This window comes from Vulpes vulpes, chromosome 1, assembly GCF_048418805.1.
Source record: "Vulpes vulpes isolate BD-2025 chromosome 1, VulVul3, whole genome shotgun sequence".
Taxonomy (NCBI): Eukaryota; Metazoa; Chordata; class Mammalia; order Carnivora; family Canidae; genus Vulpes; species Vulpes vulpes.
Window position 1 is genome coordinate 78,427,217 of NC_132780.1, and position 144,179 is coordinate 78,571,395.

Here is a 144,179-nt window from a genome sequence, read left to right on the forward strand (position 1 = left end):
AATACTACTGCAAAAATCCAACGAAAATTCATTGCAAATAAAAGAAGACTTCCAAAGCACAACTGACTACTGTGCTTGGATGCCAAGGCATGCCATGAAAGTTTCTAAATGTTACTCTCCATTTCTGTACTTTTCTCTCATTAGAGACTAGTAAGGAACAATTCACAGACATCAGTGCTGGTCCAGGAGACACACTTTGAAGAGCACTAGTACTTAAAGCCATGATGTAGCTGGAGAAAGGAGGCCTGGAGCAAACCCTAAGACGTATATTTAACCCACTTAGATAGAGGAGGGCGGGGGAGGCCAGGAGGGTGTTCAGTGAGGGAGCCTGAAATAAGAATAACACCGTTTGAATGCAGGGGCGCATACAAACCATGGGAAATCATATGTATTTACGAATAAACAGTTTTAAGTAGGTATAAGAAAAAAAAAAGCCTAATCATTCCAGCCAGGAACTCACTCCTCTACCCACAGATGTCACATCTGAGGAGAGACACCCGCTTCCCTAATTCGCCCTCACAAACACTTCAAATTTAATCATCGGAGATGCAATCTAGCGCTCACGATGCATTAAGCATCCGAAAGCTTCTTCACTACCAAGCTGGGTTCCGCTTGCGAGTGGAACAATTATCAGACCCGAGAGCCACCGAGCTGTCCCCAAAGGATGCTCCAGGCCCCCAGCATCAACGCCTCGGTGAGTTCATTCGCGACTCCTGCCTTGTCATCGGCTCCTCTGTCTCCAAACTCGGGCGTCCGCGGTCCAGACCCCTGGGACAGAACATATGCACCCCCCCCCCAGCTCCACCCCTCCAGACCAGATCTGAAACCATTCTTACGGGGAAAAGGGTCAGATTTTTGGATTTTTTTGGATGAGGACGTCAGTAAGGAACGCTTCACAGGGTGGACTCCTTTGGTGTGCAAAACTTGCTTAACTCCACTCTTTCTTGAAGCCCCACGCGGGGACTGCTTCCCTGGGGCCCCGCCGCCGCAGCTCTTTTTTTTTTCTTTTCTTTTTTTTTTTTTTTTTTTTTTACCCCCCATCCCTCCGCTTAAAGCCCAGCGCCTGGTTTCCAGCGGGCTGCAGAAGCGCACGAGAAAACACCGCGCGCGGGCTGCGGGCGAACGTGCGGGGAGGGAGCCCAGACGCCGGAGCCTCCCCGCGCAAGGCCCGAGCCCCCCGAGCCCCCCGAGCCCCCCGCCCCGAGGGCGCCCCGCCGAGGCGAGCGCGCGGGGGCCGGGCCGCCGCGGGGGGGGGGCGGGGGGCGGGGGGCGGGGCGTGACTCACGCGGCCGCGCGCGGGGAGGAGAAGCGGCCCCGCGGGCCGAGCCGGGCGAGGGGCTGCGCCCGCCCGCGGGGCGCATGCGCGCTGCCGAGCGGCTCCCGCTCGCTCCCCGCCCACCCTCCCTCCTCCCCTTCCCCTCTCCCCTCCATCCTCGCCTCGCTCCCTCTCTCCTCGCCCGCTGGGTGCTGAAGTTGGGCGGATGGCCGCGAGCCGGCTCCGCTAGAGGACCGAGCAGCCCAGCCTCGCGCCCCCGGACCCCTCGGTGCGCTGCGCACAGCTGCAGGCGACGGGGTAAGATGCTGCCTCTGGGACCGAGCGGTGCTAAGTGAATGACACCAAAATGTCTGCTTGGCACCGACGGATGAATTTTTAAGAGGGGGTGGCTGGGGGCGGCGAGGAGTGCCCCGCCGGGGCCCCGGCGCGGCGGCTGCGGGCGCGGCGGGAGGTTGGGGAAGTTGGATCCCGCGTCGCTGCCGCCGCCGCCGCCGCCGCCGCCGCCGCCGCCGCGCGGGCCGCTCTCCGCCCTCCAGCTGCGGCCCCGGGAGCCCGCGGTCGGGCGTGCGGGGGCTCGGCGGCGAGGCCGGGGCGGCGGGGACCCCGCGGGGGCGGCGGGGCGGCCGCGTGCTCCTGGCGGCTTGTTGGACGCCGAGTGTGACATTAACGGTGCCCCAGCGACCGACCCCCTCGGGGTGCTGGTTTCTTTTCTTTTTTTTTTTTTTTCCTCTCTCTCTTTCCTTCTTTACCTTTGGGTACATGCACCCACCAGGTGGGCAAGGTGGAAGCCGAAGGGATTGCAAAAATGCACCTAGAGCGTCGGCGAGCCGAGTGCGCGCGCGTGTGTGTGCGTGTGCGCAGGGCGTGGGGGGCTCTTTTGTTCCTCCCCTCCCGGTAGTCGTAGGAAAGGGAGTTCTCGGGCGCTGCGCCGCGGGGGGCCCGGAGGAGGAGCGCCCGCAGCCCCTCCGCCGCTGCCCTGCTGCTGTTCCCGAGACTTCCCCTGCCGGGGCCCGGACTCTCCATCCGCGATGGAAGCGCAGGTTAATAGCTGCGCCCTCGCCAGCCTGCGTCCTCCGCGCCTCGCCTCGCCTCGCCTCGCCTCGCCGGGTGCTGCGGCACAGGCTGGCTGCAGACGCTCCGGCGTTTCCTCTCCTCCCTACCTCCCTGTCTCGGTGAAAAATGTCGGAGGACTGGAGGATGGCGGAGGGGCAGCGCTGGCCTCGGGAGCCGCGGGCGGGGAGATGCTCCTCGCGATCCCGAGGCCGTGGGCAGCGCGTCCCGGGCAGCCCCGCGCCGGCCTCGGGAGTCGCTGGGTCCGGCGGGCGGCGAGGGGGGCGCCGGGCCGGGAAGGTGCCCGCCCCGCGCCCCGCGCCCCGCGCCCCGCGCCCCGCGCCCCGCGCCCCGCGCCCCGCGCCCCGCGCCTCCAGCCGAGCCCGAGCCCGAGCCCGAGCCCGAGCCCGGGACCGCTCACCTGGGGCGCTCCTGGTCCCTCGGGGAAGACTGCCCCTGGCTCCCGGCATAGTTTCCCTGACCTCCCTGACTCTTCCATAAATGCCTCCCTCTTTGAAAGAGTCTCTGGCAGGTTTGTCTAGAGAACTTTGCTAGCTTCCCATAGTTGTTTTTTTTTTTTTTTCCCCTTTCTTTCTTTTTTAGATTATTTTTCAGGGAGATTATTTCTATCATGGGAAGGCGATCATCAATCACAGAGAGAAATCTTATAGTTTGGTTCCCACTTAGAATAAACATTTCTGAGACTGGGTGTCATCTGCATTTCCGGCGTCCATCCATACCGGTTTCCCGGGTAATGAATCCTCCTGAAACCATTTAATTGGAGAAATGAGAAACAGTTTGGTTTTTTTTGTTTTTTTTGTTTTTTGTTTTTTGTTTTTTTTTTTTACTGTTGTAGTGGGAAATAAGGTTTTCCTCCTGGTCGCATAGCTCCTAGGAACTATGTGTGTTAAGTAATTTTGAAAACTGAAACGCTTTAAATTGTATTTGTTTCTAGAGTCTTTGGGAGTTAATAGTAGCAGGTATCCATGATATATGCATTGTAGCACTAATATCAAATGCAAAGGTGATTTGTGCTCATTAGTTTAAATGAGTGAGAGCAGTTGGACCTCCTCCAGTTAAGTTGCTGTTATTAAGCCATTTCTTATGTTACCATGAACTAAAACAGTAATTAGCACACTCATGGGAGAGTAGATTTACTCAGGATTTTTATAATCTTTAAAAACTATATTTAGAGAAACCACAGGAGGGTAGTTTATGATTTTTGGAGATGATAAGACAAGTATTTATTATGAGAAGATTGGATGGTATCATTTATTAAATAGGATGAATCTCCATGGCGGTGACACCTGATCTCAGAACTATGGGCAGTCATCCACCCTCCTAAATTTGAAGTCTGAAAGACTTAAGAAAACCACCTAATTTACAAACAACATAAGGTATCTGTTGTACCAATTTGGACTTTTTTTTTTGCTCTGGTTTCTCAATGATTCCTTGGTGTTTAGTCCCCAGGGAAGGGAATTAACAAGGAGAGTTAATTTGTTGTCCCTGTTCAATTCTAAGGCATGCCAGTTTTTCCTTCTCAAATAGGTATCTCTTTGCTTTTAGGGATCTCCCTACAGGGTCCAAATTTATCTGAACTCAGTGTTGAAAGTCTAAATTACTGTCATCCATATGGACTTCTGATCCTTTTTCTTAATAATAATATTCCTTAGGGGCATCTGGGCGGCTCAGTGGTTGAACATCTGCCTTTGCTCAGGTCATGATTCTGGGGTCCTGGGATCAAGTCCCTACAGGGAGCCTGCTTCTCTCTCTGCCTATGTCTATGGCTCTCTCTCTGGGTCTTTCGTGAATAAATAAATAAAATCTTCAAAAAACCACAACGTAACATTTCCTATAACTAGGACCTGGGGCTTTGTAGACAAGGAGAAATATATATTTATTTATAATATATGTATCCTAACTTATTTCATCTTCTTATAAATGCCAAATAAAAGTAAATGATCTAAATCTAAATTGATAAATTTCATTGACTCATAAGCTAAAATGTAAGAAAGCATTTACTTGTTAATCTATAGTTGTAGAGACAATGGCCTTTGCTATAGAAGTTTGCTGAAAGACATAGGCTTTTCTGGAGAAGTGGAAGGTGGGCATATGGACAAAGAGGTATGGGGCCAAGAGAGATATAAATCTATCCAACTCCATTTCTGCTAAGAACTCTTTTTCTGAGAGTCCAGGTCTGCTTACTTAAGAATCAAATTATTGTACCACCCAGAAAGGCAAATGTATAGCCTGTGGAGGAGAATAATACTATGTGATATTTAAAAGCATTTTTGTTCATCTGACTAGTACAATTAAAGTATGAATGCATTATAGAGGCTTCAAATTGTAGGACATTTACTGGGGGGTGTCCTGGATCCTCAGGAGTATTTTAAGTTTTTATGGAAAGCTTAAAAAAATTCCTTACATGTATGTAGCCAGGACTTTCAGCGTTAGACTGACAGTCTTATTTTCCCTTTCTCTTTCCCTCTCCACTTGTCCCTCAAAGACTTTCCTAATATCCAAAGAAAGTCATTTAGACTGGTTCTCCTGCTTTTGTGCCAACACCTAGCACAGTATCTGGCAAAAGGCAGGTGTTAAATAAATCTTTCTTAAATGAATGAATGTTGCAGAATTGATATGGCTCATGAAAGCCTTTGGCATTGCATTTATTAAAAGGAGTGTTCATGCTCATTACCAGGTACACTAGTTTGAGATCCTAAAGATCCTGTTCATGGTCCTAGGTCTTTGAAGGAAGCAATTTTTAGAATTGTCACTTTGTGAATATGCAATTTTTAATATAACATTTATGTTCTTATTTTTTTTTCAAATTATAACGGTACTATATGCTTATTTTAGATCCCCTAGGACACATAAAAATATATGAAACAGAAAATTAAAATTATGTGGGCAGACATGGATGTGATGAATAGGAACTTTGGGTCAAGCTGACCTTAGCTTATGTCCTGGCTTTTCCATGTAAGAGCTTTGTCACGATGGTTAAGTTACTTAACCTGGTCTGAGTTTCAGTTTCCTCAGATATTCAACAGGGATAAAGGCCCACCGCCTAAGATGTTTGTAAGCATAAATGTAATACAATGTATATAATGTGCTGAACATGTACCTGGCATGTACCTGAGAGCTTATAATTTTCCCAGTGCCTAAAGAATTGCCATTGAAGTTACATTGTAGTTTACCATGATGCATAATGTGTACTATTTTTTTTTAATATTTTTTTAATTTTTCATTTATTTATGATAGTCACACACAGAGAGAGAGAGGCAGAGACATAGACAGAGGGAGAAACAGGCTCCATGCACCGGGAGCCCGACGTGGGATTCGATCCCAGGTCTCCAGGATCGCGCCCTGGGCCAAAGGCAGGCGCCAAACCTCTGCGCCACCCAGGGATCCCTGTGTACTATTTTTTAAAGAATTAGAATCATATTGTAGAACCTCCTACTTGCTTTTTAAAAAATTAACCTTTCTTTGTTGATATTTCCCAAGAAATTTTTAAAAATTGGTATTTTTAATACAATTTAGTAATTGGAAAATAATTCAGTGTGTGGATGTCTTAATTTATGTAGTCATTGTTTTATTTTTAGATTTTTATGTTCTTTCCCACATTTTACTATTTTAAGTGATATATATCCTTAGGCCTGGCTTTTGTCTACCTATCTGTTTAGCATTTTTTTGTGTGTAGGCTTGATGTTTAGCAGAGCCTCTAGTTCTTACCCACGTAATAATCATCTTTTGAAAAATCTTTCCTAACTTGATAGGTGAAAATGGTATTTTTTGTTACTAATAATGCTGATAACTTTTTTTTGACATGTCCTTTATTTAAAATTTTTTTTTGGTCTTTAAGGATGGCTTGTTCAAGTCTTTTGCACATTTTTCTATTGGTATTCTGCTATATTTTTCTTATTTATTTAAGTGCTAATGTTAATTTTTAAAAATAGCAGGAGTAAACAAAGAAAGGAAATGCTTAGTGACAAAGAGTGCATGTGGCAGAGGCTACAGAGATCATTGTAGTTGAACCAGATTCCAGCTCAGCTGGAGTGGAGCAAACATCACCAAAGTCTGGAGATGATGGATCAGCCACGGATTAGGGCTGCTGTGGTTTCCATAACGTACTGCCACCTGCCTTTGTACCTGGGCTTTCCAAAGTGTCCTGTCCCTTTTAGAAGCCTAGAGTCACTAAATAGTTAGGGTCTGCTGTTTTTCTGTTTAGGTACTGTGCACACACAGTCATACCTTACTACATGATTAGATCCTGGATTTTCATGGATTATATATTTCTGTTAGTTGCCTAAACCTTGGAGAACTTTTGGGTTTTCCTGAGATAAAGGAAATTTAAAAAGAAATATAAAAGTAGGTGGAGGTCCTCCGCAGGGCATTCATTGAAATTTCTCATCAGAATGCAATCAACTAAATTGAATTATAAAACTGTATCAGATCGGAATCTTATCTCAGATTTTCAGCTGGGGGTAAAATTTAAATATTTAAAAAGTGAGAATCTAATCTAGTCTCTTAATGAGTTCTGTATCTATAGTGTTTCACATGATTTTCAGCATTCTTATAAGCTCCTGGTTTTGACTTTTTAAATTCTATAACTTTTGACACATTTGGTTTCCAAAGCTTGAGTGTTTAGTTGGAAAAATCTGCAAAGTCCCTTAGTTAAGAAACTACTTAGAAAGGGTAAACTGTTGTATGACCTCTGGTTCCAGTTTATCAAATATAGTAAAACCTCAGTAATTTAGCATCAGTGAACTTGGAATTTATAATGAATGGGAGGCCCTACTAGGACAAGCAGGAAGTTGTGGTGGAACAGGAAATCTTGTTTCAAAGAGAACTGGATTTGATTCTTGCTCTACTCTTTACTAGATGTGCAGACTTTTTCATTAAATTGGATAAATGATTCATACTTGAAATTCTAGCTTGAGTAATAAACATCTAAAATCTCTCTGAATTTCTTAAACTTTGTGTTTGAGTTTTTTTTTAAAATCTGTGTCAATAAATGTAATTTTATTATAGACAATGAATGTGGTTCACAAAGCAAATATTTACTTCCTTGTATTAGGTCACAGGCTTTCGTAGTACTGCTGATTGTCTATTGAAATACAAAGGTTATAATTCAAGAGCCGTGACATTACAATAAAACAGACACAACCCAAGGGAAATTATGACATAAATGAAATGAGCAGGTAAGTGTTTATTTCATTTCTTCAATGATCTCAGGTCTTCCCAGTGGTATAGTGAGTTAAATCCAGGGAAAACCCTTTTGTTAAAATTGATAACACTGTCTCTATTTACTTCTAGTCTCAGTGAAAGGCAGGGGCTTGTTTTTGGTGTAGCATGAAAGACTATCTAATCTAGAGATTTTATGAGTCAGTTTTAGTTCTAGGAAGACAAACCCATGTCTCCACCCTGTTTCTCTGACTTCTTCCACTTATTCAAGCTTCAGTTAATCAAAATCAACAAATATTTGAAAGTCTGCTATATGAAAAGTGGTAATCTGTGATTTAATTTAGAGGATGTGAAAAAGCATGTGAAAAATCACCCTTAGAAGAAAGAGACTTTTATATTTTATTTTATTTTATTTTTTTACTATAATTTTTTTTATTGGAGTTCAATTTGCCAACATATAGCATAACACCCAGTGCTCATCCCATCAAGTGCCCCCCCTCAGTGCCCATTACCCCACCCCCCACCCACCTCCCTTTCCACCACCCCTTGTTCATTTCCCAGAGTTAGGAGTCTCTCCTAACTTATTAAACTCAACAGCAAAGAAACAAACAATCCAGTCATGAAATGGGCAAAAGACATGAACAGAAATCTCACAAAGGAAGACATAGACATGGCCAACAAGCACATGAGAAAATGCTCCGCATCATTTGCCATCAGGGAAATACAAATCAAAACCACAATGAGATACCATCTCACACCAGTGAAAATGGGGAAAATTAACAAGGCAGGAAAACCACAAATGTTGGAGAGGATGTGGAGAAAGGGGAACCCTCTTGCACTGTTGGTGGGAGTGTGAACTGGTGCAGCCACTCTGGAAAACTGTGTGGAAAGAGACTTTTTTAAACCAGAGAATGTAATTCTGTAGAATGAGCCCAGATTTGGGATTCAAATAACTGGAGTTGTAGCTTTAAGCTTGCTGAGCCTTGTATTATCATCTATAAAATTGAAGACCTGATGCTGTATACCTCAAAATGTGGAAGGATTAAATGAAATTATGTCTGCAAAAATGCTTCAAATACTGGCAATCACTATGCAAGTGTTAGATACTGCACTAGAGTTAAATAATTTAAATTAATCCAAGAAGCATCATGTAAATGGTAAGTCGTTGAAGGGATTTTAATTTCTGGCCAGTATTTGTCTTCACTTATGGGTCTTTATTAATGTTGAAGTTGTCCTCTGTGTGTTTGCTGGCTTATCTTTTCCTGACCAGCTTGTTTAACCAACCAGTTAAATAAACATCCATTCATACATAAATACTCTTGAGCACCTACTACGCGTCAGGTTCTATGATAAGATTTTTGGATGCAAAAATTAATTAAACATGGCCCCATTCTACAAGGACTTCACATATAAAATTCTTCAATTAGTATTTTGCTTCTATCTAGTGAGCATTGATCATTCTTGTTTGCAAGTCATAACTAAATACAAGGTGGAAGTAATGAGTAAGAATCTCCTTAGGATTCAGCAATTTTAGGCGGATTGACATCAAAGTGTAGACGTCTCTACCCCAAATGAAAGCAACTAAGCAGAGACTTAGGTAAGGAGAAGGGAAAGCAGGAAGTGGCTCTCACTGGTGGATGATTTAACAGCCACCTCCACACCCAGACAACAAAAGACTAGAGGCTTAATGCTTTTTGTGAATCCACCTCGACTCCTGTTTCTCACTCATTAAAATAAAAAAAAGTCTACATACATTTATACTATGCCCTTTCTGCCTCACTTGAAAAAATTTACCCTGCATGATCATTAAAATATAATTTAAGGTATATTAAAATGTTGGGGGAAGGGTGAGCGAAGGAAATCAAGAGAGTGATACCCTTACTCTTCCTTAGGATTCACACTTTCTGTGCAATAAAAATATAAAATTTTCTCCTGATACTACTCTAATTTCTTCTTTGATAACAATCTGTTTGTAATGTAGCAAATTGATCAGAAATCCAGAATACTCTTTTCATATTAAGGAAAAAAATTACATTTGATTTTGGAGAAAGGAAACCATCTTCAACATCTACTTGTTGAAATCATTAGGGTAATCTCTTAACCTAGCAACTAGTTGTATCCTGTTCTAGGAAGACTTGATATTATTTATAAAATCAGGGGAAAGATTCAAATCCTCCCTAGAAAAATGTGAACAGACAGTTAATTTACCTATACATAATAATGAAAGACATTGACATTATGAATGAATGAACTTGAAGATAAGCTACACCCTCATTTCAGCCACTAAATTTAACTTGCTTGTCATTAAACCTGTAGCTAGGCTGTTAATAAGTAACCATATGTGATAATTTGAGTTTTGAACCTATTTCTTTCTCAATTTATTTCTACTCAGCACTACCATACCATGCAGCGTTTTCCTGTGCCCTATGAGTTTAATATGATCAAGACTTACATTAAAACAAAAGAAAAACCAATTATCTTTTATGGGGGCATTAAGGCACAGACATGCAATAGAGCAATACAATGACCTGGATAACTTAACAGACTTAGGACTAACTGAATGCTGTATTTTGGAGCATTAAATACTCTAATGTAAATTAGAGTATTGAATATTCCATTGTGAAGTGGAGTATTATCTTTTCTCTACCTACTGTGTGGGTGAAACTTGACATTTGACTTACCGTTTTCTCTTTTTGTATTATTAGTATAATTGGTAATATAAGTATTATTCTAGGTAGATAAATCAAAAAGAAAAGAGTAGCAATTCTTTTTGTATATCTAGCATTTTTTAGAAAACAGGTGTTATTTTATATAATTTTTAGGATAGTTCCATAATTTTTGCCTGAGATTTAAAATGTATCAAGAACTAAAATATTAAATCTGTCAGGAGAAGAAATGAAAACAGCAGTCCTTTTGTTTTATTTTCTTCTGGTGGTCAGGAATAAACTAGCCTGATTTTCATATCTCTGCTAGTTTATGATAAATAATATTGTCCATTTTGATTCAAGCTATTGGAGCCCATGTTTTCTTAATTTGCTCATGTCCAGTAATCTGGGTTTTTGCTGTTGAAGAAATATTTTAGACTAAATTATCTTTAGTAAATCCAATGCCTAATGACCCACCTGTATTTACACAAATGCTGGATTTAGTTGAAGGATGTATTTATTTATCATTTTTAATGCTAAAAACAAAGAGAGAATCCTTATACATTGGTACTGTCTTCAAAGTTTAATATTTTGAAAAGGGAATTTTATGTGATAGTGTTGGACTGTATGTGTGTGTTTCCCCTTTTTGTTCATTGGTTGATAGCAAGAAACAACTGATCTGATGCCTGTGTAATCATAGCCAAGTGTTTAGGAGGAAAGAGACACGTATCTTAGAATACAAGGGCAAAAACCAATGAGATAAGAAGGAAAGTCAAGTACAAGGAAGACAGGGCTCAGCAAACAAAACTATTAGATAAAAACTCATTATTTCTTAAAGTATAATATCATTCAATACATTATTATATAATCCTGCTATATTATGTAACCACTTCCAATTTCGTGAATTCATGTGACCTAATCTTAAGAAGGTAATTTTTTTTCATTAATTCAGTAATTTCATTCACTGAACATCTGAGTAATGCAAGTGGTGTCTTATGATGTAGAATTTCATTAAATAAATGTTAATTCCAGGAAGGAAAAAATGTGAAGCACTTTTCTTGACCTGATGTAGGTTATGTTGAATAGTTAAGCATTCTTGTAGGCAATACCAAAATTCACTTCCATCTATTAAAAATCTCCAAATTTTTCTTTTTAAATGTAACTACTTCTAAGTCCATTTTACATAAAATCAGTATTTTCATGATATAAAGAGACCTTTATTTACATTTTGATTTAAAATACGAGCAATGAAAAATAAAATAAAATAAAATAAAATAAAATAAAATAAAATAAAATAAATAAAATACCAGCAATGAATAAATGCACATGCTAAATCGAGATTATTTTTAAGGGAATGTGGATTTATGACTTAGTAGGCTCACTGAAAATAGTTACTCAGTGATGCTGTTAGTTACAACCAAAATCAACTTTGGCATTTAGTGTCCTGGCCTCTGACCCCTAGCCCTGGGAGTTCTAGCCTGGTTAGATCTTAGGGAAGAAGGAAGAGTTAATGTGCTTAGGGTAGAGCTCACAATTGAAAAATGAAATCAGAGACAGACAGAAATAATGGAATGATCTTTTGTTGCAACTGTAAATATGGCCTCTGTGGGTCTGATTTTCCAAGTGTTTGCATTAGCTCGCCAAGTTTTCTTTAGGTTCAGCTAGTCATCAATTTCACCTTTTTCATTTCCTGGCTCTTTATTTGTAATTAACGCAACGAATTAGAGCCCTACTCTGTAGCCTATAATAGGAAAATTAAATAAGCCATAGCTAAGATGTAAGGAGCCTAAAGACCAGTTGAAGAAAGAAATATGTATGTAAATTGCTATTGTTTTTCTATTCTAGGAGAGAAACAAAGTGCTGTGAGGACTCAGGCACTTTAAATTAATTTTTGATGGCTAGACCCAGGATCTGGCAAAACTGTCATAGAGGTTGTGACATTTCCTCAAGTTATTGAAAGATAGAATTTTGACAGGCAAACAAAGGTCTTCCAGGCTCAAAGATAATGTAAATAAAGGTACGGAACTAGGAACATTCGAAAAATACTTTATGGCACAGTTTTCCGATATATAGTACATGTAAGAAATCACAGGTCATTAAGGCCAGAAAGAAGACAGGTCCTGGTGGGCATGGAGATTGGTGTGAGAAGCCAGGCACAGAGCGCCACAGCACTGTGCAGGTAAGAGCTGTCTTCATCAGGTCTATGCTACAGAGAGGATCTAGAGGGAAATAGGAACACAAATTTAGTTGTCCAGGTGGGAGAAGCTGAGCCTGGACTGGGAAAGAGAAAGGTCCAACCTAAGGCAGTGGGAAGATGACATTGTGAGAACATATTCAACTCTGAGCCTCAGGACTCAGTCACTGATGAGATTTAGAAGATGTGAAAGGAACCTCAAAGCCAGCCTGGAGGACTTGAGCCTGTGTGTCTGGGTAATACAGGTGTCTCTGAGATGTGAAGAAAACCTGATGAAGAGGATAGGAAGGAAATAAGCTGAGTTCAGTTTGAGAGTTTGATGTATGTATCAGAGTTCTAGCAGATATTGACTGAGCAGGCTGTTGGTTAAAAGCCTAGTTGATTCTGTAGGAAGCAACGGGTCTGCCCTTAGGCTATGTCAACCAAGGCAAACAGTGTCTAGAATGAAGCTGGTGACAGTTCTGTTATGCATATTCATACCACAGCTGGAATGTTATTTTGAATTTCTTTCCTTCTGGACACCATGGTTGAAGGTTTGCAACACAGAAATTAACAAAATCCAGTAGATCATGGAAGAAGTGATCCGAGGAATTTGTACTTCCTGAACCGTTCCCCTAGAGAATATGTGTATTTCACCATTTGGAGAAGAGTCATGTGAATAAGTAGATTAATTAAAAATTGCCCCAGTGATATTATAATGGGAATAATAAAACCACATGGAAGAGTCGTAAAGAGACAATATGTGGAGTGGCCCTGGCACATGTTTGGTATTCAGTGTGTCCTAGCTCTTAATGTTACTCTTAGGAATGGCATTAGGGGTGCCTGGGATGCTCAGTCAGCTAAGCATCTGACTCTTGATTTCGGCTCAGGCCATGGTCTCATCAACCTGACATTGAACCCTACTTTGAACTCTGTGCTCAGTGGGGAATCTGCTTGAGATTCTGTCCCTCTGCTCCGCTCCCCTCACCCCACCCCTCAAATAAACAATATATTAAAAAAAAGAATTGCATTAGAACTGATGGGCATGTGTCATAGAAATAGATTTTGCCATCCTATTGGAAATAACTTTTTAACAGTCAAAACCGGCTAGTTAGATGGGTTGCTTTGAAAGGCAAAGTGAGTTTGCTATCAAATGCTTGGTGGACACACTTGGCAAAGATGTTTTAGAGGAGATTTAAGGAATGGGCCGGTAAAAGAACTTCAGGGCTTCATTCTGACTGAGGTTCAAATGGTTCCAGGGAATTTGGAATGTGAACTCAGGAGAGATGCCGGGGCTAGAAGTACAGTTTGAAAATCTTTTACTTAGAAGTGACAGTAGTAGATGATTGCCAAGAAAAAAAGGGTAGAGAGCAGTGAAAGCTTGGAATAGAATCCTAACGTATATCTGCATTGAATGCGCATGAGGGCAAAGAAGGAAACTAAGATCAGTGCACACATGCATGCATGCACAAACACACACACACACACACACATATTCATACATAAGATGGGTCAGAATGGAAAAAAAGTATTAAAAGGAGAATGAAGACGCTGTAGTATGCCGTGAAACCAAGGAAGTGGAGTTGGTTTTAACCAACTCTATTTATATTTATAGTAATCTTCCTCAAAAGATTGGGAAAGGGAGACAGGTTTATGAAGGAAGAGCAGCTGAGTTATGTTGAGTAGCAGGGAGGGTAAGCCTAGGACCAAGGCAGCACGTGAGATTTTGCAATGAGGAAGTTGCTTGTGATTGTCCAGAAGGCACTTGTGATTAATGATTTATACATCATCTATTTCTGAAAGGTCTGAAGCAGCTTAAATAAAAGTACTTTCACATAGGGCAATGAAAGTGAAACAAAATAGAGATAAGAGGGCACAAAGAGAAATGAATGGGGGGAGGGGTGCACATACCATAAAACATAGACAAGGCTGCTCTTAAAGCAGGAGCAGTAGGCTTTACTTGGGAGGTTCCAGTAGCCAAAACGAAAGGGTTGCAGGACAGGTTACCTATAACTCATTGTTTAGTGAAAGAAAATAGTTTTTCAGAAGAAATTTTATTTCCTGGCACTAAATTGCATGCAGAGTATATCCCACCGATTCTTTTTTTTTAAGGTTTTATTTATTTATTCATGAGAGACACACAGAGAGGCAGAGACATAGGCTGAGGGAGCCTGATGCGGGACTGGATCCCAGGATCCCAGGATCACCCCCTGAGCAGAAGGCAGATGCTCAACCACTGAGCCATCCAGGTGTCCCCCCTCCCCCACCATTGATTCTTAAATAAGGTAAAGTGACATATTAGACAATGAGGGCAACAGTGTTTCTGCTTGAAGATACAGGCTTGCTTTGAATTGCTCTTTCTTTTTTAAAACCATGCAAGGTCAAGTATGTGGTATTAAGTCTGTGAAAGACTTGCTGGGCATCTGAATACTCCTGAGTCTGAAAAATCAGCATTTAGGACAGCATTAAAGAGGAAGGTATCTGGGCATCCCTGGGTGGCTCTGGTTTAGCACCTGCCTTTGGCTCAGGGTGTGATCCTGGGATCCTGGGATCCAGTCCCACATCAGGCTCCCTGCATGAAGCCTGCTTCTCCCTCTGCCAGTGTCTCTGCCTCTCTCTCTTTCTCTGTGTGTCTCATGAATAAAAAAATAAAAAAATAAATAAATAAATAAATAAATAAAATCTTAAAAAAAAAAAAAAGAGGAAGGTATGCTAGGTGGGAGAGAGCAGAGTGGGACTGGGAGGGAGGGAGGGAAAGAAGCACCTTACAACCTCCTGTCCTCTGCATTTGCCACTCCCTCTGCCTAAACTCCCTATTCTTTTCATCATTCAAGTTGCAGTTCAGATGTCACCTCTTCAAAGAGATCTTTTCTGGACTCCCTGCCTAATGTTCCTCTCTAACGGGAATCTGCTTTGTTTAATTCATAGCATTTACTGCTCTCTTAAATTATTATTAGTCTCCTTTTTCCCATACAGCAGAATGTAAACTAGTACACTGAGCGATGCCAAGAACAGAATAGGTGCTCAGTATGTTGAAGGCATGAATGTTTTGTGGATGGGGAAGAGCCCAGTTCCATGCTCTCGCTAAAAGGAGCTATTGCTGGGAAGGGTAAGCGCTCCCTAAAATGGTAGCTGAGAAGAGAAGGATGATTGTGATAATGACATATTTTGTACTGGGAATTTTAAGAACACTGAGGTTTGAAAGAAGAGCACAGATTCTCTGTACATTTTCCTTTCTACTCACAAGGAGCCAGGGCACTAATATGAACAGTAAGTTCGTGAATATTTATTGATCAGGTTTCTAAGGGGCGAAGAGCATCAATAGGGCCTGCCACTGTGGCAAAATTCTCATTTCTTGTTTTTTGGATAAGATTATTTAATATCACCCATTTACATCTTGAAAAGTATCTTTCAGAAGTATCTTATGTTATTTTAGCATAAATAATGTGGTGTAGGACTCTTTCTCAGAGCAATTAGCTATTAGGTACAATTCCTTTAGGATCGCTCCTGACAATAAAACCCCTATTGGTGTCAATGGGTGTGCGCACATATGGGTGAGGAAGGCACAGCATGTGTTTGGTAGAAAAGAATGCATCAAAATTGCCTCAAGTGTAAATCAAGTCACTGACATACAAATAGAAAAGCAGAGGTGCCAGGTGAGGGAAGACCCTTAGTAATGGAGAGGAAATAGGAAGCAGCTTTTTTTTTTTTTTTTAAAGATTTTATCTATTTGACAGAGACAGAGCCATCACAAACGGAGGAGCAGCAGGAAGCCTGAGGTAGACTTGATCCCAGGACCCTGGGATCATGACCTGAGCCAAGGCAGACCCTTAACCGCTTGAGCCACCCAGGTTCTCCAGGAAGCAGCTCTTGAGGTTGTTTGAAAGAAGTATGGAGGGGACTGAGTGGTAGGGGACTGAGGAGAGGTAACAGCAGCCTCAGGTGGGGAACAGAGCCAAGGAAGACTTTCTTTAAACATTTATTTTAGGTGTAGGGAGGACAGAGTTTGTTGGCAGTGAGAAGCAAAATTATCAATGAGAAGTTTCAGGGAAAATACCATAGACTTCTCTGGAGCACTCGTTTTATTCATTCTTGAAAATTTTTAAATGTTTCTGTATCAAAACATAAGCAAATATATAATATTTGTTTTTTTTCATTCATTCATTTATTCAAGGTCAGCCTGGTGCTTGGAAAAATTTTTGATTATTTAGCCCTATTTTGAGCTTTGCCTCCAGACTCCAGGGTGAAGTTAGCAGTTCCAAGGTAGTGGAATTTCCCCAAGGTTATAGGCAGGCAAGGGATTTGAGAATCACAGAGTATAATAAGCTCAAAAGGCACCTTGAAACTATCTGAGTCCACAGAAATAATGGGTTCTTTTTTCCCCTCATCTCCTCATCACTAATATTTTAACTCATAGCCAGAAGAAAGATGTCACAGGACAACTATTACAAATTGGGTTTTCTCTAATGGGTTTACTGGAGGCATCCAAAATGACAAATGGTGTTTGCAGCTTAGAAGATAGAATAAAAATTCTCAATCTAATTTTCCTTGTATGCTGAATGAGAAGTTTTAATCATAATATTAACTGTATTACCTCGTCCATTGATGAAATGTTTGGTTAAGACAAGTAAACAAAGAGTTTCCTAATTATAATTTGTTAAATCATTCCACATAGGGATGTCCGATCTAGGAAGTGTTGCCTTTGTGTAATGAGCAAAAGTAAGTTATCATAGTCTCAACTGAGTAAGAATGCAAGTTTAAAAAATAGAAATTAGTGTAAAAAAGAAAAATCTGACACCTCACAAACTCCTTGGGAAGGCAGTCTTTTGAATACAAAATGAAATAAGGAAGATTTTCTTTTATTCAAAGGCAGAATAGTGAACTGTCATTCAAAAATAGGGAAATAAACAGGAGACTGAAGCTTGAATAATAAAAATGAAAGAAAGAAAGCCATGTTTAACTGCAAACCTTTCAACTACAGAGCAGAAACTATATCCAAACCCATGATATTTTGTTGTGTGTTTCTAACTCTGCACTGCATTTGGCTTTTATAGGAATAATCTGGGAACATGGAATGAGTGATTTTGGGGAAAAGTTGTAAGAAAAATGGATCATGAATGATGGAGAGACAGAATTTTTGTGCATTGCTCATCTGGTAAAGTTTCATACTTTCTTTCTTTTTTAAGTTTCTTTTTTAACAAATACTTATTGAGCATTTACTGTGTCCAGGCAGTGTTTTGGGAGATTCAGATTTATTAGAGAACAAAGTACACAAAAATGCCTGCCTCGCAAGCCGCATATGTGTGATCTTTGATTTTTTTTTTTAATAGACTCATAGAGGGAATCATTTGGAAAGCACTTGTGATCTTTTTTAAAGCAGAGCTATAAAAATATATGTATATTATTTATATTCTCTGTATATTCCACACACACACACACACACACAGACACACATACACACACATATATTCTTTATATATATATATGTTCTTTCACTGGTATTATTAGGTGCAAATAAGTGACACTAAATGAGAGTATACCAAAGACACAGTGGCTATATCAGATTGGAATATAATGGGAATTTTCTAGACCTTGATTCGTTTAAAAGTTGACTTGTTATCAGTTCATTTCAAACCAACATATTGTACTACTACAAGCGTATTCATTGCAAGTCAGAAAATACTGGAACGAGAGGTCAGAGGAAGGAGACAGCATTCTCCTGCCTTCTCTCCTTCAAGAAAATCTATGACTGATAGCATCCAAAGTTCTGGGTATAAGGGGGAGTGAGCTCATTTTTCTTAGGCTACAAATCTGACTTCCCTCCAGGATTTTCCCAGGAATGAGCTGCCTGTTTTATCTTCATCCCTTAGCTGTTTCTTGCATTTGCCTGCCAAACTTGCTTCCTGGTGTTCTGTGCTTGGAGGTACATTTCAGAGAATTTAAAGCATAATTAACTGGAGTTGAAGAATTCTGAGGTACATCAGAAAATGTAGATCACATTTAACAGAGGTAGAAACCAAAAAGAATGAGTTCCTGAAATGCATTATTTAGGCAGTAAGATAGGAATGCGGTTTTATTGTGTCTAAGCTCTTGGAAAAATTATGTATGGAAGCTGTATAATGTGCAGAGCCAGCATGGGAGTGAAATGAATAAAAATGGATAAAACTGTAAAAGAGAAGAGGCAGAGGCAGCTTAAAATTACAAGGAAGGATGTGGTACTTTTTTTTTCTTCCTTTGGACAGGTGTTTAGCAGATTGGCCTATAACTGACATGTACTCAAAGCTTCCAATTATATTATAGGAGAAGCAAGCAATATTTCCTGGAAGAACTCATTTCGAGCAATCTGAGTGCCCCTTTTACCTATGATTTGTCTCAGTTCATAATGACATATACAGAATCACAGGATGGCTTTGTTTTCAAGGATGGCACTGAAGCAAGAAATGATAAATTATCAAGAGTTGTTAGGGGTTTGATTGTTGCCAAGGGGAAATGAAGGAAAGAAATCTGAATGTGTTCCTGGAAAAATAAGTAAGTCTAGCTAATGCCCTGGTTGCTATTTTATTTGTGTTTCAATGACAGACTTGAGAAGACGTTACAAGTATTCCATCACCACTTGTAATAATTTAAGGCTCAACAGAGCAAGTGATATTTTCACAGCTCGGGCTTTAAAATATTACTTTTTAAAGTTATGTGATGTTTGGATAAAATTAAAATGTGATTATCCTAGTGCCTGATGATAGGAAGGATAGTATAGACTCTAGATAGCTTATTTTGTGCTTGTAATTGTCTTATGCAAATAATATGAAAAACTCATTGTAGAATTTATTTGGTTTAACTTCAAGGAACAATTAAAGGCTTCATGGTGAAATGAAATCAGCTTAAGTAAAGTGTTACACTTGTCCTTGACACTTCAAATATAACTATAATATTAGGTGTTGGGAGAAAACATGGTACCCATGGCTGTGAATACAGAACTGTCAGAATGTCCATTTAATCTTGAGATGGGATTCAGGCGATCGACGTTCTAGCTATAGCTACAAAGGGGCTCAGTGAGCTCATGAATCCTAGCATGACAAAAACTTGTAATATTCATGGAGGAGCACATCGGTATCATCAGAATATTTCTGGAGGCTTCCATTCGTCATCTAGGATTGCTGATTCATAGTAGACCTCAGTGTCTCCCTCAATAGTGAGTTGTCTCCCCCAAAAGGAAGATTTTAGATGCAGACTCCATGTCCTGTGAGGACCAACCTCTTTTTCTCCTTTCTTCTACCACTCTCCTTACTCTCAAAGACCAGCATACTTAACCTGCAGAAAATGGTTTCTGTGCTGCCACTTTTATGCCTTTGCTCAGACTCCTTTCTGCCTGGAATGCTGTACATGTTTCCCTTCACTTTTCTAAATCCTGACCATCTTTTATGGTCTAAGCTAAAGTCCTGAGACCTTCACAAATCCTTATCTGGCCACCTCAGTGACCTGTCCCTTCACTAAAACTGCCTGCATCACAACAGTGACATTTGTATTCTTGTCTTCCCCATGAGCAAAACTGTTTCCTTCCCATATTCTTATCAGAGGGTGGCATCTACATAGTCACTTGTGCTAGAACACCAGGAGTTGACCTTGAACTCACACTCACACTGCTCCTAACTAATCTATCTCTTACCTAGGCTTATTTTACTTCTTGAGTACTTCTTACCTCTGTCCTGTTTCTCTATTTCTTTTCTCCCCATTCACCATCATCATCTTGCCTGGACTATTGCAGTAGCCTCCTGCCTGCATTTCACATCATCCCATCTGTTCTGCACACTGGTGTTAAAATGACCAACATATGACTTCTGTTGCTACTTTACACTCAGAAAGCATGCCATGTCTCCCCTTCACCTACAGACAAAATCCAAATAGTCTGCATGGCCCTCTGCATGATTCTTCCCTTCCTGGTTTTCTCCAGTTGCTATTACTTCTCAGGCACCTTATGCCCCAGTCACACTGAATGAATGAATGGGTGGATGGATGGACAAATGAATGAATCTTTAAAAAGTAAGCCATGCTATTATAAGCCTCCTTGTTTTTGCTCACACTGTTGCCTCTGAATGAAATGTTTTACCTGCTCTTATCCACTTAGAAAACTTCACCCTACCTATTGCTTTTATTTTATTTTATTTTTAAGATTTTTTTTATTTATTAGAGACAGAGAGAGAGGAGAGAGGCAGAGACACAGGCAGAGGGAGAAGCAGGCCCTGTGCGGGGAACCTGATGTGGGGAACCCGATGTGGGACTCGATCCCGGGTCTCCAGGATCTCGCCCCCCGCTGAAGGTGGCGCTAAACCGCTGGCGCCACCCGGGCTGCCCACCTATTGCTTTTAATAAGACTATCTCTGGCTACCCCTGGCATAATTCCATGCTTGCTCTTCCACAAGGGAACACTTGGCACAGACTTGAATGGACTCATAGCTAAGTTATAAGCTTATTGAAAGTGGGGACTAATTTTTGCTGGGGCTGGGCTGGGGGAGGTGAAAGAACTTTTCTCTAAAGACCCACCATAGAGCAGCCCGGGTGGCTCAGTGGTTTAGTGCCACCTTCAGCCCAGGGCCTGATCCTGGAGACCCTGGATCGAGTCCCACATCAGGCTCCCTGCATGAAGCCTGCTTCTCCCTCTGCCTGTGTCTCTGCCTCTCTCTCTGTGTGTGTGTGTGTGTCTTTCATGAATAAATAAATAAAATCTTTAAAAACAAAAAACAAAAAAACCCCCACCTCTTTAAAAAAAAAAGACCCACCATAGATTTATTAGCTGTCCATAAAGCTGAAGTCTTACCTGTCAACACTCTCTGGAATAGGCAATGGTATATAGTATAAGGTGGATATAGAGTCACATCTGTTCACCAGGTGACCCAAGATTAAATTGGACTCTGTGAACTAGACTACTTGGGATGCCTCAGACAGATTCACTGAAGTTGACCAGATTCCAAATTCCTTGAGGCTACTCTGCCTGAGGTTATTATTTTGCAATTTGAGTAGAAAGAACCCAGAATCCTTAAAATGCCCTTTAGGCCCCATGTGATATGTCCACAGCCTCTTCTCCTTCAGACCTCCATATCCCTCTAAAGTCATCATTTCCACTCCTCCCTTGCTACTGTGCCCCAGCCATACAGCCTCTTGGCTGTTCATGCAATGGGCCAGAACATTCCTAATTCAAATCCTTTGTTCCTCCTGCCTAGAATGGTCTTCCCACAGATATCCATGTGGCTCACTTCCTTATCTCCTTTATCTTTGTTTAGATATCACCTTTTCAGGGACACATTCTTTGGCCACTATCTAAATTGCAAGCCCCCTACCCCTTGCTTCTCTCTACCTTGTTTCTCTCTATAGCACTTAGAAGTCCTGTGTGATTTTTATGTCTTATTAATTTCTGTATTCCAGGTACTAAAACAGCCTAGCTCAAAGTAGCCATTCAATAAATATTTGTTGAATAAACCAACAAATCCATCTGACATGTGCAACAGCTCTTCTTGTGTATTTCTCTGAATAATCTTTATGTCCATGAACTAATTTCAGGTCCAGTAGTTGGTTAATGTCTGATCTTAGTCAAACATGTTCTGGCTTAAGAGTCATTTATCTTAGGTTTCTCTCTTGGCTCTGCCACTTACTAATTATGTGACCTTGAGCGAGTCATTCCATCTTTCTGGGTCTGGTTTTTCTCATTTATAAAACAGGGCTAATGATACCTAGTGAATTACCAGGAGTATGACAAATACTTCAACAAGCAAACATGTTGGTTGGTAACTATTTTTATTTATTATCTGTGCAAGGAACTGAAGAGGCAACATGGCATAATGAATAGTCAAACAGATGTAGATCTGATGTCTGTCTCTACCGCCTGTTAGCTCTGTAATCCTGAGAAAATTTACCTTCTTTCCTTAAATAAAGAAGTTATTTTATCTCTGAATTGGTTGAAATACCAAATGAAATAATATACCATGTTTCCACAATTCTATATACAGGTGTGTCTTTTTTTTAATACATTAACATTTTCAGAACTCGATATGTACTTGTGCTTTACAATCAGTGAGGTCTTAGGTTTGGTGAAATGTGGCATCTACTTCAAAAGTATTATATGTTAAACAGGATGGTAATTATAGTTTAGAATCTCTCAGGTCACTCTGACAGTTTTAAAATGTTTGTCTCTCTTCCCTTATTGGGAAAAAGTGACTCTCAGTGAATAATGATAAAGAAGCACATTTTATCTTAAAATTGTTGAATAGCCATTATTTTGCAGGTTGCCTTTAAAATTTGCTACTTTTTTTTTTTTTCTGATTTCATCCAAAAGAAAAGAAACTGTATATTTATCTAAAGCATCAATCACAAAGTAAGTTGCTCAGCTTATTTCCTTGTAATAAGAGGAGGGCCCTTTGTTTTTCTGGGTCCTTCTCCCTGTGTCTTCACCTCGAGTTTGGTTTATACTTTCTCTTCCCTTTGGTTTGGTCATGGAGAACAAGAATAGAAGAATATCCTGGCAACCTCAGCAACCGTACTTTAACATAATACGGTTGCTAGGAGAAGAGGGTAGTAGCCGCACTTGAGAGGACACGTGGCTCTGCCGGCCTGGAGAGCCAGTGGGCCGGAGCAGGCCTTCTCCCCGCCCTGCCTTCTGCAGGAAGGCATGGAAATAGAACTCTCCTGCCATGCCCTCTGTCAACGGGTGATACTATTTTATGGCCTATTTTAAATAAAATATAAACACAAAGGGAATAAAGAAGTTCCTACTAGTAAAGATGTCATCGTAAAGAAATGTCGTATCTCCAGCTATCAGTCCTAAAACAATCTCCTGTTGCTTGGAGAACTACTAACTCCGTGTTAGAATCCACCATAGGTCATTGCTCAACTGTTGTATCCTCCTGTATGTTTTGTGGTTTGTTGGAGTACCCTGGTTTTTAGTTAACAGACCTGGGGGAAGAGTGACTGACAAGGACTATGTCCGTGACTGCAAGAAATTCTCCACACATTAGCCATACTCATTGCTTACCAGATTATCACCAGTCTGAGATGGCCGTATACTTGAATAATGATTTGCGGTGAGAAAGCTCATTGCACAGTTCATTTTACTCATTCGACAATTATGGCAGGGATTTTACCAAGTGCCAGCTACTGAGTATCAGGGCAGCAGCCAAAAATAAATATATATTTTTAAAGATTTTATTTATTTATTTGCGAGAGGCACAGAGAGAGAGGCAGAGATGTAGGCAGAGGAAGAAGCAGACTCCCTGCGGGGAGCCCCATGTGGGACTTGATCCCAAGACTCGGGGATCACGCCCTGAGCTCAACCGCTGAGCCACCCAGGCGTCCCCAAAAATAAATATTTTAAGAGAGAATGCATAAAGCAAGACCCATGCACAATGAAAACAGAATGCCTAATGTTTGCATTGTACTTTTCCTTTATTTGAGGAAGGCACCAAAACGTTTTGGGCTTAGCCCTTATTAGCATTTGAAAGAAAGTAATATTCAGACAAATAAACATTTTTGGATCTATCCACATAGGCCAGCCCTTGCTTGGCAACTGTGATTAGATTCTTCCACAAACATAGGGGACTGGAGGGAACTCGGAGTGACCACCACTGGATATGACATTGTGTTACAGCCATGGGAGTGAGATCGGCCCACAAAAGTCAATGAACTACCCCTGGATAATTTTAAGACAACTCAGATAGAGATCTGTCCTACCAGTTTTCATTATCTACTTGCTGGGTTCTGGACAGAGTCAGACTCCAGTATACATCTATTACATTCTGTAGCTGCCGTTTCGTAGACGAAGGAACGTGTGATTCAATTAATCATGTTCCAAGTACTGTATCATTCACCTACCCTTGTTTTTTCCTTCTCTGAAGAACTGATTAACCAGATTGACACGTAAGAAATTCTTCGAACTCGTGAGCCTATGCCAACCAGTTGTTTGATTCTTTTTTCCCCTTTGATTAATATTAAGAAATGAGAATGTTAACTTCCGTTTGGGTATGCTTCAATCCAAAATAAAAATGGAAATAGGTTACATACAGAGTGATGTGGCTATGACTTCAGTATGGAACTTAGAAACATTTTTTTTCTTTGGGAAAGACTAATGATTTATATCCAAAAAAGAGCTCTAGTACAGCAAATTATTATTCTACTCCTTCTTAGTCCAAATTACATTTCTGGGAATGTAACAAGTCTAGAACTAGTCTTTCTGTATGTTCATGTCTGTTTATGTACATATGTATATATTATATTCATGATTTTACTTTGACCCCTAAAGAAAAATCAGAGACAAACTATATCTCTGGCAGGCTACGTTTTCTATCCTCCCTACTGGTGTCCCATCTGACTCTCCCAGCATCATCTGGTGTCTGCTGTTAGGACTTCTAGAAGGAGTGAGGTGATAAGGCTTATCACTTCCCTTAATAGAGGGCTGTGAAGGAGCAAAAATGCCTTTGAAGTACAAAGACAGGTTGCTGCATCTGATGGGATGCCAGGCAATGAATCTGATATCTTGCTGGTAGATACTACTTCATAACCACCTAATGCTTGCTAGTAGAATAAGTAGTAGTAGGATGGGTGTGAGCTCTGCAGTCCATCAGTCCATCAGACCAGGTTCAAATTGTTAATTCCAGTGCTTAGAGCATAGGTAGTTGCTTAAATTATTTAAAACGGAGGTTAATGGAAGTGGAGACTATTTACTGGACAGAATTATAAAGAATAAATTAGGTAAGATATTTTTTAAAGATTTATGTGTTTATTCATGAGACACAGAGAGAGGCAGAGACACAGGCAGAGGGAGAAGCAGGCTTCCTGTGGGGAGCTCAATGCAAGACTCGATCCTAGCACCCCGAGATCACGACCTGAGCCTAAGGCAGACACTCAACTGCTGAGCCACCCAGGTGCCTCTAAATTAGGTAATTTAAAATATCTAGCAATAATGTCTAATATTTATGAGTACTTTTTTTTTTTTTTTTAAATTTATGAGTACTTAAACTGTTATTCCCACACTTCAGCAGTCTTTTAACACTTGGGGACCTAAACTCCAGTAAGTAACTGTCCTTCATCCCCTTGATGTCCTCATGCTCCTGGATGCAAAAATTCATGTAAAAACTTGTCTCTGGATTGCTGTTTTCTAAATGCTACTGGGCACATGATAGTTGTTCGGTAAATGTTAGGATTAAAGAAGAAGAAAGGGGGATCCCTGGGTGGCACAGCAGTTTAGCGCCTGCCTTTGGCCCAGGGCACGATCCTGGAGACCCAGGATCGAGTCCCACGTTGGGCTCCCGGTGCATGGAGCCTGCTTCTCCCTCTGCCTGTGTCTCTGCCCCCCCCCCCCTCTCTCTCTCTGTGTGACTGTCATAAATAAATAAAAATTTAAAAAAAATAAAATAAGAAGAAAGGAATGTAATGAACATTTAAATCTACAGGTCATTTTTCCTTGCTTTTTGTTCTTAAGAAATATTTTACCATTTTCTCATGCAGTCAAAATACATATTTTATCAAGAGCCACAAAATAACGGCTGATTAGTTCACTGCTTTTTCCATTATGTGTCAAGGAACAAATAAGTCAAAGTGCCAGTTAAGCTATTACATTTCATTCTTAAGTTACAATCCAACAAGACACTGAGTCGAAACAGTCACAAAACAAACAGGTTCTGGATCCTTCTGCTATCACCAATGTTATTTTTAGAGGAAGAGGCCCTGTGATAAAGAAGTGCAGTCTCTACCTTTGGCCATGTTTTTCAGATGCCTTCTATCATCTTCCTGAAACTCTTCAAGAAAAGTTCATTTACCTGAAATTAAACATGAAAGTCAGAGATTTTTCAGTTTTAAATGAAGCATTCAACCTGAAGACATGGAGGCCAATACTGTGACTCTTTTGTTCATCCAATTTGGCAGCTCAAGTTTTCTAATGGGACGTTTTCCTTCTAGAAAAACAAAATACCTTACATTTTAGAGGTCAATGTGGACTATTACTTATGTGACAATGGCCATACTGGCCATAGAACTATAATGTAATAATCTGTAAGCTGAAAGAGACTTGAGATCGTCATCTAGTTTGATTCTCCTCCTGTTAGGGAGAAGGCAGAGGAAACCCAGTGAGATTAAAGGGCTGACTTACTGTGATAAGGAAGTGAACCCAGATTGACACTCACGATCTCTGTTTTGCAGCCACTCTTGCTTACTGAGTGTTTAAGTGCAGAGCAAACACTTTGCCGGCCTTTTATGTGCATCACAGAATCCTCACGATAAGGTAGTGAGTTAAGTCTTGTCATTCCTTTTTTTTTTCAAGTGGAGACAGCCCAGAGAGGCTGACTAACATTTCTATATTGCACAGCAGATAAGAGTCAGAGCCTGTCTTCAGACTCACTAAATGCACTTTTCTCCAACACTTTTTGTCCTTTTCTACCCTATGCTTTTGCATATGATGTCTCTCCTACCTGATGGGCTTGTTAGCCCTCTTCCCTCATTTTTTTTTTTTAAGATTTTATTTATGAGAGAGAGAAAGAGTGAGGGGAGGAACAGAGGGAGGGACTAATAGACTCTACACTGACCACCAAGCCAATGCAGGGCTCAATCCCAGAACCCTGAAATGACCTTAACTGAAATTAGGAGCCTGCCGCTTAACCAGCTGAGCCATCCAAGGTGCACCCTATTTCCCCCATTCTTAACACCCAGCTGAAATGTCATGACTTGAGAAGCCACTCCAGTCCTCTCCTCTGGATTCCAGTAATACTTTGTTCATATCTCCATCAAAGCCCTTATACTGTGGCATTCTGAATCCTGTATTTGTGTTTTTCTTCCCACAAGACCATTAACTGCCTGAAGACTCTACTCTGTCTTATTTTTCCCTTAAATTTCTTGGATTTAGCCTTCACCCAGGACATAGAAGCGTTAGCTGGATGACTGTATTATAAGACAAACTCTGTGTTTTCGAGAGCTGAAGCTGATACATTCAAATTGTCAGCTGAAAACAGTTTGGATCCTAAGTATTATTTGTAGTTATTTGCAAAACCAAGCTACAAATATTTCTTATAGACTAAATAATCAAGTGCCTTCACATATGGAGAGTTATGCATCCTACTTTTACGATTCAGCCAAAATGAATAATATATAATTAGATCATTTTTTCATAATCTGCCAAAAATTGGAGAAATGGATTCTGTTAACCAATTTGAGATCCTTCCTCTTAAAATACTTATTTGAGAATCATTTGGAGTAGTTTTAGGAATTGAATTCAGTATTTATATAGACTAGCATATATAATTCAAAACCCTGCTATACTACAGATTCAATTATTAAATGGATAGATTTTCCTAGAGTAAATACATCCGGTATTCAATTTCAAAATAATTCATTAAACTGTAGCATTTTACCAGAACACATAGTAGAAATATTTAAAATCATGAACAATAGTACTTCAGAAATACTTCTATTTTTTTCATGTTGTATTCTTTTTGCTGCTTCTGTTTTTTAATGTCTATCACATGGTGGCCAAGATACACATTCTTAAGTTACTTAAATAGATTCTCTTTAATATCAAAGTACTTGTTATGAAACAATGATTTTCTCCCTCTGCTACTCAGAATCCTTGAGTGATCTGCCAATGACTGAACCTGAATTTTGAAAATATTACGTATATGCCCTTAGAGAATAAGTCGCTTAAATTTGTATTTTCCCCAAATATTCTCTCCCCACCCCCACCCCTGAAAAATATGAGGATTACTAGTAGCCAGAATCACAGAGGCAGAAAGTAGGATAGTGGTTGTCAAGGGCTGGGGGGGGGCGGGGGGAGGAAGAATGGAGAGTTACTCTTTTATGGGTGTAGAATTGCAGGTCTACAAGGCGAAAATTGTTCTAGAGATGGATGGTGGAGAAGGGTAGCACATTCTGAATGTATTTGATACTACTAGGGGATCCCTGGGTGGCTCAGCAGTTTAGTGCCTGCCTTTGGCCCAGGGCATGATCCTGGAGTCCTGGGATTGAGTCCCGTGTCAGGCTCCCTGCATGGAGCCTACTTCTCCCTCTGCCTGTGTCTTCTGCCTCTCTCTCTATGTGTCTCTCATGAATAAATAAATAAAAAATCTTTAAAAAAAAGTATGTGATACTGTTGAACTGTACACCTAAAAATGGCTTAGATCGTAAATTTTATGTTTGTATATTTTGCCACAATAAAATTTTAGAAAAGAAAAGTTATAATAGTCATCTCAGTCTTTTTACCCTGGAAAAAAGTGCAAATGAGAAATAAGAGTTGGTCAGTGATATTTTACCAAAATTTTGTCAGAATTCCATTGAAAAGAATTTGAGTACATGGTGCTCTGATTTGAACACTGACATCATGAACTCAATATATTTATTGAATAATTGATCCAGCTTTCTGCTTAGATCTTCAGTGATAGTTTAATAAAAAATCATGCTGTGAACTTCATTATTTTCACACCCTTTGACAGGCATATTAGTGCAAGCACAGGAATTCATACATAAAAATAAATAGTATATTCATAATGGATTAATAAAAATAATATGCATATTCTAGAAATATGTGATGACTGTTTCAGAAATTCCCACAAAAACATAGCAAACAAATATTAAACTCCTAATGGACATGCTTGAGATTTTGCATTATTATTAAAATTGTTTATGGAGATAAATGTTTATCTTATTTAATTTATGAAGATTATGTTAGCCACAACATTATATGTGAATGTTGTAACTATAGAACCTACTTGTTGAATGTGGTAATTATTTTTTAATTTAAATTCAATTAACCAACATGTCATATCATTAGTTTCAGATGTAGCGTTCAGTAATTTATCAGTTGCATATAATACCCAGTGTTCATCATATCACCTGCCCTCCTTAATGTGGTAATATTTTAAAAAGATTATTTATGAGAGAGAGCATGCACTCAGTGGGCATAGGGGTGGAGGGTGGAAAGGAATAGAGAGGGAGGGAGAAGGACAAGCAGACTCCACGCTGAGTGCAGAGTCCAATGTGGGGCTTGATCTCATGACCCTGAGATCATGACCTGATCTGAAACCAAGAGTTGGACACTTAACTGACTGAGCCACCCAGGTGCTCCTGAATGTGGTAATCATAAAAAAGATGTAAAATTTTTTTAAAAATTTTATTTTTTTAAAGATTTTATTTATTTATCCATGAGAGATAGAGAGAGGGGGAGGCAGAGGGGGAGGCAGAGACGTAGGCAGAGGGAGAAGCAGGCTCCATGGAGCCCGATATGGGACTCTATCCCAGACCCTGGGATCATGCCCTGAGTCAAAGGCAGATACTCAACCGCTCAGCCTCCCAGGCATCCCTTAAAAAAGTTTTAGATTGAAAATCCTGATTCAAAAATGCTTTTTAGAAATTTAACTTACAACAAAACTGGATACTCTATTTGAAAAAAGGTATAAAATCCCCCTACTAGGGCAGCCCCAGTGGCGCAGTGGTTTAGCGCCGCCTGCAGCCCAGAGTGTGATCCTGGAGACCCTGGATTGAGTCCCTGTCCGGCTCTCTGCATGGAGCCTGCTTCTCCCTCTGCCTGTGTCTCTGCCTCTCTCTCTCTCTCTCTGTGTCTCTATGAATAAATAAATAAAAACTCTTTAAAAAAAATAAAACCCCCCCACTGGGGATGGATGAGGAAGGGAAAAGAAAGAAAAGGGACTGGAAAATTAAATTCTGAGATTTTTGCCCTTCTCCCATTGATTACTTGTGCAACTTCCAATTTATTCAATACATTGAAAACAATTCAAAGAGCTACAAGAGAAACAGTTACTAAGTGGAAGCTCATCTATTTCCTAGTGACACAGAACCATACTTCCTAAAGTTGTTCAATGCTCTGAATTTTCTGTATTTGACTTTCAAAGAATAAGTGTCATGATGAAAACATAGAAATTAGATGGAGAGAAGCAGAGGACTAGAAGTTCTCAAATAAAGGAGATTTTATTTCCTCCAGTCACCAATTTTAAATGCTTGAATCACTTGAATATTATAGTTTACCTACAGAATCATGGATGTCTGTAACATAGTGTAGAAGAGTACATACAGAAAACCTCATCCTTGATGATACCAGGTAGAACTAATCATATGTATATATAATATACTTCTATACATATTACAGTATTTGGGCTTGAAGACAACCCCGGGAGGTATTAGAGGACTTTATCCCTGTTTCACAGATACAGAAACAAAGACTCAATGAATTTAAGGCACTTGTTAAAGGTGACCCAGTGATTTAATATAGGTAGGGCTGAAGCCCAAGTCTTCTGGCTACAAGACCAGTGATCTTCTTACTAGATTACTTTGAGTTTCTCTCCAAAAAGCTAAATGGAAATTTATTGTATATTTATCCCCTTGTCTACTAAACCAAGATTGTGTTGAGTTGGTACCCTTCTGGGCCTCTCTCTGTTCTTTTCTCTGTGCACTCTGTAAAGTATGTGTACCATTTATCTTATCCTTTAATTACCTTACTCAGATGTGTTGTAGTATCCCTACCACTTGTCCCCTTGTTTACTCCTCATCCTTGAAAAAAGGCAAGGAATGGTCATAATCAGGAGTTGGGTCCCTTGCATAGTAGATAAGATTTTGTGGAAGATAACGTGATCTTTCTCCTTGTGGAAAAAGAAAGATGAACCAAACCAATCCTAAAGTCACATGTACTTCACTGACTTAAAAAAATGATCACCATTTTGGGTACCAGTGAAAGACATCCCTGGAGAACAGTGAGTTTCAGAGATTCAGAAAGAAACAGGTCGTATGACCCTAATAATCTAAAATGCTTGTTCATCTGCTTGTAAATAGCAGGAATGGAGTTCATCTGCCTGTAAATAGCAGGAATGTACCATGAAAAATATCCATGTTGAACAACACCAGCCTAAAATCTGGAATCAAATGACACATCGCATGTACAATATTTTTTTAATTAAAAAAATGTTTCAAGTACATAGTAAGACTAATTACTATTGGTAATAACATTTCCTGAGTAACATCTTCCTATTTCTTGGTTTCCTCAAGTTATCTGTAGTCCTTGGTAGGAGTCTCTCTCTCCTATAGGAAAGTGAAAATTTAGTATTCTAGAGCTCTGATGCCAGGAGTTAGTTCATGTTCCCCCTTTTACTGGTTTTCAAATGAAAGCAAATCATAGAAGGAAATTGAAACCATAACTGCTTCTGTAACACTTTGTTCCTCAGGGGGTACTTGGTCTAAAAGGAATGCACAACAGCAAAACACATTTAAGGTACAAGTTATATGAGTCATCAGATGCTGTTTGTATAATTCCAAAACATTCATAAGCTAAATTGTACTGGGATAATTTGTGAGCAATGTTCTGACCTCTAGCATTTCCAAGTCTCACTTGACTTTGTAGCTTAGAGGTATTTTTTAAAAGTGGACTGTGTCACTTTAATTTTGTGATTCCCAAGCCCATTCTGCTCCAAGCCATGTATAATTGTACATTCTTTATTTGAAAGGCAAAGTGAATAAAAATGGAGTTGGAGGTGGGTGAAGACAAGAAAATACTCTATAACAAAACAACCAAATTAATGGATATTAATTTTTAGAATATGATACCAAAGTATTGTGGTGTCTTAGATCTTAAAACTGATAATGATAACAACTTTAGCATCAAAACCAATCAGCAAGAATACTTTTGACTGTCTGAAAGAAATGAAGACCTCTAAGACTTCAACTGCTGCCATGAAAATCATGAAGTTAAAGTTGCACCACAATATTTATTTATTTATTTTTAGAACGTGCACACACACGTGCAGTAGGGCAGGGGCAGAGGAAGTAGGAGAATCTTAAGCAGGCTCCATGCCCAGTCCAGAGCCCATAGCACAGCTGATCTCATGACCTGAGCCAAAATCAGGAATTGGATGCTTAACTGACTGAACCACCCAGGCACCCCATGCATCTCAATATTTAGATTGATCAACACCGCATTTTGTACAGGCAAAGAAGATTTATCTGAAGTGGACAGTCCTACACCTTGGAAAATTCTAACATAGCACTTCTCTAGATGGGTTAAAAGATGAATTATGTCTACATTTTTAAAAGAAAGAATACAAAAAAGTTCATTGATCTCTTGAAAATTTCTTAATGATTGGCTTAAATTAAAATTTTCTTGTAGTAGTAAATATCAGTCTTAAGATATTTCCAGCTGCATCTGGACATTGTATTTCCATCACCTTCCCTAATGCACTTTTTCTTGTTCATGTAAGAAGCTCATGGTTTGATCTAAATATGTGTTTGCCAAATACTGATTGAAAATTGATACTCATTTTTTAATTCCCCCAAAGTTTACAGAATATTATTCAATGGAAGCAATATTTTGAACTCAAGTATTTGTACTAGAATATGCTTAAATTATGGATTTTAAGTATTGTATCTTTGCATAATACATACCAATGGGAACATTAGCTCAACCATTAATGATGATATTTCCTTAAAAATATTCAAGGGTTTACACTTGATGAAATTATATGAGACAGTTATCAAAAATTATCATATTTTTCAAGGATGAAATTCTGTATCTCAATACACCAATGGAAGACATTGTACAGTCAGTTGTACTTTTAGACAATTGTATCCCTAGGCAGCCTCAACTTTTGAATATCATTTTCCAGTGAGATTAGTTAGTAGGAATCTATTCCAGATCCTTTTTATAAAGCAAACTTCTTTTTCTGTGTAACTTTCTGACCTATAGAATTAGGTAATTAGAAATACTAACATTTCTTTAAAATACTTAAAAATGTTTAAATTGTTTTAGTCTTCATAAATATTTTTATCCTTCTCTAAATCTTGTATTTATTACTATACAGACTGTTGTTAAATGGTGTTGTAGACATTAGCAACAAGGGAGTGAAGTGTATATTTTTACATCTTTCTGTTGTAGAAGTAAATACCCTTAATGATGAAGTTATTATCAGCATCCCTATTTTTTCTTTTTCATAAATTGATAATTTTTCTTTAATCTAAATTTATTTCTCTAACACAGTAGAGCAAATAACATTTGTGAAAAGGAAAATTTAACCTGGAAATAATAAGTGATTATTTTGAAAGCTTCATATATTGTTCAGTCCTTAAGTTAATCAAAGTAGGTCAACAGTAAGATGGTACTGCCAAGAGAATCCTCTTAAAGATTATGTGGACTATATGTTGATGCCTGGAAAAGATGTATTAACACTTTATGTTTTATCTGGAAAAAAGGTTTCATTACACATTTAATAGACTAAGCCTACATAATTTTAACCAGCATGATATAAAAATTAAAAATAATGTAATTATAATTTATATACTTATATTACATGTATAAAATACTAAAAGATCTTTTTTTCTTTAGCAGACTGTAAAATGAGTGGCTAGTGAAAGAAGATCCAAGTTTAAATAGATCATCAGTGTGGATAATTGCCTTGAAAAAAAGATGGTGTAATCATCTATATCAATTTTAGAATCACACTTTTTTGTATACATTGACCCAAATTTTCTTAATATCACTTTTTTACACAAAAGTACCATACTTCTTTAATGTTGATGGCAGAAGCAGCATTCACCAAATGACTGGACCACTTCCAAACTGTTCCTTTCAACCACTTAATCACCAACATTACAGTTAGTTTAGAACCATGGTTTTCAGTTTTATTAAAAATGGACTTTCTCTTTTTAGATGAAATATTATTTAGGATTCAATTTCAAGAATATAAATGTTTTTGCTAATTGGATTCAATTGGCAAGATAAGCACATAAATCTATTTCTGCCTTCCCAAGTCCCTTAAGAAAGAAATATATATATATATAAATATAAATACAAGTATGTGTTTTATGATACATCCTTAGCAACAATGAAAGGGGGGGAAAGAGAATACTATTGGCTTAATCTCTCATTTTGAGGCATTCCTGAAAGAAACAAAACAAGAGGAAACCAGAGTCCAAAAAATGAGAAAACTCTTTTTATAGGTGGGAACAGTTCAAGAGCTTCTGCAAACACATAGTCAAAATACGTAGGGCAGGATGTGTTTCTGGGAAAATCATTAGATGAGCAATTGAAACTACATGTGGAACAACTGAATTGTTTCTCATTCTTGTTCCCCTTATAATAATCTGTGGGCAGCTGCAGTGTTTACCCCAGGCTAAAGCAGCAAAGATGTCTCAAAAAAACCTGGTACTATCCCAGATGGCTTGTAATCTGAAATATAAATGGGTAAACCATGTACTCCAAAGATAAGCTACCTGGATGCACCTCATGCCCAGTATGGCATACTCTGCACCCCACAGTCAACAGAAGCATCTGCAGATGGGCAAACAGATGGGAATCTCACATACCAAGACGAGCAGACAGTCAAGGAAGACCAAGAAAGACAAGTATGAAAGAAATACAATAATGCCAGTAAATTGAGAGACTGACATCTGAGAGAACAAAACAGAAACTTTAAAATAAGAATGATGTCTTTAGAGTGTGTATAAAACATAAAACATCTCATTCATAAAAGAAAATAAATTTATGAAAAGGAAACAATTAGACATTGGAAATAAAAATACATGTATTTGTCAACAGGGATAATAGGTCAGGTTTAATGCATATGAAATATTTAATGAATATAATAAAATCTGGGTTCAGTTTTATATTGTACTCAGCACCTAGACTAGTTATTGACTGTTACATAAAACTTGTCACCCCAAGACTTAGTAAGTAGTGAAACTCATCAGTTTATGTGAGTCAGGAATCTGGGCACAGTTTATCTGGGTGCTTCTAGCATAAATTCTCTCATGAGGCTGCTAAGAAGGCATCACCTGGGGGCTTCAGTGATCTTGAGGCTCAGCTGAGGAAAAGTCTTCCAAACTCAGTCACATGGGTGTTGCAGAAGCCTGCTAGTCCTCTTGGGCTGTTGGCCGCACACATCAGTTCCTTACCATATGGGATCTGCCACAAAATGGCAGAGTGAGGGATGAGACAGAGGTCCAAGACAAGCCACAGTCTTTTTATAACCTAACATCAGAAACAATATCTCATCACTTTTGCCATATTCTGTTCCTTAACAGTGAGTCAGTAAGTCCAACCCATAGTCCAGAAGAGAGAATTATAATCTGGTGGCTAAAGGGAGGCAGGGATCATTGGGAGCCATTTCAGGTTTCTCAAAAGTGTCCTCCCATGACATCAGTAGCTCAAAGCTCAGACTCTCCTCTAAATCAGATCCAGGTGCCATGCCGCTTAGGCATAGTTTCCTTAAGTAGAGCTTGCTGAGCACTCCACCTGTAAGATGAAGAGACAGGTACGTCTCTCGTATATCCAACATCCAGTGTTGGGACAGGCAAAGAAGAATGACTGTAGACATTTCTCTTCAAAACTGTGAGGGCAGCCCTGGTGGCTTAGCGGTTTAGCACTGCCTTCAGCCCAGGGTGTGATCCTGGAGACCTGGGATCGAGTCCTGCATCGGGCTCCCTGCATGGAGCCTGCTTCTCCCTCTGCTTCTCCCTCAACTTCTCTCTCTCTCTCTGTGTGTGTGTGTCTCAAATAAATAAAAAATCTTAAAAAAAAAAAAAAACTGGGAGGGCTGGGATGCCTGAATGGCTCAGCGGTTTAGAATCTGCTTTCTGCTCAGAGTGAGGACCCAGGATCAAGTCCCACATTGGGCACCTTGCGCGGAGCCTGCTTCTCCCTCTGCCTGTATCTCTGCCTCTCTCTGTGTCTCTCATGAATAAATAAATAAAATCTTAAAAAAAAAAAAAACTGGGAGGGCAGAGATGGAAATTCAAAAAAAAATTACTCTTCCATAAAAATTCTGTAAAATGTTGGAAGTTCTTGATTAGATCTCAAGGGCTAGGACTAACACTTCATGCTGCTCAGCTCTGCATCTGAGGCTTCTTTCCTTTTCTTTGAAAGGTAGCATGTGTTTGCAACTGAGTAGTATGTGCATATGTTTGCATTATGAAAGACCAGAGGATATGTGTATTTGTGGACATACACACACATGCAAATAGTTAAAAGTTGTTTCTAGGTTATGGAATATTTTTCATTATTGTGAATATCTTTGTTTCCTAAATTTTCTGCAAAAAACATCTTCAGCCTTTGTAAAAAAAACACAAAATTTTTTTCTTAAGTATGGGGGAAAATACATGTAATTCAATACCCGAAGGTAATGTAATGAATGAATTTTTACTATCAGATCACAAGACACAAAATGTATAAATTACATTGCCAGTTTATTAATTCATATTATGAAATATTACTGCTAGCATTGCTTCCCTGTAGCATTAATTATGTGAAAAGTCAAAATGAGAAGATTACTTGGTGAATACTGAATCCAAGCAAGAGATGAAATGAGTAACTAGTATCTTCACAATGTAAGTTGATCAGTGTTTCCACTGTGGTACAAATGGTTATACGGAGTCAGCCTGTTCAGCGATACATGGCCTTGATCTGAGCTGGTTTTGCCTTCCAAATCTGCATCTGCCATGTAAAGAGATCATCTTCTGTTCTCACAGTTTTCCTCAGAATACAGTTCAGTAGCTTAGATTTCAGTATTTTAAAATACAATTGTATTATGTCTCCCAAACCACTTTATCTCAGCATTGACAAAGAAATTGGGGAGGCCATTCTCATAAATGATGAACACTTTTATATTTGAATTCTCACTACTTTTACTCTCAGAGTTCTGTTACTTCTTTGATACTTTTATGTATTAAGAATATTTTGGTTGCACTTCCTAAATTACTTTTTAAAAGTTTAGTGTCTCCAACATTGGTAGATTTTTCTTCCTCTAGAAACCTACCTACCGCCTAAGTAATGGTGCCTACCTCTCAATTAAATGATTTAATATATTTAGTGTGTTTAGAATATTGTCTGCTGGCATTAACCATGGTAATAATAATGCTTAAGCATTCCAAACTATCCTGGAAGGGACATTGTAAGAGTTTGCATTTCTTTCAGGGCAGCTCTAAATATATTATCCATCACAGTGAATGTGGCATTGCTTCTTCCTCCAGAGATCCTTAAAAACAGGATTCATAATTTCAGTATAATTGATGTGCTGGGTGATTTTTAGAAAGTGAGAAATGAAATCAATGACCACTGGTGTTCCTTTTTACCTGGTGATCCAATGGTTATTTTTCTCATGCTTAGAATTAACTTTCAGATAGCCTGGTAGTTATAGAATATATTTTTAAAAGCACTAAACCCAAATTTGTCATTAGTCCTGAAAATCAATTTTCATTGAATATGATGAATCATGGGATCATTTATCATATATACATGTGTATATAAAATGACTATATATAGTCATTTTCTCCTTTTGGGGAGTGGGGGTGGGGAGCAACAGGATACAATTGCCAAGGTGCATTTTGTGGTTCAATCCATAAAAGAATTCTTGAAGCAATTATTTTAGTGTAGTGGTCAGGAATGACTAAAGACTGTGAGTTAGCAGGGACGTAATTATCCTTCAGGGGCTGAATGAAGGTTGTTTCTCTTAGATGAAAACAGGAGAACATGGATCCCAAAGAACTCTCCTGACTTATCAAACAGTAAAATTGAGAGGCTAAGGTGCGCCTGGGGGCTCCATCAGTTAAGTGTCTGCCTTAGGCTCAGGTCATGATCCTGGGGTCCTGGGATTGAGCCCAGCATCAGGCTCCTTGCTAAGCAGGAGCTTGCTTCTCCCTCTCCTTCTGCCCCTCCTGCTGCTTGTGCTCTCTCTCTCTCATTCGTAAATAAATAAATAAATAAATAAATAAATAAATAAATAAAATTGATCAGGTTAAAAGGACATCCCATCTCCTTTACCCTGCATCTTCATGTGTGAATCCCTTGAAATAAAATCATGTAAACCTCCACAGTAAACATATGCTTATACGTGCAGATTGGGTATGTGCTTTTTGTTCCAAAAGGTCAATGTCTTAGGCACTTACTTGATTTTGTTAAGGAAGAAAATGTAAGAATAATGCATAAACGTGGCTATGAAACACCCAATTTATTATTTACAAATGCCATTGCTAGCTACAGAGAGAACCAGACATTTTGTGAGTGATTTTTCTTTCAATTAGAGCTGTACTACTCAAAGCATAATCTGTGGACTGATGCTGGTATGTGAGCTGATAGCCAGTGATCAGTCACAGAATATAAATCAGTGCACTGTTTTCCTTATTCTTCTGCAAGCCCCTGATCTCAGTGTAGACCAGTAATATACACTTTAGACTAGAATTTTGAGAAGCACTGAGCCAGAGTATTGTAGTTCCAATCAGTTCTGCTAGCCTGCTGTCCATGTTTTGGCCTCAGGGTCTGGTCTTGACCTTGCTGCTCATCTGCTCTATGACCCTGGTGAGATTTACTCAGCTCTTTTGCATCTTGGTTTTCTCCTCTGTACAAAGGATGTGGCATGGATAATCCCTAAGCTCCTTTGCAGAGCTATAATTCAAGTCGATGCAATGATTGAGTTTAGGTATAGAGAAAAGGCTAGGTTAAATTATGGCAATTAAAAATTATCCTATTAAAATGATGCCTGTGAATACTGTGTAAGAAACATGATTATGATAAATAAAACCAACAGTATGCCCTATGCCATCTATGAACTATGTGAAAATACATACATAAAAAAGACTGGGCATAAATTAAACACACACACACACACAGAATTATGAAAAGCATTGTGAAACTCTGAAGCCTATGCATTGACTTTTTCTTTCTAAAAAGAAATTAAATTTTTATAACATGGTTATATTCCCCACAAATATAAATGAAGAAGCATACAAAAGTATTCAGTTAAATATTATGCACCTAAGATTTTGAGTCTTTTTCTTTATGCTTTAATGAATGTCACTGCTGTGTTTTCACTATTTGGAATATCCTATGGCATTTTTCAGTTCCTTCTTCCTATACCAGGTAAGAGTCTTCCAGAGCAAATATTTATATACTTCTAGTTACTCTGGAGTCAAAGAAGCTGCCCAATCGACAGTACCTGCATTAGGGTACTAATGGAGGCACAGCTTCTAGCTGAACTAAGGCAGGCTCCACCTGTCCTTTATGTTACCTTCCAGCCTTCTCAGACACCTTAAATCACTTCCATCTTTAAAAATAAAAATTTCCTCCCTTGACTCTACATCCTTTTCTAGCTGTTCTCTACCATTCCTCTCCCCTTCACAACCAAACTTTGGAAAGAGATGTTGAAGCTAGTTGTCCTCCCTGCCTTACCTCTCCTCTGTACCACACCCCTTCAGTCAATCTGAGGTCCTTGACCATCTATATGACCACTTTCTGATTGTCACTGACCACCTGTGTACTTAAATCCAATTAGATACAGAATCTACACTTCAATAAAACAAATTTGCTAAGGGCTTTTAAGTAACTCACAGATTTTTTTTTTTAAAGATTTTATTTATTCATGAGAGACACACACACACAGAGAGGCAGGCTCCATGCAAGAAGCCCTATGTGGGACTCGACCCCAAGTCTCCAGGATCAGGCCCTGGGCTGAAGACAGTGCTAAACCACTGAGGCACCCGGCTGCCCAGCTTACAGATTTCTGAGAGGGTCAGTGAGAGGCTCTACAGCTAAATGTCCAGGAGCAAGGCCCACCTGGGCCATCTGTAGAGAACATAACCATTGCTGTCTCTGTTGAGCAATGATAAAGCTACAGGCTGGTACTCCTATCCTTATACAGCCAAACCCTTCTACCACCTTACATGCCAGAAGACCAGTTCTCTGCAATGCGGCCATCTCTTCCCTCTAGAAATAAACATATCAGTCATTCATCTGATTTCCAGTGAGTTATTCATCACTGCATTCTCACAACCCAAGGTCATACCCCATACCTGAATGTTCTACATCAATACTTTCAACATTCCTCTTTCATGATAATGAGGTTTACAATGATAATTCTCAGTATTTGTGTGTGTGTGTGTGTGTGTGTCTTTAAAAATTACCCTTAATCTGGAAAGCTACATTACAGTTTATAATATGGTCATTTCAAGAAAAACAGGTCAAGAAAAGCATGTCATTTTATAGTCTGCAGTATTAACAAATTCAAACAATTTTAACTTAAGACCTGACAATTTTAGCTTAAAAATCTTAAGGTTTTTCTTTGTTAAAATGTGGCTCTTTGGGTTTACATTTAATTTTAGCTGCTCTTAGGTTTCAATTCCAAGATCTAGCCCTGGAGTAATATTTACTGGTTTTGTTTCTTATTTGTTTCTCCTTCTCTCCTCCCCCATCAGTATAGTCCAAGAATTAATGAATCGTTTCCCTCAAAGATTAGTACTAATGACCTTATTTCCATAAAAACAGACTCACCACTCTGCCAGCTTTTTCTTCTGCAAGCTTGCCTGTAGGAATGATCCATTAGTTAAAATTTTAAAAGAAACTAGAAGATGTTTGTCTCCCAGAAATCTGATTGTGACATAGGCCTTCACCTGTTTCAGCACTTTAAAAAAAAGACATTTTAAAAAAATTTGTGATGAAAGCTATTAACTACTCTTTATGCCCTAAAAACTGATGGAGAAAACTAGCTTTCTTAGCTTCATGAGATATTCATTGATTCATTGTCAGTAAGACAAAATGTTTCCTCACCATCGGAATTCAGATAAAATATCTAATTAGAGATATAGTCTTATCTTGGAGGAAATAGAGACTGGAGTTTGTAGGAAAGAGCCTAGAGAGGAGGGAAGTTTTCTGATAAAAAACTGCAGAAATCTGTGTAGGGTCTTGAGTTTTTGCTGGGTACTAGGCCACGAATGCATAAGGAAAATTTTACAAAATCAAGCAAAGAGGAGGCAAGAGTAGCAAGAAACAGCTCCCAGGGCTTACAGTTTGGTTGGAGGGCACTTAAGCTCCAACCGGCCAGAGGAGATGGATAGTCACAGTAATCCCCTGGTGTGCATCTAGTGGGGACTGTGGTGGAGTCAGGCTTTAGTAGGAGAGCTGAACTACGCTTGGAGACATGGCTCTTCAAGATCCACACTAGCAAAGCTTGCATTTAAGGGGCCTTCAGCAGATCATGCTTATCTACAAGTAGTTTACTGACCTGCCAAAACAAGTCCAACTACCATTAAGAGAAGAAAACTAAATTTCTTCTTTAAATTTGTGAGTGGATTATGCAAATATTTGGGCCTAATTTTGGGGGAAAGTTTTAAAGTCATGAATTCTCTGCTTTCATAATTGTAGGAACATTTAGATTTTCTGTTTCTTGTTCTTATGTCTTTCAAGGAATTAGTCCATTCGATCTAAGCTGTCCATTATTGGCATAAAGTTGTTAATAGAATTCCCTTATTTTTTAAATATCTATTGGATCTGTCATATCACTTCTTTTCATTCTTGATCTTGGTAATTTGTCTTCTCTCTTTCTTCGCTGACTTCAATTATTTCAGTTAACCAACCCACACATTCAGAGACATTTTGTTCATTTCCAATCTTTTATTACTGTAGATTATGATTTAATGTATAACCATGTGCATGTGCTGTCATATTTATGGAGATGAATCTTCGTAGAGATTGACATGGTAGAGTTTTGGGATTGAGATTAGCTATATTAAAGGACAAATACATATGTACTTTTGTTAAATATTGCCAAATTGCCCTCTATAATGGTTGAACAATTTTGTTTTCCCTGCAGTAGTATATGGAAAGTAGTTCTTTCTCTACAGCTTTTCCGACAGGATACGTTGTCAAGCTTTTGATTCATAAATCTGGTATTTGAATAGTGGTATATCAAAGTAATATGATTTGTATTTATGTTTTCTTACATTAAAATGCAATTATATCTTTTTAGTATAGGACCATCTATATACATTTTTTGTCCCCTTTATATTAGGTTTCTGGTCTTTTCTTCTGTTTAAAAGAGCTTTTTAGATCAGCAGATTATAACCATGCCTAGAGCAAATACTCTTTGATAATCTTAACAACTCTCAGTATTTATACTCTGCATCTCCTTTTGCCATAGTTGCTTCTTCTACCCTCTAAGCTACAAATTTAAAACAAAAATTTCTTCCATTTCAGCATTTGTCTATTGATGCTTATAGTGGTGTGTTTTTGTTTTGTTTTGTTTCTTGCCATGCAAAGTCTTTTTATTTTTTCTAAAATTTGATCATGGTTTGCAAGATTTTCCCTTTTCCCATATTATAAAGAAATTCACCCATATTGTCTTGTAATATATGTATATTTTCATAGTTTGCATCTATGCCTGGAATATATTTAGAGTATATTCTGGTATTTGGTTGGAAGATTCCGTGAACATTATCTCTTTCTAAATAACTATTCATTTCTTATAATACCATTTAAAAGAACCCTTTTCACTTTTATTCTGTACTAAATTTCCATTTTTTGGTCTGTAAATAGTAGTATCAACATTGAACTGAGTTTACCTGTGAATGACAAAGAAGAATGGAGTTTTGCAAAATAAGGAATCAAATTATTTTCGGTTTATTTAAAACTAGGTTCCCTAATTTGAACTATGTAAATAGTTGTTTTGGTTTTCTTTAACTATGCAAATAATTTTTAAATATAGCACAGAATAAAATGTATGAATTAATTTATTTATATTGTTACTTATTTGCCGTTTTGTAAATTCTTGCTGTTGAAATCATCAGCCCAGTTTTGCTCTCTTTTCATCAGCATCCAAGGGCAGGGCAGCTCACAGTTTCATGCTGAATTGCACTAGCACGAGAGTAGAAGATGGCCCCTGCTTCCTCAAGCTTCTTCCCTCTTAATAGTGTACTTAAAAAGAAAACTCAAAGAATGGGCTTTAGTTCCTTTCCCGAACTGAAGTTTCCATATGAAAGTCAAACAATCAATCATCTAATAAACAATCTGTCTTTGATACCAACCATGAACTGCTGTGCATACAAAAATCCTTTTTAAAATACTCACCAACCCAATTACTGGTGAGACTATAGACTGCTGACAACATCCAATTTACTAAGGCTAAGGAAGAATTCCTAAAAACTGTATCCTGTTTGTAACAATCTAAATACCTAGCAACTGGGAGGGCAGTCTTTTTCCTGCCAGTTATGGAACTAAGGAAACATTTTTTTTCCCCAATTTACTCCATAGTCTTTTCAGTATGTTAACTAGAGAGTTCCAAATGTTTCTGACATCCATTCTGCTTTGACAGGGACTTTGGTAGTAAGGAAGCTGTTGAGAATGAATAGTGTTCTAAATAGCCGATTTTATGTGACTAGTTAAAACAAGGGATGCAGAGCCAAACAAAATGAAAGGGATAGATTATTAGGAAGAATACTACTCAGGTGGAATCGATTTTGTCTGCCTGTTAAAACTCAGAAACACTGACTTGGGATCAACAAAACACTGCTGATTTCTGGTTGGGCCAACTTTTGTGTAAATGAACAGCCATCAGTCAATTGTTACCCAACAAGCCACAGAAAACACTATCAGCTTTGGAAATGGAAGATTGTGTAAATTTGTATTACAAATAGGGATAGCTTTTTTCTTACGGATAGTAAGGTTCATGTTCTCAAGAATATTTTTAGATGTTGAAAAAAAATTCCTTTTTATATTTCAAGAGTGACAAGAAACACTCTTGTTAATAATCTTAAAATATATCTGAATTCTAATTCATCTCTTGAGGTAGGTCTGAGTCTCATTTCTTAGTTTTGGTCTGGATGTCATACTTAGCAGCATTCATTAAGATCATTGAACTGAACCCCTTTCTTCAGTCAGTGAGTACACAGGACCCACATGAATGTGGACCAACAGAGCAACTCTTAATGGTGGACAGCCAAAATTTGTCTCCCTAGAATACTCTCTCCTCTAGCCTCCTGTGTCCTAAGGGACGAATCAGTATGGCCAAACGAATCAGTTTGGCCAATATGGACCTGTTCCAAGAGGTCAAAGGGAAGGCAGAACTTGGGATATTTACTTCCAGCATGGTCACCTGCTGCCTGCTTCTCTTAGTCAACCTCAGACCACAGCTTTGGTCAGAAGGCGTCTCCCCATGTAACCCTTTCTGTCCCTATCTCCTCTTAACTATTTTCTCTCCTTGTATCTGTATGACTAGGAGCCATAACATCACCTATATTACTTATACCTGTCCCCTGTTCTCTAGAGTACTGCCTTGTCCCTTGGGATTTCCATTTTTTGCCCCCACACCCTTTTGTAAACAGCCCATCATAAAAGACTCTTTAAACCTGACTGTCCCCTAGTTATCTCCTGGGACCCTGACTGCCTAAACCCTCTTTGAAAATTTCACAGAATATCCTCAAAGTATTGCAGGCATGTTTGTGGCACCTCAAGATAAGTCTGGAAGACTAGCAGATGCTAATAACATTTTCCCAAGTGGAGCAACTCTGTTTGGATAAAAAGCCAGGAACTGCCTCTTCTGGATAGGGCTTGAAGAGAAAGAGAAACAGAGGAGAGGGCTGAGCAGAATTGATGGTTTCACAGGAGAGGAGTGATACCATTCCTTATGGTAGTTGTAATGAAATGACATGTATGTTGTCTTCTAAAATATTTTAGAAGCCCCTTGGGAAATGTATTTGTAGTGAAGGGGGATGCCCTTTTATTGCAAACCAACCTACAAACTCCCACTGCACACTGACTTAATGAAAACTGATGGGCCATTAAGATGAAAAACAAGACACTATCTTTAGACTGATATGAGCTGTATATAATAGGAACTTAATGTATGCATGTTCATTGATTTTCTGGATTTGTAAACCTTCAATTGCAAATCACAATCTTTTTAATTTTGGATCAAATTTTTCACAGCTCATATAAAATCGAAACCCAAGTATTATACATTTATTTGTATAAAGAATAAGTATTTCCAACAGGTATTTTAAACAAATGCTGACTTTTATAGGCTTCTTCACTGAATAAAATAATTTAACTCTGATGATTTCAAGCTACTTTGGAAAAAAACGGAAGTGCACACAATCACAAAATATTGGCAGTGCATCATGGATTGACTGAGCTATCCAGCCTTTCTGGAGCATCTGGAATATATCTATTGCCTGACAAAGAGATTTACCTGAGGGCTGTTACTTCAGGTTATGATCACTTCTCAGATCCTATCAGAGCTTTGCCCTAGAAATTTGTGCTAGAGCATGTTGCATAGGTATTATTAACAAAGAAAGAAGGATCATAGACTTTGGAGATAGGCAGTCCTAAGTTTAAACCTGTACTGGGTATTAGCTCAATACCAGGGACTAATCTGTCTGGTTTCAGTTTTCATGTATATAAAATGGCAATATCTACCTCACTGGTTTGTTTTGAGGGCTGCGTGAGAATGTATGTAAAAACTGCTCAAAAAAAAAAAATCTGAGTGTGTAATGGCACAGCCACTTTGGAAGACACTTTGGCAGCTTCTGACAAAACTAAACATATTCTTAACATATGATTCAGCAATCACACTCCTTCATATCTACCCAAAGAAATTGAATACTTATATAGACATAAAAACTTGCACATGATGTTTATAGTAGCTTTATTCATAATTGCCGAAACTTGGAAGCAACTGAGATGTCTTTCAGTAGATGAATGAAGAAACTCATATATCCAGACAATGGAATATTATTAAGCTCTAAGAAAAAATGAGCTATCAAGCCATGAAAAGCCATGGAGGAACTTTAAATGTGTATCACTTAAGTGAAAGATGCCAATCTGAAATGGCTACATATTGTATGCTTTGCACTATAAAACATTCTGCAAGAGGCAAAACTATGGGGACAATGAAAAGATGAGTGGTTGCCAGAGGTGGGCAATGACAGGGGAGACGACTAGGCAAAGCACAAAGGATTTTTATGGTAATGAGCATTCTCTTACGATATTTCAGTGACGGATATATGTCATTACCAATTTGTCCAAATCCATAGATTGTTCAACATTAAGAGTGAGCCCTAAGATAAACAGTGGATTTCAGGTGCATATGATTTGTCAGTATAATATACGTCATTCTAGTGAATGATAATGGGGAAGATATATGTGTGTAGTGGGGGAATATATAGGAAATCTCTCAAATCTCCCTCTCAATTCTGTTGTAAACCTAATACTGCTCTCAAAAAAATACTCTAAATTTTTAAAAAAATAGTTATCTGCATCTCACTTCCATTAAATTATATGATCCATTTCTCCCTAACTCAGCAACATAATGTCAGAAGCCCTATTTCATGAGGCTGACTTTTGCTGAGATCTATAACTGCAGTATGTTTTATTTTTTTAGTATTTTAATGGCTTGTGAATTATGTGGAATAGAGCAATGTAATAGCATTTTTTCCAACCGCATGTGAATTGTTTATACATTTTCACATTCCTAAGTGTGATAATATTTCTGTTCCTCTATGACAAATCATTACCGTCAGCATTAACTGAGCAACTAATGACAGTAGGGCACTGCCTTTGATACTAAAGATACATGTTAATAATTTAACAGTACACTTATCTTCAAAACATTCATATAGAAAGGACAAAAGCATGCAAATCAGTGTAATTAGCACAGTGTAACTACCAAATTGAGAGCTACTGTGCGCCCGGCACTGTGCTTATTACAAGGGTCTTTTCATTTAATCTCAAACATTTTGATGAATTATTAGGTAATATTATTATCCTGATTTCATAGTTGCATGACCTAAAGCTCAAAATGGTTAGGTAACTTGCTCACGGAGTAAGAGATAGAGCTTTAATTTAAACTTTCAACTATTGTAATAGAATACATCCTCCCTAACAATACTAGTTCTGACACCGGGTGCAGACAATTAAGTGTTAGAACACTGCTACTCGATGTGTGATCGCATGTGATTCCTGTGCTGATTTGCAAAACATTTGTTATTGGTCCATAACAAAGTAAATACTGAAATTGAGAGTAAGCTTTTAGAAATGTTTAGAGCAAATTTGACAAAGTAATTTTTATGTCTATTAAATCTAATAGTGGGGATCCCTGGGTGGCTCAGCAGTTTGGCACCTGCCTTTGGCCCAGGGCATGATCCTGGAGTCCTGGGATCGAGTCCCACATCGGGCTCCTAGTGTGGAACCTGCTTCTCATTCCTCCTGTGTCTCTGCCTCTCTCTCTCTCTCTCTCTCTCTCTCTCATAAATAAATAAATAAATCTTTTAAAAAAAATCTAATAGTAAAAACTAATCAGTGCTCTGTATTGAATCTTTTATTATTTATTTTTATTGTGTTTGGCCAAAGTATTGCTCCATGGCTGATTGGAAATTTAAAAACAAAACAGGGACACCTGGCTAGCTCAGTTGGTAGAGCCTGCAATTCTTGGTCTTGGGGTTGTCAGTCCAAGCCCCACGTGGGTCCTCAAATTTAATAGGAAGGAAGGAAAGAGAGAAGGGAGGGAGGTGGAGAAGAAGAAGGAAGTAAGTAACCACTGATAACATCGTAAAGAACAAAACAGAACAAAAAAACACCCTAGTCCTTCACTACCAATAGTGTGAGATTCACTCTTCAAATCCAGAAGATTAGTGGGATGGGAAAGGGTTGGAAGTAAAGTAGGAATTATGACAGTGTTATGACAGTGTAAAGAGCTAATGATAATTGAGTACTTTGTGCCCATGACTGTGCTTCTCCCTCTCTGTCCACACATATACACACATACCGTATAAACTACACGTATGCCATACACATGTATATATGTACATACAGATGTATATACTATATATAGTGTATATATATAGTACCACTTATACATATATACATATATTTCTTTGTATGAAGTTGTCATTTAATATCTTTACAACAGCCCTAAAACTTTGAAGTAGATATCTACCGTGTCCATTTTACCTGATTATGTTCTGGATATTACTGCTAATATCTGCTGCTTTCCTCAGTGTTATTCTTTGCTAAAGACCAAACCAATGGAGATGCTCTCATTATCAGTGCTCTTTTGTGACTATCTGAGGCTGGAGAATAACTGTGCTTCCCCACTGCCCCCCCCCCCCCCACAATAAAACCTGTCACTTCTTTTCTCTTTTCTATATTTCAGAGGGTACTTGGTGGGAGGTTGGGAATAGCTGTGTCAGGGGCTTTGGGAGCGCCTCATCATACTTAGCTGTTCTAGTAACTGCTGCCCACTCTTCTTGGAATGAGTAAAAATGTTTTGCTGTGTGAGTGAAGAGTGCTGACTGAATTGATTTCATCACTTGTGTATTTCCTGGAGTTTGGTGAATTTATTAAAACAACAACAACAACAACAGTAACCACCAAGAAACTTGAGGTGAGGTGAGATGAATTTTCTAATAGGACCAGTGTGCTGAAAATGCATATGTTAAAGGCAGAGTGAAGGGAAGTAACTGTGTTGATTAAATAAACCTAATAATGTGCTACAGGGAAAAGGTGACCATAAATCCTCTTCAACGAATTTTTACCTTGAGTAGAGCACAGGTGAGCTTTTGAAAAAGTTTCCTGGTTACTGAATTGTATCTTTAAATGTTCTCTTTTTATAGATGTCTATTAGTGTAACACAATATACATAGAATGTAGCTTTGGAAAGAATAGATAGTATATTATCTCATTTGCTGACTGTATCTGAGAAAGTGGCAGAGTTAAGCTGTTCTTCAATATAGAAACTATTAGGAAGTGCAGGAGAGAATCAGAGGTAACATTGGCTTGGTTGTTGAAAAAGATTTGAATAGTATATAGGGATATTATGTTAAACACAAACATAAATGGGATATATTTTGTGTTTTAGTTCTCTTCTGGTGATGCTTCCACATAGTATTAATCCCTTTATTCCCATTTAATGTGTTTATATAGACATTGCTCTGTATCGAATTTCCATAGCAATTATCCTTGTTTGTGTAGCAATCTTAAATAATTATGGGAACAATTACTATTAGGAGAAACAGTCTCTGGCATACCCTTTTCAAACATGGTTTTATTTTCTCTACTGATTTTTTTTTTCTGTTTATAGTTTGTCTTTTTTTTTTTTTTCTTATGTTAACTTGCTTTTTTTTTTTTTAAGATTTTATTTATCTGAGAGACAGAGATCACAGGAGCAGGGGAGGAACAGAGGGAGAAAGAGAAGCAGACTCTCCACTGAGCAGTGAGCCTGATGCAGGGAACGATCCCAGGATCCTGAGATCATGAACTGAGCCAATGTCAGATGCTCAACCAACTGAGCCACCCAGGGACCCCTTAACTTCTTATCTTTTTTATGTGAATTGAAATAATAAGCATGTCTCCTCTCTGAAAAGCACTTCAGTGATTCCCAAACTGAGTGTGTCACATAAATGAAAGTGCTGTCAGTACTTCCCTAAGTAAACACATGATGATTCCATATTAATCAATGGTATTTTCTAGAATGGCACAATGAAAGTAATAGCCATGCTAAGGATTCTTATTGTCACCATGCAGTGCTTATGGCAAAGATTTAGTCCCATTTCTAAAACATTCACCCTAAGCTAATGCTGCTGTTTTCAACTAAAGCAAAGCCTGAATAAGTCAGGTAAAAAGTGGATTTTTTAAAAGCCCTACTCTATCTGTATTGGATTTTCGATTTTCTGTTATTGCTAAGTAATTGAGTGACTGCCCTTTCATATTAACTGAGCAAATCTGGCTTCTATTGGGGAGCCTGTCCACTCACCTATGCTGGAAAGACACCTCTTTGTTTTGCTTCTCTCCTTTAACACATGTTAACTGAGCTCACTGGTTCTAAAGCTTATTCATATGTGATGAATTTTCCTGGAAAATATGGTGCTTTTCACCACTATCCTGTTGATGATACTAACATTGAAATCACTGATCTTTAAATTTTTGTGTAAAACTAAATACTGGCTTATATTACTTTCCAAAATACATAAACAGTAGTAGGTATCAACATTTTGGGAAGAAAAAAGATGGGATAAAACTTATGAGAGACATTTCTCCTCATTAATTTTTTTCCTCTGACCAAAATAGAGAGATGATTGTATATGGAGTGGAATACTTGTTCCATTTCACAAAATTTCAGTTCTTGGTGGGAGCTTGAGACACAGAATTACTCTTTCATGTGTATCAAAATTACCAAGACGACTGGCCCAGCCTCTGCCCTCAAAGAGCTCATACTCTTGTAGGAAAAACTCACAAATGGCAAAACTCTAAAACAGTATGAAATTGCAGATGAAAGAAGGTCAAGCAGTGCTAGGTACTTTCCCATAGGCTGGTTTGTCAGAGCCTGCCAGGAAAAAGCACCTCTGTGAGGTGCTAGTGATACCAAAAAACAGTGAAGGTCTTTAGGATGTCAGAGTCCAGTAATGAAACAGTCTTGCCCACTAATTACAACTCAGAGTGGTAGGTGCACTGTATGTGTCAGCACTGAGAGGGAAGCACTTATTTCTGCCCAAATGGGTAGAAGACAGAGGGAATGATAAGTGAGATGAGCATTGAAAGGGTACTATTTCAACAAGCTCTTTGTGATTTTTCATCCCACTTTGTGGTTTAACTAGAAGATGCTGTGTCTTTCTGACTTACAGATATATCTCCTCTACACAGCAATCACGTTGCCTCAAGTTCACAACTTAGCATGGCCTGAACCCATGCTTCTCAGGCCTTAGTTATACAGATCATCAGGGAATCTTGTTAAAATGTAGAATCAGATCCAATAAGTCTGAAGTGGGGCTTGAGATCCTCAATTCTAACAACTCCCAGGAGATGGGATGCTGCTGATCCATGGACCACACTGTGAATGGCAAAGGCCAAGGTTTTAACTCGATATGAGAACCTTAGCAATTACCAAGTCACTCACTCAGTCACACTTCAGTTACATTTAAAGCCCCATCTTAAAATTTTGAAGAAAAATCTTCATGTAAATATGAAGACAGAAGTTGTCTAGGAGTATAATAAGAACAAGTATTGTGGGCAGCCTGGGTGGGTCAGCGGTTTAGTGCTGCCTTCAGCCCAGGGCGTGATCCTGGAAACCAGGGATCGAGTCCCGTTTGGCTCCCTGCATGGAGCCTGCTTCTCCCTCTGCCTGTGTCTCTGCCTCTCTCTCTCTCTCTGTATCTCTCTTGAATAAATAAATAAAATCTTAAAAAAAAAAAAAAAAAGAACAAGTATTGTGATTCTGATTACAGATTAGTGAGTGCTGTTCACTTGGCACACTGCTAAGGTCAATGGTCATGCTTTCCCCTCCTTACAACCACAGAGTGAAGTAAATACCATTTCCTCATTTTACAAACAATGGCAGAGGTTAAGTAACTTTACTCACTGCCACCTGGCCAGGACAAGGCAAGCTGTATATATCACCTAGGAAAAGAAACCCATGGACATACTCACTGATGGAGTCAGACCTAACCACCCAAAGTATTGACCAGAATTCTATTCTTAGGAGTTTTCACTCTGAGTGAACAGGGATTACTTCTTGAATTCTTGGTAGTTTTAATGTAATCCTAAAATGATGTTTTTGAAAACAGCATACACAAAAAAATAGCCTCCCAGGCCCCCCCAAAAAGCAAAAACTAGTTAGGATACAACTCTTTTTGTTTTTTTTTTCATTTCTTTTTATTTATTTATTTTTAAAGATTTTACTTATTTATTTGACTGAGAGAGAGAGCACATAGCAGTCAGAGGTAGAGGGAGAAGCAGGCTCCATGTTGACTAAGGAGCCCGATGCAGGGCTTGATCTCAGGCCCCCCGGGATCGTGACCTGAGCCAAAGGCAGACGCTTAACAGACTGAGCCACCCAGGCACCCCAGGATACAACTCTTTTTAGATAAACATGTCATGAGATGGGAAATGACACTGAAGGCTTGCTCTATCACACAGACAAATGCTGGCTTAGCTGAAGCAGAGTAGTTATCAGAAATTTTAAATTGAGGAGTGAGTTGTTTTCCTTCCCAGAGAAAATACATCACAACCAGGAATAAATATCTGTACGTAGTGAATTGCTTCCTTGTCCACCCCAGTGCTGAAGAAGGCCTTACAAATTTGGCTTATTTAGCAAATACCTTTTTGGGGCTAAACACTGAATCAACAACTATATGGCAAAACTGAATGCTTTCACTAAACATGAGAAGATGGCTGCAATTATAATGAAGTTTGATTGTTGGATAAGGAGTTGATTGTGGGTACTGTGAGTCACTTGAGACTCAGTGCATTTACATGTGATAAAAATTACAGTGTTAGTGGTGAAATGAAAAACCAAACTATTAGTCTTCTTTCTTCACTGAGTAAGTCTTTGTGTAGATCCCTGAGATAGGAAGATTCTACCCAATGGGTACAAAAATTTGACCACCCACCCTATGAGAAATGGTCTCTCAGCAAGAAGATAGTGATGGAAATCTTCAACATCTGTAGCCTGAAAACAGTGTACCATATCAGCTTTCTGGCAACATTAGGAACAGCTCTCTCCAGTACTATCTTGAGAGAGCTGTCACTTATTGAGTGCTTACTATATGTATGAAGATTTGTTCTGAGTATTTTACATATTCAATCCATTTGATGACCTTTACAGTAATAACGGTGTACTGATGTGTTCTATTATTATCAATCCCAATGGGACACTTTGGGAAAGGATAAAGAGCACTGTTCAAACTTGACAGCATTTCTTAGAGCTGTAGGAATTATAGGTAAAAAATTTGAAATCTCTGCCTTGGGAAAGTAGATTTTTTAAAAAGTAATCTGAGGAATCTGCATACTCACCATCAAAATAGTCAATATTTATGTGCATCTACTAATGATAAAAATTACTGCTAGATTCTAGGAAGGCCAACATATTTGAGATATCTATCTATCTATCTATCTATCTATCTATCTATCTATCTCCTTCCTCTTAAGAGTTTTATGATTTTATTGGGAAACAATATATAAACAAAAAAGGTGAATAGTATTAGTCTCAAGAACTGACAATAGGCTCTCTAAGATGGTAGAAACTGATAAAAACAGGGGTTCTCTTCCTCCTGACTGTATTTTGAAGAGAGTAGTTAGCTTGGGCAGCTCATTTCAAGAGTAGTAACTCTAGAACTAAGATATTCTCTCAATCTGGGGTGCCTTCGTGGCTCAGTCGGATAAGCATCCAACTCTTAGCTCAGCTCAGGTCTTGATCTCAGGGTCTTGAGCTCAAGCCCTGTGTTGGTGTCCATGCTGTGCATGGAGCCTACTTAAAAAAAAAAAAAAAAAAAAGATATTTTCTCAGTCTAACCATCCATGTAAAATTGAGGCCTCTGTACATCAGCCTCAACCTTTTTCAAACAGTTGTCCAGCCTCTATTTGAATGCTCAAGAATACTTGGCTTGATACCAACCTCACGGGTAAATGAAAGTCTTATCTGAGTAACAGACAGACTTTCCATATATGGAAGCAAGAGACTTAATTGCTTCTATTCGTCAATCCATCTCCTAACATTGGGATCTTACAAAGCAGATCTATATTCTCTCCTACACGACATCACTTCAAATATTAGAAGAGTATGATTCGGATTGTCTGTCTTCTTCATTAGCGCAAACACCTTTGTTCTAAAAGTAGTATTCTTATGAGACATTTTTGAGTGTTTTTTTTTCTCCTCCTTCTAGTCTTCTGAACATATTGCAATTTCTTTCTTAACTTCTGGCCAGAATTAAACATAACCATTCGACCAGCCCAGATAAGACCCATCATCGGCTTTAGAAAACCTGTTTTAGAAAGCATGCTTCCATTAATGCATTCTAAGTTTTCATTACCTATTTTATTTACATCGTACTATTGATTAATACTGAATTTATTGTCCAGTTAATCACCTAGAATTTTTCATGTGTTCCTTGTAAGCCATGCTTTCTCTCATCCTCATCTTACAAAGTTTTTTCAGATCCAAGCTCATATCCTTATATTTATCTTTTAAATTTCATCTTGTTTTATTTTGTTCATTGCTCAAACTGTAAAGATTTTTATTTGAGATATAATTGACATATAACATTGTGTAAGTGTAAAGTGTACAAGTGTTGGTTCGATACATTTATAAATTGCGATATGATTACCACTGTAGCATTAGCTCATACCTCCACCATGTCACATAATTATCATTTCTTCTATGTGGTGAGAAGATTTAAGGTCTAGAAACTTAGCAACTTTGAAGTATATAATACGGTATTGTTAATAATTAGCACAGTGCAACTGATGTCCAGAACTTACTCATGTTCTAACTGTAATTTTGCATCCTTTGACCAGCATCTCCCCAGTTCTTCCACCTTCAGTCCCTGAACTACCATTCTACTCTGTTTCTACAAGTTCAGCTTTTTTAGATTCCACATATAAATAGCAGCATACAATATTTGTTTTTCTGTCTGCCTAGACATGTTGTTACAAATGGCAATATTTCCTTCTTTCTCATGGATGAATAATATTCCATTTTACATATATATATATACACATATATGCATAGAATTCATAGAGAATATAGATGAGTAGAATATTATATTCCATCTATAATATAGATTCTATCTATATTATAGATGCACACACACATTTTCTTTATCTATCATCCATTGACAAATATTTAGGTTGGTTTCCATATCTTGGGTAGCATGAATAATGCAACTACAATGAACATGAGAGTTCAGGTATCTTTTCTATATCCTTTTTTATTTGCTTTGGTCATATATCCAGAAGTGAGATTGCTGGATCAGATGGTAATTCTAGTTTTAATTTTTTGAAGAACCTCTATACTGTTTTCCATAGTGGCTAAATCAATTTGTATTCCCACCAACAGTGCATGACTTCCCTTTTCTCCACATACTCAACAATACTTATTTTTTGACTTTTTGTTAATAGACAATGTAACAGGTATGAAGTGATATCTCCTTGTGGTTTAGATTTGCATTTCCCTGGTAACTAGTAATGTTGAGCATCTTTATATGTACATGCTGGACATTTGAGTGTCATCTTTGGAAAAATGCCTATTCAGTTTCTCTGCTCATTTTTTTTTTTACTGCTTTGTTAATTTTTTTATTGAGTTACATGAGGTCTTTATATATCTTGGAAATTAACCCCTTTATGAGATACATGGTTTGCAAATACTTTGTCTCATTCTGTAGGTTGCCTTTTCATTTTGGTGATTATTTCTGTTGCCATGCAAAAGCTTTTATATATTTGGAGGTAGTCCCACTTGTTGATTTTTACTTCTGTTGTGTAAAGATGGTTTTGATCATTGTATGTGATCCTGCACAAGGGAAAAAAAGCAATGTGAAGTAACTGTGACCAGGTGGAAATGAGATTAAAAAAAAAAGAGAGAGAAAGAAAGAAATAAGATCAGATGTCCTTCTTGCTTCTTGGAAGATACAACTAATGCCCAACAACAACAAAAAATACCTCCCTCATCACTACCTCAGATTTATGGGTTTACCTCGCTAGTAAATTTGCCTAAGCTTTGAGGGGGGAGAAGTGATAATGCTAAGGATTAATCTTTATTCCATAACAGCTTCCCCAGCACCTCACTATAAGAACTAAATGAAATGTTTTCCAAGGTGGCCAGTATGAGAGGAACAGTCTGGGAGACCACTCACTACACGTGCTCCCAGCCTTGCTATGTCCCTGGGTCATGGGCTCTTCCAGGGCCACACAGCTCAGAGTATGAAGTCCCAATTTCATGCACAAGTATGTACTTCTCTGTAAAGGAGAAACCGATTTCCCCACCTCATTCTCCTTTATCCTGTGAAATTAAACAGTTTCTTGACAGTCTGTCTCCCTAGGGAGTTTGAATGGAGGAAAAAAGAATTGGCCTCCACATTATCAAAAGTGTTTGAGTTTTAGTCCTTGGTTATGCACTCTTTTGTAAAAATTTTTTCTTTTTTCCTTTATGACATTAAAAAAAATTTGTTTTGCTTAAAATTAGAATCCATTAACTCTACAGAAGAAAACTATGACAGTTACACAGATTTTCCCTTCTGTATTTACAGATAAACTCCAGTGACTTTTCTTAAGCACCATTGTTTAGAAGGACACACAGGAAGTAGATGCAAGTAAGGTTTTTGGGATGTGAATAGCCGCTGGCCGCTGTTCGCCATGCCCATTCACCCAAAGAGAGTGCTGTCACTAAGTAGCTCTCTAGAAAGTTTTTCTTCCCCACCATGTGTCACTAAGTAGCTCTCTAGAAAGTTTTTCTTCCCCACCCTGTGTATAATTCTTTGAACAGTGCAGCTATGTAGCAAAATATGACAACAGACTGTTTTTCTTATATATAGTTATATGCCAGGCAGCCCAGGAGAAGGTTAGACTCCAAACACAGTTGATAATAATACGGAATATAAATATGGAACTGCTGATATTCCGGGATACATACAGATCAATCAGAGAAATAGAAGCAACCTGCTCCAAATGGTATGGGTACTTACAGAGGAAAAAATCAGTGAGTAGTAATTTTTTTTTTTTTGCCAGAAGGAAAATGCTTATGACACAACACACACAATTACCTCAGAAAAGCACAAAGAAGGCATTAGCCTGTGATTTTTTCCTAATGAGCCAAAGGACTTAGGAAACAGTGAAAAGTCCTACAAATCTAACAATTATTTGAACTCCTCTTCAGCGTTTTATACCACAACATTGCTCCCAACAGGGCATTTCTCTATAAACTTTCCAAAATTGGGTATTTAACAGTGACAAAATGAAGGTATTTAATTCTCAAGAAGGTGATTAAATCTTCCTGCAAACTGGTGGGATAAGATATAGATAAGGACCTTTGTCTGGTAAAAAGCTGTATTGTATTTATGTGTGTGTGTGGGGGGGTGGGGGGTGTTTCTGAAGACAAAAATTAAATACAGAAAGTACAAAAGATAATAAAACAAATACTCCTGGGTGCAGTTATCCAATTAAACAAATATTAATAATTTGTTATTGCTTCAGGTCTTTGTAAAGGAAATGATCAGATAAAGTTAAAAATCCCTTCTTTTCCTATCACATTTCCATCATTATACCCCAGTAGTCATGGATCTAGTTCATGTTTTATTACTTTACTATATATATTATCCAGAAGTAAATAAAAGGTATTGTTTTGTATACTTACAAAAATTACATTAATAATACAAGCTGGTTTTTTAAAAATATTCTGCAGCTATTTTTTCATTCAATGTTATTTTACAATCTCCCTGTTGAATCCTGTAGATCTAAGTTATTCATCTTAAGTGTTGTTTTATAGCATCCTATAACGAGATCCCCATTTTTATTCATTATTGAAAGGATGAAAATACAGATTGTCCCATTTAAGGAATTAGAAATATTGTATTTCATATCTTCATATACATATGTCAGAGCTTCTCCAGTGTATAAACATGAGAGTGGAATTTGTTAGCTACTTTGTTATGTAGCCAGTATTATTCTTCAAAATGATTGTATGAGAGCTTTTTGTTTACCCACATCCTCTCTCAAAATTGGTGCCCTGTGACTTTTTAACTGTGGGGAAATTAGCTATGGAATAATTGTTTTATTTGAATTTCCCTGATTACTAGTTCTGAGTATATATTAATCTAATTTGGGGCATTTGTATTTTCCTCTGCTGTAAATTGCCTGCACATCTCCTTTGCCCATTTTTCTATTAGGTTACTTGTATTTTTCAGTTGTGATGTGTTACTTATATTTTACAGGTAATAATCCTTTGTATCCTCTAGTCTGGTTCTTATTTTTCCCTTATGTGATCCTTATTTGTTCAAAGGTTTTTGATAAACTAGACTATATCAAAAATAATATTTTCCTTTCTGGCTTGGGCTCATAAATTCTTTTCCCACCCTGAAACTATAAAAGCATTTTTCTATATTTTCTTGTCAGAGTTTTGTAATTGTTTGTAACATCCAACCCTAATTCATCTGAAGTTTATTTGCATGTGTATGTGTTATAACTTAAGAGATGTAATTATCATATAGAAATCTAATGTATCAATACTATGTACTGAAATTTTTTTTCTGAATGATAATGGAGGTGTCCTCTAACTTAAGCATGATTGCATATGTGCCTGACTCTGTGTCTCAACTCTATACAAATTCCATAGTACTGATCTATTTATGTATTCCCATGCCAATGACATGTTGTCAAAATTATTATTTTATGTCATTGATATACTATCCCCCTTGTTCTTGTTTTCAGAAATATCTTGGTTAATTTCTGCCCTTTATTCTTCCATGTAAATTTTATTTTATTTTTTCTTTTTTTAAGATTATTTATTTATTTATTCATGAGAGTTCCATGTAAATTTTAGAATCCCTTTGTTGAGTTCTATGAGATTCAATTAGAATTTTTATTACACTCATATTGAATTTATGGGATAATTTGTGACAGTTAACATTTTGAAGATATTTCATTTCCCCACTTGAGAAAATAACCTTCTCTATCCAGGTGTATCCTATGTTTTTTGATAAAGTTTTGTAGGGATCCTTGGGTGGCGCAGCGGGGATCCCTGGGTGGCGCAGCGGTTTAGCGCCTGCCTTTGGCCCAGGGCGTGATCCTGGAGACCCGGGATCAGATCCCACGTCGGGCTTCCGGTGCATGGAGCCTGCTTCTCCCTCTGCCTGTGTCTCTGCCTCTCTCTCTCTCTCTCTGTGACTATCATTAAAATAATAATAATAATAATAATAATTTTAAAAAAATAAAGTTTTGTAATATTTTCATAAAGTTCTCAAACAACTTGTGTTAGAAATATTGTCAGTTGCTTTTTCATTTTTTATAATTCATTTGAATGATGTCTTTCTTTCTTGGATATATTCTAATTAGTTTTTGGTAGTATATTAGAAATATGTTGATTTTTGAAGCTTGACTTGGTATCCTTCTTGAACCATCACTAATATCTTTATTGAATCTCTTGGAATTTCTTTGTAGACAACCATATCACTCTAAATATTAAAATTTGTGTTTTCCTTTCCAATCCTTATTTACTTTTTCTTATTTGATTGCAATGGCTAGGAAATTAATAATTTTCAGTGTTAGGTGTGATAGTTGACTGTCTTTTTCTTATCATTAATGAAATTGCTTATAAAATTCACCAATCAACAAACATTTTTGTGTTATCTGCTATGTACCAGGCATTATTACAACAATGAACAAAATAACAAAAATCTTTACTTTCATGGAACTTATTTTCTAGTTAATTAGACAAACAAGGGTGAATAGGTCATGCTTGAGAAGGGAGGTGTGTTTTTAAATAAGGTAGCAAGGAAGGTTCCACTCAATGTAACATAGGAGTAAGGATGAAGTCAAGCACTGAGTACAGAACAGTCAGTGCAAAGGCCCTGACACATGATTGTACCAGGCATGGTTGAGGAAAAGCAAGGAAGCCATTGTGGTTAAACAGAGTGAGTGAGGAGGAGAGAAAAGGAGATGCATTCAGAGAAATGAATGATGAAGGACCAGGCATTGGCTTTGACTCCGAATAAGATGGGAAGCCGCTGGAAGATTTAGAGCGGATCTGGGTGGAAGAATCTTTGCTGAAATCATCTACTTATGCTTTAGAAGGTGCACTTTGGCTGCTGTGTTGAGACAAGAACGGCATGGAATAGAGAGAAGTAGTGAATGAGTAGTAGAATGAGATGAGGAGTAGTGAAAAACAGAAGGGAGTGGAAGGGAACAGTTAATAGGGCTTGCATTTACCGATTTACTGTGAGGGTCTGAATGAAAGAGAGGAGTCCAGGATGATTCCACAGGTTTTCGTTTTTGTTTTTTTCTTCTTTGGTCTGAGTAAATAGGTAAGGCTTTTCATTTTCTGAAAGTGGAAGAATTGTGGGAGGAACAGGTTGGTGGAGGAGGAAAGAGTGTCAGATTGAAACGTGTCTGCGATGGCAAGTTGAGAAAGTCAAGGGGAGACGTCAGGTGGGTAGTTGGATCTATGAATCCTGAATTCAGGAAAATCATTTTTACTGGACTTCTAAATTTGAGATTCTGAACAGGCAATAGATAGGTCCAGTAAAAGTCTAATGAGTTCATAAAAAAAAAAAAAATGACAGAGGAGAGTTGTAGGGAGAGAGTATGAGACGGGAGAGATGAAGGAAAAAACAAAATAGACTGTGATGTGACTCATGAGATAGAAAGCAAACAGGTGAGTGTGGTACCCAGGAAGGCAGGAGAAGAAAGCATTTCAGAGGATGGAGTGATCACTGTGTCACAGGTACTGATTGGCTTGGAGATTTTGATAAAAGGACTCTTAGATTGAACAATCTGGGGACATTGTGATGCATATAAAAACAGTGTTAGTGGAGGGAAGGGCAACGCTTCTATTTCCCTAATTTATGTCATCTTAAATTTATTCCTAGACTGTTCTAAACAGAGAAACATGAGATCTTACTTTAGCTAGTCATTAAGTTCAATATCATACTTTATCAATTTCAGTACTTTGATATTTGTCTCTGACTTTGTTTTCTTCTGATTGAAGTAGGTTTTATACCTGATAACCTTTTAACTAGAAATGCTACAAGAACATAGAAGCAAGCATTTGCCCATGAAAAAAAAAATTAAAAGATTTTATTTATTTATGAGAGACACACAGAGGGAGGCAGAGACATAGGCAGATGGAGAGACAGGCTCCCCACAGGGAGCCCGATGTGGGACTCAGTCCTGGGATTGGGGATCACAACCTGAGCCAAAGACAGAGATGCTCAACGGCTGAGCCATCCAGGTGCCCTGAAAAATTTTTTGACTATATCCCTTACATGATGAACATAGAATGTTTTTAATACATATTTTATTCTCCAATTTAGAAAAATTAGTGCTTGAAGACATAATTTTTGAAGCATGAGCTCACAATACCAAAATAATTCAAAGTACATTATGGTTTTAATAAGTATTGCTGTCGGTTACACATGACATTGTATGTATGTTATTTACATACATGGCATATTTATGAAAAACATCATGTAGTAGAATTCATTTCTTTTTCTATTAAGTCATGCTATATCTGATATTCTTTTACTCAAATAAAGCTTTATTTTTTTATCCTCAACAAAGTCCTAGGTCAGGATTGGTCAGTTAAAATAGGTGACAACTCATTTGGCCACCTTTGTAAGGTCACAGGTATCAACACATCCTGTACCTCAATATTTTTCTCATTTGCCATGATATATACATCCCACCAAAGTAATTTCCCTGGATTTGGTGACTTTTTATCTTTCCACATTACCCTACTGAATGAAAACAGATCTGAGGTGGTGGAGGGAAGGGAGGTATTGTCTTTGCGACTGGGACATGTAACAGAGAAAAAGGCACTTTGCCAATATGATCAGGCTCCAGCCCCTGGAGGGAAAAGTCAAACATACCAAGAAGAAGACGCAGTGCCTTGAAAAAAGCTAAGAGAATACCAAAACACACTTGATCTTCCTCACAATGTTACATAGTTAGAAACTTTGCAACCTGCTTTGTAAAACTCAGTGAACCTGACTGTAAACACCAGTGGAGAAACAAGTTATGTACCCCTGCTACAGTCATTTAAAAGTGTTCACCAAGGAAAGTGGATGAAATCATTCTTGAGTAAAGAAAGAAGTTAAACATAAATCTTCCAACCTTGTCTTATTTACCTTACCAACTGATTTTGATTATGTGGCAATGTTGTGGGGGGTTTTGTTTTTTGTTTTTTTTTTTAAGATTTAATTATTTATTCATAACGAACACACAGAGAGAGGCAGAGGCAGAAGGAGAAGCAGGCTCCCCATGGGGAGCCCGATGGGGGACTGGATCCCAGGACCCAGGGATCACGACCTGAACCAAAGCCAGGTGCTCAACTGCTGAGCTACCCAGGCGTTCCTGCATGGCAACAACGTTGTTATGATAATTTTATGTAGCAGATACTGGTGGAAGTTTGTCCCTGAAGTTTGTAAGATAGTCTCCTAAATTTTTTTTTAAGATTTTATTTATTTATTTGACAGAGAGAGAGAGAGCGTGCGCGTGTGAGAGGGAGCAACAGAGAGCCTACAAGCTGGGGGAGTGGCAGGCAGAGAGGGAGGGAGGGAGAAGCAGGCTCCCTGCTTAGCAGGGATGAGGGCTAGATCCCTGGGTCCTGGGATCCATGACCTGAGCTGAAGGAGATACTCAACCAACTGAGCCACCCAGGCACCCCATAAAAAAATTTTTTTTGAGAATTTTTAATTTGACTGCTAAAGTTATTTGTTTTTTTTTTCTTTCTCTTAATTTATCTCCCATCCCAATTAAATTACTGTTCCCTTCAGTCTAGGCACTGTATCTTTCTTTTAGTTTTTTCATACCTTTTGTTTTCTCTCTTCTTTCAGCCAGTTGGGTTCGAAAGTAGCTGAAATGCGAAAAAGACAGCAGTCACAAAATGAAGGAACACCTGCTGTGTCCCAAGCGCCTGGAAACCAGAGGCCCAACAACACGTGTTGCTTCTGCTGGTGCTGTTGCTGCAGCTGCTCCTGGTATGTGGCACTCTCTGTAGGATAGCACCCCTGAGCTAGCTGGGGGCTGACTACAGTGAATTTGCATGTTCATTCTTGGATCTCCTTTTCCTCCTTCACAAGTAGGAATTATTGGAGACCATCATTGGAAATAGAATATTTCCCCAGAAACTACATTTAAATTGAGAATAAGGTAAACAATGAAAACTTATTTGATATCCTGTTTTTCTCTATCCACACATCTTAAAGAGATGGTAAAAATAAGATTATGGTTATATACTTATTTAACCGTACACAATATTCTCCAGGGTTCCAGAAGGTACAGGGACATTAAGATAATATCTAGCAGTACTGTACATTGCATTCAATGTCGTGTTTTAGTTATATGCTGTTTCACAGGATATTGATCATTCAGTTACAGAGCCACAAAACTGTGAGTCAGGGTGGCACTCTCAGCCACACACACCTGAAAAAGGACAGAGAAAGAAGTACCACAGACCCATATCCACAAATCTAAAAGGCCAGGGCTATGATGGGCATAAAGTCAGTCAACTAGTTTCTGAACTTACAGCTGGTGAACATGCTTTCCTTTGTGATTTTATCACTGACACGTTCTGTAACATCATACACAGTTTTAAACTCTATTTGGTTTCCTCATTGGCAAAATGATGAAGTTAGACAAGCTGATTCCCAAGGTCCTGTGTAGTACTAAATGTCCATGATGCAGGCACCTCAGAAAACCTGCTCCAGTTCCAAATTCCCCAAGTGCCTTCCAGTAAGAAAATCAGTGACTCACAGTCTTAAAATTTATATGGATGAGATTCTCCAGGGGGATGCAGGACTTAATGAAGACTTTCCATAGAACCATAAGTTTTGGGATCCTTTAAGATCCAATTCACAGGGACACCTCTGGGCCTCCTGGGCCTGGGTGGCTCAGTGGTTGAGCATCTGCTTTTGGCATAGGTGGTGACCCCGGGGTCCTGGGATCGAGTCCTACATTGAGCTCCCCACAGGGAGCCTGCTTCTCCCTCTGCCCGTGTCTCTGCTTCTCTCTCTGTGTCTCTCATGAATAAATAAATAAAATGGTTTTAAAAAAATCCAATTCACAAGTGGATCTTCTGAATTAGTTAGTGGTCTTCTGGATCTCCCTGACTTATGTCAAAACTCTGAAGAAAGACCCAAAGGCTTGAATCATCTTCTTGTATATGATCTCTACAGTTATTGGTATTATTTGGTGGCATAATATTCTATCACTGTAGCCAAAATAGATGAAACGTGTTACGCTTAGTGGTAGTATTGGTGTTGAACAAGCTCTATCCCTTCTAGGAAACTTCATTTCCAAAAAACCATCAGACATTTTAGTAACTTGGAAGGTTTAGTTTTTATAAATATCAAAATTGCTTCCCAGGTGATGATTCTTTGTTAAGGAAAGTCATAAGTGACTCCTTTTCTTTCATTTTTAAGCCTTAACTATTTCAGGTGGAGGAAATAGAGTTCTAGAAGAGGGAAATATTTCAATAAAATTGTGAATATTTTTTCCTTTATCACTCCTAAAGAGATCATTTAACTTTGGTCCGAATCCATGAAGTAAAGCGTAATGCCTTAATATGGTGGTTTGGAAGTCAGACTGCCTGACTCATGCTCGCTATCTGTTTGACTTTCAACAGGTTATTTTAATGTCCTCAAATTCCTCATATATCAAATTACAGTCATAAGAATCCCTACTTCATCAGGTTGTTGTACATTAAATGAAATAAAACACAAGCTGAAAACAGTGCCTGACACATTGTATGCATCTAAGAGATAGCTCACTGGGGGCACCTGGGTGACACAGTCAGTTAAACGTCCTACTCTTGGTTTTGGTTCAGGTCATGATCCCAGGATCATGAGATTGAGCCCTGCATCAGGCTCTGCACTCAGTACGGAGTCTGCTTGGGATTCTCTCTCCCTCTGTACCTTCCCACCTCTGCCTTCGTGCTCTCTCTCTTTCTTTCGCTCTCATTCTCTCTCTTGCATTAATTAGCTCACTGGATTATAGAACACTTCATATTGGAGAAAATAAAATCTTAAAGAGGAGCTCGCTTGAAATAATGTATATGTATTTTTTAAAGATCTACTTATGAATATAGTATATAAACTAATCTTCAAAAGGAAAGCTAGTTTATTTTAGATTCTATATGAGACATCCCAAATATATTGTTACATAGTGTTGGAGATTATGTTTCTATTTCTCATTTGTACTATGGCTATGTTCCAGGAATCAGTATATGATTTTATTTACCTGCCAAAATTTATTTCTGAATTGCTTCAGGATTATAACATCAAAACAGATATGGAGGGCAGCCCCGGTGGCGCAGCAGTTTGGCGCCGCCTGCAGCCTGGGGTGTGATCCTGGAGACCCAGGATCAAGTCCCACATCGGGCTCCCTGGGTGGAGCCTGCTTCTCCCTCTGTCTGTATCTCTGCCCCTCTCTCTCTGTGTCTATGAATAAAAAAATAAAATCTTTAAAACAAAACAAAACAAAACAGATAAAGAGTATGGAAGTTGTGTTGCGCTATATTCATTTGCTTGTCAAACACCTATTTGGCGAGATTTCCTTTTTTTTCCTATCCTGCATATATTTAGTGAGACTTGTTTTTATTAATCTTAAAGAACACACTAACAAAACATTCAGTATGAGCTCATGAGCATGAGATTGTCACAGAACACGGACTATGTATGGAAAACAAAACAGCTTTTGGAAGCTGCATGAACTCTCCACACCTCTGAGTTGATGCCTATTTGAGCTTAAAACATTTGGTGCACTGGATGAGGGCTCTGTGTTTGTTAGCAATGAGTCATGGGTGCCTGAGTCTAAGCCATAAAGCACACAGTCTATAAATGTATAAACTCTTCCATATATGATAAATCAGAGGTAATTTCTAATGTAAACAACTTGAAAAAAATGAGAATAAAATCGTCTTGAACTATGAATTCTAATTGTGACAGTGTTATCTCATTGCAAATGAGAATCTCCTTAATAAATGCATTTTGAAAATATCATTTTTCTATTTTGGGTTTAAGAAAAAATATTTAAAGCCTTATTAGAGTGGGAAAACAAAAGAAATAAATGTTCCTCAAATTTTCCAGGCTAGGTCAGAGGAGCAGAATAGAAAGAAACACTAAAAAATGTTAAACTTAGGGACCAAAATAAAGTTAGAAATCAAAATAGGAAGTAACTATCATTTGTAAAAAGGAGCAGTTGTCACGTAGCTGATTTCTCCTCCTTTTAAGGAAATAAAATGCTAGGAAAATAAATTTCTATATCGAGTAATAAATACAAAACCTCACCCTGGCCTTCAATGTTATGGATCTTTTCAACATCATAGTGTTAACCTCAAATTTGCATTTATCTTTCATAGTTCAGCATCAGCTCCTCTCCCATATTTAAACTTAACCGTGTCGTAATAAAATGACCACTGTGCTTTTGGGGGTGGGGGATGATACAGAGATTAAGTACAAAACTGCTGAATATTTCCACGGTTTCCTTCCAAAGTCTAAAAAGTTGAGACTTAATCTGTAATGACTTGTTAAGCCAATCTGTTCTCTGTTCCTTTCAAGGAAACACTTCTGTCTTCAGATCAGTCTACTTCTCTTTTCTCCCCACAGCCTTACATTTCAAGGGGAGAAAACAAGGGAATGTGGTTTAGAGCATGTTAGTTGTTGTAACATGAATGAATCACGGAGGTCTCTGAGTTTTGGCCACAATATAAACCCTGTTTAAACTTACAAGTCCTTCTATATGTGGGACTAAGCTTAGCTACTGACCAGAAGGAAAGAGGATTTTGTCAAGACTACTTGTCTAACGGTTCAAGGCTGCCACTATGAAAACTTAATATTCCTTTTATGTCTGGATTCATACAGAGGTAGTTAACCCTCTTCCCTTTTCTTGATGAGAAAGAAGTCTTTGAAAGATGTGGGTTCCCCACCAAACTGCCATCGCTAGGACAGTAGGGGGCAGTGAGGCCCCTGCCACACAATGCACTTTAGATGGCACACTGTGTGCCATCTCAAAGTAGAAACTGCTGTGGGCTCCTGAAAGCAAAGTGCCTCAAGAAGGAAATGGAAAGTAGAGCCTTCAAAATTTATGTCAAGCTTAAATCTATTTCCAAATTGTCCCATGATCTCTCTCCTAACATCAGAGGTTATGTTAAAATGTTTTTCAAAGAAATCTTTAGGTGCTAATCCATCCCTTTTTTGATTTCTTGTTTTCCTGGTTGTGTCCTATCAAGCAAGACAGATTTCCATGGTCAACCATGAAAAATCAGAACTCAAGAGACATCAGCTCTCATCTCTCCAGAATGGTCCTATTGACTTCTTATGCCGTGTGGTGGAGGTGAGGGGATGACTCCACGGGGTCTGGGGCTGGGATCTGCAGCCCTGGGCTCTCTGCCTCTGGTTTCCAAAGGAATGGCTCTGTCTAGCTATTTTACATATTACACTTAGGTATAAGCTTTAAAAATAAAAAAAAAAAAAGATTATTTATTTGAGAGAGAGGGTAGGGGAACGAGCAAAGGGAGAGGGAGAGACTGTCTTAAGCAGACTCCACATGGAGCCCAACACAGGGCTGGATCTCATGACCCTGAGGTCACTACCTGAGCCAGACCCAAAAGTTGGACACCTAACCGACTGCACTACTCAGGCACGCCATGCTTTTGGCTGGAAGAAAAAATGGCCTTGTTAGAAAATGATGTCTGGAAAATGCTGTGTCTGATGTTCCAAATAAGGAAACTGAAGCTTGCCTACCTTCAAGAAGCTCATCAGTGACAGAAGTGAAACTAAAATGCAAGTCTCTTAATATCCAGTCCATTGTTCTGTCCACTTGAAGATGACACTTCCAAACTTTTCATTTCCAGGTTTGATATGAACCATTTCCAAAGCTTCTTAGTTTTCAGATTGAATTCACAGTCTCATACACCACTGTTAACAAGATTTGGCCCACTGCATTGGATATTCTTCATTCTCCTCAGGAGAAGTTGTCCCACCAACTGAAATTAGCCCTGTGGAAGCTAAAATTCATTCTCTCCCTTTTAGATACATGACTTCGCAGAATTTCTAGACCATAGGATAGATCTAAGTAAACATTAAACACTTCATAAACATGCTTTTGGCTGCCCCTCCCTCTATTCTTAACAAGTACCCCAGTTTCTGAATTCAAAACAGGGCAAAAATCATGTCCTATTTTATCCTCTGATGCTGTCACATTTTAGCTGTGTGCCATGAAAATAATACAATACATGCTTTAAAAGCCAAAGATTATTTTTCAAAAGAAAAAACAAAATACGCATCTGCTCCATGGTGAGGAAACCATCCCCTGGAAATAAATCTGCTAACACATGCAAGGTGAATCATTTCATCTGAGGCTCCAGTGATAAACACTGTACCTGTCATACTCAGAGACCTGATTCATCTCACATGGGAGCATAAGTTATGTGCCTTAGGCTGCCGAAGTACTCCATCATCCTAAGTATCACTTACAAACAGTTCTACAGTTTTGAAACTCATCTCACCATGGCATAGGTGAATTTCCTCAAAAGTTTCTGTGACTTGCATAAACCTAAAACTCGCACAATCAAAAGCCATCTACTAAAATGAACCCTAGTTTCCCACACCATATCCACAAAATCAAAAAGTGGACATTAGGACCATGGACCTTCTTTACAATTTATTGAATTTATTGAATGCCTACTATTGCCTGATATAGTTGTACTTCATTGGCTTTCACTATATTTTCCCTGCCTCTACATAGACAGAGAATAAATTCTCAATAAGCAGTTGAATCCAGAGCGGTCACTCTCTAGAAAGCTTGGTATTCAAACTGTCTCTGCCAAGTCTGTCTTATGTATGACCAGAGTGCTATCTATTGGAAACTGCAAGAATTAGAATGCCTTGATCCTTTTCCACTGAAGGCATGCCATTGATACTCTTTTTGACTCTGTGTTTACTGTGAAGGTTTTTGAGTATCACATGGCAGTGTTTAGATCATCAGTGGAAAGATGTATGTATATAAAACAGAATAATGTATGAAAATGTTATGCCCAGTCTCATTTAGAAAAATAGAAAGAGTGAGCCAGAGAAGGGCTGGAAAAAGAAAATTAAATTAATTCAAGTCAGAAGGAGGCAAGGGGCAGCTTAGAAGGAAAGGGGCTCACAGCCAGCTGGTTTGGTGAGGAACCATGGAAGTGTCCTGCTGGCTGCTGGGGATACCTAGGGTATGATTCCCCTGAGTGGAGAATAAGAAAGAGAGTCTGGTATGAGGAACCTGGTAAGGAATCACAAAGCTATAAGAGGATATGGAGAAGAAGAGAAGGGGAAAGTCAGATGGCCTAAGCCTCACAGAATGTGGAAGAGGAATGCCAGCCCCCACCTTGCCCTGAGGGGATTGTGGGAGGAGCTGCCTGAGAGAGGCACTGCCAACAGAGAGCTGGGTGCCAGGTAGGGCCAGAGCAGGAACATGGGCTACAGAAGGCTGAGAACACAGAAGCGTGTTTGACGTGGAATGGGAGTGAGAGGAGCCTCACTCTAGCAAAGAAGCCCAGAGGCTGATACAAAAGATACTCTAGGTATAGTGGTTGGAAGTACACTCTAGAACAGGGCCCTGCACAGGCATGTGAATTGGCCCAGGTGCCCCAGTTGACTTGAAGTCACTTCTGGGTCAGGATCACGAGCAGCTCTCTTATCTGCTGACTCACTGTATGTGGTAATGTGGTGAGGGCCGCCTGGGTCTGGATGGGCCAGGATGTGGCAGATGTTTAAGATGACCTTGGCATTGGGCTGGTGCTGTTCATACCCATCGCCATGCCTCCCTCTGCCCTGAACAAAGCTGAACACACATGAAGGGCCAGTTTGACTCCCCACCTCACCCTACTGGTTTTCATACTAGTGATTCTCCTGTTTAACATCTGTTTTTGTTTTTTGGGGTTAATACCTTTAAAATTTACTATGTGGATTTAATAGTTGAATTCATAAAAGTTCATAGTGGTCAACTGGCACTGAACATTTCTGTAAACATATACTAAAGATACTTTAAAGTAAAATAAATTGACTTATAACATTATTTGGCACATAATAGATATTTAATACTAAGGCATTAAATGAATGACTGAATTTGGATTTTCTATTTGAGTCTGCTTTATAAAATATGAAAATTTGTGTCACAAAAAAACATTTTAAAAAATAACAAGCATATCTCTGAGGCCTTTGTATAATTATGTGGCAAGTGATGCTGATTAGACAGCACCAGATTTCTTCTTATGCATCATCTTCCTTCATTCTCCTTCGGACTCCTGCATGTGTGTATGTTAGCAGTGATAGTAGCAGGATACTGGTAGCACTAGTTGTAATTAGTAGTAGAGAGGGGCAGGGGTTCTGGGAAAGAGCACTAAAATCTCTTTACTATTACTAGGATATAAAGTCAAGATAGAACAAAATAGAAGGCTGAAGAGATAGGTAGTGACAAGCAATAAATACCTTTAGTGCCCTATTAAGGAGTCAGGACTTCATACTGTTTTGGATAGAAGTGACTGAAAAGTATTAAGCAAAGAAGGAGACAAAGTCCATTGTCTGTTTTAAGTATATCCTTCTGGAGGGAGTGGAAAGTATGTGAGAGGACAAGACAAAAAACAAGGGGAGTATCAGGAGATTTTCTAACAGCTTTTGTGAGAGATGTTGGGGCCCCAAATAAAAAGATGATAAAAGGAATGGAGAGGTGATCAATTCAAGAGACATTGGCTCTGCTACCAAGAGTTTGTACTAGATGAGAAAGGGGAGGGGAGTATAACTCTACATTGCTTGCCCCCGTGGCTGGGCTGATGGCTGGGCTGGTGGCCCCATCACATGGGAGGACGCTGGAGTTGGAGGTTGTATAGGGCAGGACAGGTGGTGAGCTGGACTTGCTCTGCTTAAGGCACCCAAGAGTTAGCTGTGGAATGATGATGTGAGCTAAGGATGGACACCTCAGGAAATTCCAACCTTGAAAGAGAAAGCAGGGAAGTGCTGCATACATGGAATGCAGAGAAGGGACAGTCTGAGGGTAACACAAAAGAAGGCAATGACTGATGGTGCCAGTACCCAGTACACCAGGGAGGCCTAGCATGATGAGAATCATAGAATGTCTTGTCACCTGCCCAGCTGGAAGCTTCTCAATTGAGCTCTGTGAGAATCAAGCTTCTCTTCAAAGTGCACAAGGAGGGGGCACCTGAATAGCACAGTGGGTTGGGCATCTGACTCTTGGTTTCAGCTCAGGTTGTGATCTCAGGGTCATGAGATCAAGCCCCACATTAGGCTCCATGCTCAGTGCAGAGTCTGCTTGGGATTCCCTCTCCTTCTGCCCCTCCCCTCAAAGTAAATAAATAAATCTTTTTTAAAAAAGTGCACAAGGAGGTAGAGTTTAGAGAGAGAACTGCTGACGGAGGAAACCATGAGTGCACCCCCCTTCAAAGGCTGTGAGGTACACTGATCTTAGGTGAAGGTTCAATCTGAGGAAAGCAGGAACTCCCTTCTTGACTTAAAGCAAAATTATTCACTTTCTAAAACATTAAGAAATTCAGCCCTTTCATATCCAGGTCAAATTCATTAACTCTCTGAATAATATTTAAGAACTTCCCCTCTAGCCTCCCCAAGTCAATAATAAAACCAAGCATATGACATTTTTGCTACCCCTACCCAATCTACAAAATGTTGTAGTAGTTACATCTGATTGAAATAAGTATTAATTCTTTATTTTTCCCCCCTCGCATTAAAACTCTGTTATTTCTTTTAGGCCTGGCTCCGTTTTTTTCATGGTCTAAGCACAACAGACCAATATATTAAAATAAGCCTATTTTAGGACTTCACTTGGCAATTACCTGTTCCTTGTCAGATACAACAATAAAATCCACTTCTTCTATGTATGAGGTTTATTATATAAGTCTGCTTAATTGGGTTGTAGAAATATTGTAATTTCCAAGGCTATAAATTTTGTATCTTTGTTTCAGATGTCAATATACTATGTATCAGTGTTCATCTGGGACTGTGGGTTCCTAAGTAGAAAGCAAATTTCTGCCGTTGCTACTTTTTCTATAAAGCAACATAGATTATTTAAAAGTACAGGACCATTTTAATCAACTAATTCCATAAATAATAGAATAATGATTCCACGTGTTTTATTCTAAACAGATGTCATTTTGCCCCATTTAAAGACTATACAAATTTTAACACATCTTCCTCATCTGAAGCCTACTTATAAGAGGTAGCACAGGGAAGGGAAGAAACAGCAATGCTGGAACAAGGCCTGAATGTGTCCTTGTTCTATGACATACAACTGTGAAACGTTTGGCCAGTGACTTCATCTTTCTGAGCTTCAGTTTCCTCATCTGTAAGATGTAATTAATAACATACATAAGTCAGTGAATGTAGGTTTCAGTATGGTCTAGGGGTCTCCTGAATGATTCTTTATTTTTTTAAGATTTTATTCATTCATGAGAGAGAAAGAGAGAGAGAGAGAGAGGCAGGCAGAGACATAGGCAGAGGGAGAAGCAGGTTCCTCACAGGAAGCCTGATGCGGGTCTCAATCTCAGGACCCCGGGATCACACCCTGAGCCAAAGGCAGATGCTCAACTGCTAAGCCACCCAGGTGCTCCTGAGTCATCTTTTACTGATAGGTATTACTTCTGCCCTGTCCCTATCCACCCCCAAGTCTCAAGCTGAGAAGAAATTACTAGATTTTGTAGGGTTTGACCACTGTGTGCTTAGCGTGTTCTAGTCACATGTTATCAGTGAAGGTAACAGAGCCTGTTCCTGCATTCTCTATCCCTGGCCCTTTCTCCCCAGCTGTTCCATTCACCAGGACAGGTACAACTCAGCATTCCTAGAGCATGTGACACGCAGCCATAGGATTCCCAGAGGGCTATATGTTCCTTGTATCCTGGGCCCGAATTTCCCCCACAGATCAGGATTATTGTTTTCAGTCATCTTTGTTCTCAAGGAAGATTCCTGCTTCATCCCATACATATTCACACACATAGTAACTAGAACAAAGCAGGCAAGGAATGCATGGAGGGATGGAGACGTGACTCTGCCAGCTGTCAGATGCTTTTCTGAGTATCAACCGCTAGAATTCTAACTCTTTCACTCTGCTTTGGATGACAGGCACACAAGTTACCTAAAATCAGGCACTAAACTCCAACTTAACTGATGCATTTAAAGACTTAGACTACTACATGCCATTTTAAACACAGTGTCTACTAACCAAATAGAAGTCCATTTGGCCTTTTCACATCCAAGATATTTGCTTTCCCACAAAAGCATCAACTAACTTAATTATGGCTTACAAGAAAAATTACAGTGGGTTAAAAGATTAGAGCTTAAAATAGGATTTCAATCAACCTGAGAACTGAAATAGAAAATTCTGATGATGGGCGTGTATTATATAAAGTACATCTAAATATTCAGTCCTGTACTTCTCTTAATTTTAAGGGGTGGGGGGAAGAAACCTTGTTTGTGCCAAATAAAAAACTTCGGTTATTTAACTAAAAATAAGCTTTACATAATGGATCCAGATTTTAACTATGTAATAACTTGTCAGCAGTTGGCATCCTAAATAAAATTGATGTGTCAATGAACCTAAAATACATGATGTGGAGTTTGAAAAAAAATGCAATATTAATGGAAAAAGGGAATTTTTGAAACCCATCTTTTCAAACACAAGCTTGTATAGAGGGATTATTAGCAAAGAGAGAAAGGATGAATAAAGAAATTTGTCTTCAGCTTCCATGCATCAAAAAAAGACATGATTACTTACATATAACCCAAACTGGAATGAAAATCATTTGGAAATCTATTCTCACAATGGCTCTTTTCAAGAATTGCCAATAAAAATTTCTTGTCTGTTGCTAGATAGAAACCTTGCCAAATTAATTTATCTTAAGAACGTGTGACTTAAGTTCCATACTACCCCAGCAAGAGACAATAGAGTTTCAATCAACTTATTGGAAAGAGTAACAATAGGGGCACCTGGGTGGCTCAATGGTTGAGCATCAGCCTTTGGCTTAAGTCGTGATCCCAGGGTCCTGGGGGCCCTGCATTGGGCTCCCCGCAGAGAGCCTGCTTCTCCCTCTGCCTATATCTCTGCCTCCATCTCTGTGTCTCTCATGAATAAATAAAATCTTACAAAAAAAAAAAAAAAAAAGGAAAGGGGAAAGGGTAAATATAATGTTAATAGGATTATGCCTTTTTTTTTTTTTAAAGTATTCCTGAATTAAATGACTTGGGGCTGGGGGCTATCCAGAACATTTTCTAAATACTAAAAGGAAAAATTGGTGCAGTTATGTGCACCTCCTGAGATTAAACGTATCCCCTTCGAGTTTGATTATTTTACTCACAGAAAAACTGAATGACTCTCCTCCAGCTCCTTAGAAAGATATAATTATCAAAACTCCACATGTAGAAGAATATTTTTCCAAATAAGGGTAATTACTCCCAGAAACTTTTTCAGTTTCTTTTTATTCAAATTTGATTAAAAATTATATTTATAAAGGCAACACAGCCATCTAGTGGACATATTTTTAACAGCAGATTATTTTATTTTGGAGAAGTTTATTAAATAAAAACTTAAGCCAAATAAAATACTTGTTTTATGACACGATTCTGTTTCACATATGATTATTATACATGGTTACAAAAGGGAGAATATTTACGAGGCATTGTTTTTTCTTTTTTTGGACAAGTATTGTATAACATTTCTAAATACAAATTTCTAGCTACCATTTCCATCCCCACATACCCCATTCAAAACCAAGCTGTTTCACCAAAACGTATACATAACACTGATGAGGCTGAAGTCGGAGGTTTGACTATGGCTGATTCTTATATGTGAGAAATTGTGGATGGCATATGGTTACTGGCCCACCTGGTGCCTTTTCCATTTTCTTTTCTAAGCAACACATTAATGCCATTCTCCTTTCTGCATTTCCTTCTGCTGGAAGTTACTCTGCTGATGGGAGCAACTTGTACTCCGAGGAGGCTCTTTGCCGGAGCAACACCTGGTCTGGTCTGCAGTCATGAGCAGCATCTCCTCTTCTCTTCCTCATCTAGGCTTCCCTGTCAAAACCCTCTGTAACAGCTCCTTCTTGGTCATCTCAAATTCCAGGGAGGAAATTGAGAAATTGCTCCTTGGCACTATCTACTGTATATTTAGCCCTCCGGGCTGTAACTCCTTTAGCCTGATAGCCATGGGACAATGCCAAGAGAGGAGGCATTTGTACTCAGTCAACCAGTTTATCTTAACGATTTTCCCTCTTCCAGACATCTAAGAGCAATCAATCTGGGACATCTGGGTGACTCTGGTTGAGCATCTGCCTTTGGCTCAGGTCGTGATCCCAGGGTCCTGGGATCAAGTCCTGCATCGGCTTCCCCACAGGGAGCCTGCTTCTCCCTCTGCCTGTGTCTCTGCCTCTCTCTGTGTCTCTCATGAATAAATAAATAAGAGCTTTATAAATAAATAAATAAATAAATAAATAAATAAATAAATAAATAAATAAATAAAAGTTAATCTTTGTAAATAACTAAAAAGGTAAAAATACTACAATTAATTCTTTTATATAAAGAGAAGTGGCATTGAATCATGAAGATGAACAGGAGACCAGAAATCAGAAGATGTGAGTTCAAGGCCAGCCCTGAAGTGTTGTAGTTGCGGGGATGGTGTAAATCAAACTCGGGGACTGCTTCCTCTGAAATAAAGTGGGAATGATGAATAACAACTTCCCTCCTTACCTTACAGGATTGTTGTGAGGAAGTAGTAGTAAGGTAATGTATAAGAAAGTGTTTACAATAATGGCAGAGCATAAGGCTTTATTTCCTCATGGTGAAATTAAAAGGTCTTTAATAAACCTGGAATTGTCATTTTAATATGAGATTCATTTGCCCTTATATTTGATTAAGCATGTACAATAATTTGCCTCTTTGTCTCAAGTTTTTGGTTTTTGCTTTACAACTGTGTGTATAGTGGATCTTAACATTATCCCCATTATGAGTGGAGGAAAATAAAGCATGGAAAGCTAAAGTCATTATAAAGGTATATTTTACATTTGGAGAGCACCTTGTTTTCTTGGCCCATTACATAAGCACACCTCACTGCCTATTCTCATTTATTGCTCCCACCCTGAAACATCTGATCTGCCCATTTTGACCTACATTCATATCATGGCTTTTTACAACTCTCGAGCCTCTTACATGTGACATCCCCCCTCTGCTTGGAATTCCCTTTGTCCTGGTCTCCATCTGAAACACCTGTTCTTTGTTCAGCTCAGTTTAATCATTACCTCCTTTGCGAAGCCTCCTCAAGTCTTTCATGCAAATGCATAGACACTCCAACTACCTAAGAAGCACTATATGCACACCACTATTTTAGCTCTCATTGAGTGCTGTGTGATTATTTACTTGTCAGAGCTTTTCAGTTTCAGAGGCTGTCATACTCATCTTGAGTTTCCATCCCAGGCTACATTGCATGAACCAGGTGTCTCATACATATTTATAAATTGTTGTTGACTCCTAAATAAAGCGGTAGTATTATTTTATCATGGTATTTTCACTGAGAAAAAAAAAAGAAAGATTTAAAGAATAACCTACCAGTTCTTTTTCAAAGCCTGAAGGATGTTGATTCCATTTTTGCACTGGAAAATTTAAGGTAGAAGCTATTAAATAAAAAAAGAAAAACTGATCTACTGTGAGAATTTTAAGATATTGAATAGTATCTGTCTTTACCAATGACAGTGAATCTTTCTCCAGCCTTGAAGTCATAGAATTAAGTTCAAGCATCATATGACTTCTTAAGTTGAGGTTTTGTATAAATATATGTGGTTTTGTGATCGGCCTCTATCCTAGAGTTACCGTAGCTACTGTAAAGTTTTCATCTTACTGACAACTATTTCAAGGACTCTCCCTAAGAACTAGTTGTTTTTCCTACAAAAGTAGACTGTCTTCCAAAATATGCCCTACACACATCCATGATAATGAATCAGTAGGTAAGCTCTGCAACAAGCAGCAGGTAATGTTTACCCACCCCACTGGCCTGACTCCCCTGTAAACAAACCAACAATTCACCCCTAAACAAAGAAGGCAGATTTTCTTATTTTCTGAAATGTACCAAATGTATTTCTCCCTTCTCAAAGTTGCCACTCCAGAAGATTTCTAATGGAATTTTAAATGCTTATTTTAATATACTTAGCCTAGATTATTGGCACTGTCTTCTATAACATACTTAAGCTTTGATCAAGGGGATCCCTGGGTGGCGCAGCGGTTTGGCGCCTGCATTTGGCCCAGGGCGCAATCCTGGAGACACGGGATCGAATCCCACATCGGGCTCCCGGTGCATGGAGCCTGCTTCTCCCTCTGCCTGTGTCTCTGCCTCTCTCTCTCTCTCTGTGACTATCATAAATAAATAAATAAAAATTAAAAAAAAAAAAAAAAAAAGCTTTGATCAAGAGTCCTACAGTGAGCATTGTACATGCATTCTCTTTATAGCTTTAGTTGTTTAAAAAGCAGAATTGTTGGTTAAGAATGTTGTAAACAGGGATGGCTGGGTGGCTCAGCGGTTGAGCGTCTGCCTTTGGCTCAGGGCGTGATGCCAGATCTTGGGATCCAGTCCCACATCTGGCTCCCTGCATGGAGCCTGCTTCTCCCTCTGCCTGTGTCTCTGTCTCTCTCTCTGTGTCTCTCATGAATAAACAAATAAAATCTTTAAAAAAAAAATGTAAACATTGTAAAAGTGAAAAAGAAACCCCCATATTTCCACCGGACCCCCTCATAACTGTTAAACTGGATTTACTTCTAAAGCTTTTCTCAAGCACATGAGTATACCTATCATCTATCTATCTATCTATCTATCTATCTATCTATCTATCCTGATCTATGTGTGTGTGTGTATGTGTACTTATCTAGAGCAAATATCTCCTGTCATTTATTACCTTAAAAGAAAAAAAAAAGCTCCACTATATTACTTAGAGCAAAACCAAGTGAAACTGGGGACAGACATTTATCATCTAAGACATGGTTGGCAAACAGTCTAGTACCAACTCCTTTATCATCTTATCCATTTGTCTTCATCTTAAAGTGGCATTATCAGTGGTTCTTGATAATTGGAACTCTGAAACCAATTTTTTAAGAATAGTAGTAAAGGAAAGTTAATTAAAAGAATGCTTGACAATTGCTGAAAGTCAGTTTCTTTCTACAGGGCAGTGTTGTATCCGATATTAGATCAAGAAATGGAGCAGTGAACAGTTAGCAGTTATTGAATATCCATCATAAGCAGTTTTGGTACAAATGTGTGTCCATATTTTACCATCTGTAGAAATGAAAGATATAAACACAACCCAATATTTCATGATGATCACTCTAATATGGTGGCATTTGAGATGTTTGTAAATATCACAGAAACAGATCTAAGAGCCAGAATTCCTGTTCAGAAACTTGTGAATCATGCATGTGGATCCCAGATTTGTTACTCTACAGCAAAGACGCAATGGAGAACAAATTTTTTATTTTTATTTTTATTTTTTTATTTTTATTTTTTGAGAACAAATTTTTTAAATAAGATGTTGCATAAAGTGAAGTACAGCTGCATTTGCATGGCATACTCTGTGGGACACTGTGGAAATGTAACAGAAATACATTCTCAAGGAGGTTATTATTTAATCAGTGAAACCAGGCTCATTTTCTGGCCTTTTTATGGTATTTTACTATGTGTGTGCACATATGCACATACAAGCTCAGTAAAGCTTGGCAGCATAAGTATTAATTTCCTATTTCAATATGATCTTTCCAGAATTTACAAAAATGCTGCATATTTTATATACTTTGGCATCATGAATTTCTCCCAGGAAATTTCACAGGATATTGTTACTAGTGTATTCCTACCTCCTCCCACCCACTTTCCCATAGTTACTAGAAATACATCAACTTCCAGAGAAGCACTCCTACTCAGAGGTACTTTGAGAAGTTAATGGATCTTCTCACCTTCCTGACCTAAGTGTGTTGCCACATTGAGGGCTAAGTGTTCTAGATTACATCAAGTGCAGACACATTCAGTCTCCACATGCAAAGACATAAACAACTATGCTGCTCTCTCTCTCTGAATCCCACCTCACAGTTTTCCCCCTTCCCCACACTGAAGGCTCTGAGGATTGATTATAAGCCTGGACCTGCTGCTTGATTATAAGCTGCTTCTCTGCTGAAGGCTAGTCAGTTTGCTGGGTGTTTAAGTAACAATCAGCTTCCCAGAATCTTTTTAGCCACACCACCTTTGCAATTCCCATTGAGTTCTCTTTTATCCGGGTAGTCTACTTTTCCCAAGTAGATTTTCCTATCTAGTCTCTTTCAGTTGCAGATTGGCCCCTCTTCCTTAGATTCTTCCCTTTGCAACATTCTCTCCTTCCTTCCTCTTGCCTATGAGAATGAAAGAATGGATTAATATTTGAGTGCCTGTGGGTGGCTCAGTTAAGTGTCCAACTCTTGGTTTTGGCTCAGGTCATGATATCATGAGTTGTGAGATCAAGTCCTGCATTGAGCTCCACACTCAGCTTGGAATCTGCTTGAGGATTCTCTCCCTCTGCCCTTCCCCCCATTCACGTGCACATGCACACACTCTGTCTGAAATAAATCTTAAAAAAATTGAATTAATGAGACGATGTCTCCACTTCATTACCGAACTTCTCAAATTAACAACAATGATTTGCTGGAATCCTCATCCCACTAGCCCCCTTCTTTCCACCACAACCATATTTAGTGCCCCTTTTATTCATTCACACAAGTAGTATATTGCCTCGACGCCTATCAGAGAGCATAATTTTTAAAGTGTACTCAATAAAGAGTACAGAGTTGTGTGATAGAATGGGATTCAAATTACAACCGTACAACATATTTAGTGTCCAATGTTGGGCCAACCTACTAGACATCTCTGTGGCTCTGTTTGATCATCTATAAAATGGGCATAATAAAAAGGACAGCACCTGGCACATAATAGGCACTAGGAAATAATAGTTTCCATTTCCCCTCATTGAATAAATGAATGTCCAACAAGTGAAAGGCATGTTATCTGAACTTTTTGTCTCTGACCGGCTCCCATGAAACTTCAGGGCTTCTAGAAAGAGGGATCAGTTTGCTAATTGCTAATTCAGTAGCTCAAAATTTCAAGACCATTGAGTCATCCCAATACTGTTTCACAGTATTGCCCATAACCTCCCTCATTATGTCTCGTTTACATCTGGAACCTTGAGTGTTCCACCCTATAGTGCTGCTCAGCAGCAGTTTTCCTGAATCTGACAATTTGTGTTCTGGGTTACTAAAGCATAACTAAAATCCTGCAGAATTTTAAAATTTACCTTCTAGAGACACAGAGACCCCTCTAACCCAATGCTCCTACCCATACCCTCACAGTGGCTGGCCTGCCCCTCTCAAGACATGAACAACTGACTAAATGGGAGGGAAGGACAATGACAAAGTCAAATATAAATCCAGTAGTTCGAACTTGAGTGGATGGAGGATTGATGGTATCAGGGACAGAACACCTAGGATGCAGAAAATGATGATGTGAATTGAGCAAATTTTGTTTTAGATTCTGAAACATTTTATCTTCTTAGCTATTAGTGGGGGAAAATAAATAGAAAACAAACAGTGAATAGGACTAACCAAAAGTCAAAATGACATTACTCCAGAGAATAACAATGATGTTGTATATCAAATATTAAAGCATATAACTGTGTATCTTGGGAGATCTTAAGTAATTCAAATTATGTAAGGATGAAGTCAGAACATATAACAGTACCCATTTTTGAGATTATTTGCTTCATTATTTTGCTAAATAATTATTTTCATTTAATTAATATAGGCTTCCCCATTTAAAAATGGCATCACTCTTTGTGTACTTTATATATTCTCACATAGTTAAGAATAAAATTCTTCTATGAAATAGTTTCTGCCATTTTTTTCTTTTCTTTAAATAATTGGTTTTCCCTAGACACAATAAAGTATTCTACTACCTTGCAGCCTCACTGTTAGGAATGAAGAAAGAGGGGAAAATGCAGGAAGACCCACACATACCACAAAAATGGAGAGTATCCAAGTCCTAGAGGAATGGTAAGTGTGTTTTACCTTGTAATTGTGTCCTGTATTTGTACACCATTTACATCTACTCCATGCTCAAGTATCTCATGTCCTGGTACCCCTCAAGATGGTCTTGTGAAATGAATGTATTCTCAGTCTGGGAGATCTTATTCTGTGATGGCAACTGCTTTTCATCAGTTTTTCTATTAACTGTGTTCAACTATCAGCTAAAACACTGCCTGAGTTTATCTTTCTTTTTCAAAAAGGAATGAATGTTAAAATGAATTAGCCCCCGATTGTCCTAATTCTTCTCTTTTCCATGAATATTTTTTATGCATTTTGCTCTTTATCAGAGAGTCTAAAATACACACAAAAAGATACATAATTACCAAAGTTGGTCAGAAAGGGCACTCAGCTAGTCCCTCTTCCATTTTCCATCAGAACAGACTCTAATCAAGTATTTTCTCCAAAATGAAAATCAACTTCTCATTGTAATATCTATAGAACAAAATTAAAATACAAGTAGATTACTTGTATAATTATAGGTGCTTTTTCTGCTTCCTATGAAAATATCTTAATGTTGGTGCTTCATGGTAATTTTTCCATCTTAAAATTTTTTAAATGAAGAAGTTCAGATATTTTGGAATAGTAGCATTTAAAATGCTTAGTCAAAAAATAAAAAATAAAATACAAATATTTCTTTGACCAAGTGTATTTCAGGTTGGAAAATTATTTCTTTTCCTTTAAAATGTTTTTATTTAAATTCCATTTAACATACAGCATAGCATTAATTTTAGGTGTACAATACAGTGATTCGACACTTTCATATATCACCCAGTGCTCACCACAAAAAGTGTACTCCTTAACCCCCATCACCTAGTCCCATTTCCCCACCCACCTCCCTTCTGGTGATCATTAGTTTGTTCTCTAGAGTTAAGAGTCTTGTTTCTTGGTTTGCCTCTTTTTCTCCTTTGTTAATTTTTATTGCTTTTTAAATTCCATATATAAGTGAAATCATATGGTGTTTCTCTGACTTATTTCACTTAGCATAATACCCTCTAATTCCATCCATGTCATTGCTGAGTAATACTCCACTTGTGTTTGTGTGTGATTTATATATATAAATCGTATTTTCCTTATTCATTCATTACTTGTTTTTTTCCCCATAATTTGGCTATTGTAGATATGCCATTAATATTGGGGTGCATGTATCCCTCTGAATTAGTATTTTTGTATTCTTTGGATAAATACCTACTTGTGTAATTGCTGGATCATAGGGTAGTTCTACTTTTAACTTTGAGGAGGTTGGAAAATTCTTAAATAAACCAATGGACAGGAAAGGAAGATCAGGAACAATTTACTGTGAGAATCTCCAAGCTTCTCTTTTCCGTGTCTCTGATGTATAAGCAAAGGGAGTAATAACTGGTGCTTTCTGCATGGACATAGTCACTGAAAATTTGAATATAAATATCTAGAAAGTCCTCAGTGTCATTATAAAGGCCCTGTGATTTTTAACGCTCATACGCCATTCATGTGTAATACTTCATTCATAATATTCAAATATAGTAATGCTAGAGCCTAGGAAAATATGTAGCAAGTACACACAATGTATTATTTCAGATCTAGTGACAAATGAAAAAGTAGCTATCAGAGAAGAGAATGTGTACCTTATAGCTTTAACAGTAAAATCTACATCAAAAAATAGAAATAAATAAATAAATCTACATCAGATGCAAACAAAAAAATTCAGTTTGCCTTTCAAATTAATGCATAGGCTGTCTTTGTCAATTTGCAATATATTAAGGTCTGAACATTTCCAGGCTTCGTTACAAATTTAAGATAACCATGTGCATAGTGTACATAGCCCCTTGCTATTTGAATGCTTTGCTCTGTAACACACATTTGGGCCAAAATGAATTTTTCTTATTACCCAGAAATAACTAAGCCTCGTCCTGACACTTGCCAGATCTGGCCAAAGTAATGGGCAGTGGCCACTAGATGGCAGCAAGTAAATAGCTGTTTCTATCTTTTCTCCCCTACCTGGACTAAGAATTTTTAGGTCCAAGTTGCCTTTGATTATGGCCCAATTCTGTCTTTGCAGTCAAAATCCTACTTCAGATGAAGTCTTGTCCTGGTCTCAAAATTTTGACAAGATGATGAAGGCCCCAGCAGGAAGAAACCTTTTTAGAGAGTTTCTCCGAACAGAATACAGTGAAGAGAACCTACTTTTCTGGCTTGCTTGTGAAGACTTAAAGAAAGAGCAGAACAAAAAAGTCATTGAAGAAAAGGCCAGAATGATCTATGAAGATTACATTTCTATACTATCACCAAAAGAGGTAAAAATCTGGAAAATATTAATGTGGGCTTCCTAAGACCAAGGGTGAATCCAAAGGGACTTCTGTCTACATTGGGTAATGCATGGGGCTCTGTGGAGAGGCTAGAAGCCTTGCCTAAATAGATAAGTGAGATTTTACTTCGAGAATCTACCTGAACATAGGTTTGAAGGCTAGGTTTCTGCACTATGCTTTGATCATTTATCTCTTGCTTAATTGTGTGGTAGGCTATTTGCTTTTCAGAACATTACAAAGCCTGTTAAGTATAATTTGCTGAATACAGTGACTCACCCTAAAGTGGACAAGACAAATTTACCGTGGGGCAGTGTTTCTCAAAGTGTGGTCCCAGATCTCCTGTGTGAGAATCACCTGGAGTGTTTGTTTAACAAGCACATCCTTGAGGCCTACCTAGGACTTCCGAATCTGAATTTTTGGAAATAGAGCCCAGGAATCTGGACTTTTAACAAGCTTTCCATGTGTATTACTAGTTTGAATACCTCTGTAACAGGAGCTTTAAAAAAAAAAAAAAAAGATGCTTCCCATGTTTGTTGATGCTTATGATATTTTTTATAGAACTGAAGAATGGGCCTTTATGAGCCATTACTATTTTAGGGGAAAGATGGATAATAAAAATTTTATTTATTAATTTATTTATTCATTCATTCATTCCAATTATCCTGTTATTCAAAGTGTGCTCTATTTTTGCCATTGCCGAAATGTACCTAATAAATAAGGAACATTTCAAGCAACCAAATTAACACTTTTCCATTAATTTTAAAAAATTTTTTTGATCCTGAGAAATGCTCCAGCTGCCAGAGTTAAAAGCAATTGATGAGGGAGGAATTAGTTGTATAGCCAGGCCTCTGGAGTGCTGAATGACAGAGTTCCAGACATGCTTTAAAGCATTGGAATTTAGAGGTTCCTGAATCCTTCCGTTCTCCATACCACCCTCTTTTTATCTTTTCTGTTTCTGCGCATTTAACATCCTGACCTGCTACCTTCTGCTCCACACTCCTCTTCTGTGTGTGCAGACATTTATAGTTCTCTAGAAATAGGCTGTGCTCACTGGTGCCTCATCCAACCAGGGATGTGGCCCCAATAACTGCCTTATACTTCTCACTTTGCAATCTATAAAATGAATCCATGTCTACTTTAGCAATCTCTATGTTTGGAAGGCTATATAAACTATTTCACTTCTAATGAGGTATATCTAATTAAGCTTTAAAAAATTTGTTAAGTAATAATTACTATTGGCATTCCAGACTACTCCAGTAGTACTGTCTCTACAAAATGAAACACCTGGAATTGGATACACAAAGATTGTTTTATTTTTTATTCCCCTCATTAATATAGAAAAAGTATTCATAGCCTCAATGCATTTATTACTGACGCCACTTTGTGGTTCTAACATCAGAAATACATTCTTCAGGTTTGTAGACTATCTGGAACCTGAGCATCTAACCAATTCTACCTGGATTTTATTAGCATATAAATTTCAGTAGTCACCCTTCAAATTTTATATTCCGACACTGGAGAAAATACATGTCACATGAAGACAGCCCTGCCTATGTAATACTAAGAACACTGAACCAATCATTCAAGTGCATGGGATACTAGTTCTGGCTCTGCTTCAACCTGATTGTGTGGCCCAGGATAAATTAGTTCACTTCTCTAATTTGTTAGTCAATTTGTTTACAAAAATAAAGATAAAAAGGGAAACAAAGAATAGTAAACCAATCCAGAATGATAGTGGTAAGGCTCCTGTGCTACTTAGTGCATTCTCTCCACCAAGTGACATGGCTAATCAGTCATGGTTCTCACTGCTATTCCCAGAATTAACCTGAGAATTTCTTTCAACACAATATTCAAAGCAGCCTCTACTAACTAATTGGAGTTGGGACCCATTTTCCATTTGGGGGCCAGACAATCTGGCCTTTCTACCTCTGAAACTCTATTTTTCCTACTTATTCAGAATATTTTTAAACATGAATATTTGAATCATTTATAAAAATGACAAAATTGTCACGGATTCCATCCTTTTTTTTTTTTTAATGGATTCCATTCTTAACTAGAACCTCATCTTTCTTCCCTAGACTCTTGTTTTATCTTAATTTGACTGAGTTATCATGTTCCTCTTGGCTAAACATAGAGAAAGTCTACATTCTTGAAATTATTTATATAGAGAGAACTTATTTTCTTCATGAAGCAAGTGTGCTTGAAATTACATTTCATTATTTGAAGAGCATGTTTTAGGCATTTTTAATAATCTGAGCATTACGTTATAAAATAGATGTTTGTAATCAGGAGACAATATAACTTCCATTTCTTGGTATAGCGTACATTTCAAGAGGGAAGGGGCCAAATTTGGAATTAAAAAAACAACTAGAAACAAAGAATAGCATTTTTCAAAAGTAAATTTTATATGTGATGTTCTCAAAGAGAAAATGGGGGTAGTAAAGAGGAATTTAAGATTAATAGTAATCTTGTTGCAAATAGCAGATACTGATGGCAGCTTATATTTGGTAAATATTGAAAGGATAAACCCAGCAAAATAAACAACTTTTTATTAATAAAAAGTCCATTTGGGGTTACTGGCTCAGTTGGTAGAGCATGCAATGCTTGAACTAAGTTTGTGCCCCATGTTGGGTTGTAAAGATTATTTTAAAAATAAAGTCTCAAAAAAAAACTATTAAAAGCCATTACCTACTATAAACAGGATTGATCTATTGAATGAATAAATAATTATGAATCTTGCAACAAATGTAAGACATAAGTGAAGAAAACTGTGTTCAGTTTCCTGCAAATCTCTTTAGTGATGGCATTGTCCTTATCATTGTCCTTCCTTATCATTGTTCATTGCTGGCATTGTCCTAATCCAGCCTACTACTACTTACCATCTTTATGACACTAAGCAACTCACTTTAGTGCTCTCTAGCCTCAGCCTCATTTTGTAGAATGGCATAGAAAAAGTTCAAAAACTCATTAAGTCTCTGACTTTCAGGCTCTTTCCCATGGTGATTTGATTAGTAGTAGGAGTCGTTTGCTTCTTCTGATTTCATTCTGAATTTTCAAATTGCTATCTGGGAGGAAAAAAAACAGTAAACCTATCTAAATTCCAAAATTATCTAAAAATAATGTGTATGTGATAGACATGCAGATTCTGTGTGTGCAAGTATGTGCCTCTCCAAGCAAAATTATGTGAATTTAGCACTTTCAATGATTTAAATTAGTTTTTCTAAACAGGACCCATTTGACTGTATTCTCCTGGATTCATTTCTTTATGCATGCATATGATCATTCAAAAAATATTTGACTGTTTCCTATGAGCCAGATATTGGCTTAGATGCTGGGAATATGTTGATGAACAAGAAAAACATTGGCCAATCTTTTACAGAGCTTACATTTTGGGAAGACAGAAATCATGTCATAAGCAAGTAACTAAAAATTGTGATGAACATGAAGGGGGTGGAGGTCAAGGGTGTTTACAATAGGGGTCGTTAGGTAGGGTCACTCTGAGAAGGTAAAATTCAAGTTGATAGAAAGTTTTGAAGACAGTGTGCTTGATCAAAAAGGTGTCATGAAACTTAAGGTTAATTATTATCATTAATAGCACTTTTGGGCTTAAACTTTGTTATTGACAAAATGGTTTCACATATATTATTACAATATAAGTCTCACAAGAATCCTTTAGCCACTAAGACAGAGGGCACCATTTTATAGCAAAGGAAATGAATGGATTCTCAGAGGTGAAACAACTGCTTTAGGACAACAGAACTATATCTGAAAGAGAACACAGCCCAAGGTCTTCTGATTCCAAATGCGATGCCCTTACAACTGTAATATGTTGACTGGTAAGCCCATTGCCTTGTAATTTCCTCAAGACACTTCTGTAGATTTCTATAAACCCATTCTTAGAGCTTGAGACAAAAAGAAATAGGAATCATAACTATATGCCTGAACTGTCTCTCAGGCAGGCAAGAGAAACATTTGAGCCCTACCAGGAACATGTTTACTGCACTTTATCCTACCAGTGATCTTTGTTCCAAGATATAAATTCCAATAGTCTTATTTGCAATTTATAACTATTTTCAGTAGATAATAATCAACACAAAGTAATATGACTAAAAGTCATATTTATACACAAATTTATACACATGGTATAAATTTGTTAAAACTGATGGGAGAATCAGATATTCTTTATAAAACATCGTGAGAAAACCAAATTTAGTTAAAAAGAACATCTCCAGTGCAGAAGCTGTCATTGGTAAAATTTAATATGAACTTATAAAGGGAAATAAATCAGAATTTTACTTCAAAAAGAATCCTAAATAAAGCAACTTCGATAAAATTAAAAATAAAATGGAAAAATGGAGGAAAAAACATAATCATGATATCTAAAGAATTGTTTAAGGAATTAATCTGATTAATTTTAGGAGGGTTTCCACAAGGGAAAAAGACTTCCATTGAAAATTCATCATTTTCAGTAAAATTCTGCCCCAAATATCCACAAAGTCAAGAGTTCCATTGCATCTTGATGGATAGAACAGAAATGCAGGGTCAAACGTAGTGCGCAACCTCTGGCAATGTTCACCTATTTCAATGTTTTCCTCTACTGGGTAGGAAATGTAACAAGATGAAGCAGGTGTATCACTCAGTTTGAGCCAGGTTTTCCCAAGCCACACTAGCAAGAATTCCGTCTTCATCCCCTCCACACCACCTCCACCTTTGTTGAACCTTCAGCAATCATGGCATTTTCCTCCCAATTAGTTTGTGAAGTTGCTGGTGGATATTTGTATGTTTGCAAGTCACTTGCTTTTCTTCTTCCCCGGTCTCCTGCTCCCTGTGTGACTGAATGCTTCCAAGTCCCTGAGGTCTATCACAAAGTCATATGAAACACTTAAACTTCACTTGCCACCTCTCCAACACAGCCTCTGTTTCCAGCACTGCTACAACTGCTGGGTGAATGCTGCCCAATCCGTAAGAGCTATCTGATGCCCCATCCCACAGGAGTACTTCTTCTTTTTTTTTTTTTTTTAAATGCTGTGACTGCTGCATTGTATCCTCCCTTCCCCTACCTAGCTAGATGTGTTTATGAGGACTGTGTACTACCAGTATTCCCATTGCCCAATGGTAGATCTTGTCTTGTGCTTCTCAACTTTCTCTTCCCTTAGGATGAGTTATTTATGGGAAACTTCTTTGTCCCTTAAACCTTGGACCTCAGATTAGATGGGATTATGAGCCATCTGGTTGTGCTTGATTCCAATGATGACTATGGCTCAGGCCTATGCTGGGATCCACCCCCACTAATTTGTATTATAGATGTTCCACAATCTGAAGCACAAAGATGCCACCAGATGAAACTATAGATTATTATACCTGTGGGGTTTATCCTTGTTATTTGACCTCTCTACACTTCTTTTGACTGACAGCCTTTCCAAACAAGCAGATATTAAGGTAAATATTTTATGTTTTAAATAGAAATCACAAATGAGTTTTTGTTACAGGTTACTAAATGTTGGATGGTATTACTTTCTCTATGATCTTCCACCTGTTTTTAATTTGCAAAAAGTAAAATTATACAATGAGGACTCAAGACATTTAATAATTCAAGGTATTTTATTTCTGTCTCCAGATAACTAATATGGTTCTAGCTACAAACAATTATACTATATTTAATTATGCTGTTATTTAAGAAATAAATGATTTCCTTTCTTTATTGCTAATGTAACATTTCCTCCTCCATTGAAACAAAAAATTTTCAAGTTTGAAAGTAAGAGCAAAAACATCTACAAAAACAGTTTAATGTATTTGGTAAGATTTCATCTTAACCATAACACCACTTGTCAGTATAAAATTGGCTTAAACTCCAGTGTCAAAATATTCCTATTGAGTAGAGAGAGATAAACAATATTTTTAAATAAAAAGCTTAGAAAAAAATTCTGTATTTTTTAAATTATTTTGTACTTGATGATGACCTCAAATGGCAGTAACACAGAATAAAACCTAAATGATCCATTTCTGGAACTTAAAGAATTCCTTTAAGACAATATGTAGTTCAGCCAAGAGACTTTTTTTTCTGTAATGTTGGTCTAGCTAAGCCACAGAAATTTAGTGTGGATCACTATCTCCCTCCCATAGCAACCATCTCTGGGGTGTGGCAATCAAACCAATGGAATAGGGATCACAGAGCTCAAGAATCTAGCAACATCAGATGGAATATGAGCCACTTCAGTCATTAGGACTTAGACCCCAGGCTTAATCCAAACAGCAGGTGGGAAAAGAAGCCGGAACCAAAAAAGGCTTTTGTGAAATGCTTATGACAAAACGTTTACCTATAAATATGAAAGGTTTGTATAGTCTTGGGTACCTCATGAGACAGATAATATGGATCACAATGCTCTATGTTCAACAGTGAGGAATGAGACCGATCAGGACAAGTTGGGGATGGCTGGCCTCTTAGGATTTGCTAGCATGTCGCTTCAGAGCAGAGCTTACTTCTGTTGCCCAAGCATTCCCTTATTACTACTTATTTTTCCCCAGTTCCCTTTCCAGAAGTCCTACCAGCTCCAACAGGATCAGCATTTAGTGAGGGAAAACAAAACAAAAAGCTATCATTTGCAGAATTTTACTTATTTACGCTTTTTAAATAATACTGTACTGATTACTTGTATGGGTATTCTGAATTCCTGCTTACATTTCTCCTTTCAAAGACTCCACTTCAAGCAACTGTTCTACTTACTCTTTAATACACAGAAGACATGGAGAATGCCTGCTGTGGTTTTGCTCTTCTGTACCATTTTACATTCCTGGTTTCTTACTTTGACGCTGTAGGATTTGCTGGGATATAAAACCATCAGGAATCAGCACTCAGTATCATGCTAATTTTTGCCAAAGAACTACTCTCTGCTAGATTTTTACCTTATCCCATCAAGAGAGTCACCTCAGCAGTCACATAAAAGGATAAAAATTTGTATTCTGGCTAGGGATTTTCTGGTGCCTCAATGAACAGAAATGGATCAAAACCCCCTGAGTTGAATGCATAGACAAGAAAAATCCAAATGAGCCAGGATATCTGTGAACTGAATTTTTGGTTTTAAAGACCAGTTGTTTTTTGTTCTTTTAATTTAACTTTTGAAGAAGAAAAGTATGCAAGGTTATGTAACCTTGGAAAAGGTAACCTCAAAAAAAAAAAAAGAAAAAGAAAAGGTAACCTCAAGATTTTAGGCAGTTGAATTTAACTCTTTGAAGTTTCTTTGAAATGTCACAAACCAGTATTTACTTAATTGAGATCTTTTGGGGAAAAAATGTTATTTAATGTATCTGCTCTTATTTCTTTTTAGGTGAGTCTCGATTCTCGAGTTAGAGAGGTGATCAATAGAAATCTGTTGGATCCTAATCCTCACATGTATGAAGATGCCCAACTTCAGATATATACCTTAATGCACAGAGATTCTTTCCCAAGGTTTTTGAACTCTCAAATTTATAAGTCCTTTGTTGAAAGTACTGCCAGCTCTACTTCTGAATCTTAATTTTCACTAAAAAAAAAAAAAAATCATTTTGGAGGGCTGGGATGGGAAATACAAGTAGTTAAATAACACCAGAAACTGAGTTCCTGGAGAACTCCAGTTTAGCATTCCTCAGGCTACTGTGAAAATACAACCATATGGTCTTTGTCTCCATTTTTATCAAGGTGATCCTGGTTAAGTTTGGAGAAAATACCACATAAAAACAACGAATTGCCAAATTAAGTTTGTTTTATTCAACACTCATTCTACTTGCAAGCAAACTGTATTTGTAGTCCTATGAACAGTCTCCTCGTGTATCCCCAGAGACTGCATGTGCAAAGTAAAACTGCTTCATTTGCCACGTAGCTGTTGTAATATTTAATCCAATGGCATAACTTGTATCTGTATTTAAGGACTTTTGTGCAATATGGTCTTATAGAAATAATTGCCAAAAAAATTGGCTGTGGTTTGCATTTTTAAATATAATCTAAGACAGAAAAAGCCAATTTTTAAGTTGTAACAATGGTATTCAACATGCTATATACTGTGTTCAGTACACTCGTTTTGAAGCCAATATTTCTGTACATGGAAAAAGAGCTATTTATCTCTGTTTGTTGGGAAATCCTAATGGGGGAATTTCCTCTGGTTGTTCACTGCCAAAACTGTGGCATTTTCTTTACAGAATAGTTTGCTATGTAAACAAACAACAAATAAGAAGAAGAAAAGAGAAAAAAAGCACAAAACAATTTGAAGATATTCTATCTCAATGACAAATCAAAGAGTGATAATTGTTTTTAATTGTAATAGAAGAAAATCTATGTATATATCAGATGTCCAATACTGTAATTAACTTATTAAAGACTGGCTCTCCAGTTCTAAAACGGTTGTGTAAAGTATGTACTTTAGCAAGAAAAAAATTACTAAGCTCGATAACTTAGTTTTGGGATATTAAAAAAAAATAGGATTTAATAAAGGAATGCCTACATGTAGCATATAAAACATTTTGATGAATAGCATCTGTCCTGTGGCATATTTTCCTTGAAAGCAAAATCTAATGAAAAGCTAAGTTTTTAACCAAGTGAAGTTTTGTAAGGGTTATGAAGAAGATAATCCTCTACTTCAGACCTTAACTGTTTTCATAGTATCTTCAGAATGACTTATTTTAAAAATGTTAAAACCAAACTATTAATACTCATCCATAACTGAAAGGCAGTACAGTGCTCAAATCTTTAGCTGCCATATTATTTTTTATAAGTACTGGTAAATCTTTAAGACAGAATACTTGCCTGACATTGGCATGTACTTTTGACACTCAAGAAAACAGTATCCTATCATGCACACACAAAAGTCAGTGTCATATTTATATCAAGGTGTTACATTTGAATATTAATATCCCCTGGAGGCTATTTTTTTAACTTAATAAATATAGTATTGAGTCACCTAAAGTGAAAGTTTTAAAAATATTTATATCCACTGAGAATACTGGCCTTATATTAAGGATGATATTAAAATTATAGGTTTTTGTCATTTTTTAACTACCTCTCATTTTTTAATTTATTATACATTTTTAAAAGAAACAAGTTTGGGGTTTTCTTTTTAAAATTTATTTTACTTGAAAGGTTGGCATCGTAAGTTTCTTTTTCCATAAAACTTAAGACATTTCAAGAATTGTTTTTTTAAGTGAATTTGATTTTCTAATTTATATAGAATTCAGGAGATATGGTTAAAAGGGCTATTATCTATTCCCTATGCAAATATTTTAACTGTTGCAGTGTTTGACAAAATGGGATTAAAAAAAGTTTGCAGAGTAGAAAACAAAATGTTCTGTTTACACTGGCGTTGCTGACTATCCTACCATATTCAGCACTTTTAAATACATTATTTATGAAAATGTATTAGAATACAAGATAGAAAATATTTATAATAATTTCTTTTAACAAATGCCTGTTTTTGTCTGAAAGTGTTAGTGTGTTAAGACATACTTTATCCATGTCAATTAGATATTTACTATTTGAGTAGTTTTCAGTAATATGTTGAAAAAAAGATAGCTATGAAGATGTTTACAAAAGTCCTATTTTTTTCCAAAAGAGTGAAGAAAAACCTAAAAGTCATCACTTCTATTGTGAAATTCTATTGTTCCTAAATTATTTAATTTCTTCTTGATTAGAATTGAGTTTATCATGCTTCTATGATGTATACACATATATGTTGTAATATTATACTTGTTGCTATGTTTGAGGCACAATAAATTGGTGCACATGAATAGAAAATATGTAATATACTATGATACACTGCATGCATCAATCTTTTTAAATGTCGACTTTATATTCTTGTTGTTACTATAAATGATGGTGACCTGCTAGCCATAAGTTATCTTTATAAGATACTTTGGACTATTAGATGAATTGTCTGTTTGACAATACCTTTAATATTTTACCAAATGTAAAGATAAGGGCCCTTATAAAGAGTCCTAATCTCTAACCTGGGCATTTGTAGAATACAGACTTTGAAGTTAGTATATCCTTTTGAAACCTGGTTTGGAAGTTGGGCTGAGAATGATTCTAGAGCAGATTTACACATCGGATGTTGGTAACTGTGTTATGGAAGCATTTCTGCGCTAAATTCCTATTTGGGGGGGGGGAGGTTTCTCATTTAATGTCAAAATTAAATTGTTTAAAGTTTCTATCTAAGAGTATGTCTGTATATTTGCAACTCTACCAATTTTTAAAGTATAGTATAACTCTTTCTGTTTTAATTACAGAGCTGTAATAAACACACAAAATGCCCTCAACTGGTGTCTATGCTACCATTCCAAGAGCACAATATTTGTTATGGTAGAATTTGATTTTTCCTAGTGAATATATTCCTCCCTGGGGACAAATTAGCACTTTAGAAGGGTACATTTTGTGTTTTAGATTGTCAGGATATCTTTGTGTACTGTTAGAATCAGCTAATGCACACAGAAAGATTAATGCTCTTTCTATAGTGCCTAAATTCAGAGTGTCTATCATTGAAAGAGAAGTAGAAGGTATAGATTATATATAAATATATATAACAAATTGGAGAGCCAGATTTCTTCAGAGATGGATCTTGTACATAGATTACACTAATAATGGATGGATGACACTTCTTCTTCTTTACACTAAATAATTGTTATTATGTTACTCAATGGTAATATTGATGTTCCAACAGTGTTATAGGGCAGCTCTAAGCACAATGGGTGCACTGGCATATGAACAACAATAGCAAAACACAATTTTGATATCAACGTTATGGAGTGTAAAAATCAAGACCGTAATGTGGTCTTTTTTTTTTTTTTTTTTAAGACCTTAAAATATGTACATAGGATGACCAGCTCTGATATTTGGTCATGGTGCATGGGGTGTTTACTAGTGTCCTTTAATGCTGCCTAAGTTCTTACTTACAGAATGAAATGCATATCATATATTTACCTAATAGTTCAGTTTTGCAAAAGGACTATAGAAATAGGTAAATAATGTTTATATATTAGGGGCAAAAATACAATTTCACCCCATTAAGCTGACTTAAAATAATACCTGATTCTTAGTTTTGAACGTATCCATTTTTTTCTATACACTTTTAACATATTGAAAAAAAATGTCATATTGTAATTTGTTACAAGTTACATTTGCAAAAAATACAATCTATCAGATGCTTTGAGGAATAAATAAAGATGGAAGAAATGTTAAATACAATCAGAAAACAGGAAAATAAGAACTCTTTCAATAGCCACCTAAAATTTCTTAGGCCTAAAATGACTATAGATAGAACCCTATCAAACATGAATTTTAAAAACTTTGGATACAATGGCAAATTATTTCAAAAGGTGGTAAGGATAGTTCCAGAAAATTCTCTTTCCTGTGTAATTATATTAACAGCATATGACCCTAATTTTCAAAATATATTATGCAAACATTTATATTTGCATGCTCTTGTCAGTTCTTTTTAAATTTCTGACCAATATAAAATGCTTGTTCTCCTGAGAAAACAGTACTAAATGTGTAAAAGTTTTAGTTATTCCTCACTTGTTACTACTGCAAATATTTATCAATAAAACTGATACCAAAAACTTGGCTGCTGATCTTCCCTGTAACGTTCTTATAGTATCTTTGAAACACATGATAGTGCGCAGACTGAGATTGTTGTTCCCAAATACCAGGCTTTACTTATAAATTTGAAATCAGGTTACCTTTCTGTCTCATGTGACTTTGGGCAAACATTATATTGAACCTCTCTGAGCTTGTTTCCTCATCTTCAAGTAGGGATACTCCATTTACAAGGTGGCCATGAGAATTAAAAGAGGTCAACATGGAAAGCATAAAGTGTGACATATATTTATTATTATCAAAATTCTCCAGTTCAATAATTATTCTCACTTCAAAAATGTATGAATTAAATGCCACTTTAATGCACTTTTCTCTTCTTTTGGAAGTATACTTTAAAAATATGATTTAATTATTCAAACAAATACAACCATGCTTATTTCAAGATGGAGGACCATATGAATCTGTTACTGCTTTGTTCATTAATATGATTCAAATTCAGTCTGCAGTTCATGAACATCACACTGGACCTACAACCAAGAAGTAGGTTTTTTTCAATGACACACATACACGGATATAAATATATAGATGTGTGTATGCAAATGTGTATATAATATTGTAGGCTTAAAATAAATGCTTAAATAAGTAAGATAAATAAAAAATAAATCATTTGAAAATTTTATTTCCAAAGGAAATAAAAAACATTCCCAAGGATAGGAAGAATATAAACATCAAGTAATTTGGCAAATAAATATGTGGAAGTAAAGCTAAAACTAAGTTATGAGAGACTATTAGAAAATGTTGATATTGGCATGGAATAGAAAGCATTCTGGTATGATTTTTAAAACAATTTTACCATGAAAATATGAAATTAAAAGAAAAAAAGTGGTTGTGTGTTCATAAAATTTTTCATTAAACCTTTTATTTTAGAATAGTTTTAGATTCACAGAAAAGTTGCAAAGATAATACAGAGAGGTTCCATATACTGCACACCCATTGTGACACTTGTCACAACTAATGAACCAATATTGATGCATTAAGTCCACACTTTATTCAGATTTCCTCAGCTTTTAATGTCATTTTTCTGTTCAAGGATTTCATTCAAGATACATACAACATTTAGTCATCCTGTCTTAAGTTCCTCTTAGCTGCAACAGTTTCTCAAATTTTTTTTTTGCTTTTGATGACCCTGACAGTATTGAAGAATACTGGTCTAGTACTTTGTAAAATGTCCCTTAAATGGAATTTGATGTTTTTCCCATGATTAGACAGGTGTTACCAGTTTCTGGAAGACCACAGAAGTAAAGTGCTATTTATATCAAAGGTACATACCATCATCATGACTTACCACTTGTTAATATTGACCTTGACCATCTGGTTGAGGTAGTGTTTATTAGGTTTCACCACTGTAAAGCAATACATTATTAAGAGATCAAATTAGAGGTAAAGACACTGGACATTAACACTGAGCTAAAAAAATTCTAAGCAGAATCCTCAGCACTGCTATTAGGTTCCATTAAATGACTGCTAACATATACCATGAAGAAAATACAATAAACTAGAAATTGAAATGGGAAAATAAAACTCCAAAACTATAGCTTAAATATTCACTTAATGGAGGTGAAAGTGAATTTTTTGCCTTGAACTATCTTTACTTTATCCTCTACATCCCTTGGACAGTAAAGATTTTATTTTAATTGTCAGAAGAGGTAATTTAAATCTATTATTTTTTGCTGAGTGCTTTTCCATATTGTCCTCAACAGAACAATGAACACTGAATATTGAAATAGTGTAAAAGACTTGATTTTTTCCCCCTTGCTCTAACCTATTTGTCATATATACAACTTCTTGTATATGATTTTAGGGTGTTTGCTAAATATAAAAAATAATTTCAATGTGTTTAGTTTTGTAAAATTTATCATATCGAATGTGTGCAATTTTTTACTACCATGTTCATTGTACTTAATCTGTATATCCATATTTTGTAGTCTGCTAATATTAGTGGACCATAAAGGAGTTTTGAATGCATGAATGCAACTTGAGACCCATGCTTGGTTATTTGGCACTGTCAGAATACTGTAGGTACTTATAAATTGAATAGATAATCTAGATTATATTTCCTCCAATTTAAGTTGTTTTGGGTTTTTATTTCCCCGCCTTGAATCTATGTTCTTTTTACCTCTGTACAAATAATAGACTTTCTGAAAATGCTAGAATCTTCAATATGTAATACTCAAATTCGAGCATGACAGTAATGTAAGGAAATTCAGAAGTCTCAAACTCTTTTTTTTTTTTTTGAGTTTTCAAAGTAAATCAAACTACAGTTGTTTTCATTTGACTATATTGTGGAAACCTATGGATATTATTGTAAGATGCACATGCATTACACTTTTTTAAAATGTTTTGAATTAATAAAGAATTCACCATTGTATCTGTAGAGCAAGTTACTGTTTCCTCATTGGTGTAACACTCAGAGTAAAAAGTACACTTATTTATATTACTTAAATTGCTTATGCATCTTATGGAATATAATTTCTGGCTGGATTCTTTACAGTGTTCCATAAAGTTATCGCTTCTCACACTTTTTCACCTTTATAAATAATAAAGTATATTCTTGAAATAACTTGTTATGAGAACTCAGCTGAGAGAGATTAATCGTGTTGAGTTCAAATGACTCCCGCCATTTCTATGGTTTAAAAAAAAAAATTCAAAGTGGAGTTTAGATTTGGTAAATAACGGATTCTAATAAAGTTAAAAAATGGCCTGCTCAGTCCTGTTCTATACTCGGATCAGAATTAAAATAAAATGGGTTTCAACCACTATCTTAAACAATTTTATTAAGTAATGTGGCTTGAATACACAAAGTGAAACGAATAATTGAGGTAATTACTTGGAGCTTCTAAGTAGCAATACCTATTTTCTGCTCCAAATAATTTGGAGTCATCTCATTCCTCCACTTTGCATTTGTATGTAGACCTAAGGAATGAATAGAGACAATGCAAGCTCACTTTACAAGAATTTTACTTCACCTTAATAGTTTTGATTAGACGACTTAGGGATGACCTAACCTTGTCAAAGGCTCCCGTATATACCATTTGATTAAAAAAAAAACAAAAAAAAAAAAAAAAAAAAAAAACACGAGTTTACAGTATTTCAGCTCTCTCAACAGTGAAAACATTCAGAACACCCAGCGCTAACCAGTTAGGTAGTGGGAGTTCCCGGGCTGAGTCAGCCTTTGCATCCCCAGGACTGTCTTGGTTTTATTTATTCCTTCATATCCATCCCTCGGGTGGCTCTGAAAAGCTCTTTTGAAAGGTGCAAAGCATTATACAAACAAACCACAGTACCCCAGGCACCAATCCGCTATCTCAAGGTTTTTGGAGAGAGATGGAGGAGGTTGGGCTACCGAAGGCGGGACTCGGAGGCTTTGCTGCGCTGTGGTTTACCGCAACATGGAACCGCTCCATCCCTTTCCAAGGTAGCTAACGGTAACTAGGAGTGAGGATGGACGGACGGGCAGCAGACTCGCTGAGGAAGGAAGGAAGTGTGAAAGCGAGTAAATGGCGTGGCACCTAAGGGGGCAGGAAAGCAGATCTGGGGAAGTCACTCTCCTGGCTGCCTTCGAGTCCGCTAGTCCCGCCCTCATTAACACAAGCCTTACCCACCGTCGAAAAGAGGCGCGAGCAGAGAAAAAGGAGGAGCCGCAGCCACACGTACACGCGGCGATGCCCAGCCCACCGCTCACTCGGAGACAGAAGCCCGGCTGGCGCTGGAGGACTTCCGGGGCTGTGTCCTCAGCTCCCCTCCCTCCCCTGCGGGACTCGAGTCCTCACTCAGGGCTCGGGAACTACATCCTCGACGTCAGGAAACCGCGTGGCAGGCTGCGGCATCCGCCTTCCCGAACAGCACACGCCGCCCGACGAGACTCAGAGAGGCGTTTCCGACCCGGCTTCTAAAGATGCCGACGGTCTCCGGACCCACTCCCACCACTTCCCGCCCCGCCCCCTTCCGGCCTCCGCGAATCCCGCGGGGTTTAAAAGCCGGCCGGGAAGTTCCCACCCAAGCTTTCGGGAGGCCCTTTAAAGCTGGCGCGCGCGCTGGGCGGGGGCGGGGCCCGCCCAGTTCTCGCCGGCTTCCAAACTCCGCGCGGTGTCGCGAGACTCTCGCTGTCCGCAACTTCCGGCTTTGGTAGACGTCCCGGGTTGCCCCCGTAGCGATGCGGTCCCGGTTTCTATGGAGTGCTGTTCGTCCTCTGTGGGCCCGCCGGCTGGTCAGCCCGGCCCGCCGGCACCTAAACTGCGGGAGCCTGCCGCTGGAGGAGCTGTTCGCCCGAGGCGGGCCCTTGCGGACCTTCCTGGAGCGCCAGGCAGGCTCCGAAGCCCGGCTGCAGGTCAGGGGGGCCGAGCTGCTGGCGGCGGCCCAACTGCTGAGCGAGAAGGAGCGGGAGCTGCAGGAGACCGAGCAGTTGCTACGCGGTGAGGGCCGGGCCCGGGGGGACGGGCGAATTCCGGGCTCTGCGTTGGTCTTTCCCGCTAAGCCGCTGGGCAGGTGTTCACACCTCCCGAGTTAGTTCTTTACTCGTTTGGAATTCTTTTTTTTTTGGTTTGGATCGGAGGTGGAGGCGTCACTATGTGCGTTCTCACCTCATCGTCGCCTGTGTGAACCCTGTGCTCACTGGACACCATGTTCCGCCCCCTTGTACAGGATTTCAGTGTATTGAGAGCCTACTGTCGGCAGATCTTCAGCTCACCAAGGACAAACAAGGGACTGTCCCCAAATAAGGGCTTGAGAGCAGTGTTTCTTAGAGTTGTGGCAAAGGGGCCATCTGCGAAATTCAAGAGAGGAGGTGCACGCTAAAACCAGACTTTGGACTCAGAGTCGGAGACCTAAAAAGATGCGCTTTTAACGGGTTTGCTAAAGTGATGGGTGTGCATTCGACTACTAATGGGTCCTAAAGTTTCTGCATTTCTGCAAACGCCCGTGGACCGCGCTTTGGCTAGTATGGCTCTAGAGAGGGCCACAGTCTCTTCGGGGAGAGAAAATTAGTACTAGAGCCGCAAAATGAGACTAGATATCCGAATAGACACCTGGGGGAAGCAAGGAGAACTTGTTGGGAAGGCGTCGTGCAGGGATAAAGGGCCACCCTACAGGATATTAATAGTTTATTTAACCGCTATTGATCTTTTACGACACTCTGGCCTTTGCGTAACTGTTTTTACGTACTAACTCATCCAGTTCACACATCAAACTATGAAGTAGGTGCTATTAGCCTTATGGGCCAGGAGAGGAACATGAGAAATAGAGGTAAAATAACTGCTCAGGCCAAACAGCTTTCAAGAAATGGAGTTTAGACTGGGCTGACTCCAAATCTTTAAAGGAAGAGGAGAGGTTATCAGGAGTGGCAGGTTGAAACATTTTCTAAGGAGAGTAGGGGGAGAGATGTGAATACTAATTTTAGAAAGTTGATTTTGGGACGCCTAGGTGGCTCAGCGGTTTAGCACCTGCCTTCAGCCCAGGGTATGATCCTGGAGTCTCGGGATCGAGTCCCACGTCGGGCTCCCTGCGTGGAGCCTGCTTCTCCCTCTGCCTGTGTCTCTGCCTCTCTCTCTGTGTCTCTCTCATGAATAAATAAATAAATAATCTTTAAAAAAAAATTAAAAAGTTGATTTTATCCTGTTGGCAGAAGAGAGCCAGTGGAAGCTTTTAGATGGGGGAGTGAATGATAGAAATGGCTTTCTTGCTAGGAAAGCTTGATTTGTGGTAGTTTCAGAGTCAACCTGTAACGAGATTGCAGATGCCATGGAAAACAGAACATCAATGCGGTAGTTTAGGTGAGAGTTAAAGAGAGTCTAAATGAAGTTATTTAAGAGAAAAGGTGGATGCCCAGAAAGGGCGGGGGGGGGGGGGGGCGTTAATTACGCATATTGGGAAAAATACTTTTGGGGAAAAATCAAATTGGTTTCATAGCTTAGACCAAGCTTAAAATCAAGTGGATTTAAGGGTTAAAACTAAGCCTGAATAATCATCATATACTTGACAAAGTAAAGCTTGGGAGCAGATGAGAATGCTCAGGAAGAATTTGTAGAGACAGAAATAGGACACTAACAAAAGCAGAAATACATAGTATTTGAGGAACAGGCAGAGGAGGAAGCTATAAAAGATCAAGAAAAACAGGCAGAACTTTGGGACCTTGAACAAGAGAAATGAAGCAGTAAAGACCAATTAAAATTTCAAGTAGGGAATTGCTGATACCTTAGAAAGGGCTCATCTTTTCAACTCAGGCTGAAGTAAGCCTGTAGATTTGGCAATTCTGTCATGGGTGATTTTAATAAAAATGGTGTTATTATGAAATCAGATATAACAGCTGGAGAAGTAAATGAGAATTAACAAGAGAAATAATAGACATGCCATTTAATCTCCAGAAGTTTGAGCAGGAAAAGAGGGGGTGACAAGTGGCTACTTGAAGGGCTGTAAGAGACAAAAACCCTCTTATAGTGGGGAAAACATAAATATACTGGTAGGCAGAGGAGAAGGCAGGCATGTGATAGTGGCCTGTCAACATGTTGATTAATAATATTGAATGAAAAAACTAGTGTAGTTCCATGGCCTAGGAGTAACTCCTCAGTCCAAACTCTAAAGCCATTAGCCACAAATGGCTAAGGAGCACCTGTAACATAGCTAGTTTGAGTTGAGATGTGCTGTAAGGGTAAAAACAGATTTCAAAGACCTAATATACAAAATAATTTTTAATATTTTTAAAGTACATGTTGAAATGATAATATTTTGGTTATACTGGGTTAAATGAAATGCAGTATTAAAATTAAATTACTGTGACTTTAGTTCCAGTGTCCTTAGCCTTACAGAAGAACTGCATTTCAGAACTGAAAGGCACCTTAGAGGTCATCCAGCCCAGTCCTTCATTTTTCTCAAGATAATGGAGATTCAGAGAGGTTGGATATGTTGCCCTAAGAGAACCTTTAGTGGTTGAACTACGACTAGAATTCATTTTTCCTTTTTCTACTTCAACACATTTGCCATTTCAGCAAATTTCTTCCATGCCAAATTCGTGCCAGAATAATTTCCTGCCTTTCCACCAACGCTTCCCATCATTGCTTATCTCATGGTTTGTGTTGTCCTTACCTCTCCTTTTTCTGCCCTTCCCCAAAATAAACAAAAAACAATCTTTAGTGTGCTATCATTTTAACATTTAACCACCTAGTGTTTTAGGTTGTTATTCTTTGTTTTTCTCCCTAAGAAAAATAAAAAGAAACTAAAATTATCTAAAACTCTGCCTTGAGGGCAGGTCTTACATATTAGTTCCCAGCATAGTTGGTTCCTCATAAATGAACAAACATATAAACTGATACTTTGTAAAGGTCCAATCTCAACAAAGAGAGCTATTTTTAAGAGCTAAAAAAATTTCCCTTCTCTCCTTTTTGTAGGTTGCATGTTGTCCATAGGGTAGAGGGATGAGACGGCATATTTTATAGGGTAAAAATGAAAACTCAAAAGATGAAATAAGCGAGTAAAGCGAGTTGTGGGGGGAGTACTTCATGCAGACATTCTGTGAGTATTAGGAGGATCTAAATGTTTGGGTGGACATTTATTTTAAATTAATGAAATATAATGTGTTTGTTAAAGAGATAATAAGTAACTTTCAGTTTTTTAATTCAATTGTAGTTTAACTGATGGAGCCTTCTGTTCCTCTTCTAACTACTGGATGTATTTGTTTTTATATAGTCTAAGTTGGAAAACTAAAAGCATATTTGTTAATATGAATATTTCATGGAGGTAGAGTTATAGAATAGTTTTATAGCTTCTTTATTTTTCTTGTAGATTCTTTTTTATTTTATACTTATGTCATCAGGAAAAAGGTTTGTTTAAAGTTACATGCTAATAAACACTAATGTATAAAATGCTACTTTTAATTAATGGCAGTTATTAAAAGGACAAGAAAGACATTTTATTTTTCCCTTTAGCTACAGCAATAATAAAATGATCTTGAATTATGTTGGCAATTTGACATTAAGGAAACCTAATCTACTGTTTTATTTTCACATTCTCAGATGAAAATGAAGATTTAAGGAAACTTGCAGAGAATGAAATAACCTCATGTCAAAAAGAAATAACTCAGTTGAAGCACCAGGTATGGTATCTGTGCAAAGAATAAAGCATTTGTGCTATTTCTTTTAATGAATTTTATTAGAAGTTTATAAAAACAACTCAAGAACTAAGTAGCTTGTTAGTATTTAGAATTATAGGGTTTTTTAAAGCAGGAAAAAGCATACTCCATGTGACCCTTTTTTTCATACTAAAAGGATTGGAGAGCTGTGGGGGGGGGAAGTGACTGTTACATTGATAAGATTTTTCAGAGAAGTAGTGAAATAAATATCAGTATTGTTTTCCCCCTCTTTAGGTATTTTAAGAGAGGTGAGAGTGGGGTAGATGATGGGTAGAAGAGGTTATGGAGAAGTAGTAGATTGTAAGCTCCTTGGCAGCAGGAATATTTCTGTACCTTTTATTCCTGACACTATTAGAGTTCAAGACCTAGAGTAGGCCTTTGGGCTTTTAGAACTGAATTATAAGGCTTTGGTTTTATATCTAGGAGAATATATAGGCATTAGATGAAAAGTAATCATTATATTAAATTAGAACCACTCTTTGTTCATTCTGGAAACCAGAGCTTAAAGATTTATAATAGTTATCTCTGAGAATATAAGTAAAAGGACATGGTAGGTGAATAAGGGGCCAGAAAAGGGGGTGCTTAAAGATTCTTTTATCTAGTCAGATATGGACTCATCAAAAGTTAATATCCTTACCAACCATTCCAGAGGGAAGGTTCTACTATGAAGTGAAAAGTCTCATGTAATTTAACTTCTACCCATTTTCTAATTTTTTTGTGAAATAGAAGCACATATGTATTAAAGGTTTCTATTCATTGAATAGTGTTAATTAACAAACACATAAATTCAATCATTTACTCAAGATTTGAATGATCATGTTATAGCCAGAGATATAGAATGGTAGTATCAACCATAAATCCCAACCAACATGAAGTATGATATTTCAAAATTCAGGCAGACCTGGGTTCAAGTTCTAGTTCTTCTACTTTCTAGTTGTATGTTTTGGGGCAGCTAGATCAAATAACTAAACTAAGCTTAAACTGAGTTTTCACATCTTAAGTAGATCCATTAATACTACTTCCCAAGACTGATTTAAGAATTAAAGTATATAAAGTGCTTAGCGTAGTGCCTGTCATAATTTAAGGGACCAATAAATATTGGTAACTTTTCTTATTTAATTCACCTAATCTAAGAAGCTTTTATTCCGTGTCCCTTAATTAGTACACACTGAAGGGAAGGAGGACTGATCTAGGCAGCAGAATTTGAGTTTTTATGCCTCTCTGCCAACACTTTTCCCTTTAGCAAGTCATTTAGTCTCCGCCTCATTTTCCTTGACACGTAAAATGAGGGAAGAGGGCCAGATCATCTATCATTTCTTAGGGCCTTTTCAGTTCCAGGATTATAAATTTATTTTCCAAATTAAAGAAACTTAAAAAGATACAATTTGAGTTTTTTTTTTTTTTCTTTTCTTTACTGCCATACTAGGCTATAGATTTCAAAAGGATAGAGTTAGAATCTTCTCTTTCATTCTACACACAATATAGTGTCCTACTCACAACAAGCTCTTAATTATTAACCAAATAAAGAAAGTTTACATGAGGGATGCCGGGTGGCTCAGTGGTTAAGCGTGTGCCTTCAGCCCAGGGTGTGATCCTGGAGACCCAGGATCGAGTCCCACATCGGGCTTCCTGCATGGAGCCTGCTTCTCCCTCTGCCTGTGTCTCTGCCTCGCCCTGTGTGTCTCTCATGAATAAATAAATAAAATCTTTAAAAAAAAAAAAAAAGTTTACATGAACACCAAAAGAAACAAACCCAAACTAAGTTTCAGATGGACCTTATAGCATTTATAATTGAAACACTAATATTTTATAGAAGTTGTGCATTACCATATGGTTCTCATTAGCAGGACAATTGAAGAGCAATTGGAAATATTGTTTAGGGAAACTTTAGGTAAATTAAATATTTAAAATCCTGCATCGAACAAAATAAAATAAAATAAAATTCTGCATCCCACGTCAGGCTCCCTGCATGGAGCCTGCTTCTCCCTCTGCATGTGTCTCTGCCTCTCTCTCTGTCTCTCATGAATAAATAAATAAATAAAATATTTTTTTAAATCCTTCATCTAATCATTTAGTTATTTTTTGTTAAGTTTTAAATAATTCCTAATTCTAGGAGGGGTGGTATTTTTGTATTTACAGATTATCTTACTTTTGGTTCCCTCAGAAGAAACAGATAAGAATGATTTGATCCTGGAGGTAACTGCAGGAGTTGGGGGTCAGGAGGCAATGTTGTTTACTTCAGAGATGTTTGATATGTATCAGCAATATGCTGCTTTTAAAAGATGGCATTTTGAAACCCTGGAATATTTTCCAAGTGAAATAGGTAAACTGTTTAATTTGTTTTGGGAAAAGTACAGATTTAATTTATCCATATGTGTCCTAGCATAAGGGTGGAAAGACCATGACTAAACTTTAGAGTTTATTGGTAAGGAAGCTTACCTGATCTTATGCTCATCATTTACTCAGTAATTTTGAATGCAAACATACCAATTTTGAAGTGACCTATAAAATGTTAGTCATTCACTACTCACCACTGAATGATTAATGGTTTTTAAAAGTGGTCTTTTAGACATGTTATTGAAGCAGTTAATTAATACCATAAATACTTTGTGTAGTGATTATTAGTAATAAAGGTATTAAGTATTAAAACACTGAATATCATGGACTTGCAAAGTTTTCAATACCTTTTACATTCTGTATGCTTATATTGTTTTGTAGTTCTTTTAAATATATTTCAAGGTGGTAGAAATGATGGTCAATTGTTTATATATCGCAAGAATAATACTTCTGTTCTTCTAATATTTTCAAGGTGGCCTAAGACATGCATCTGCTAGCATTGGGGGTTTAGAAGCCTATAAACACATGAAATTTGAAGGAGGTGTGCACAGAGTACAAAGAGTGCCAAAGACAGAGAAGCAAGGCCGCATCCATACTAGCACCATGACTGTAGCAATCTTACCCCAGCCGACTGAGGTAAGGCATCAGTCAGTCTCCTCTCCTTGGAATCCTGGGCCCAGCACAGTGCCTTGCTCCCTATCACTTTATTGAACTGATATTCAATATTAAAGTCCTTTTCTTATCATTTGGCCTTCATCACATGTTTTAGGTTTTGTGAAGAATCTGTTATCTTCATCCAAAAAGTATGATTTCACAATAGATGTAACAAAGGACCTAATGTAATGTAATGTAATGTAAAAAAGGACCTAATGTTGCATTATTTATTAGTTTTTCTCCACACTAAACTTAAAGTAGTTATTCTGAGATCATCTCTATAGGAGAATCTACCTACTTTAAATAGTTTAATACTAATTACTTTTCACAATGATTTTTGCTTTGTCTTGACTTTCCAAGAGTGTTAATATCAAGAATGCTGTTTTAACAAGAGTAACTACTTAACATTAAAATGGGAATATATTGTTACAATGTTCATAATGAGTACACTTCATTCTCATAAGCAAATTCTTAGTCTATATAATGTTTGTAAAAAAAAAAAGAATTGTTTGCTTTCATTCCTTCTGCTGAAGGTGACAGGAAATATAGGACTTGTTTTTCAGGATGAAGCATGAATGATTGGTAAAGAAGGAAGTTTAATTGAGGGTTTCTATTAATTTTGGAGAAAGGTGCTATTTGACTCTAAGTTCCATTTTTTAGATCTAATTTTTGTGTGAACCCTAGAGGAAGAACAGAACAGTTAAGGAAGAATGTGAAATAGAATAAATGGCAGGAGCCACACTAGATACCAGTCACTTTTGATTAAGCATCTTGGAGACAGAAGTAGTTTACAGAAAAAGATGGGGTGAAGTCTGTACCTAATGCTTCTAATGCTTCTAGCAACTGTATGATGGAGTCACATGGAGACAGGATACATGTAGGGCCTGTGAATGGTAGAAGTCCTGCTTCCAGGGTTGTAGATGTGTCACAGAGTGGTCCATAGCTGTTCATGAAACAGCTTTTTAAATCTAGTGCTTCAGATGGTGACTCAGATGGGACGAGCATTACACTGGTGTCACATCCTAGTGTATGTATGACTTCTTGGCTTTGCTCTGTGCCGTTTCCATGTGCCTCTCCTCTGTCTCCAGATATATTTAACTCCTCCTTTATTTAAAATGAAACAAAATAAGCCTACCCTTAGTTCCTAAGATAGCATTGTTTTTTTTCCTGTGTTAAAGCCTTTTTAAACTCAGAAATAATCCACAAAAGCTCACGTAAGTTCCTGTATTCACATTTCTGATATTAACAAAGTTCTTCTGTCGTGAGGTAAGGAGGATAATTTACAGAGAAGTCTAGTTTTTGAGGATTTGGAGGGTTTCCGTTTTTTATTATATTTTGATCCACTACTCTTCCAAAAATGAGACTTGTAAAAATGGTACCCTTCCATCTACTTTATATTCTTAAAATTAAACCTTTTTAATCTTATATTAATTCTATATGTGACATGTATGTATAAATGGATAGTTCTTGCCTTTGAATAGTTCATATACATGTGATATTTTTAAATCCCAGTATTTCCTCTTGTGTATAGATTAATCTGGTGATTAACCCAAAAGATTTAAGAATTGATACTAAGCGAGCCAGTGGAGCTGGAGGACAGCATGTAAATACCACGGACAGTGCTGTCCGGATAGTTCATCTTCCAACAGGTACGCACTTAGCCCTTCAACATAAAACTTTGAAGAAAGAAATCAAATTCTGAATAACTTGACTAATTTTCCACTGTAATAGATCTTCAATTACCAGATATACACTCCTAAGGATTATTATTAAATACTTTATTTAGAATCTTTAGATGAAACTCTCCGGGATAATTGCAAAGCCAGGAAGATGGAGGGATCTAAGCCCAGAGAATTTCCATACTGGTGACCATGAAGAAAAGATAGTCTTTCCAGGTAGCTTCCTAAAGTTTATATTTAGTAAATATCACTATTAAAATCTGGGGCGCCAGGCTGGCTCAGTCAGTAGAGCATGTGACTCTTGATCTCAGGGTTCTGAGTTCAAGCCCCATGTTGGTATGGAGCCAACTCAGAATTAAAAAAGAAAATAATAAGAAAATCCAAAATCCTCAGAATGAAATCATTATCATGGGTTCTTCTTTGTCAGAAAACACTCTAAATCACTAGTTTTTAGCCTTCTTTGAAGGGAGGGGGACATGGACTCTTCAGTTTCTCAAGAAAATAAAAGCTTGGACTTGCTACCCAGAAACATGCTCACAGGTGAAGTACTGCACTTAACTTCCAGGGCTGCTGCTTCATTAAGTCCACCCATAAATGTCCAGCAGTTCTGATTATAGATAGGCAGTGGAGCTACATCTAGATATTTTTTATGTTTTCAATATACTATCAGGTAGAACTAAACATACTTTACAGTCATTACTGCAGCAATTTACATGTGATAAAGAGCATATAGATAGCAAACCTCAGTTTGCTAGAAAGATTATAAAGATTATAGGTTTGCTAGAAACCTAGAAAGATTATAAAAATCTCTTACTGTGACCAATCTCAAATACGCATGGATCGGCATATGGATGGTAGGAGTTTTTGATTTTCCTTTTTTTTTTTTTTTTCTTAAATATTAGGAAAGCCTCAAGTTAAACTCTAAGATGATGTCTATGTAATACATAGTATATAAACAGGAATAGGAAAAAAAATGGATGAAAGTCCTCATAAAAATATGGATAGTGACTATCTCTGGTAGTAGGATTAACTTTTTAAATTTTTGTTTCTGTGATGAGTAATTACTACTTTAAAAAAATTATGGTGGCCAGCTAAGGGTATGGGAAAACAATCCAAATTGAATGATTAAATGCATATTGTTCAGTATGTCTGCCTTCAGTATGAATATATTTTGCACTATAGCATATCAAGCCTAAGTGTTCATTTTTCTCAGAACTCTATAAAAGTTATTTGTTTATAGTTTTCCCTTTTTTATTAGAGTTCTATTTTTTTCTCCTCATAAAGGAAGAAGAAAAAGAAGGAAAAAGAATATTCCTTGATAATAAATGAAGAAGATTTTCCTATTAAAACTCTTTAATTCTCATAACACTATTCAGGTGTTGTTTCTGAATGCCAACAAGAGAGATCTCAACTGAAAAATAGAGAGATGGCTATGAAAAAGCTACGTGCAAAACTGTACAGCATGTATCTAGAAGAAGAAACAAGTAAAAGATACAGTGCTAGAAAGATTCAGGTAAAGTGAATATAAAAAATGCTCTAAAGTATAAAATATTTTTAGATAACCTAGTTCTTATATATGTTAAAATTGTTTCAATGTATTTGTTAAAATAAGGAAACAATTCAAGTAGCTGAACTGAAGGTTATATTTGTTTTATAGTAATCTTAATTTTCTACCCTGGTTTCTATATTCAGGGGCTTGTTTTTCTCAGACTTTTAATCAAAGTTACTAAAAAAGGATATATAGAATCCTCATTTTTTTAATCCTTTGAAAATTATGGAAGAAAGTTGGAAAGCAAACAACTTACTTTCTTTGTGTTTGGTATTTAATTTTGTAACCACAGCACCCTTTATTAGTTCCTTTTTATGGGAATTCATTGCTGTCAATACTTCCAGTGACAAATATAAATGTATATACTTAGCTACCATTTGAATACCATCCCTATGCTAGGCTGAATGTGTACATCATCACGGTGTAGTAGGTATTATTTGTCTGTATTTTATAGATAGGAAACTAAAGTTTAAAGTTGAAATAAATGCATGAAGCCATAGAGCACTGAAATTGCAAAAAGATCAAATGCTACAACTCTGTTGGCCTTTAAAGCCAGTATTCTTTATTTATTAATGCTTCCATGTTATTTGAGGATTCAAAATGTTTAAAACTTGGTTCTTACATTGTGTGTCAAATTATAAATCAAGAGCTTAATCTCCAGATAAGTTAAATTTGTAGGTTTAGTTGCTCTGAATCTAACTGTATCTCATATCTTTTTATATAGGTTGGAACTAAAGGAAGGTCAGAGAAAATAAGAACATACAATTTTCCACAGAATCGGGTCACAGATCACAGAATAAACAAGTCACTTCATGATCTTGAAACTTTTATGCAAGGGGAGTATTTACTGGATGAACTTGTACAGTCCTTAAAGGACTATGCTAACTATGAATCTTTAGTAGAAATTATTTCCAAAAAAGTTTAAATTGATTATTAAAGACTTGTATAGCAAATCATACTGTGTGTAAATAATAGTAATCTCTTAAAAAACAGAGGTTAACTCAGTTGGAAGTAGTGTATGTACTTTTAAGGCATAATTTATATAAATCTTCTCTCAGTATATTAGTAAAAAATATACAACAGTACAATCATTACTCTGGTTATATATTTTGGACTCTTCCTATGAGAAGTACACAAACAAAAACAGTATTGTATGTAAAATGTTTAACAAATGATCACAAATTTGGTTTAACTTATGAAAAACTTCAAACATAAAATAATAGTAACATGATAATAAATGTTACATTAATCAAAGTCTGGTTAAGAGACAGAAAGCATACCATGAATTTGAACAGGAATTCCTAGTTAATATCAGCTCTTTTGTGAGAAGACGGACTCCAGAGAATTGAGTCCTATAAGGGAAGGAAGCGTGAGAAAGCCCACCTGAGGCTGCACAGCAGTAAAAGACTGTGGTGCGGATGGAGGGCCAGAGTGAGTACTGAAGTCCTTACTGTACTTGATATAAAGAAACAGGAGGACCCCCCCCCTCCCCCGCCATTGTTCTCCACCGATGTGTATGATCCTTCACTGCAAGAAAGAGTAGTAAAGTCACCTTGTTTAACTAGGGAAGGGAATGGGAGAAGGGGAGGGGAAAGGAAGGAAGAAAATGCAGGAAAAGTCCCTTATCCCATAAAGTAGTGAGAGAAAAGCTGGAAATGCTGCTCTCAATGACTCAAGTTTTTGAAAACATGAGAGATACTAAAGACTACAATTATGAGAAGAGCTCTACCTGGTAGATAATGAATAAACATCGAATTTATAGTAGTTACAACGAGGCAGGATTTCCAGAGAAAATGATTTAATTAAGTTTCTATGACTGAAGTGTTAAAAAATTATGAAACGGTTCACTCCTCCAATTCCATGCCTTTCTCTATTTGTTGGTATCTACAGTAATCTGAATCCTTGTAAGCATATATACTACATAAATTTATACTGTTGTGGGGTAATGTGTTTTTTCCCTTAAGTCAACTTGTATTAGCCAAATTTCCTTTAGGGCCCTAGCTTGTGCTAACTTTCAGAGTAATTTTATCTTGCTAATTTATTCTTATAATTTTAAAGCTGGCCAGAGGTTATCAAATACATCAGAGAATTTTGAGAAAAATCACTCTCTGCTTATGAAAGCCCCTCTACCTTCACAAGAACGTTTGATGAAATGGCTTCCAGTGACCCATCCAGCTCAAGAGAGAAAGACCTCATTAGGCCATATTCTGTTCCTCCCATACAAGCCTGCATCTGCCAGTGTGTTTCTTTTGCTTCCTTTTTGAATGAAAGGGACATCTACACATTACTAAATATTACATACTATTACGTAATTTATCTTGAACTCTTCTCATAGGTAATATTAGAGAAGCTGGATTGAGATTATGAGGGGTCTTGAATGTTGGATTTCATTCTGTAAACAAGAGGAAGCTATTAAAAGTTATTACCCGCCCCGCCCCCCCACCCCTCTCCACTCCCTTACTCCTGGCCCCATGGGAAAAGGTGTGAGGTGGAAAAGAGCTTTTGATCAATTTTTAAACTTACTGTCTATTAGAACATCACAGCTGGTTAGAAATCATCAGAATACAGAATCATCAGAATACAGAATACTGTTAGGTAGTTCTAACAACATAAGATACGTATCAGTAGGTGTATTATGAACACATACCAGGGTAATTGGGTGATTGTCAGATTCTGGTCTGTGAAGTGACATTAGCTTCTACTTTACTCACAAATCTATATCAGTTACTCCTAGATTAATGAATGTAATTTTTGGTACCTAGGGAAAGGTAAGGGTAGAGCAACACAGTCTTGGCACAAAGCTACTGGAACCCCAAGTCTAACATTGTAAGAGCCTTGGGATTTGCAGCTGTCTGCACAAACAGTGCATCTATTCAGTTATCTTCATTATAAGCCATGCATTGTTGCTCCTGTCTGCCCTTGCTTGTGCTGCCCTCCCTACCTAGAACAGACTCTTGGCTTAGCTCAACAGACAGACTTCAAAGTCCAACCTAAGGGGCACCGTAGCCGCTAGGCAAAATTAACTGCTCTTCATTGGTATGCACAATATTATAGCAGGATGACAACATTTATAGCAAGGTAATAACCTTATTGGTTCACTCCTATCTCAAGATTGTGTTTAATAAGGAAACGGGAAAGAGTGAGTCAGGGAATAGAATAAGCATGTTGCCAGACTTCTCACATTGTCTCATTAATGGACAAAATGTTTTCTTAATTCTTGTTTCCCCAGGACCTAACAATATGCTACAAAGCCTATTCTAAAGGCTCTATAAAGGTGAGATTCTAAAAGGCAATTATAACTAAAGTATTTGTCTACAAATCTGATGTATTGTTCAGGAAAAAAACAATAGCGTTTAATTTCAAAGTGGCCTACAACAGCAGTTAATCGAAATTCATTCAGCTGGAAAAGCAATTTCGAAGATGCATAAACAGACAATCACTGTGTTTAAAATTTAACTTGTCATATTCCTCTAACCCATTTCTCAATGTGTAATTTCCATTTCTTTAATGGCACTACTATTCTCTCAAATTTGAAATGTAGTCCTCTAAAAAGAAAATTTGTCTTTGATTCCTTTTCCTCACATGCAGTTTATTGCTAAATACTCTTATCCTCATTGATTCTCTTACCACTACTGTTGTCCAGCATTACTTCACCCCTGGACTACTTTTATGATCCCCGACTTCTCCTGGCATCCTATCTACTTTCTAATTCAGGTTACACATATGTAACCGCCAGATTCATTTTCCTAAAAACCAAGGTTCTGATCTTGTCATTCTTGTGCTCAACAACTTAATACGTTCCTACTGCTTTCCAAATAAAACTCCAACTCTTTAAGTGTGCGTACAATACAGCCATATCCAATATCATTTCATAGCAGTCCATTTTACTCCCCACTCCCATTACATCAAATTAATTTTTTTCTGATAATTGAGTTGAATTTAGGCTTTCCGCCATTCTGTTCCTTGTACCATGCTACCCTCTTCCCCAGTCCCTCAAAAGACATCCTCAACAGCACTGGTTTTCATCTATGGGCAATCTTGCCTCTTGGGGACATTTGGCAATGTTTGGAGACAACAGGAGTTAGTCTAAGGATGCACAGTTCCTCCAATGCCCAGGGTAGTCCCCCACAACAACATATTATCTGACCCAAAATGTCAACAGTGCTGAGGTTGAGAAACCCTGTCTAACAGATTACTCCCTTATCCTAGCATATAAAAGTAACTCCTCTGTTCTCTAAAAATTCCCAATGTAATGAGATGTATTTGACTTATCCAGTGTTGCATTATTGCTAAATCTTATACTTTTTCTCTTCCCGTCTATGCTCATGATGCTTTTATTCAAAAATTACTTACTGAGCATCTGTCTATAAGGTGGCAGTCCCAAATTGTAAATACAAGGGCGGATGCCATGTCCCAATTACTTCCAGATAATCCATGATGTCTTGCATGCTGTAGGTCTGCAATAAGAATCTGCTGCAAGAGGGCAACTCTGTGCTTCATTTTGCACCAAAAAACTCAATAATCCCAATACTGATGAGCAGGAAGAAAGAAGTACATGCATCTGTTGATGTCTAGTAAAATTCAAAACGGCCCAAAGTTTCTCAACAAAAATGAAATTAACAGGTGGTCATGAATCCACTGCACAAGTTGTCAGTTAAAAATATTTCATAATCATCAAAACACTAACACTTAAAATCAGCATTAAATAGGCTGAAAAGACTTTCATAAACTATTCTGTGCAATAAAATATGCTTAGCTATGTATATTACCTTATACTGCTAAAGTAATTTTAATTTTTCCAATAATATATTTTAGCCTTTTCCTGAAAAAATAACTGCTGGGGAATACCTCTTAAGCCAATATAGTCCATATGCTCAGTTAATTTAAAGAAAACCCTTCCTCCCCTCAAATATCATACATTTGTCTACACCTGAAAATAAAAAGGGAATAAAGATGATCTCCAAGGTCAAATGGGGAAGTAATGTGAAAATGTACTATAAACAATTTGGCCTCCGGCAAATACTGTCATTCCTCAATATAACACAGAGGAAGGTACACGGATTTATACAGCGGAATGGGATTGGAATTTTTGCTTAGTAGCTGTAGTTTTGTGAGAATAAACTTACACTTCTAAGCACAACCAAATGAAAATAATGCCAAAGATTATTGTGAGACATAAAGCCTTCATTTGCAAAACACCTAGGAGACAAAAAGCTAATAGTTTTAACATTCATTCAACAAATTACTCCCTAGGTGAAATCCCTCCAACTACCACTGCAATCAAAAGAAACTCTAAACTCCACGTATAAACATACAGAAATCCCACAGGATCTGGCTTCTACCTCTCCTACCTAGTTTCCCACTCTTGCACTTGCTCAATGCGCTGTAGAGATCCTTATAGCCCTGGAACAAGCCAAGCACTTTCCCTCTCTGCCCTCTGCTTACTACGCGGACCTCTACACTGCCCACTCGATAGCCAGATCTTGGTTCAAAGCTCCCAAACCCTCCTGATGACCCAAAGTCATTAGTCAATGCATCTACCGCCCACTCTCTATCCCATTATCTTGTTTTATATTGCTCTTTCCTGCACTAAAATTGTGAACTGTTAATTTCTTTCCCGTCGGTGTGTGAACTCTTTGGAGGACAGAACTTTTATCTTTTCAACCTTCTATCTCCTGGACCTAGCTCCAAGGCCAGGATAAGGCAAGCGAGTAGAACGCCATCACTCGGGTGCAAAGTTTACGAGGATGCCCAAATTTCAGTAATCCAGAAAAATACTAATTTAAATCAACATTCTAAAAGATGAAAAATTATGCGAAACACCACGATAGACTCATGAATCACAATTTTGCAACAGAAACCGGATCCACCCAGCACTTGCAGAGCTCATCCGGATCCCAGCCCTGCCTCATCAGGACTTGCCACCAATTTAACTCAGCGCTTACCGTGAGTCAACTATTAGCTCTCCCTAAGGCTGCAGAAAATCAGCAAGGGAGAGCCGCTGAAAACAAGGATTCTTGGAACTTACACCTCCTGGCTTCATTGGGCTGTTGCCAAAAAGCTGAATGCAAGGAATGTACTGTCACCACGTGAAGGCACGTGCAGACTGAAATATTCAGTATGACTAATGATGCGGTGCCAGCTGTCATCAAAGACTTAAGAAGTACTCGGACCCAGGGCCCCGCCATCACTAGAAAATCATTCCCTTGGCCTGAAGCCTCCGGCCCTAGGGTGTGGGGATCGGGATTCCCACGGCAGGACGTTTCATAAATGTTATTTATCTCGCAGCAGGTCTTTCTCTTGAGCTGGGCCCCTGGAGTAAATAAACAAAAAAACCCCGTTGAGCGTAGATACAAATTTAATAAAGTTAACGTCCGTACAAAGCAGCGGTGGCTGGAGAACTGGAGCTGAAAATACAGGTTAAGTACGTTTACAAGAAAGAAGTGACTGTCCCGCCCTCCCAACCCGCCCCGCCGCGGGAAAGCGCGGCCCCACGTCTGCAGCCACCGCTGCCGCTGGACCCGCCGCGCGCGCCGGAAGCCTCGCGCAGCCCCCACCGCGGCCCGCGGCCCGCTCCCCGCCCCGCCACGGGGAGAAACCCTGGGGCCCGCAGCGCGCAGGCGCCACCCCGCCAACTCCGCAGCCGCCGCCCGCCACCAGCGCCTGCGCAGACGCAGAGGGCAGAGGGAGGGGCGAATCTGAGAGGGAGAGAGGAGCGCGCCTAAATCCTAGAGAGGCGGGCTAAGCCGCGCTGGGGGGCGGGCTTGTCTTCCGGAAAGTCTGGATTCCCGGACGACCGGAGTCGCCGCTCACCAGACACCCACTCGTGGGCTGATCGAAGAAACTCGGCTACTCTTTGTACCCACTGGAGATCTTCAGACAGAAGCCGGAGCTGCCCTCAGGATGAAGCTAGGACTGGCAGGAGACCCGTGTCCAGGACGGAAGGAAGCTTGGCGGGTTCACGCATGCGTGGTAGGCCACCTCCACGTGCGGCCGGGCCGCGGCCTCCCCGCGCTCGGAGCCACCCCCCGCAGGCCCGCCCCTGGCCTCAGCATCTTTCCGGACGCGCGGAGCCTGGGAGAAGGAGGGAGCTGGGACCTCAGGGCTCGGCCCCGCCTCGGCAGCCTCCGATTGGGCGTGGAGGAGGACGTCCCCTCCCACCGCCTTCCGATTGGGGCGCGCGTGCAAGCAACGCACCCCATTGGGCCGTACGGATTTGGGCACCAAATTCAAAGATTTTAAAATACCAGCTGGCGCCTTTTAGGAGATAAGCCCCGTGAGGCGGCCGGCCGGGTTCTCTGCTGTGTAGTTGTTTCCGCACCTGAGGCCGACCCCACTTCCACTGGCATGAGCCAGCGCCCCTGCCGCTGCTCCCCACGGCTCCCCTCCGGTTCCTGCCGCTGCAGCTACAGCGCCCTGACAGCCGCCGGGCGCCCTCGCCCCTCCGACAGTGAGTGAGGAGTGGGTGCGGGGGGCACGCGTTACCCGAACGGGGTGCGGGGGTGGAGGGCGGCTGCGACCGAACCGACCCCCCTCCGGGGTCCGGGCGTGCGACCCACGCGGGGCCGGGCCGGGCCGGGCCGGGCGGGACCCGGCGGCGGGCGGGCGGGCGGCGGCGGCGGCGGCGGCGGTTCCGGGGGCCGGGGGCCGGGGGAGGGAAGGCCAGGAGCGCTGAGGCGGGGTGGCGGGCCCGGGTCCCCTCTCCCACGCCTTGCCTGCGCGCCAGCCCCGGCGGAGGTGTAGGTCCCGGCCTTTCGGGGCGCCCTCTTGCCCTTGCAGGATCTACCTATCCTTGTCCCCACCCCGCTTGAAGAGGCGCCAAAGGCCCCCTCCCCTCCCCCACCCCGGGGCCTGGGCTCTGGGCTCTGACAGGGCTCGCGAGCCGCGGGGCCCCGGGGCCCGGCCAGGTGCCTGCGCCCCACTCCCTGCGCGCCTTGTCCCCGTTCGCCCCGCACCCTCAGGTCCGCAGGCCATTTGCCCGGGTTTTCGCTGCCTCACTCTTGCTGGCGGGCGCGGGAGATCCTGCTGGCTTATCTCCCGCCTCCTCCACACGGCCCGCGCCCTGAGGGGCCACCTCCCCGACCCCTCAGGGTTTCCATGGTCTTACCCTTACCCACTCCCGCCAAATGGAGGGACCCCCTTGTCGGGCCAAGCTGTACTACTAGGATGTTCAAACAAAAACATTCTTTTATTCCTCCATTTCTCCCTTGGCCCAGTACTCCTTGAGAAGGCCTGGGGTCAAGGGTGGTGGTGGTGGTAAAGCACTTTTTAATACAAAACCGTGAATTTGCCCTTCTGTAGCTGATTTTCTGAGAACTGAAGAATTTTTTTTTTTTCCTGTGCTCCTGAAGAACTATATCGTCCTTTATTCCCAAACTCGGATAGAGTGGAAGGCACTCAAACGGTTATTTTCATCCTCTTTGTTGCTATCTGAAAAGAGATCCAAATGCATTTATTTTGCCTCAGAAATACCTTTTTTTTCTTCAAACTAGCAATTTGAGTGTGTGATATCCGGGAATCAATGAAAGATGCCCCTTTGATTAGAAAAGGAATCTAGTAGAAGAGTTGAGGGAAAAAGTTTTTTTAACAGGTTAAGTCTATTTCCAGAAGCTCCTCGTGAAGCTCTGAAGCTTGAAGACTTTAAGAAGCAGTGTTTTGATTATTTAATTACATTCGTCTAGTCTTACCATCTTGCTCCTCAGAATATTTGCTATCTCCATGAATTTTATTCTTTGTTTACAATTTGAGAAAATAAGATTAAAAGCTTATTGCATCCGAGCAGTTTTGAAGACAAGCTTTCCTAAAATTTTCTCTTAGAGATTATGGTTGATTGGCAGTTTATAGCTGCAAGCCTGGGGGAGGGGGGGTCTCAAACTCTTAAGGAATAGCCACGCCTAACATTGGGCACATGGTGATTATCTTGGAGGTATTGCAGATTGTAGAACTTAATCATTAAACGTTGGGATAGTTGTAAAAATTTTTAGGCATTGTAGCTTATTTAGCTGTGGTATTTTAATATGGAATGTCGGCCCTGACTTGGAAAGTTCAGTTGACCATAATACCACCTTTCGTGATTGGATGGTGGTTTAAAAGTTTACTGCCTTAGTTTTCCCTGATTCAGCAAGTAACACTTTATACCTTATATACTCAAGACTTAAACCCCAGGATATTTTTTTTTACTCCACCTTTCTTCATTCACATCCAAAGCATCAGCAAGTTCTGTTGACTCTCCTAAATAGATCTTAGACCCACCCAGTTATCTTCATTTCCACTGCAGTCATCCCAGTATCAGTTTACCCAATTCTCTGGACGCCTTTGATAATACACTACTAACTAGCCTTTCTCTTTCCACTTGTACCTTCCTACGTCCATTCTCTACAGCTGCCAATGATCTTTTGAAAATGTAAACCTGATATCTCAACTCCGAACCCTTCAAGGCTCTTTATTACACAATGAATAAATCCAATCTACCCTAAGAGTCTACAGACTATTCTGCCTCTCCCAACTTTGAAGTATATAACATAATTTTACATTTTAAAGCTAAATCCACCATCATCCAGATTTTGGAACCAATAAAAGGAACCAGAGTTCCTTGAAGAAATAAGTGATTCCAGGGCTGGAATAGGAAAAATACAAGATGAGCCTGGAGCATCTTGTCATGCCAGAAAATAAGAAATGCTCCAAAAATAAAACAATGGATATATTATAAGTGGACATGAACTTAGTGAAAGCTGAAACGATTTCAGCAACAACATAAGTAATGCAGTATTGGGTTATAACCCAAAGTCCATGAGCCTATACTTTTATCTCACTTACAAGTGAGGCAGTGGAATGAGCACCGAATTTATAGTCAGGAAGAGTAATCTGACTCTTAACTGCCAAAATGTGGGCGAGCTACTTCATTCAGGGTCGTCATTTGTAATAATAAGGTAATCTGTCTCCCTACATCGGAAGGTAATGAGGACCAAGTGTCTGAAAACAAATTGGAATTGTAAACTTCTAAGCAATTATAAGATGTTTGAACCATCATTAAGTCTAAATTTTAAGGAGCTGTTCATATTCAGAGTGGCATTGAATGAAAGGGTTCTACAGCATAGTTTCCGAGTAACTGGGTTCTAAAGATGAGCAGAGAAAGAATGCCTTTGAAAAGAATTAACAGTTTCTAAAGTACAGTTTCGAGCCTCTTTAGGCAGCCAAATAAAGTAAAGATGTGTCTTTGTAGGTGGCTTCAACTTCTTTATTCTCAAAATGTGACCATATGTGAATTGTGCATAATTCTTGAGAGGCAAAAAATCAAAACAGTCATTTGGATTTTTTTTAATCTGGGTGGAAGGGAACCACTCAGAAAAATGTGTTCTAGAGTTAGGGTTAATGTTGGTGTTAGAAAATATGTGTTTATTTGCTTTTTATGACCTTGAACTTAAGTTTGAAACTAGTTTTTAGGACTAGTCCAAGGTTTAGTGTAGTCCTGGAGTATCTACTATGTCTTTCAGTGTGTTCAAGAGACTTGCCTACCTACAGGTAACTCTCTTTTAGTACTTAAAGGTTTTGCTCTAAATAAAAACTATAAAATTAACATAGAGTACCAATATTTAGTACAGACTAAACAGACTGGTACATACACTGACAGGATAAATTACCTATGATTGGCTTGCAGAGGGAATAGTAGGTCTGGAATACATTTGAGGTATATACTATTCATATATACTCTGCCTTCAATAATACTAAGTGATTTTCTTGAACCCATTTACTATATTCCTTCCCAGAATTGTGCTTTTGCTCAAGTTAACCTTCAAATGAATGTTTTTTCCAACCTCGACTGCCTGACAAAATCCTAGTAATTCTTTAAAACAGTGGTTCTCAACTGAGGAATGGTGATTTTGACACCGCTGCCTCCCCCAGCCCAACATTTGTCAATGACTGGTGACTAGAAACGTTTTTTTTTATTGTGCTATAGGGAGTGGGGCTGCTAATGTCATCAAATGGATAGAGCCTGCTGAACATCCTAAAGTGCACAGGCTAGCCCCCAACAACAATTATCCAATCTAAAATGTTAGTAAGGCAGAGATTGAGAAACATGGCTATAAAGATATTTTTAAATGCTGCCTGTTCAGTAATAGCTGATTTCTTAGGCTGTGGGGGTGGTAATATAACCCTAAATAGGTGTTTGGGTTTTTTGAAGCTTAATTTTGAATTCTCTGAAATGTAAATTCTAATGAATGATATCCAGAAATAATTGCATGGTTTGTTAGTAGTATCATTATTTGTTTTTCCCTTTTATGCTACTTATCATAGATAGCAAGTATATTCTCTTCAGTTATTTAAAACAACTGAACAGTAATGCACACCTGCTGCCCAACCACCCTCTTCTTCTATCTTGTCTTAATGCTGATTATAGTGTTGTTCTATTTTTACCACATCTTCTCATTGGTAGCTGAACTATTCTTCTGGCTTTTTGGTTAATTAGTCATGAGAAATCTTCGTTCAGTAATTGAAGATTGCAGAGTTTCTATTTCTAGCACATATTAGGCAAGATAAGGGAGATGTTCCTGTGCTTGAGTTCACTATCCAGCAGGGTAGACAAACACCTTAAATATTTATCAGACTCGCACATACCTCTGATCCAAATTAAAATTAAGAGATGAGACTTGTGGGAATTCAGGTAGATTTTAACTTGTAGGTGTTTAAATGTATTGACTTTCAGTTCTTTTTCTAAGCTTATCAATTTTTTTTTTTTTTGAGATCTTATTTATTTATTCATGAGAGAGGCAGACTTGGGCAGAAGGAGAAGCAGGCTCCCTTGCTGGATGTGGGACTTGATCTTGGGATCACGTCCTGAGCCAAAGATCGCCACTTCAACCACTGAGCCACCCAGGCATCCCTACTTATAGATTTCTTGATTAATTATTGTAAGGCTTATAATAATTTGTAACATCTAAGTCTTATGCAAATATTTATTACTTTAAGGATTTCTGACTTCAGACCCCACCTGATGTATTATATTTCCTTATTTGTTCCATAAGTACATATATTTATTAAATAGTCCTTTTTTCCAATATTTTTTACTCAATCAGCTAAACTCTAGAAGTCAAATGTTAAAATTATACTCTAAAAGCAATCTTTTTAAGTACCCTTTTAAGAGTAAGATGTATGTGCTTATTACTAAAAGATTTAAATACTATTCATTCATTGTCACATTTTAGTAAATAAACTTTGATAATTTCCCAGCTACGTAGGCAATACATAGTGCTAAGAGATTGCAAAGTAATTCTACCTCTGTATATCCCAATCTAAGAAGTAGAGATGTGTGAAGATTTTGTCATTAAGTAAATTTTTTTTGTTGTTTTACAGGTTGTAAAGAAGAAAATTCCACTCTTTCTGTCAAAATGAAATGTGATTTTAACTATGACCATATTCATTCTGGACTTAAATTGTTAAAGCCTGATGACAGTGGAAGACTAAGTTCCTATACTCCTGCATATTTGGAAGGTTCTTATAAAGACTGCATTAAAGACTATGTAAGGTTATCAGAAATTGGTTCACCAATTGTGAGCCCCAGGATTGTAGAACTTGAAACTGAAAATGAAAACAAGCCCTTTTATAACAAGGAAAATCAACATGTACAACAAATCCTTAATAGTTCAAATGAGATAGAAGAACTAGAGACCAGTGGACCTTATGAAGACAGTGGCTATTCTTCATTTTCCAAGCAAAGTGGCTTCAGTGAACATGAAGAGAGTAGCCTTCTGTTGGAAAATTTCAGTGACAGTCCACAGTCTTGCTTACAGATGCAAAGCCCAGACCAATATCCCAGCAAGAACTTGCTGCCAGCTTTTCATCTTGCAAAAATGGTTTGTTCAACATTAAAAAAGAATGCCAAACGGAATCCTAAAATAGACTGGGAGAAACTAAAGGAATTTATATCTAGTGAAAAATTCAAACTACCAAATTTAATTGGCAGGAAAATGGGCTTAGAATGTGTAGATATTCTCAGTGAACTCTTTCGAAGAGGACTCCGACATCTCTTAGCAAATATTTTAACACAGCTCAATGATATGGACTTAATCAAGTAAGTATGATTACCTTGAGTATTAGTAAATGCACTGAACATTTTTGCTAGATGGCTCAACACAACCAGCTCATACAACGACGTAATAGAATAGTCTTGCGTTGTTTAATTGAGGTAATGACTGCCTGATGGTTGGTATTTGACCACTTCTATGCCACTGAGGTGAAAGAAACTTTTTAAAGTAAGCATTTAATCCAGTTATTTCACATTTCATATTTATACTATTAGGAAGCTATTTTTGTTAAATTAGGATTTTTGTTCCTTTTGGTTTGAAAAGGTCTAGTATGTAAGCTATATCATACATGCTGAATTATTAAACAGTAGTCTCATTCTGGCATATAGAATCAGTAGGTTTTATGACTTCTACCATACTTTATGAAATAGTTGCTGATGTTTTAGGCCATTTTTAATGTAGGGCTCTCTTTGGTTTGACAGTGATGAAAATATGGAAACTCACAAATGGATCTGATTATAACTCTTAAGACACCTCATACTACCCTTCCTCATTCCACCAAAGATCAGTTAGGATGAGGTGACAGATTTAAGATAATTATACAGACTATTGGGTTAGATACCACTCAATAAGATTCATTTTGAGCTTTTTGAAAAATTTTTTAGAGAAAGCAAGTGTTACTCTTCACACTGGTCTTTATGAAATAGAGCTAAAGCAAAACAAGTTAGTGTAGATTTTTATTGTTGGCTTCGTGGGGGATTATTGATATCTTTTTTCGTTAACAAAATGGATTCTTGAAGTTGATGTCTACTGATAGCATTGTGTCCTACAAGACTTTGAAATTTGCATACAAATTTTTTTGATATTGAATAGTTCACGTGTGTCATATATACAATGGGGGCAACTACTTATTTGATATTTGCAGATATTTGGAAAAAATGAAGTACAAAGCAATGGTTCTTAAGCCTGGATGCACTTAGAATGACTTAATAGGGAACTTTTAAAAACAACCTTGGCCCTCATTTTAAGCCAGTTAAACTCAAATGACTAGGCATGGGATATCCTTAAATCTTAAGCATCTCAGGCAATTCTAATATGTAACCAGGTTTGAGAAGCACTGCTAATAGAAATGTTTCTTGCACTGTTAATGTTTCTGAAGCATATTCATTCCTCTTAGCTCTTTGTGATGCTTTAATTGTTTCCTTTATAATCTTTTACTTTTCCAGTGTGTCTAGAGTGAGCACAACTTGGAAGAAGATTCTAGAAGATGATAAGAGGGCATTGCAGTTGTACAATAAAGCAATACAAAGAGTTACTGTAAGTCTTTGCAGTTGATATTTTCGTTTTAAAATATAACACCTAGTGCTCTTTACTTTTACAAATAGGGAAAAATAGGACAAAAAACTGGAAATCTGGAAATCCTTTAAATTCACAAAGCACTTCTGCTTTTCATGACAACTCTTTAAACAAAATTCAAAGATAAAGGGAAAAGAATACCACCTAAGTAATTTATTTCTTGGGTTCTTCCTGGAAATGGAATGTCCGGAAATACAAACAGGAAAATTGGTCAGTTCTTTAATAATGAGAGTTGAGCATATAGTTAATCTTCATTGACATTTATGTTTTTTCAGTTAAATTATCAAAATATTGATTCTTAATGCAGAAGGGAATTCATTTCCCTTCCAAAATACTTGGTAATTTTGAAGATGTTTCTGAGAGTATCAATACATATTTGAAGTTTCAGGCCTAGCAGTTGTCAGACATGGGTCTAAATTTTGGTCCTGCTACTTATTTTCTGTATAACTTTAGTCAAATATTGGTTAAATTCTCCAAGTTCAGTTTCTTTATTTTGATAAGGTGGTATTAATGGAAAGTTTTCTAATCTAAAAGGTGGTTTTGAATCCATCCATGACACTGCTATGACACTTAAACATGACTATTGCCATTTACTGGTGGTGAAAAGAATGACTTTGTTTTGGCATTAGTTACATGTACTAAACACTATGTAGACTAAGTATTTAAAGTGTTTTCTCATAATTTCTGGTTTGCAATTTCTGTCAGTATTATCTATATGAATTGTGTGTAGCTGTATTTAAAGCATTTGTGGGTAAATTGGATGTACAGAGAAATCTTTTACATTCTCATTTGCCTCTTTTTTACGTGTACAAACAAAAGTGCCTGATTGTGGAGAATAAAGGTGAATTTTTTTTAAAGTCCTATTAAAGTGTTTTTTTTTTTTTTTTTTTTTTTAATTAGGAAAAGAACATTAAGTTTTCACCACATGCTTCAACAAGAGAATATGTTACGTTCAGAACCGCATTAGCTTCTGTTCAAAAATCAGCAGCCCAGACTTACCCCAAAAAAGGTGCTCAAACCAAGTTATCCAATCCAGGTGATCAGAAAGATTCTACTTACAGTCGACATAATGAATTCTCTGAGGTAACTGTTTGTTTGTTAATAAATTACGAGATACTGAGCGTTATTTAAGACTATAGGAAATTATTAATGTAGATTTTATCTTCTGTCCCCTTCATTCTACTCTCAAAAATGTTGGCCACCAAGAAATCATTTGTAATTCAAGTAATCAAACTAGGAAAGTATATAAAGTACATCTTTCTGTGTAGAAAATAGATACCATTTGACATTATGACAGTTCAGTGATGTTAAGATCTAATTTGGAAATACTAAGAAAACCTTGATTTTAAAATCTTTTTTTTTTCTTTTTTTCGATTTTAAAATTTCTTATACCAAACTGTTCAATATACATTTCACAATTGCTGCCTTTGGTATCTGAGGAACAGAACTAAACAACACAAAGGCCAGCTTTCAGAAATTGAAGCCTTCCTATTGTATCCTCAAATCATTGGGTAATGTGTATTAGAAGTTCTACTTAACACATGGATAATTTCTCAAGCTTAATTTTAAACTGATCTTATCTAAGAATACATATTTGAAATAAAATGTTGACTGCTGACTGCCTTCATGTTGGTCAGTAAGTATAAGTGACGTATAGTGAGGTTTAATTTTCTTAAGTGTTCAGGTCACCTGGGTGGCTCAGTGGTTGAGCATCTATCTGCCTTGGCTCAGGGTGTAATCCTGGGGTCCTGGGATTGAGTCCTGCATCAGGCTCCTCACGGGGAGCCTGCTTTTCCCTTGGCCTTTGTCTCTGCCTCTGTGTCTCTTCGTGAATAAATAAATAAAAACTTTTTAAAAAGTCTTAACTGTTCATGTAGTGACTAATATATGACTTCAAAAAACATTGAGCTTCTGCTGTTAGGAAATTCGTGGATAAGAAAAATATGGCACCTTTCATAGCTTTCCAATCTAAAATGGACAATGGCTACATAAAAATAAATAAATAAAATGGACAATGGCTACATAAAAATAAATTCCATATAATGTGGTGGGTACTTTTAAAAAGAGAGAACTACAGGTGAAAGAGCAGCCAACTCTGGAATGACACTAGGAAGACTTCACAGTAAAGATGGCATTTAAATAAGGCATTGATGTGTAAATAGCATTCATGAAATAGAACATATTTAAAAGTAGCATTAGGAAATGGCCACTAGACCAGTTGATAAGTGATATTATGTCATTCATTGAACACTGAACTACTTAAGAGCAGGAGTTGTCTTATGTGTGGCATGAGTCCTTTGTTCATGTATTGGTGAAGGTTCAGAGGTACCCTTCTTATTTTTCTAACTAAATTACATTTAGTCCTCACTAAAATTTGTTTATGGATTTTCTTCTTTCTAGGTTGCCAAGACTTTGAAAGAGAATGAAAGCCTTAAAGCCTGTATTCGCTGTAACTCACCAGCAAAATATGATTGCTATTTACAGCGGGCGATCTGTAAACGAGAAGGCTGTGGGTTTGATTATTGTACAAGGTGCCTGTGTAATTATCATGCCACCAAAGAATGTTCAAATGGCAAACCCCTAAAAACCAATTATAAAACAGGTCCTCTGCCTGGTACTAAGAAAAGCAAGAAGAATTTACGACGATTGTGATGTCTTGTTAATAAATCAATTGTACCTGATCATGAAGGTTAGTTAGAAAATGTTAGGTTTTAATTTAAAAATGTATTGTGATTTCCAGTTTTGTGTTGAAATCAATGTAGTACACGGAATTTTTGCCCTGGTGAGTAAAGAGAATATATAGCCTCTTAAAGTATTTTACAATTTAATGTGAAAAAGTTAAAAATTCTCAGCATGAATCAGAAAATTTAAATATTTTAAGAAAAAAGGAAAACTAGTTCGTTATCTGATATTTGTGATACAGGGATAAATTAAATTGATTTAATTTTTATGGGAAAGGAAGGCCATGTAATTTTACCTAGATAATCTTAAATATATCTTGTTTAACACCTAATTAGCCTTTGAGACATTTTATTCTCCTTACCAAATTAGTATCTATCAAAATAACTTCTGGAGCCTATTTAAATGTTTTGTCATCTCTCTTCAACCTCTTTTTCAGTGTGTCTCTATTTCCCAAAATGTACCCCTTGTGAAATCTTGTCTTTTTTTTTCTTTTTGTAATGTCTGTATATTTTAATATTTTTGTACATAATGTAAATATTCTTGTATTTTTTATGTCAAAGTAAGAAAATAAAGATCCCTTGAATATATATACATGTAAATGTAAATTTTGTACCTGTTCTGAATAAAATTATTACAAGCTTAATCAGTAATGTGAACTTTTTTTACTTTGATAAAATTCTTAATCTTAGAAACTGCTAAATTAGGAAACCGTAGGAGACTGCATTTGTATATGTGAAGACAGAGTTGGCTCCACTTGTGTCTGCTCATCTGGGAAGCTAGTGACAGTCCCCATTCCATTCTGATCCCAGTATCCTCCCCACTTCCAATATTTTAGTAGTGAAATTGGGTCTTGAAATAAGTATCTCAGGATGATTCAATGCAAGACCAAGTAATACTTTGAAAAATACTAATGTGTTAATTCAATTATTACTAAACCAATTAAAACCAATAGTTAAATAGCCACATAAAGATACTAGGAAGGTTAAAAATATATAAAATAGAATGCTATCTTTGCATTCAGAACATTTGTGCTAAGAGTCCAAGATAAGTGTACATACATTTTTATTCCTTAATTCTAAACATGAGTATGTTTTGGTTTTAGTTAGGAATATGGAGAAATTTAAAAAGTTTGAACTCAGGCAAAAATCCTAAAAGATTTAAGAGTGGGCTTCATCCTCAATAGAACTTCAAAGACTCAAGGCTTTTGCCCTTCATCTCAGCAGAAGCCTAAGATAGAGGAATTATCTTAAATGGATTTATGGGTGTGTCTTGTCCAATTAAAATGCCCATAAATTAACAGGGACATAAGCAACTTGAGGTAAAATTGACAAAACAGTCAACGTTCAAAGTATAATTTGGCATTTTGATGTATATACATGGTTGAAGCTATCACTACAATTAAGGTAATGAATATTGTAAGTATCCCCAAATTTCCTGTCCATTTGTAATCCGTATCAGTCCCCAGATGATCATTGATCTGTCACTGTTGATGAGCTTGCCTCTTCTAGAATTTATAGGAATTTATATAAATGGATTAGTGATGTTAGAGTACATAAAGCATGTACTCTGACTAATCTCCCCAGACATTTTGAGATTTGTCCATTTTGTGTGTACGAGTATCTCCTATTTTTAGCAGTATCTTGTTGGATATACCTTTGTTCATACATTGACCTAACATTTGCCTCACACTCCCCCCCCCCCCCCCGTTTTTTGGTATAACAAATGAAGATGCTGTAAATCGTATACAAGTCTTTATAAGTAAGATAAGTGGTATGCTTTCATTTCTCTTGAGTAAAAAGTAGTAGAATGCTTGGGTTATATAGGTAAGTGTGTGTTTAAGAAAGTACCAAAATGCTTTCCAAAGTAGCTATACATTTTACATTCACCAGCAGTGATAGTTGTATTTACTTCATGTTCTCAACAACACTTAATTGTAGTCAAAGTAACTTGAGTCATTCTAATAGTTGTGTAGTAGTATATCACTATTAATTTACATCTCCCTAATAACTAATTATGTTTAACATCTTTTCATGTTATTTGCTTTCCATAAATTATCTTTGGTGAAGTATATACTCAAATGATTTGAGTTCTTTTGTTGTCGTTTTATTATGGTTATTTGAAAGTCTATATTCTGGGTAGCAGTGTTGTATCAGGGTGTGACTTTCTTAGCTGTGAGTTTTTATTTTTGATGGAGTCCAAATTATCCAATTATGTGTCTCTTATGTATCATGTTTTTGGTGTTATATCTAAAATGTACCTAACCTAAATGCATATAGATCTTTTTCCTATACTTCTAGAAGTTTTATAGTTTTCAATTTCACATTTAGGTCTATGATGTAGTTAAATTTTGAATATAGTAGAAGAGGTATGGGCCAAAATAAGTATCCCCTTGTTCCAGCACTATTTGTTGACAGGACTACCCTATCTCTATTGAAATGCCTTTGCATTTTGGTAAAAATCATTTTTGAACAATTTCAGGACTCTATTCTGTTTAATTGATCTATTTGTCTCTGGAGCTTCAAATCCACACTAACTTGATAACTAGCTTTAAAATAAGTCTTGAAATCACGAGTGACATTATGCTTTTTGTTTTCTTTCAGAAAAAATTATTTTTTAAGATATCTATCCTAGGTCCTTTGTATGTCTACATATATTTTATAATTACCTTGCCAGTTTCTACAAAAACATGATAGAATTTTGATTGGGATTGTAATGAATCTTTTAATCTTATTAGAGAATTGACATCTTGAGTTTTTCAACCCTTGAACGTAGCTCTATTATTAATGTCTTTAAATTTTTCTCTTAATGTTTTATCATTTTTTATTTTTTTAAAGATTTTATTTACTTATTCATGAGAGATAGAGAGAGAGGCAGAGGGAGAAGCAGGCTCCATGCAAGGAACCTTAACGTGGGACTCAATCCCGGGACTCCAGGATCACACCCTGGGCTGAAGGCTTGCGCTAAACCACTGAGCCACCCCAGCTGCCCAACAATGTTATATCTTTTAATTGTACATGTCTTACAGATCTTCTGTCAGATATATCCCTATAAAGTCATTTATATTTTAGGTGGCATTTTTAATTTCAATTGTTAACTGTTACTATATTGAAATGTAGTTGGTCAATCTTGTGTCCTACAACCTTCTAAACTCAGTTAAAATTGAGAGTCCCATCAGATTTTCAATGTAGATGATTTTGTCTTCTGGATATACAGTTTTATTTCTTCCATTGCAGTCTATGTGTCTTTTCTTTTTCTTGCCATATGCTGGCTAAGACCTCCAGTAAAATGTTCAATAGAAATAAAAAAAGAAGGGGCGCTTGGGTGACTCAATGGTTGAGTGTCTGCCTTCAGCTCAGGGCGTGATCCCGGGGTCCTGGTATCGAGTCCACATTGGGGCTCCACAGGGAGCCTACCTCTCCCTCTGCCTGTGTCTTGCCTCTCTGCCTCTCATGAATGAATAAAGAAAATCTTAAAAAGTAAAAATAAAAAAAGAGACATCCTCATCTTGTTCAGATGTTAGGGGGAAAGCATTCAGAATGATGTTAGTTGTTGGGTTTTTTATAGATCCTCCTTATCAAATTGAGGAAGTTTCTTTCTATTCCTAGTTTGTTGAAAGTTTTTATGAAGACTGGATGTTGGGTTTGTCAAATGTTTTTCCTCCATTGATTGATATATTCATATGGTTATTCTCTTTGAATTTTTTAATATGAATTTTATTGATTTCAAATGTTAAAGCAACTCTGCATTCCTGCGATTAACTCCATTAGCTCTGTTCATGATGTGTTATCCTTTTTGGGTATTTTGCTACATAATAAGAATTTTTGCATTATACTCATGAGGGATATTGAGCTGTAGTTTTTTTTTTTGTTTTTTTTTTTTTTTTTTTACAATATCTTTGGGACATATTCTCTGCTTTTCAATTTTCTGAGCATTTGTGTAGAATTGATAATTTTTCTTTTACTCTTTGTTAGAATTCTCCAAGGAAGCTGTCTGAGTCTGGAAGTAGTTTTGTTTTTGTTTTTGTTTTTGTAGAAAGGCTTAAATACTTTTTTCAGTAAGTTATTCAATATATCCATTTCTTCCTGGATGAGCTTTAGTAATGTATGCCTTTCCTATTTCAGTTACTGAACTTATTGGAATAAATTGGTCACAATATTACCATATCATCCTTTTACTATTTGTAAAATTGGTAGTGATATATACATTTATCTCATTGCTGACATTAGTTGATTGTGTCTTGTTCCTTCTACTGATAAGTCTGGTAAGAGGTTTATCACTTAGATTGATCTTTCCAAATAATTAGTTATTTCATAAGTTTTCTTTCTCTTTTCCATATTTTTTTGTTGTTCATTTGTTTTTGTTTACTTTCTTCTGTTTGCTCTTCTTTTGCTAGATTCTTAAGGTGCCAGCTGAGGTCATTGATATGATCTTTTCTTTTATAGGTGTTTAGTGCTATAAATTTCCCTCCAAGTTTTGTCTGAGCAGCGTATCACAAATTCTGGTATTTTAATTTTGTTAATTTACAAATGCTTTATAATTTTCTTTCTGGTATGTATTTTGATCCACAGATTATTTAAAGTATGCTATTTGGTTTCTCAGTATTTCAGAATTTTCCAGATATCTTTCTTTCATTGATTTCTGATTCATTGTTGTCCAAGAAGGTATGTCATGTGACTTGAATCTTTAATTTATTGGCAAATATTTTATGGCCTAGAATATGATCTTTCTAGGTAAATGTATCATGTCTACTTGAAAGGATGATAAATTTTGCTGTTCTTATAAATGTTAATCGATTAGGTCAACTTGGCTAATAGTGTTTTTATATTTTATATATTCTTTCTGATTTCTATCTACTAGTACTATTATTAAGAGATGAGTATTGAAATCTCCAACCTTAATTATGGATTTGTCTATTTTTGAAAATTATCAGTTTTTGCTTTATGTATTTTGCAGCTTTGTTATCAGCTACATAAACATATAAGATTTTTATGCCTTTTTGGTAAAATGCTCCCTTTGTCATTTTAAAATGACTTTTTAAATTCTTGGTAATATCTTTGCTATGGAATCTACATTGTCTAATATTAAAATAAGCACTCCAGCTTTTTGTTGTTGTTTTAATTAATGTTGGCATAGTATATCCCTTCCATCCACTTTTAACATATTTTTTATCTTTGTATTTAAATGTGCTTCTGGGAATCATATAGTTGAGTTTGTTTTTTTTTTTTAAACTCAATAATCTCTGCCTTTTAATTGGGATAATTAGGCCATTTTCATTTAATATGATTATTGATATGGTTAAGTTAGATTTTACCATCTTGATATTTATTTTCTATTTGTCTCACCTATTTCCATTTTTCTCTATTTCTGCTTTTTTTGGATTCAGTATTTTATTATTTCATTTTATCCCGATTTGTTATTTAATTAGCTATAACTATTTTGTTTGATAGTCCACTATAAGGCTATACCACAGTTTCTTTATTCACTACTTGATAGACATTGGGTTGTTTCTGCTTTTTGGCTATTATGAATAATGTTTTTATGAACATTTATATACAAGTTTTTGTCTGAACAGTTTTTTTTATTACCTTGGGTTTACCTAGGAATGGAATTGCTGAGTCACATGGTAATTCTATGTCTAATTTTTTTAAAGAGCTATTTTTCACCGCAGCTGCTTTACTGTAAATTCCCACCAGCAATACATGATTGCAGTATATAATTCCTTTAAAATCTGGATGATTTCTATTTACTTTTCTTGTCTAATTGCCTGGCTAGAACCTCTAGTACAGTGTTAAATAAAAATAACAAGAGTGGACCTCTTTGATTTTTTCCTAAACTTAAGATATTCCTTTGCCTGTGCCACCATTCTGTATTGGATATTTGGGAGACAGATAAATTGTCCCTTTAGTTCACAGATCCTTAGATTGAAAAAACCTGTACTTGAGGAATTGTATTTCAGGAATATACCTTAAGGAGCCTCATCTACAACCAAGACAAGATTTAGGGAATGAGATTCTAGATTTTCAGCTGAAGCCATAATAGACTTTTGAGAGTTTGAGGAGAGGAAAAGTTAACTCATGTGAGAAGGATATGAATTGTTGGGGACCAGAAGGCAGACAATGGTAGCCATGAAAATGCCCCCACAGTGATTTTAACTTCTTGATATTTGCACCTTTGCTTTGCTGTACTGTATCAGGTTTGGTCTACGTGACTAATAGAAAACAGCAGAAGAGATGGCTTGTCACTTCTAAGACTAGCTTATAGAAGACATTGTGATTTTTACCTTCTTTTGGGGAAGGTCAATTGTGAGCAGCTTCTGCAAAGCCCCACATTATGGGACACCTAAGTCTTTGAAAAGTCCCAAGTGAAGAATTGAGGCTTCCTCCCAATTGTTAAGGCTGAGTCTTCTTGAAAGCAAATCCTGTAGTTCCAATCAAGCCTTCAGACAACTATAGTCCCTGCCAATGTGCTGAATGCAACCTGAATCATGCAACTAAACTGCTCCCAGATTCTTGACCCCTCCCCACCAAAACTGTGAGGCAATAAATGTTTAGTGTTTTAAGCTTGTAACTTTGGGGGTGATTTGTTATGCAGTCACAGATAATTAATGCAAAGTGGCCAAATCCTTCTGGGAGCATTGGAAAAAAGAAATAAAAAGAAGTCTTTGATTACATTCAGAGGGTGCCTTAATCAGCTGACCTTGGTCAAATGTGGTCTGATCTAGATCTGGTCAGTGGGAGCCACCATTTAGTGGCCAGTGCCACTTCCCTGAGGCCTTTATTCTAATGAAGAAAGTTCAGGTTTCCCAGTGCTGTAGCAGTTGTTCTTTTGTCCCTTAAGGACACTTCTATTTCAATGTTTCTGTTAAAATCTCAATGTTTGTATGAATCCCGTCTTTTGCAAATATTCTCAGTGTCAGCCATAGATTTCCCTGAAGCAAATACTAGCATATTAGCATTAAATCCTAGCTTGCCTTTAGCCAAGGTTCATGTTGAAGTGATTTCACATCCAAAGTTTAGCATTTCCAAGTCTTCTAGCTGGGAAGTTTGTCATGTCCAGTTCATACATCTTGAGGACCTGACAAAAAGACTACATATGAAATAAAACAATGATAGTTCCTTTAGTACCATTAAGTAGTTTCTTAAACTCATAATCTTATCCAGATCATTTGGCATTGTTCCCTTTTCCCCAAATTCTGCTCAGCAAGGTAAACAACACAACACCACAAGATGGTGCTCTTATAACACCATACTTTTGAGTTTGCTCATTCATGAGAAGTTTAATATAAAAATGGATGAAACAATATTGCTGTTCCTCTGTGCAGTTGGTGTTGTCATATTATAAAATAAAGTCTATAACAGAGTGTTAAACTAGGATAGGTAGATATAAACTATTCACTTTTTTATCTCGAGTATCAAGAACAGGTCTCGCTTATCTTCAACATTCTTATCCATTACTGATATTCGAAGTCTAGGTCTGTACTGTTCAGTGCAGTAGCAGCATGTGGCTACTGAAACTTGAAATGTGGCTCATCCAAATCCAAATTGAGATTTACTCTAAATGCAAAATATGCACCAGATATACTTGATATGAGGAAAAGCAAAATCTCTAACAATTTTTATTTTGACTACTTGTTGAAATAATGATATATTGGATATACTGAGTTAAATAAAATTCTATGAAAATTAAGTTCTAGTGTGACATCTAGAAAATTTTAAATTATATATGTGGCTCTCATTACATTTCTATTGGACTATGTTGGTCAAAGATCATGTAACAAATTAGGTATCAGATGAGTTTTTTTCTGGCTTCATAACCTAAACAGGTCACAGTATAAAATCCTAATACCCAGATCTACTATACCCAGATCTACTATACATTCTAAAAATAAGTAAAGTTCTAGGTATGAAGATGAGAGGGCATTGCTAGAAAATGAAAGAACGGTGGTCTAAATCGACTTGGATAATTTTTTTCAGAAATCCTACTACTTAAGGTTTTGCAGTAAGTTGCTCCTCATCTGACGTTTGCCCCATCCTTACTCCTAAATTGACAGGTAACTGCTATTATTAGACCTTGGTATCCCATCACTCAGAAAATGCTAAATACATATTTGTGGAATGTATGAAGGCAGGAACTGTATGGATTCAAGAATGCTGACTTCTCTGGGAGTCAGTGGAGTGCCATTGAACTTGGGCTTTGCTTCCACATCAACAGAACCTGCTGTGACCCTTTCCCAAAAGCGTGTTTGCTCACTTTCCTCAAGAAGAAGCTTTTCCTTTCTTTCTGAGCTTTGAGAGAACTTAGAATTGAAGGTTTGTAAAATACTATTTTGTTAATGCCCTCTTTGCTTTTGTTATTAAGGTTTATTTTTTGGTCCAATACTCTTTTACATTATCAGACATAGATGGGAATGAAGAATATAAGAGTCTAGCTGCACCTTGTCATTTAGTTTCAAAAAGATTATAGAATAGATGGTGAAAAGATGTTACTGTCATTCAGGTAAAAGTGAAGAGGAAGGAACCATCCCTTTTCTTCTTTAAGCGCTGATGGGTAAACATTCATTGCATTTTGTTAATATAGATCTTGCATGTTGCTGATATGTAGGCGAGAACTCCACCCATAAACAGAAGAGGCCACATTGCCATATATTAGATAAACATAAACTTTTATTTGTCCAAAGCACCTGTAGGATAGCTGTGTCCCAAAATGGAAAGAACAGTAACAGACAGTTTTGGTTTGGAATCCTAAATTTCCACTTAGTATTAACGTTGGGCAAGTTTTTAATGTCTACGAGCTTTAGTTTTCATGTTTTTGGGAAGGCAATAATACTTACCTGATCTAAACATAATGATTACATTAAAGAATATAGGTAAAGACTTGATGTAATATCTGGCACATAACTGTAGCTGTTGTAATTTTTTTATTTTGGCTAAAATATTATTACAAATAGCTGGATGTTTATGATTTCTGAAAAAAAAAGGAAGTCCTTCCTAAATAATACTATAATTTTGATAAGGTGAGAATAATCTCATGTTAAATGTTCCATAACCTGTATTTTTTACTCTTAAGAATTTAGAAGCTGTTTTTTATCATCAGTAGGTAAGCAGAGAAAGTCCTTTTATTACTAGAAAATAATTTTTGTTAAAGCATAGATTAAATAAAATTTTGTATGACTTCAAATCTCACGGAAGCATTATTCATTTATCTGTTTATTAAAAACATTTATTGAGTACCTTCTTTGTGCAAGGCAGTATGGTGGTTGATGTCAAAGGCAGTCTTTTTCAACCAGGGTTCCAGGAGAGAATTGAGCTTTAATAACCTAAGACATCTATTTTATACATTAAATTAACATTTCTCTTAGGCATTTAGAACAGCACTAGTTATGAACCTTCCTTGTGGAAATTGAGAAAATAATCACTCAAGTAATTCATAGTTTGTGACTCTGGTATGAAATCCAGCTGAGAAAGTCTAGAGGGTAAGGAGAAAGGAAAAAAAAAAAACCTAAATTAGCCATAATTGAAACAAAATAAAACAAATACAAAGTAAGCAAAATACAGTAAGAGAATGAAGGAAAACTACTTCCAACAAGAGGATCAGAACAAAGGAAATATTGAAAAACTCTTGGGAGATGATAAGAATCACCTTTTTTCTTGTTCCCGCCCCTTCCTCCTTTTTTTTGTTTCCAAATATGCAAAATATTTTACTATGCCCTGTGATTAATTCAGAAAAGAACTAGTCAAGGAGCTTGTGTGGTTTCTGGAGCAGTGGTAAGCTCTATAGGAGAGTTACACTAGAAAACCACTATGTGAATTCCAAGTGGGAATGCTGATGGCCTCAGAATTCCCTTTTCTACTGCGAAGAAAAGAAATTCTCATCACTCATTTTCTTCACACAATAGGAAAAATGGTATCTATTTCATGACACGAGTTAGGAAAAATCCACTGGAAATTGTTTTTTAAAGACTTCAGAATTACGTGGCAGAAGAGGAGAGTATGAAATGATATTACAGATTGTGACAACCCAAAGAAGTACGTGTATTGTTGACCTAACTTCAGGACACATTTATTTTTAAGGAATACTACTATTTTTTTAAATGTAAATTTACTTTTTAAAAACGTTTTGAAAAAAAAAAAAAACATTTTGATTAAAAATATTTCAGTATTTTTAAGCACAATTTTTTTCTTCCCAGAGGAGGAGTTAAAAGTATGCTAAATGAGGAGTTAATGGATTATACAAAGATAAAAGCGTTGATAACAGTAACGCCAGTGGGTAAGCCTATGGAAGGATCGATTTTCTATTTTTAGAGCATATTGGATCATATTCTTTCTCTCTAGATAAGTTAATATGCACATGAAGTTTCAGATTCTCAGAATATGGATGCACTAGGGGCACCTAGGTGGCTCCATTGGTTGGGTGGCTCAGTTGGTTGGGGGCCCAACTGTTGATTTCGACTCAGGTCATGATAGAGTCCTGCACCAGGCTCTGCCCTGAGCATGGAGCATGTTTAAGATTCTATCCTTTTCCCTCTGCCCCTCCCCATTGCACTTGTTCTTTGTCTCTTTCAAAAAGGAAAAAGGAAAGAAAGAAAGAAAAATAAAAGTAGTATGGGTACCCAATTACTCATTTAATGCCATCACCATCTTCCTGAGAAATCCCAAAAGGACCAGAGAGCATGGTTGTGGGCAATGGTTTCTGACCATTCCAGGGAACACTAGGAATTAATAGAGTCTTTCTGAGTACCTCCTGGCCTCCAGGGAACAAAGTGCTTATCACTGCTGGGACTGAGGAGAAGAGAGAAGAATAAGAGGGCAACACTTCCCACCCTCCTCTGCTGCCTGAGCACAGGCAAAGCATCAGTATCCGACTTTATATAAAATGCCAGGTGGTTGCCATATTGCACTAGTTGGCTTATGTTTAAGGTCTATTAGCTTTAACCACTTGAGTGTATAGTCTGGTAAACAAAGAAATAATGTCTTATTCTGCACCTGCATTTGCTGAAAGGATGAAGGGTACAGGGTACAGAGGCAGCCTATAAGTACCTTAGGAGAGCATGACCCAAGAATTCATGAATCCTGAAAATTCTCCAGTACAAAGAAGGAAATGTCACATTTCCTGTTAGCAATTCATTCCTGCAAGATAGTGTGCAACAGCTTCACATTTATGCTTTGTGACATGTTGATAAATACTTGCTTAACTGAAATTATTTCTAGTAAAACTTCTAAATTTGCTATTTACCTCCTGAAATTTTGCCTTATAATTTTTTGGCACAGTTGTCCCTCTGGAGACTTTGCTGTGTGTAGACTGTGTGCCAGGGATCTGCGTCGTGTTCATTGTTCATAGTCTCGCTCAGAATTCTTATGTCTTGTTCCTGGAAGATTTTCCTGCCACTTTCATAAGCCTATAAACTTTTCAAGGGCTGAGAATGTCCATGAACTTGTAGTTTTCTCATTCTGCTTCACTATCCATCCTTTTCTTTCCTTTCTTTGGTTTTCCACCAGAGGGCATAATAACCCTATCTAATACACAGTTTGGCATCAAACCCTTTTAATGCATGCACGAACTGAAACTTTTAAAATTAGTTTAAAATGGTCCTAATTTCATTACCCTAAGGAATTGTGGTGAAGAGCAGTGGTCTCTGCAACCAAATTCTCTGAGTTCAGATCCCAGCTCTGCTATTTACAAGCTCCACAGCCTTGGAAATGCCTTCATTTCCTTTCTAAACATCAGGGTTCTCTTCCTTGTAAATAGATTTAACAGCCTGCCTCCTAGGCTTTGGTGAGGATTACAGGAGTATAGACACCTATGTAGAGCACTTATTACAGGAGTATAGACACCTATGTAGAGCACTTATAACCCTGCTTGGCTTATGGTTAAGTACTATGTAAATGACAGCTCTCTGAAAGTGTATGAAAATGGCAGTTCTACTTATCTAGCAGTTACTTGGAGAGCATCAAAGAGTTGACAACTACTAAATAAAGGAAATTATTGCCATTTTTGAGTGTTGTGTGTGTCCCCTACTTAATGCATTATTTCTACCCAATGGACATATGAAGAAGTCTATGCTCATCTGTTCATTGATCCATCCCAAGAGCCAGAAGAGTGCCTGCACATTGGAGGTGTTCAATAGATATGTTTTAAATGAATGTAAGCTATTTTTATTAACCCATGTTCACAGGTAAGAAACAAGATCAAGGGAGTTGGTACACATCTCCCAGGATTACACAAGTAAGTGGAATATGTTGTATATAAACCCAAATTCTATCCAAAGTCAAATATCTTTCCATGGAGTTTTCTTACTTTAAGAAAAGTTGAGAGAGAATTCAAAGGTTGAGGAAAGTGAACTTTGATTGACTCTCCTAACTAAACGGCTGGGCCACGTTTTTACACTGTTAGAATGGAGAATGGAAGACATTCCCTTTAGTAACACTTCATGAGGATTGTTTCCTCCAGAATTTAAATGGTGCTTAGCAAAAAGTCAACTTAATGATAAGTTACTTATTCTCAAGCAAGTCTAGTAAATATTCCTAACACATTTTTCCTGAGTCATTTTGCAACTGAGTTTCCATAACTGAAATGGCACACGGAAAACATAAAGGAAAAAGAACTTCAAAAGCCAACTTACCCTTAAATTTACTTAAATTTTTGTTCTTTTTATTGAGATATAATTGCCATATGACATTATATTAATTCCAGGTGTGCAACACGATTTAATATTCGTATATATAGCAAAATGATCACCAGAGTAAGTCTAGTTAACATCTGTCACCACACGGTTACATTTTTTTTTCCTTGTGATGAGAACTTTTAAGATTTACCTCTTAGCAACTTCTTAATATACAACATAGTATTATTAACTATAGTTACCATGCTGTGCATTATATCCCCTGACTTATTTATTTTATAACTGGAAGTTTGTATCTTTTGACCAACTTCACCTATTTTGCTTACCCCCTACCCTCTACCTCCAGCAATGACCAATCTATTTTCTGTATCTATGGGCTTGTTTCTTGTTTTTGTTTTTCATGTGTTTTTTTTTGTTTGTTTCTTTTGTTTAGATTCCACAGAGATCGTATAAATTTGTCCTTCTCTCTCTGGCTTATTCACTAAGCATAATGCCTTCAAGTTTCATCCATGTTGTGGCAAATGGCAAGATTTCTTTCTTTTTGTGTTTGAATGATATTCTGTTTTATATATGTATTCTATTATATATACAATTTCTTTGTGTTTCTCTGTTTATTTTTTATATTTCTTTATAAAGAAATATATTCATTGATGAACACTTTAGTTACTCCCATGCCTTGGCTATCGTAAGCAATGCTGCAATAAATTTGCAAATGCTGAATTTACACTTAAATTTACTTGTTGGATGGGCAGGCTGGGTGGCTCAGTGGTTTAGCGCCACCTTCAGCCCAGGGTGTGGTCCTGGAGACCCGGGATCGAGTCCCACGTCAGGCTCCCTGCATGGAGCCTGCTTCTCCCTCTGCCTGTGTCTCTGCCTCTCTCTCTCTCTCTCTCTCTCTCTCTCTCTCTGTGTGACTCTCATGAATAAATAAATAAAATCTTTAAAAAGAATTTACTTGATGGAGGGCACAGTGACTAGCCCACAGTTCAGGCTCAGTCTGTATTTGTTGAGTGCCTATGTGAAAGAGGAAACAGAAACAACTATGTTTAAGTATTCTAGTCCCTTGGTATACCATGTGTGGTCTGCTGGCCAGCAGCACCCAGAAACTGGTTAGAAATCTGAAGTCTTCGCTCAGACCTACTGAATCAGAATCACTATTTTAATAAGATCCCCAGATAATTTATATGCACCTTAAGTTTTGAGTTTCTAGCCAATATAGTTAATTGTGGGAAACAAATGATTGATTACCGTTTACTAATCAATTAATCACATTTTATTAAATATGCTTCAAAAGCAAGGAACTGGAAGAAAATTTATACCAGGCACTGTAAAACTCCAAAATATTTTTTGAAGTGTGGAGTGAGAACCCTATGTGAATGTGTCAGAAAATGGAAACTATAGACATTTATTTTTCCTTTTTTTGGGAATTGTGCCCATCACACCAATTTAGGATAGGTTTCTCCAGTTTTACAAAATGATTTCTTATGTGTATTACTTGTATGAAAGGTTTGATTTCCCTTTATTTATGGGTTTATATAGCCTGAAACCACTTTATTGTCAATATTACGCTTCATTACATGAATAAATCATCACAATGTGTTTCTTAAATCCAAGGTAGAGATGGATAGCCAAGCTTAAATTCATGGAACTGTCATTCTTTTTTTTTTTTTTTGGAACTGTCATTCTTTGTAACAGATATGTCATGGTAGATTATAAAACTTTTCTGCCTATGAACAGGCAAAGAAATCTGCAGTGATATTTATAGATTTCAGTTATATATAAATATAAAATCATCTCTGCCTAATATACTATATAATATACACATAGGCATATATTATATACCTTATGCATGTATTACAGATACTATTTTGGTGATATTTAACATATATAATGTATTTTATAATGAACATCACTAAATGGACAATTTATAACATTTGTAATGTCATACCTTTTCAAATGTTTGCAGGCACAATAAAAATTTGTTATAGTAAAAGTAGGTATTTGTCTTAAATACTTAAAACAATTATAACATAGTAACAGCTCTGAAATACTAGAGTTTTTTCTTTTTTGGTATTTAACCATGTGAATAGTCCAGTACTATTAAGAAATGTTAATAAACTGGGAATAGGAATAGTAATAAAGCATGATTAACAAATTTTTTCATTAGAAGCACCTGGCTCTTGGTTTTGGCTCAGGTCATAATCTCAGGGCCCTGGGATCAAGCCCTAAATTGGGCTCCACACTCAGTACAGAGTGTGCTTGTGATGTTCTCTCTCCCTCTCTTTCTGTCACTCCCCCTGCTCTCTCTCTCTCTAATGGAAATAGATAAATCTTAAAAAAAAAAAAATTCTTTTGTTAAATTACCTACACATGTATTTCTCATTTGCTGAACTGAAGTCTTTCTTTTTAAGAAATTGACTTGATTACTGTCTTTGGGTAAGTCACTCATGCCTCTGTAACCTGAAATGAATTCATCTGTAATATAGAAGGTTTTGATTAGATTATATCTGAAATTACCATGAGTTCCAAACCCAAATAGTAGTGTGTTTCTTTCCCTTTAAATCTCTGTGAATTTTCACAGAATCATAGATTTTACAACTCTAGTGTTCTGTCCTTACTCCAAAATCTAATTGAATAAAGCACCAGCATTTGTTAGCTCATCATTTGTTTGAGGACTCTTTCCCTTATATCAAAAGAAAAGAGAAGGAAACAGCAACAGCTGCTACAGTGTATTCACCTGGAAAATGCTGTTTTAATCTTCTATTTTATATTTACTTCCATAAAGCAAAGGCTTTATTCTGCAGAAAAGAGTTCTTGTACTCATTTATGAAGACAGCTGTGCCCACTTGCTCAGCCAGATGTTGAGTCCATAGAAACTAAAAGAGATCATTGGTAGTGTTTTAGTGATTATTGAAGCTGTTTTGGAGATGTAGTCAAATTGAAGAATTTCCTCAATAGCAGTGGAAAATATTTATGAAGCAAAGTTTCTTTTACATAAATGTTTAACATATTCCTGTTTTATTTTAGTTGAAAATGGTTTCAGTGTATTATGGAATTCATAGTCAAGGGCCTAATCTTACTGTTGAGTATCTGTAAGAAAAGGGAACATGGAATATAAGAAAAGGCATACTTTGATGTTATTTTTGCTAGTGAAATATATTCCATGGGAATTTGATCTCTAAGGACTGATAAGCAAAGCCTTTTGAAGGGTTTTGTAGTGACAATGTTTTTGTGATATTCAAATCAATACGAGAATAGAATGAAAATTTGCAATAAGGGTAAGATCTCTTTAATAGCTTCTTAGTTAGACTCCCTGCTTCCACTTCCATCAAATCTCTACCAAGTATAAAAGTGATATTTATAAAAAGCAAATCAGATTATGTGCTATATTCTCCCAAAGAACAAAAAATCTTAGAAAAAAAGTGATCCCATCCTCAAGGAGATTTCAATTCTTGGATAGCCTTAGGAGGGACTCTGTAGTTGGGGCCAGTTTCATGGCTGTTGACCTGTATGGTCATGGAGGGCTCAGCACTCACTAAGTCCAGAATGTCTTAATGCTCTGTTCTCACTTTCTTAAAATCCTTAATAATTTTACCTTTGAACTTACTTTTTGTAAATGAAATCTAATGGGACAACTCTGCCTTCTTATTTCTTTAAACAGGTTAAAAAATATCTTCAATGCCTTTTTTAGTTGTTTTCAGTGGGCAAGAATATTTGAATTACTAGTTTATCATTTCCTGCTGGATAGATATCTGAGCTCAGATTTGGTTTCAGTAATGTTTATTTATTTGTTCTAATTTATTTTTGAATCAATTTTATTAGTATGTATTTCATTTGGTTTAAAATTAATTGTCATAAAAGGAGTCATGATTTGCCCTTCTAATTTTTTATGCTTTATCTACAGTTCTTTTTTCTTTCTCAGTCTTGATATAATTTATTTCAGAATTCCTTTTGTCTTTATGAATCCTGTTGGAAAAAAAAATTAATCACCAATTTCAAATAATCAGCTTTTAACTTTTGGGGTGATTTTTCTTTGATTTCTATCTTAATTTTTGCTCTTCCTTGCAGTTTCCTTCCTTTTATGTTTTTGCATCTCTCTCCATGTCTCTTATGATTAACTTAAAAAAATCTCAAAGGATAAAGTGTTTGTTCCCAATATGAAAGTTGCATTATCTGGATATTTAGTTATATTCGAACATTGTAAAATTTTGTATGTGCAAGGATAGAATCCAGATATTGAGATTTATTTAGATCTGCTTCTATATTCTTGAATGAAATAAATCAATTTCAGTCTTTCTTTTTTTAACATACACAAAGAGGGCAATATATGTCCTTCTCAATATCTTATACATTGTAGGCCAAAAGTTTTAATATGTATTATTTTCATTGTTGTTTCATTCTAAGTATTTTCTTATTCTCATTATTATTTATTTTTAGACCTCACAAATTATTGGCAATAAACATATTAACATTTCTTTTTTTAAGTTTTTTTATAAATTTATTTTTTATTGGTGTTCAATTTGCCAACATATAGAATAACACCCAGAGCTCATCCTGTCAAGTGCCCACTTCAGTGCCCATCACCCAGTCACCCCCACCCCTCACTCACCTCCCCTTCCACCACCCCTAGTTTGTTTCCCAGAGTTAGGAGTCTTTCATGTTCTGTCTGCCTTTCTGATATTTCCCACTCATTTTTTTCTCCTTTCCCCTTTATTCTCTTTCACTATTTTTTTTATATTCCCCAAATGAATGAGACCATATAATGTTTGTCCTTCTCCAAATGACTTATTTCACTCAGCATAATACCGTCTAGTTCCATCCATGTCAAAGCAAATGGTGGGTATTTGTCGTTTCTAATGGCTGAGTAATATTCCCTGTATATATAGACCACATCTTCTTTATCCATTCATCTTTCGATGAACACCGAGGCTCCTTCCACAGTTTGGCTATTGTGGACATTGCTGCTAGAAACATCGGGGTGCAGGTGTCCCGGCATTTCATTGCATCTGTATCTTTGGGGTAAATCCCCAGTAGTGCAATTGCTGGGTCATAGGGCAGATCTATTTTTAACTCTTTGAGGAACCTCCACGCAGTTTTCCAGAGTGGCTGCACCAGTTCACATTCCCACCAACAGTGCAAGAGGGTTCCCCTTTCTCCACATCCTCTCCAACATCTGTGGTTTCCTGCTTTGTTAATTTTCCCCCATTCTCACTGGTGTGAGGTGGTATCTCATTGTGGTTTTGATTTGTATTTCCCTGATGGCAAGTGAGGCAGAGCATTTTCTCATGTGTGTGTTGGCCATGTCTATGTCTTCCTCTGTGAGATTTCTCTTCATGTCTTTTGCCCATTTCATGATTGGATTGTTTGTTTCTTTGGTGTTGAGTTTAATAAGTTCTTTATAGATGTTGGAAACTAGCCCTTTATCTGATAGGTCATTTGCAAATATCTTCTCCCATTCTGTAGGTTGTCTTTGAGTTTTGTTGATGGTATCTTTTGTTGTGCAAAAGCTTCTTATCTTGATGAAGTCCCAATAGTTCATTTTTGCTT

The 144,179-nt window shown here is 37.5% G+C and overlaps 3 protein-coding genes across 8 annotated transcripts; all 3 read left to right on the forward strand.

Moving 5' to 3' along the window:
* Positions 1 to 1,316: 1,316 nt before the first annotated feature.
* On the forward strand, positions 1,317 to 93,173 carry RGS17 (regulator of G protein signaling 17). Of its 2 annotated transcripts, XM_025998022.2 has the most exons (6): positions 1,394 to 1,573; positions 17,380 to 17,480; positions 62,414 to 62,557; positions 80,594 to 80,683; positions 82,752 to 82,986; positions 90,324 to 91,270. In XM_025998022.2, the coding sequence occupies exons 2-6, from the start codon at positions 17,443 to 17,445 to the stop codon at positions 90,510 to 90,512; spliced, it is 696 nt and encodes a 231-aa protein (XP_025853807.1). In that variant the 5' UTR covers positions 1,394 to 1,573; positions 17,380 to 17,442; the 3' UTR covers positions 90,513 to 91,270. The 2 variants fall into 2 exon arrangements, with proteins under 2 accessions (XP_025853808.1, XP_025853807.1); XM_025998023.2 differs by lacking the exon at positions 17,380 to 17,480 and having other exon boundaries at positions 1,317 to 1,573; positions 90,324 to 93,173.
* Positions 93,174 to 98,703: 5,530 nt separating this feature from the next.
* MTRF1L (mitochondrial translation release factor 1 like) lies at positions 98,704 to 112,510 on the forward strand. Of its 4 annotated transcripts, XR_012003215.1 has the most exons (8): positions 98,704 to 99,027; positions 102,619 to 102,698; positions 104,874 to 105,057; positions 105,544 to 105,707; positions 107,257 to 107,374; positions 107,512 to 107,620; positions 108,689 to 108,917; positions 109,678 to 112,510. XR_012003215.1 is itself a non-coding variant. In XM_072767586.1 (7 exons), exons 1-7 carry the CDS (start codon positions 98,769 to 98,771, stop codon positions 109,876 to 109,878), a joined length of 1,143 nt encoding a protein of 380 aa, XP_072623687.1. In that variant the 5' UTR covers positions 98,704 to 98,768; the 3' UTR covers positions 109,879 to 112,510. The 4 variants fall into 4 exon arrangements, 2 of the variants coding, with proteins under 2 accessions (XP_072623687.1, XP_072623699.1); XR_012003219.1 differs by lacking the exon at positions 107,512 to 107,620; XM_072767586.1 differs by lacking the exon at positions 107,512 to 107,620 and having other exon boundaries at positions 108,781 to 108,917.
* A 3,112-nt stretch (positions 112,511 to 115,622) lies between these two features.
* Positions 115,623 to 126,656, forward strand: FBXO5 (F-box protein 5). 2 transcript variants are annotated; one of them, XM_025998021.2, is made up of 5 exons: positions 115,623 to 116,403; positions 121,305 to 122,022; positions 123,202 to 123,292; positions 124,232 to 124,414; positions 125,732 to 126,656. In XM_025998021.2, exons 1-5 carry the CDS (start codon positions 116,301 to 116,303, stop codon positions 125,981 to 125,983), a joined length of 1,347 nt encoding a protein of 448 aa, XP_025853806.1. In that variant the 5' UTR covers positions 115,623 to 116,300; the 3' UTR covers positions 125,984 to 126,656. The 2 variants fall into 2 exon arrangements, with proteins under 2 accessions (XP_025853806.1, XP_072623677.1); XM_072767576.1 differs by having other exon boundaries at positions 115,683 to 115,925; positions 125,732 to 126,344.
* Positions 126,657 to 144,179: the final 17,523 nt, after the last annotated feature.

Bases quoted from the DNA above. Each gene is read 5' to 3' on its own strand.
- RGS17 (XM_025998022.2), top strand. From the start codon at position 17,443: ATGATGGAGAGACAGAATTTTTGTGCATTGCTCATCTG. The intron at 62,558-80,593 runs GTATGTGGCACT...ACTACCTTGCAG, and splicing joins TGTTGCTGCAGCTGCTCCTG to CCTCACTGTTAGGAATGAAG. The intron at 82,987-90,323 runs GTAAAAATCTGG...ATTTCTTTTTAG, and splicing joins CTATACTATCACCAAAAGAG to GTGAGTCTCGATTCTCGAGT.
- MTRF1L (XM_072767586.1), top strand. From the start codon at position 98,769: ATGCGGTCCCGGTTTCTATGGAGTGCTGTTCGTCCTCTGTGGGCCCGC. The intron at 105,058-105,543 runs GTAAACTGTTTA...AATATTTTCAAG, and splicing joins ATATTTTCCAAGTGAAATAG to GTGGCCTAAGACATGCATCT. The intron at 108,918-109,677 runs GTAAAGTGAATA...CTTTTTATATAG, and splicing joins ACAGTGCTAGAAAGATTCAG to GTTGGAACTAAAGGAAGGTC.
- FBXO5 (XM_025998021.2), top strand. From the start codon at position 116,301: ATGAGCCAGCGCCCCTGCCGCTGCTCCCCACGGCTCCCCTCCGGTTCC. The intron at 116,404-121,304 runs GTGAGTGAGGAG...GTTGTTTTACAG, and splicing joins GCGCCCTCGCCCCTCCGACA to GTTGTAAAGAAGAAAATTCC. The intron at 124,415-125,731 runs GTAACTGTTTGT...TCTTCTTTCTAG, and splicing joins GACATAATGAATTCTCTGAG to GTTGCCAAGACTTTGAAAGA.